Source organism: Pan paniscus, chromosome 11 (assembly GCF_029289425.2).
Source record: "Pan paniscus chromosome 11, NHGRI_mPanPan1-v2.0_pri, whole genome shotgun sequence".
Lineage (NCBI taxonomy): Eukaryota > Metazoa > Chordata > Mammalia > Primates > Hominidae > Pan > Pan paniscus.
The window spans coordinates 72,362,683-72,506,861 of record NC_073260.2 but is presented as its reverse complement, the minus strand read 5'-3'; the positions used below and the strand labels follow the sequence as shown (position 1 = coordinate 72,506,861).

General features: G+C 36.3%; 1 long non-coding RNA gene across 1 annotated transcript; it reads left to right on the top strand.

Moving 5' to 3' along the window:
* The first annotated feature begins 98,949 nt into the window (after window positions 1-98,949).
* On the top strand, window positions 98,950-139,620 carry LOC117981709 (uncharacterized). The gene is made up of 3 exons (XR_004673328.2): window positions 98,950-99,690; window positions 137,140-137,261; window positions 139,295-139,620. It is a non-coding gene; the product is annotated as an uncharacterized LOC117981709 (long non-coding RNA).
* Window positions 139,621-144,179: the final 4,559 nt, after the last annotated feature.

Genomic DNA, 144,179 nt, shown 5'->3' with positions numbered 1-144,179 from the left:
CCGCCACCACGCCCGGCTAATTTTTTTCGTGTTTTAAGTAGAGACGGGGTTTCCCTGTGTTCGCCAGGATGGTCTTTATCTCCTGACCTCGTGAGGCGCCGGCCTCGGCCTTCCAAAGTGCTGGGATTACAGGCATGAGCCACCGAGCCTGGCCCTTTCCCTTTCTTTTTAACAAGACGATCCCACGTTTTCATTTTGCACAGGGCCCCACAAGTTGCAAAGCCAGCCTTGCCAGTACTGATACGGTGCCCCACAGTATCGGGAACCCAACTTTCTTCTATCCTTTTGCTGCATTATCTGTGGCCTTACTGTAATGGTGCAGTATCAACTTCACATGAAACACAATGCCAAAACAGATGAAGGTAAAGAACACACAATGCTTTCTCTTTTGGTGAGTTTAAGATGAATGTGACAAGATTCTTCTGCCTTCTATGGTAAATCAGAATTTAGTCATATAAATACAACCAATGCAAGCGAAGCTGGGATACAACATCTTTAACGACCAGCTAAATTTTATAGGTTCCCTTATCAAAGAAAAAAGTGGATACTGGGACATAACTTGATACATCTACCATGCAAATTAAAAATAAAAGACTGGGAGGAATCAATGAGTGGCAAGGTGGCACAAAACTGGACATACTGGGAAAGATTTCTCCCTGAGGAAAGATGTATATCAAAAAGAGAGAAAGAGAAACAAGTGGAGAGGATATCTGCATTAGTGAGGAGATATGTTAGGTAAAAAATAGAAGAAAAAGTGAGGTCAATTACATGAAGAATATTTTAAAGAATGAGCCTAGGCTGGATTCACAAAGATCAAAAAAGCTGGCTTCTATCACTGGCTATGTGACTTGGGGCAAATTACTTTATTTAAATTATAAATTCCTACTTCACAGCATTTTTTTCAAAGAATTACAAGTAATATATTTAAACTGCCTAACATAGTGTCTGACATATAATAGATACTAGTTCAATCATCATTTTAATTTTCATTTTAAAGATGAAAAACACCATTACTTTTATTAATTCTATTGTGTTTTGTATCTATGGCAGACATTTTATTTCTTCAAGATAGTATTTTAAAGTGAAACAAATATAAACATCAAGGCATCATTATTAGTTATTAATACATTAGTTTTAATAAATATTGTAATATATGAAAACTATATCAATATTCATGTAAAACATGTAAATGTTAAAACAAAGCATTTTATTTTTATTTTAGCTAAACTTAAACTGTATCAAGGAAAAGATAACAATCTTGAAGTTTTTTCATATTTAAATGCTCATATCTAGCAACTTGGAATAATCTATTATGTACTATGTTAAAAAAAAAAACAACCTATAACTCCATTGCTAGCCTGCAGTAGACACCCATCTTAAACTCATTTTATCTTTGTTCTCTGTGTTCAATTTAGTGTCTGTATAATTGGTAGGTCATACTGCACAAAACCATATAAATATATTTAATAATAGACTGAACTTGAAGTACCTTTTATTTAATTAACTTGAATAAAGTGTATCAGCAGTTTGGAGAACTGAATAATTAAATAGGTCTGTATTATTATCCCCATTTTATAGATGGAATCATAGGTACAGAGATATTAAATAATTTGCTGAAGAACATAGATTCAGTCAATAGCAGGGGTAAATTGGAAGTAATACTCAAAATTTGCATTAGGAGAAAAAGTTCAGCAGAAATTTCTGCTACATCTGTACTCTACATAGAACACTAAAGTGAAATTATTGTAGTTCTCATTATTAATATTCATTATCAAAAATATGCTAGGTACTATAATATACACAGAATGAGATAAAATCCCCTAATCCCAGCTCAACTATATATCTAATCCTCCCAACTTATTACTAGTACATCCAAATGGGTGTTTTATCACCTTAATTATTTTCAAAGAATGGTGCCAATAGCAAAGAGTCTTGTGAATCTAATTGCTGAAGATAATACATCTCATGTTCACCCAAGTAATACTAACCTTTTCTATTATAAAACTGAAGGCAGTGTTTGAAAATGCATGCTATGCCTAAAAAAAGAACCAAGGGCACCCTCCATAAATTGGAAAGCCCTATTAGTGAACTTACTAATTTGGGTTTTGTTCATATACCAATAGTAAATTTTAGTCATAATTTTATAGAGATATTCTTATTCTAGTAACATATAAATGAGACACTGTGCTAGCTACATTTCATTCTCTGTAAATAATCATCCCAAATACCTGTGAAGTATATATTATGCCTAGTGTACATGTAGGAAGAGAAGGCTCTAAAAAGTGATGGATTGTGCCTAAGGACACATAGTAAGATGACAAATGTATAGCTGGTCTTTAAGTAACTCTAGTTCTTTCCATTCCAACACAATTACTCTCTATTGTTGTATAACTTTTGGCTAGTCTTAAAACATACCACTAGGTTCAAACCTTAAAACATACCACTAGGTATGTTTTAAGACTAGCCAAAAGTTATACAACAATAGAGAGTAATTGTGTTGGAATGGAAAGAACTAGGAGCAAACTATCGCAAGGACAGAAAAACAAACACCGTATGTTCTCACTCATGGGTGGGAGTTGAACAATGAGAACACGTGGACGCAGGGTGGGGAACATCACACACCAGGGCCTGTCGTGGGGTGGGGGGAGCAGGGAGGGCTAGCACTGGGAGAAATACCTAATGTAAATGACGAGTTAATGGGTGCAGCACACCAACATGGTACATGTATACATATGTAACAAACCTGCACGTTGTGCACATGTACCCTACAACTTAAAGTATAATAATAAAAATAAACAAAACATAAGAGAAATTGTAAAAAAAAAAAACCTAAAATACAAATGTATTTGTACATTGTCCCATTTTTATTTTGATTAATGTTTATTAAAATTACCGATATATTTGAATTTATTTTAACAATATTATTTTGTATTTTTAACTGAAAAACTTCCTCTTTTTCTTGACTCTTGTGGAATGATTTCTTTTCTTCCTTTTTTTTTTGCTACTGATTTGGAAATCTTACATTCTTTTTCTGTTTTTCGTGGTTATCCCTAAAATGTTTAGATACACATATTCGGGTTAAGTTAAAAGCTAATCAATTTATCTTAGTATTCTACTATGTGAACATACCAACGTTTACTTCATAGCCCTCTATTAACTTTAGATTATTTCAGTATTCAGTAAGTTTTCAGTATTAAAAGAATTCTGTAATGAGTATCTCTCTCTCTGAATATTTATCTGCATATTTGCATACCTGTGTGACTATTTCTATAGTACAGACCCTTAACAATGTAATGATTATGTCAGAAGTTATATACATTTAAAATTTTGATAGATACTTTTAAATACTATCCAAAAAAGGTATATACAATTGTACTGACACTATGAGTGTGTGGGCATACCCATTACCCTTTACCATCACCACTTCTTGTCCTCGTGTTTCTCCTTCTCCATTTTTTCTCCTTAATTTTTAATCTAATGGGTAAATAGAAAGTATCTCTTTGTTGGATACCTTGCTTGGAACTTTTTTATTATGGTAAAATATATACAATACTTCTTTTGACCACTCCTAAGTGTGCTTTAACCATTTGTTAGTGGCATTAGATATAGCCACAGTGTTGTGTTACCGTCACTACCATTTGTATCTAAAACTTATCTCCAACAGTAACTCCCTACCCATTAAGCAATAACCTCACTCCTCCCCACTCCCCCTAGTAACTTCTCTTGTACTTTCTGTCTCTATGATTTTACCTAGTCTATGTACCTTATTTGAGTAGAATTATACAATATTTTTCCTTTAGTGTCTGGCTTATTTGCGTAAGCATATGTTTTCTAGGGCCATCCCTCTTACAGTATATTTAAAAATTTCATTCCTTTTTTTAAGGCTCAGTCATATTCTACTTTAGGTATATACCTTTCATCTGTTAATTGATACTTGATTGCTTCCATGTTTTAGCTACTGTAAGACTTCTGTGAGCGTGAATGTAAAAATATCTGTTTGAATCTCTACTTTCATTTTGGGGGGTATATATCCGGATGTATAATTGCTTATCATATGGTAATTCTATTATTATTTTTTTCCAAGAACTGTATTACTGCTTCTGTAGTGGCTGTACCATTTTATGCTCCTACCAGCAAGACACAATTCTAATTTCACCACATCCTCTCAAAAAGTTATTTCCCTTTCGTTTTCTTAATAATAGCTATCTTACTTGATGAAAAAAAGTAAATGTAATTTTCACTTTTCTTTCCTTTTTTTTTTTTATGGAAATGGAGTCTCACTCTGTCGCCTGGGCTGGAGTGCAGCGGTGCAATCTCGGCTCACTGAAACCTCCGCCTCCTGGGTTCAAGAGATTCTCCTGCCTCAGCCTCCCAAGTAGCTAGGATTACAGGCATGTGCCACAAAGTCTGGCTAATTTTTTGTATTTTTAGTAGAGATGGGGTTTCATCATGTTAGCCAGGCTGGTCTTGAACTCCTGACCCCAGGTGATCCACCCGTTTCCACTTTTCTGATGATTAGTGATGTTGAGCATCTTTCCATGTACTTACTAGCCATTTATATATTTTCTTTAGAGAAATGGTGTGAAGTGGTATACACTGTCCATTTTCAGAAGGGGCCTTTCAACTTAAGTCAGTATCTTCATAAAAATACGTTTTGGCTGGGCACAGTGGCTCACGCCTGTAATACCAGCACTTTGGGAGGCCGAGGTGGGCGGATCACGAGGTCAGGAGATCGAGACCATCCTGGCTAACATGGTGAAACCCCGTCTCTACTAAAAATACAAAAAATTAGCCGGGCCTGGTGGCGGGTGCCAGTAGTCCCAGCTACTCGGGAGGCTGAGGCAGGAGAATAGCGTGAACCCGGGAGGCGGCGCTTGCAGTGAGCCGAGATGGCGCCACTGCACTCCAGCCTGGGCGACAGAGCGAGACTCCGTCTCAAGAAAAATTTTTAAAAAACACCTTTTTAAGCAAATATAAAATATTCTTACAATTGAGAAAGTTTTCACAAAGAATAATATTAAATATTATTAAATAGAATAATATTAAATCTGAGATAACAATTACTATTTTTCTTCATCCGATATTTTACCATACTGGATATAAACTTATACACATATACACAGACACAGACACACAGACACACACACACACACACACACATATATGCATTTGTATGTATAACGCTGGGCTCAAAAAACACCCCAAAATATGACATTTTGGCATACCGAACGAAAGAAGCAGCTTCAAGGTCTCCCTCTGACCCTCTCCCACCTCCCTGTTTCTGAGACATTCTTTCTTTCCTGAAGCTCTGGGAGTGACTCTCTCTGAAATTTCCTTATTTGACTAAGACAATCCTTCCTTCCTTCTCTCCCTCCCTCCTTCCTCTTTCCTTCCTTCCTTTCTCTTTCCTTCCTTCCTTCCTTTCTTCCTTCCTTCCTTCCTCTCTTTCTCTTTCTCTCTTTCTTTCTTCCTTTTTCTTTCCTTCTCTCTTTCTTTCTCTTTCTTCTTTCTTTCTTCTTCTTTTTTTTTTTTTTGACAGGCAGGGTCTTGTGCTGTTGCCCAGACTGGAGTGCAGTGTTGTAATCATAGCTCAATGCAGCCCCAAATTCCTGGGTTCAAGCAGTCATATCACCTCAGTCTTCCAAGAAGCTGGGACTACAGGGGCACCCCACTACACCATGATATTTTTTTATCTTTAATTTTTGTAGTGAAGGGGTGTAGCTATGTTACCTAAGCTGGTTTCAAACTCCTGGACTTAAGCAGTCCTGTGGCTTTCCAAACTGCTGGGATTACAGTCATGAGCCACCATGCATGGCAGAAAATTTCTTTTCAGAACGAATGCAAATGTCTTAACCCCTCATCCCTGGAATCTCATCAAATAAACAGGAAAGATTAGCTACTCAAGAAGAGACTGGAGGACTTCACCAAGCCCCAACAAATTTTTATCTATTCTTTTGAGAACAGCTCCAGGAGGTTACCTGGGGCATTTTATCTGTATGATAAAATAATCTTTGTTCACAGTAAACTTCCACCCCTCACCTTACCACCATCTCCCCAGAGCTCAGAGAAACTTCATCCCAGACCATCGTTCCCTGGGATCATCCATTTCCACTAAAAATAATTTACGTCCACATCCCTACTTCCTTCCGCCATTAAGAGGGTTTTTAAACCTCAACCATCTGGTCTTTCTTTGACTATTTGTATTTTTTGAATGGATCCCAGGCTCACGCACATTAATAAATTTGTTGGCTTTTCCCTTGTTAACCTGTCTTCTGTTATAGTAGTATCGCCTGGGACCCTTAAGATGGGGAAGAAAAAAATCACCACCTTTCCACTTCTGCAATATATATAAACCATTAAAACGTTTATTTAAAAGTGATAAAAGATCTGCAGGGCAGGGTGGCTCATGCCTGTAATACCAGCACTTTGGGAGAATGAGGTGGGTGGATTACCTGAGGTCAGAAGTTAGAAACCAGCCTGGCCAACATGGAGAAACCCCATCTCTACTAAAAATACAAAATTAGCCAGGCGTGGTGGTGCTTGCCTGTAATCCCAGCTACTCAGGAAGCTGAGGCAGGAGAATTGCTTGAACCTGGGAGGCAGAGTTTGCAGTGAGCCAAGATCGTGCCATTGAACTCCAGCCTGGGCAACAAGAGCTAAACTCTGTTTCAAAAAAGTATATATATATATATATATAATTTAAAAAATTAAAAATGATAAAACATATTTGTCAAAAGTAAAGTATTTTGCTCTCTGAGAGGCACTGTTAAAGAAACTCAAAATGATACCAATTGGGAGAAAATATTTGTAAAACATATACCTGATAACTTGTATCCAGAATATATAAAAGGTTCCCAGAAATGAATAATTAAAAAGTAATAAACCCAAATATTAACAAATAAGTGAAAGATTGAAACAGACACTTAACTCAAGAAGAGATATTTATGGCAAATAAGAACAAGAAAAGGTGTTCATTATCACTAAACATTAAGGAAATGCAAACTAAAAGCACAGTGGAATTGCACTTTACACCACTGAAATGGCTAAAGTTAAAAAGACAGATAAAATCAAGTATTGATGAGGATGTGGAGCAACTCAAACTCTCATACATTTCAGACAGGAATGCAAAATTGTATATTTATGTTAAAAACTATTCCATTTCCTTATACAGTTAAACATTCAATCAAGTGACCAATAGCTTAGCAATTTCATTCCTAGATATTTACCGAAGAGAAATGAACATATTTCCACAAAAAGACTTATGTGCAGTGTTTTGCAGTTGTTTTATTCTTAATAGCCAAAAACCAGAAACAACCCAAATGCTCATTATCTGATGAATTAATTAACAAATTATCATGTAATCATACAATGGCATATAGTCTTCAATCATACTATTGAAATACAGTATAAACATGGATGATGCTCAAAATAATAATAAGGGAAAGAATGTAGACAGATGAACACATAGTTCATGATTCCATTTATATAATCAAAATAAGGCAAAACAATAGTAACAGAATGCAAATCAGTGATTGTTAGAGTTAGGGGCTGCAAGAGAAGATTAACTGTAAAAGGACAGGAAGGAACTTTCAGGGTGATGGAAATGTTATGCATACTTTTTTGTGACACAAGAATACATATATTTTTTAAAATTTGGAGTATACATTTTAAAAGAGTGAATTTTATTGTTTGCAAACTATATTTCAATACAGCTGATAAAAACAATACCAGTACATCTTTGTATTTTTCTCCTGAAAAGTAACTATATATTGTGTAGACATTGGAATAGTAAGAAATGTAATTACTTTTATTATTTACCAAAATTCTACTCATTCACCATGTCAAATGTTGTAATCTCAAACTTTGCAGAAAATTCTACTAATGGAAGAACAATTCCATTGTACTATTTAATAGTGGTCTCAAGAAAGTAAATCATGAAAAGTAACTGTCATCCTCACAAAGTATGCCATCCCAAACTCTGCAGAGCTTGTTTGGTGCTGCCTAGAAGACATCTTTAGATGTCTGATAAAGGAGCTACTCATTCTTAAATTTTTTCAATCATGCTTACAAAGTCATGGCCCAGAGAGTTGCCTTTTCTTTAATTTTTTTTGGCCAACATTTTTTTTGTAATTTAGTCAATATTTTAAAAACAAGAAGCTTTACACAAAATTTTATCTTTTCTTGAAAGAAACTGGTGGTAAGAATATTTTATTTAAATAATGCCATATGAGACCACACATATTATTGTATGACTTCTTTTACTTTTCTAAATTGATTATTGATATTTTTATTCAATTAAATTTGCTCTTTTCTTATTGATGGCTAAGAGTTCTTATTGTAAGAAATATTAGCCTTCTAGTATTTTGATTCATGAATATTTTTCCAATTTGTTCTTTAAATTTTGTCTTCTTTCATTGTTTAATTAAGGTTTTAATTTATTATATGGTTTGGCTCTGTGTCCCCATACAAATCTTATCTTGTAGCTTCCATAATTCCCAGCTGTTCTGGGAGAGAATTGGTGGGAGATAATTGAATCATGGGAGCAGGTCTTTCCTGTGCTGTTCTTGTGATAGTGAATAAGTCTCAAGAGACCTGGTAATTTTATGAGAAGGAGTTTTCATGCACAAGCTCTCTCTTTGCCTGCCGCCATCCATGTAAGATGTGACTTGCTCCTCCTTGCCTTCTACCAGGATTGTGAAACCTCCCCAGCCACGTGGAACTTTAAGTCCATTAAACTTCTTTTTCTTCCCGGTCTTGGGTATGTCTTTACCAGCAGTGTGAAAACAGACTAATGCAGTAAATTGGTACCAGTAGAGTGGGACACTGCTGAAAAGATACCCAAAAATGTGGAAGCAACTTTGGAATTGGGTAACAGGAAAGGTTGGAATAGTTTGGAGGGCTCAGAAGAAGATAGGAAAATGTGGGAAAGTTTGGAACTTCCTAGAGAATTGTTGAATGGCTTTGCCCAAAATGCTGATAATTATATGGACAGTAAAGTCCAGGCTGAGGTGGTCTCAGATGGAAATGAGGAACTTGTTGGGAACTGGAGCAAAGGTAACTCTTGTTATATTTTAGCAAAGAGACTGATGGCATTTTCCCCCTGCCCTAGAGATTTGTAGAACTTTGAACTTGAGAGAGATGATTTAGTGTATCTGGAAGAAGAAATTTCTAAGTAACAAAGCATTCAAGAGGTGACTTGGGTGTTGTTAAAGGCATTCAGTTTTATAAGGGAAGCAGTGCACAAAAGTTCAGAAAATTTGCAGCCTCACAATGCAATAGAAAAGAAAATCCCATTCTCTGAGGAGAAATTCAAGCTGGCTGCACAAATGTGCAAAGTAACAAGGAGCAGAATGTTAATCCCCAAGACAATGGGGAAAATGTCTCCAGGGCATGTCAGTGGTCTTCTCAGTAGACCCTCCCATCACAGTCCCAAAGGCCTAGGAGAAAAAAAGTGGCTTTGTGGGCCAGGCCCAGGGTCCCCATGCTGTGTGCAGCCTAGGGACTTGATGCCCTGCGTCCCAGCTACTCCAGCCATGCCTGAAAGGGGCCAATGTAGAGCTCAGGCCATGGCTTTAGAGGGTACAAGCACCAAGCCTGGGCAGCTTCCACGTAGTGTTGAGCCTGTGAGTGCACAGAAGTCGAGAACTGGGGGTTGAGAACCTCTGCCTAGATTTCAGAGGATGTATGAAATGCCCGGATGCCCAGGCCGAAGTTTGCTGCAGGGGCAGGGCCCTCATTAAGGACCTCTGCTAGGGCAATGTGGAAGGAAAATGTGGGGTGGAGCCCCCACCCAGAGCCCCTACTGGGACACTGCCTAGTGGGGTTGTGAGAAGAGGGCCACTGTCCTGCAGACCCCAGAATGGTAGATCCACTAACAGCTTACACTGTACACCTGGAAAAGCCACAGACGCTCAATACCAGCTCATGCAGGCAGCTGGGAGGGAGGCTGTACCCTCCAAAGCCATAGGAGCAGAGCTGCCCAAGACCATGGGAACCCACCTCCTGCATCAGCATGACCTGGATGTGAGACATGAAGTCAAAGGAGATCATTTTGGAGCTTTAAAATGTGACTGCCCTGCTGGATATAGGACTTGCATGGGGCCTGGAGTTCCTTTGTTTTGGCCAATGTCTCCCATTTGGAACAGCTGTACTTACCCATTGCCTGTGCCCTCATTGTATCTAGGAAGCAACTAACTTGCTTTTGATTTTACAGGCTCATAGGCAGAAGGGACTTGCCTTGTCTCAGATGAGATGTTGGACTGTGGACTTTTGAGTTAATGTTGAAATTAGTGTTGAGTTAGTGTTGAATGTCACACTTTGGAGGATTATTGGGAAGGCATGATTGGTTTTGAAATGTGAGGACATGAGATTTCGGAGGGGCCTGGGGCAGAATGATATGGTTTGGCTCTGTGTCCCCACCCAAATCTCATCTTGTAGCTCCCATAATTCCACCATGTTGTGGGAGGTACCCAGTGGAAGATAACTGAATCATGGGGGCAGGTCTTTCCTGTGCTGTTCTCATGATAGTGAGTATGTCTCACAAGACCTGATGGTTTATAAGAAGGAGTTTTCCTGCCCAAGCTCTCTCTTTGACTGCTGCCATCCATATAAGACATGACTTGCTCCTCCTTGCCTTCCACCATGAATGTGAGGTCTCCCCAGCCATGTGGAACTGTTAAGTCCATTAAGCCTCTTTTTCCTTCTGGTTTCAGGTATGTCTTTATCAGCAGTGTTAAAACGAACTGATATAATTTATATGTTATCAAATACTTTTAAAGTTTAGACTGTGAATTATATACCATTGTTGTCTCATCCTGGACTCAGGACTAAACACAGCCATTTATGCTCTCTTCTTGTGTTTTTCTGATTTTATTTTTGGAGTTAACCTTCATTTAATATTGAAATTTTGGAGGTAAAGAAGAAGGTAAAGAGCTGAATTTCCCCCAGCCCCCTATTAGTCAGTTTTGTTTTTCTCTTTTCTTTTCCCTCTAGTGGTTATGGGGCCATTTGTCTCAATAATATTTATTGAATAATTCATTTTCCCCTTGATTTGAATTATCACCTCTATTATATAATAAATTCACAAATATGCTTGGTTTTATTTACTCTCTTCTTACTATCATCTACTGACTATATAATAGTACCATATTATTTTAATTCTTATATCTTTAAATTATGTTAAATATCTAGTAGGGGAAATACATGATTCTGTCTCAAGATTTTCCATGTGTTCTTTTACTGTAAATATTGTGTCATTTTTTTCAAGTGTCCCAGTAAAAACAAACAAACAACAATAACAACAGCAATAAAACTAGTTGTGTCTTAATTGGGATCACAGTAAATGCATCAAACAGATTAGGACATGTTAATATATTTAACCTCTGCAATCCTATTGATACTTAAGGCATCTTATTTCCAAGGGAATCTAGTGTTTTGAGAAGACTGCAGCTTAAACCAGGCCTTGTTATTAGAAGACAACTAAGGTCTACCACAAATATAGTTCTAGGTCCTCATTATTATTATTATTATCATTATTATTATTATTATACTTAAAGTTCTGGGATACAGGTGCAGAACGTGCAGGGTTGTTACAAAGGCATACACATGCCATGGTAGTTTGCTGCACCCATCAACTTGTCATCTACATTAGGTATTTCTCCTAATGCTATCCCTCCCCTAGCCCCCTACCTTCCTACAGGCCCCGCTGTGTGACGTTCCCCTCCCTGTGTCCATGTGTTCTAATTGTTCAACTCCCACTTACGAGTGAGAACATGTAGTGTTTGGTTTTCTGTTCCTGTGTTAGTGTGCTGAGAATGATGGTTTCCAGCTTCATCCATGTCCCTAAAAAGGACATGAACTCATCCTTTTTTATGGCTGCATAGTATTCCATGGTGTATATGTGCCACATTTTTTTTATCCAGTCTATCATTGATGGGCATTTGGATTGGTTCCAAGTCTTTGCTATTGTGAATAGTGCTGCAGTAAACATACATGTGAATGTGTCTTTATAGTAGAATGATTCATAATCCTTTGATTTGCATATATTGAACCAGACTTGCATCCCAGGGATGAAGCTGACTTGATTGTGGTGGATGAGCTTTTTGATGTGCTGTTGGATTCAGTTTGCCATTATTTTACTGAGGATTTTCGCATCAATGTTCATCCGGGATATTGGCCTGAAATTTTCTTTTTTTGTTGTTTCTCTGCCAGGTTTTGGTATCAGGAAGATGCTGGCCTCATAAAATGAGTTAGGGAGGATTCCCTCTTTTTCTATTGTTTGGAATAGTTTCAGAAGGAATGGTACCAGCTCCTCTTTGTGCCTCTGGTAGAATTTGGCTATGAATCCATCTTGTCCTGGACTTTTTTTGGTTGGTAGGCTATTGATTACTGACTCAATCTCAGAAGTTGTTATTGGTCTGCTCAGGGATTCAACTTCTTCCTGGTTTAGTCTTGGGAGGGTGTATGTGTCCAGGAATTTATCCATTCCTCCTGAATACAGTACACTGATGGGTGTTGACTCTATCCAATTTACAAGTCTGTGTCTTTTAATTGGGGCATTTAGCCCATTTACATTTAAGGTTAATATTGCTATGTGTGGATTTGATCCTGTCATTACGATACTAGCTGATAATTTTGCTTGTTAGTTGATGCAGTTTCTTCATAGTGTCGATGGTCTTTACAATTTGGTTTGTTTTTGCAGTGGCTGGTACCATTTTTTCCTTTCCATATTTAGTGCTTCCTTCAGGCGCTCTTATAAGTTAGGCCTGGTGGTGACAAAATCTCCCAGCATTTGCTTGTCTGTAAAGGATTTTATTTCCCCTTCGCTTATGAAACTTAGTTTGGCTGGATATGAAATTCTGGGTTGAAAATTCTTTTCTTTAAGAATGTTGAGTATTGGCCCTCATTATCTTCTTGCTTATAGGGTTTCTGCTGAGATATCTGCTGTTAGTCTGATGGGCTTCCCTTTGTGGATAACCTGACCTTTCTCTCTGGCTGCCCTTAACATTTTTTCCTTCATTTCAACATTGATGAATATGATGATTATGTGTCTTGGGGTTGCTCTTCTCGAGAAGTGTCTTTGTGGTGTTCTCTGTATTTCCTGAATTTGAATGTTAGCCTGCCTTGCTAGGTTGGGGAAGTTCTCCTGGATGATATCCTAAAGAGTGTTTTCCAACTTGGTTCCATTCTCCCCATCACTTTCAGGTACAGCAATCAAATGTAGGTTTGGTCTTTGTTAATAGTATGTTTGCTTATAAAATTTATCATTTTTCAATATGAAAGACTTTATCTTTTTTCAATAGGATCAACTGAGTTTATATCTGTGAGTCCAGTAAATTTACCCTAAAGTTGTGGTTCCCTTCAGAGAGTACCTCTGTCTCAGAATTTAGCAAGGGCTGCCTTTTCAGACATCCTATTGCTTGGTTTTCTTTCTCTGTAATCCTCCTACTCTCTTTTGGGATGGACTGTAGATTCTGGTTTGAGTGATGATAGTTTTGACTCCTAGTAGAGGCAGATGAACACTGGAATCACATGTCATTCCAGTGAAAAAGTCATGTAGGAATTATCCGTGTTTTGAATAAATGTCCTATAACTAGACATACATGGTACCTTCTTCTTAAAACAATGCTTTAAAAAAACACCGTAAAGACACTTACAGACATATAACAAATATTAGAAATTTTTATTATGATATACTGTATAAAGTTAGAAAAATAGCAGCTTTTTTGTTATAAAATATAATCTCATTAGCAAAACTATAACTTTATGTTCCATCCTATTTTCAATATAGAGTCAAATATTTCATTGCTACTATGATTATTCATTTTTGCTCAATATCACTCTATGTATTCTAGTCAAATTTCCTGATTTAAAATAATTACTGAAAGAGATCTCCTAAAGAGATGTGTCTCATTGTGAAAAAGTTTGATTCTATTTTTAGCACTTTAAAATATTCAGTTTGACACTGACTCATAGTTTTACTTGACCATGAAATATTTTCATTGCACATTATACTATAAAGAATGTCCCTTTATATCTATCAAGATATGTTCTGTGAAAGAAAATATACATTATATGCCTTAAACACATCACTATAACTTTATAAGATTAAAATGAACATTTGTACATGAAAGTTCACTTCCCAAACCTGGTGACACTGAGGTGGTATTAAAAGCAATCATAAATGCCTGATTTAGAAAGAAAATAAACATTATTTTCTTGAGGAAGTGATGACTCAAGGGACTGATACTCAACTCTAGGTCTCAGGTTGAATCCAATAGAGGTAGAAATTGATTGGAAGTTGCTGTTATTTGACATGTATATAGTGATCTATGTGTATTAAATTGCTGGTTATAATCCTAATAAAGAAGAGTCAACATCCTAAAAGTTGCCACTGCAATAAGAATTAATTGGTACCCTTCTTAGCAGCACTGGCAGCTATTATGCTAAAATGGCAACCTTTCAGTCTCTCAAACTAACTAGTTAGAGAAAAATGGGGAAGGTGGCAAGTACCATTTTCTATTCTTCAAGCAATAGAAAGCCTAAAACTGAAGGAAACCACCTCCATTAATTCATCAAATCTTGGGCCAAATGCCATAGCTATGAGAAAAATAAGTAATAGAAACATGAAGCTCTGTTCATTTTAGAAAAGTTGCAGGCTCCATTTGTTGATGGCTTATATTTTTGTAGGGGAGATAAAACAAGCACACAGACAACTATAGAATAAGGAAGAAAGATATACGTGCCTTCAGAGAGAATAAATAATTTCCTCTTCCCAGCACTCAGAGATGTGACATGGCGGGGATCTGGGTAGATGGAGAAGTAAAGAGGCAACACAAAAATGAACCAAGAAAATCCATTTTTATTCAGTCTTCTACTAAGCCATCAATTTATTCAACTCATTAATCTTATTCTTCGGATTGTTAAATTTGTCATCAAAAATGAATCTGACATACTATTTTGAATGTACACCTCATATTAATTATAGATTTCATAACAATAAAAGTTTAAATATTACTGAGTCACACTTTCATTCTACGTGGCCTTTGAAAACAGAAAGAAACCAGTTAAGATGAAAGCCAGATCCTAGCAAATACAAAATAATAATCTTTTAAGACACTATGCCTAAAACACACGTTCACCAAAATACACACATTCTAAAAAATATAACTAAAAATTATTTTCATTCAGCACCACTTAATTTTATCAATGGAATTTTTATAAATACTAGTGTGTAGTAAAAATATCCAAATGATTGTTCATTTACTTAATGTACTGTTCAAAACATTTTCATTAACTGGGTGACTTTCTTTTGATAAGTAAAACCAATTTTGCACCATAGTGAATCATGAAATATATTTCAGTTTAGAATAAGTACTGAATCTTAGTAATCAAAAGACTATATACTATAAGGTGAATAGTTTTTTATAGTCAAAATGTATAGACATAATACAGTTAATGAAGAATTAATATAAGACCTAAATAGAGCTAGCAACATAGCTTAGAGCAAATCTGAACTTTCTTTATTAGGGAATTAATTTGTCCACTGGATAAGAAAAAGTTGAAATCTACTTCCATTTGTACAACTAAATTAATATGTAACCAGAGTAAGAGAGCTAACTTCTCAGAGACAGGTTGTCAACTATAAAATTGAATGGAAGAGAATTATAACAGAAGAGCAGTTTTCAGAATTTGTTTAAAAAGTAGAACTCACTTTTTCTCACAAAAATTCTTACTTGAATCCCATAAATATAATTCAGATAAACAAGTAGTGTCTGTAGTTTAAAGGAGGAAGAATCCTTGCTGATGCTGTACTAACTAAGGTACACTAGCAGATAAAATCACTACTATTGATGATGCAAAGAAATTTCAAAAAGAAAAAATAGTATTTAGTGAATATTAACAGAGACAGGAATTTTAAGAGAAAATGGATAATTTGTGGCAAGCTGAGCAGAATAGTGTTATTTGCTTTGTAGGATTTTTAGGAGAGTCAATAAAATAATGTATGCAAAACACATGGCATGAAGTTCAGCAAACTTGTGGATGGTGAATAAACAATTGCTCCTTCTCTCCCTTCTTCCACATGTTTAAATTCCATCATTCGTCTGTAGCATTGTAACTTAAGCAAGATTTTCTGCTTGCAAATGCTAACTGCTTTCAGTGAAAAAACTAAACCTTACATTCTCAAAGAAAGCAGTATTGCTTCTAAAAGGTCAAATGTTGGTTATTGATAGATGAAAACAATGCTGCTTTTTATGCCTAAAACACAGGTATACATAAACATAAATACAATATTTGTGTGATATTATTTCATTAATTGACAACTAGGAAAAAAAATCCAAAAAGATTCCTTAGAAAGGTGACCAAGGAGAAAAGGATAAAAGCACTGGATTAAATAAACAATTAAAGTTGCATTCGTAGAAACACAAAACTGATCTTAAATCAGATGAATGTTAATTCATACTTTTAACCTTATCTACTAAATGCATACTATGTTTAGAACAATGTATTAGACATTGTAAGGAATAAAAAGATATGTAGCATAGTCCATGAACTCAAGACACTCAAAATTCATCACTAAATGTTAATAGCATCAAATAGTACAAAGGTTCAGGAGTTCAGAGAAAGAAGTTATTTTCTTGCTAGAGTGATCAGAAAGCTTTCAGAGGAGGTGTTTCATCAGTTGACTTTTGAAAAAGTATACCTTAAATGGTGAGATATAGGGCTGGAACATTTCAGAGCATAGGCCTAAACATGGGAACAATGAGGAAAAATAATAGTGCAAGATTACTGGGAATGATCTAGAATAAGGCCAAATTAGAGAGCTGGGATTTTATATGATAGAGAATGGGAAACCAGGATGAGCTTGAAAAGAACACGCCTGGAGCTGGCAGGCCATTAAGAGGGTACTCCTACCATGACTATGTAAGAATGAAACAAAAACTTGGGCCCAAAGATGATAGCAATGGAAATGCTGAAGATTCCAGAGACCTTAGTATCCTATTAGATGTAGGGATGAGGAGAAGGACAGTGAATGGTAGAAGTGAACAAACCTTAAGGCCTCAACTCTGCATAACTGAGATAATATAAAGGTTGGTGCAAACGTAATTGCAGTTTTCTCAATTAATTGTAAACATTACAATTACGTTTGCACCAACCTATATCATTTCCTTTATGATTCGCCATGGTTTCTCTTTGTATCCTTGTCCCTAACAACCAGCTTCATTTACAAGATGAGAAAAAAGAATCTTTCTTTGCTAGCTCAGGCTGGACAAACTCTACAAATCACACCAGTAGTCATTAACAATGACTATTTTTACATACATGAATCCACGTTTGAGACCTGAAGAAAAATATCAGTATATCCCAAAGGAATATAATATTTTCCTTTTCTATTATTTTTGAATAGGTTGCCATAGAAATTTATCTTGCGGGGATAAACTCCAAAGACAGTGTTCACAGTTTTTTTAAGTCACCTGATGGATTAAAAAAATTTCTAATAATCTAATTTAAATAATTAAATACATGATCAAACTTCATACTATGTACCCATATTATAAATGCCTCCATGTATAATGGGACACATGCAATAATGAATCCCCCTTGGGTGGTATTTAGAAAATGCATACTATATTAGTCTGTTATGCTGCTGATAAAGATAAATCCAAGACTGGGTAATTTATAAAGAAAGAGAGGTTTACTGGACTCAAAGTTCCACGTGGCTGGGGAGGCCTCACAATCATGGCGGAAGGCGAAAGGTACATCTTACATGGCAGCAGGCCAGAGAGAATGAGAGCAAAAGGGGAAGCCCCTTATAAAAACTATCAGATCTCATGACACTTATTCACTACCATGAGAACAGTATGGGGGAACCTCCCCCATGATTCAATTATCTCCACTGGGTCCCTCCAACAACACATGGGAATTATGGGAGTACAATTCAAGATGAGATTTGGGTGGGGACACAGCCAAACCATATCACATACCTTATCTCAAATTACAGTAGCCACTCCTCATCCACAGTTTTTCTTTCTGTAGTTTCAGTTACTTGCGGTAAATAGGTCTGAAAATGCCCGTAGGTCAATACAGTACAAGAAGATATTTTGAAAGAGATTACATTCACATAATTTTTATTACAGTATATTACAACTGTCCTATTTTATTCATTATTATTGTTCATCTTTAACTGTGTCAAATTTCTAAATTAGACCTTAATCATAGGTATGTTTGTATAGGAAAAAGCATAATGTCTGTATGTGTGTGTGTGTGTGCGCATGTATACATGGTTTAGTATTATACATGGTTTCAGGCATCTACTAATGGTCTTGGAACATTTCCCCGCAGATAAGGGGGGAATATAGTATTCAGGTCATTTTAAATTGAAGAACTAGTGAATGATGACAACAATGTAATCTACTAAATTACTTTATGTAGGTCCCTTGAGCTATATGCAATAGTAAAATAGATATCTTACTTGTTTCCAGATACAATAATTAGTTGAAGGAGATAAATGCACTGGACAATAAATATGGACTATAAAATGGAACGCATAAAAAGATAGAAAATATTTTCTGGGCCCCAAATTGCTTGAACCCATCTAAAAGATAACTCTTCTACAGTATAGATAGTGAAATAAGGCTCATAGGAGTAGATGACTGAGTTTATTGCCTCTCAAAATATAAAATGAAGCAGCAACCTGAAATGAAAAAGTGGCAGCAGATGGTTTCAGATACAGAAAAAAAAAAATCTCAAACTACTGGGGCATAAATCTCTTAAAGATGACAAAGAAAAGGACAGGAATAAGTCTCATTTGCTTTTTCATCTCATAATATTATTCTGTTCATTTTCTCTACTAATCTAAAATATGATGATATTTGAATAAAGCAACATACAGTATATTAAATGTATTCTTCCAACATTTTTTTCAATTTGAATTACTGGAAAGGTAGCAAGCATCACTGGAAAAAAACATAGAGAAAAATTACTTCTGTACCAGCTATCACTACCTAATAGTGGATACATCTTCTGTCTAGATATACAATTTATTGGATGTACAGAAAAATGAAATAGGTTTACTCACAGGTGTAATCATGAATATTGACACTGATCTATGGTGTGCACCTGGCACGATTCTCACAGGCTTCTCCTTCTAGAATGACAAATCATAAGCTTGTCCTGTAATTTATAACAGGCCAATTACTTCTAGCCCAACCAGTACCATTAGCTCAGTGTGTGACACACTGCACACATTGTACATTGACAATTGGCTCTAGATGGTCCCCTTCTGAGCACAAGGGGACTGTGAAACATGCCAAGCAAATAAAGTTGATTTGAGACTTTATCAACCTTTAACCCACGGCTTGTACTCAATTCTCAATTCCTTTTTCATTAAATATTTAACTTTTTTACAAGAAATTCCCAGCCTGCATTCTTGGCTAAAGCCAAAGCTATCCTACTCTCATTATTCTGTTCACTGTGATGAACAAAATAGAGACAACCAGTGTGAGTTTATCTCCCTCTCCAACCCTAGTCTTTGCTGGTGGAAGAGTTGCAACTACCTGCTTTACTTGAAAGGAATGAAGGTGTTTTTCCTTCAGGAATTTGCTTCACAACAATTCAACTTCTAATTGCTCTCTCCATGGTTCTCTGACTTTTCCACTTATGTTCAACAAGCGAGTAGCAACTATCTTACGACCTTGTATTTATTTTTTTCTTTTTGCATGGATGTTTGTAAGAAGACACTTAAGGATCATTTAATTTCTGACTCTGTTTGTTAGTACGTCTTAATTTACTTGAAACTACGAGCTTGGAAAAAGTATTCAATCATTCTTAACTCTCAATTTCTTAATCAATGAACTGATAAACTGGAAAGTGATTAAAAAGTTACACAGCTTTAAATGTAGGCATAAATGAGAATTTTAAGAACAATAGAGGGAACATTGGAAAACAGTGGGGAAAAAAAGAATTATTAAGCAAATAAGAATGACACAATTGGCATTTGATAAGAAAAAAATGCCATACAACAGTAATAATTAGGATAATAAAAATCAGGCAGATACTTTTAGAGCTGAATAAGCATTCAATAAACATTTGAAGCTTAGTGTTATGATTTCCACATATATAAAATTAATAGTAACTTGGCATTAACAATTATCCAAGGAATGATTATGAAGGAAAATGAAGACAGCAGAGAGTGGGATAGAATTAAGATTACTTATATTTCTTTATATTTCTTCTTACTAACTTTGGCATAATTAATTTCATTTTCATTGAAGCAAAATAGCATCTGAGCAAAACAAAGTATCTCTCTCTTTTTCTTTCTTTCTTTTTTTGAGATGGTGTTTCGTTCTTGTTGCCCAGGTTGGAGTGCAATTGCACAATCTCAGCTCACCGCAACCTCCACCTCCTGGGTTCAAGCGATTCTCCTGCCTCAGCCTCCCGAGTAGTTGGGATTACAGGCATGCGCCACCATGCCTGGCTAATCTTATATATATTTTTTTTTTTAGTAGAGATGGGGTTTCTCCATGTTGGTCAGGCTGGTCTCAAACTACCAACCTCAGGTGATCCACCTGCCTCGGCCTTCCAAAATGCTGGAATTACAGGTGTGAACCACCATGCCCAGCCAAAACAAAGTATCTTATTATGAAAGATTTGTACTTCTGGAATTTTCATATATATTCTGAATTTATTTGACTACATTTTTTGGAGAGAAGCATCGAGATGTATAGTCCACAAATACCTCAAAAAAGAAAAGAAAAAAAAATTCTCATATTGCAAAAAATATGAAATAGATCAATATACTTAAACATTTTTTAATTTTTCCCACTTTTTGTCAGGAAGATTTCAGCTCAAAAACTGTAAACTTGAACACCTTATTGCAAAAATGAAATATATGTCATATTTTAAAAATCCATGGATCAAAGTGTAGTGCTTTTAAACATAAGATTAAAACCTCAATAAGTGTTCAAATATCTTCCAAGAATAATTTAATAACACAATAACAGCCTGAATTAAATCATATTCTTCCAAGTCTATTTTGAATGAAATATGACCAGGCCTGAAAAGCTGGCAACCCTGAACTATTGATGGGCAATATAACAGACACCTGACATTTCATTTCCACCATGGAGCTAATGACCATCTCCATTCCATATTATATCCATCTTTCATAAGGCCAAAACCAAATCCATTGCTGCAAATTAATGCTGTCATTATGAATTTACATGTCAAGAATTATTCAAGCATGACTTAATCCCAAAGACCATACTAAATTTGTTGAACACTGCTTACCCATTTTAAGTTTGTTCTAAGTCAAGTAACTATTTGCTAGAGAAAAAAAATATACATCAGATTGTAAAATAGTTTCAAGATATAAAGCCTACTGGTACACCTTAAAGATACTGCATATGCATACCATTAGAAAATTTATAGTATATGTGAGCTATTTCTGAAGAATTCCAAACTCTATCTCTAATAACATGTGTTTGACATACAGTATAAGCGTTTTAAGTCAATAGTCTTCCTTACTGATTTTGTTGAAGTTTCAGACAAGCATATTTTATCATGGTTCACAAATTCATAGGAGGGAAAGATGCTCTAGGAATCATCTACATCAATAAGAATAGTGTAGGTAATGCTGTGGCAACAAAGTACAGAAGCACTTCATTGCTTAACACAGTGAAAATTTATCATTCAAGCAAAGTCTAGATGACCCTCCAGGGCAGCTGTCCTCCATGAGATTATTTAGCATTTCAGATGCCTTCAGTTTCATGGCACCTCTACCTCAATATGCGCTTCCACAATCCCTGTGGAGGGGGAAAATACCATGGGCTAAAGCAGCTAATACTGATCACTTCAGCTTTTGTGTCATCACTCAAATAAATCAGTACCACTCCTAACTTAAAGGAGACATCACTGCATTCCAGAATGGGGCAAATGCAGAAACATTCGTAAGAACTAAGAATTTTTACTACATTATCTAATTCAATACTTTCATTTTCTGACTCACCAAAATGAGACTCAGACCAAGGTAATAATATTAACAAATAACAGAGATGAAATCATAACATTGTTCACTAATAGATTATCAAATGAGAGTATCATGAAAATTATTGCTCTTAACCTGGATTGATAATAACTGAGAACATTGTTACACTTTCTTTGACTGAGGTACTAAAGCAGGAATTCAAAGTGAATGTTTCAGAAGTGAGTATCATCCAAGATTATGATATCTTCCAAGTAATCCCAGTAGAGCAACCACAAGCACAGGTAATGGTAATTACACTGGAGTATATTAGTAAATCCCTAACAGGTTATATCAAGACTGTGCTTCTGTTTCTGTTATAAAATAACTTCACTCTATCCTAGGGCCAGACATGGTCCTAAATGATTAATTGAGTTGCTTCCACCAAAACATTCTTAATACTTACTATACAGTCTCTTGAGAATAGTAAATAAAACTACAGTTTACAGGCATAATCCAGGCTTTTAGATGTTTAGAAGATTCTAGACATGTTGTTTAACCTGTAAGCAAAATGCGGTGATTATGATGGTGTTATATTTTCTTTGCATAACCATCACAAAACTAGTTAGACTTAAAATTAACCTGCATAAAATAGGATAACTAACCTAAACTGAAAATATTTGACAGAAAACCGAATATTGTTAATATGGTTTGGCTGCGTCCCCACCCAAATCTCATTAATGAATGCCAATGTGTTATAGGAGGGACCCAGTGGGAGGTAATTGAATCATGAGAGCAGGTCTTTCCCATGCTGTTCTCATGAATACAGTGAAGAAGTCTCATGAGATTTGATGGTTTTATCAAATTGTGTTGCTGCAGGAATGTCCCTGCACAATCTCTCCTTTGGCCTGCTGCCATCCATGTAACATGTGACTTGTTCCTCCTTGCCTTCCACCATGATTGTGAGGTCTCCCTAGCCATGTGGAACTGTAAGTCCATTAAACCTCTTTCTTTTGTAAATTTCCAAGTCTCAGGTATTTCTTTATCAGCAGCATGAAAACAGAATAATACAGTAAATTGGTACCAGTAGAGTGGGGTGCTGCTGAAAAGAGACCCAAAAATGTGGAAGTGACTTTGGAACTGGGTAACAGGCAGAAGTTGGAACAGATTGGAGAGCTCAGAAGACAGAAAAATGTGGGAAAGTTTGGAACTCCCTAGAGACTTGCTGAATGGCTTTGCCCAAAATGCTGATAATGATATGGGCAATGAAATCCAGGCTGAGGTGGTCTCAAATGGAAATAAGGAACTTGTTGGGAACTGGAGCAAAGGTGACTCCTGTTACGTTTAATCAAAGAGACTGGTGGCATTTTGCTTTGCCCTAGAGATTTGTGGAACTTTGAACTTGAGAGACATGATTTAGGGTATCTTATGGAAGAAATTTCTAAGCAGCAAAGTATTCAAGAGGTGACTTGGATGCTGTTAAATGCATTCAGTTTTAGAAGGGAAACAGTGCATAAATGTTTGAAAATTTTGCAGCCTGTCAATGCGATAGAAAATAAAATCCCATTATCTGAGGAGAAATTCAAACCAGCTGCATAAATTTGCATAAGTAAAAAGGAGCCAAATGTTAATCTCCAAGACAATGGGGAAAATGTCTCCAAGGCATGTCAGAGAACTTTGTGGCAGCCCCTCCCATCACAGGCCTGGAGGTTTAGGAGAAAAAACTGGTTTTGTGAGCTGGGTCCAGTGTCTCTCTGCTGTGTGCAGTCTAGGGACTTGGTGCCCTGCATCCCCGCCACTCCAGCCATGACTAAAAGGGGCAAAGGTACAGCTCAGGTTGTTGTTTCAGAGGGTGAGGGCCCCAAGTCTTGGCAGCTTCCACATGGTGTTAAGCCTGCAGGTGCACAGAAGTAAAAAACTGAGGTTTGGGAACCTCTGCCCAGATTCCAGAGGATGTATGGAAATAACATAGAGCTTAGGACCTGGCTTCAGAGGGTACAGCACCAAGCCTTGGCAGCTTCCATGTGGTGTTGAGCCTGTGAGTGCACAGAAGTCAAGAACTGGGGTTTGGGAACTTCTGCCTAGATTTCAGAGGATGTAAGGAAATGCCTGGATGCCCAGGCAGAAGTTTGCTGCAGGGGTACAGTCCTCATGGAGAATTTCTGCTAGGGCAGTGTTAGGCCTCTGAGCCCAAGCCTGCACATATACATCCAGATGGCCTGAAGTAACTGAAGAATCACAAAAGAAGTGAAAATGGCTGGTTCCTGCCTTAACTGATGACATTACCTTGTGAAATTCCTTCTCCTGGCTCAGAAGCTCTCCCACTGAGCACCTTGTGACCGCTGCCCCTGCCCACCAGAGACCATCCCCCTTTGACTGGAATTTTCCTTTACCTACCCAAATCCTATAAAATGGCCCCACCCCATCTCCCTTCACTGACTCTCTTTTTGGACTCAGCCCACCTGCACCCAGGTGATTAGAAAGCTTAATTGCTCACACAAAGCCTGTTTGGTGGTCTCTTCATATGGACGCACGTAACAGGCAGTGCAGAAGGGAAATGTGGGGTTGGAGCCTCGATTCAGAGTCCCTACTGGAGCACTGCCTAGTGGAGCTGTGAGAAGAGAACCACTGTCCTCCAGAACCCAGAATGGTAGATCCACCAACAGTCTGCACCATGAGCCTGGAAAAGCTCTGGACACTCAACACTAGTCCATGAAAGCAGCCAGGAGGGGGGCTATACCCAGCAAAGTTACAGGGGTAGAGCTGCCCAAGGCCATGGGAGCCCACCTCTTGCATCAGCATTACCTGGATATGAGACATGGAGTCAAATGAGATCATTTTGGAGCTTTAAGATTTGCCTGCTCTGCTGGATTTCAGACTTGCATGAGTCCTGGAGTTCCTTTGTTTTGGCCAATGTCTCCCACTTGGAATGGCTGCATTTACCTAATGCCTGTATCTCCATTGTATCTAGGAAGTAACTAACTTGCTTTTGATTTTACAGGCTTATAGGTGGAAGGGACTTGCCCTGTCTCAGATGAGATGTTGGACTGTGGGCTTTTGATTTAATGCTGAAATGAGTTAAGACTTTGGGGGACTGTTGGGAAGGTGTGATTGGTTTTGAAATGTGAGCACATGAGATTTGAAAGGGGCTGGGGTGGAATAATGTGGTTTGGCTGTGTCCCCACCCGAATCTCATCCTGAATTCCCACATGTTGTGACAGTGACCTGGTGGGAGGTAATTGAATCATGGGAGCAGGTCTTTCCCATGCTGTTCTTATGATAGTGAAAAAGTCTCACAAGATCTGATGGTTTTCAAAAGAGGAGTTTCCCTGCACAAGCTCTCTTCTCTTGTCTGCCACCATATGAGATGTGCCTTTCACCTTCTGCCATGATTGTGAGGCCTCCCCAGCCATGTAGAACTGTAAGTCTATTAAACCTCTTGTAAATTGCTCAGTCTTGGGTATGTCTTCATCAGCAGCATGAAAATGAATTAATACACATAACTAAACCTAAACTGAATATATTTCACAGAAAACCAAATATTGTCATCTGTGGTCAGAACTAAAATTTGCCACTTGAATTCTACTCTCTTGAAACATGCACAATTAGATAAAGAGCTGAGGTCCCATTTAAAAAATTAACTGCATTATTTGGATAAATCTGCTATCACAATTATCTCAAGCTGTAGAAACAAATGGAGGCATGCCAATGTTACTCATCCACTTACTTGTTTCATCAATTTTACCAATGTCCATTAATGTTTACTCTGAAAGTCCAAAGGTATCAAAAAAATTACAGAGTAAATTCTAGAAAGACATATATTTCTTGGGAATAAGGTCTCTCATTCTCCAAAGTCAGTTTTGAAATCCCAAATTCCTTATAGTATAGTAATAACAGCAAGTCTATAATGATGCGAAAATTCACTGAGACTTTTGGAAAACTGGTGTGTTCAACAGATATGCTTATAACGTTGTTGTCAGTGAAATACCATTCTCCTATTACATTCCCTGGCCCTGATATTTCATATGAGTCTGAAAGATCTAAGGTCATGTACTAGACATTATGGAAGATGTAAAACTAAATAAGCTATAACATCAAACCTTAATTCAAATCTAGAGATTTTATAACTCATCAATAAAATAAGAAAAAAGCTAAGTGTCTGCTTAATTCTTACCCTATTATTTACTGTTTATTGTTTTATTTTAACTAGAATCACTTTTGTCCACTTCTCACTCCTCAAAAGATGTTGAGGATGGTCATTACCAAAAGTTCACAAATATTATGCCAAAACGGCATAGAGGTCTTTGTGTAGCAAAAGTTGCAATTCTACTGAAGAATATTCCCTTTTCTTATTCTTGGGCAATCAAAAGGGCACAACGTAGCAGAGACAGAAAAAAAAAATGAATGCTAATGCCAAGATCTGACTTCGTGGTGAAAGAGATAGCCACGTAAATTACGAATGCAATTTGGAAAATATTCCTCTTCCTCCTGGTGGGTTTAGAATGTTTCTGAGAATTACTATTTGTTGTTGGGACATGTCTTTGTGTGTAGGATCCAGCAGTTACCTTGTACATATGTGATAATTAGACAAACATGTTTACAACTCATGCTGTGGTGAAAACTCTAAGTGGACTTGTGTTGGAATGCTCACTTCTACCCTGGGCTATTTAATCAAATGTGCTTCTCTCCCCAGGCTGTCCCTAGAATGTCAAAGGGCTATTGACTGAATACTCTAACTTGGAGAAACCTACAATGTACTGACAGTGGGTGTGGGAAAAGGGAAGGGTTGCTTACTAAAGGCACAACAATCTTTGAGGACAAAGGGTGAGGTCTCCCATAAAAAAGAAAATAACAACAGTAAAGCTCAGGGAAGGCATAAAGAAAGGAAAGTGTTTCATTGTTCTTGCTGCCCTTGTTTCTATTGTCTTTGTTTTTTGTGAAATGCATACCTGAAAGCATTAAGGTTATGAAGTGAGGTATACCTGTGAGTGGACACTTCTATGGGGTTATGAAGGTGCCTTTTCTGTAGGTTGTTGAGAAAGTCCTATTTAGGATCTACTTTGCAGTTTCCTTCCCATATTTGTTGGCTTTATTTATACTCAATGCTCTTCAGTTGTATTTTTATACAGAGAAAAATCAATACATAAGTGTAAAAGAAAAATTGCACTGGACCAGTTAAACAGGCAAGGAAGACTTCAATCAAGACTATTGTAAGAAGAAAGAGGTTGAACTCAACTCCGTTGAAATAAAAGGCAGAAGAGTTTTTCAGCTAAGGTGAGCTAGTGGAAAAGTACTGGAGAATCTTAGGATGAGGTTGGTTAATGTGATAAGGCCATCATCAGCACTTACCAAAGAAAGTAGTCTCCTACCTTCCCACTGAAATGGGATGTGATCTTTTAGATCTTTTCTTATTATTACATTTCAAAGAGACGGCTCTCATGTCCTTGAGAAGTTCTGGGTTGTAGAAGACTTACATCTCAAAGGGTCAGAGAAATAATTTATAACTGCAAGTTTTCTAAAGTAAATGCTCCAAGAAAAGGGAATTCAGAAGACAATAGAGTCAGGAATAAAGCTTTTTAAAGTTTAGTCAAGATGAGGGAAATCTTAAGGCCATCTTGATCAGAAGTTCAGGGAGAGGAGGTGTGGCCCATCTTCATATACCTCTCCGTTGTCAAAGGTGATTGAATGCAGGTTCCAGGCAGTAACTGGCAGCAAAGTGAGCTTGTCACAGTAAGACCAGGGGCAGTGAAAAGGCACCAGGAGATTATGGAGAAGCCTTAATATCTTACCCTAGAAGAAGTACAAATAAATTCTCTCCTTTCCAAATATTTTCTAGAAGGAAACTAGCTCTTGGGAAGGGTTTGAATGACAGCTGTAAAACTTTCTTCATATACACACCATAACTTGTGATTTTTTGCTTTTATTTGCTTGTTAATCTCTCATAAGCCTATCAACGTCATAAAGTAATAAGAAACCAATAATTTTTATTTAAAATCATATAATCAACACCGAAAACAGGGTCTGCATTAAAACAAGAAGTGGGTGAGAGGCAGGGAGGAAGTCAGGACTCACCATCCAAATTTTCAGCTCTTTCTACCATCTTGAATTTAGAAACTATAAATAAATCACAAGACATCTCCACTTGATTATTTTTGTTTAAGCTGTCACTTGCTGAACTAATTCTTTTCCATTTTCCCTCTTTTTAGTTAACTACAGAAAGACTGTGGAGAAAGAATAGAGGAATCAGCTTTATATGTGAAACATTAGTGGTGTGCTAGGGCCCTGTCCTGCCAGCCTGCAAGAAGGGATTGTGTGCATCTCTTCCCAACTCTTCCCTCATGACATCATATTGACAGCTTCTAGTTGGTCATGTTGGTCCCTCCCACCCCCAAAGAAACTAATAAGCACTATAAATCAGGATTTTGTTTCTCTGAAGAAATAGTTGTTAAACATTTACCAGAATACCTCTGTAACCCCTGGCCTACAGCTAAGATATTAAATGGACAATTATTACATAAAACAGATCTGAAACAGGAGGAATAGAGTGAGGGAAAAACTAACAATTACTGAGAACTTATATATTTTCTAATTTAAACCTCTAATAACCCAGAGAAATATGTGTGATTATCACTATATCTCAACCAGGACTGGGAAACTGGGAGACTCAAAAGAGATAATGTTTTCAGACTATAAAATAATACATTATGGAATTAAGATTTAAAACCAAGTCTTTCTCTCCCCATGTCTTTGTTCTTTCCATGTATTACATTTCCAAAAGCCGAATTCTTTAGTACTTGAAACTACTTAAGGAAAACTACTTAAGGGATACAAGTCTCTAAATTTACTTTGGAAAAATATCAGATTCAGAAATGTTTAAAATGTTTTTAATATTCATTAATAAAGTGATCATTTACAGATGCCAAATGCATGCTTTCTTTGTTATTCATATTATAATTTAAAAGAAAAAAAAGAAAGCTCTGAATATAATATTCAATTGTAGGTTCCCTATATCTGCTTTCCTTTTCTTTTTTTAAATTCATATTAGCACCACGAACATCCAGAAAATGAACTGATTTGAGATTCTGACATATATAAGTGATGTTGAAACATGGCTCAAAAATTTCACAATTCAGAGAAATGTAGCCCTTGGCAGAAATAAATATTTAAGAAAGAATACAGAAGTTAGAAGAATACAGTCAAACCACAGAATCTTAATACAATAACAAAAACTAAAGAGAGACCAAAATGAAGCCATTGGTTACGGCAATGTAACTTTCATATCTCTACCTTAAATCAATCATAAAATACCTGTTGAAAACTAAGATAGGGTCAGAAAGAAATACTTCCTTTCTTTTAAAGTGTAAAATATTAATAACTTGGCAGCTACATATGAAGGAAGATGTCCACACAGTGTTTACCATATTTCATGGAGTTCACTTGACCCACCAAGTTGGAACTTCAGAGTGTTATTAGCAGAATAACAACAACAACAAAATTCAATATTTTCAAACACTGTGATGGGTTCCAGTAGAGAGTAGAAATAGGAAACTATTATTTAAAATCTTTTATTTTCTTCAAAATGTAACAGTATTAGATGGAATGGGAAAAAAAGTCCTAAGTTATAAAATTCTTTTATAAAAGAACAATTCTAACTTTCCCTATCTGCCGGTGAAATGATCTCAAAGAAGACTGACCTATCACATAAATGAATGGAGTTACTAAAATGATATTGAAAAAGTATAGTCCTCAGTGATAGGAAAGTATAGTCTATCATTCATAAGCTGAAAGAATAATACCCTTAGCAACGTCAGAGCAAGCCAGGCAACAGGTAAAGGTCTGTTTAATGGGCAATCCCAACTGTGTAATATAAACTATTGGTCAGATGGCAAACTGATCTGGAAAAAAGTTATTTTCATGCTACTCTTCAGATTAATTAAATGCTGAAGAATATTAAAGCAGATAAGCTTGCTGGCATCTGTAAGTGGCAAAAGAATAAAAATCCTGGGCCGATATCCCAGTTTTAGGCATTGCTGCACTTAACATCCATTCTTCAACTCCTCAATAGCTTTGCTGTACAAAAGGGTGTAATAATTCTGCGTTGTCAAAGAATGATTCTTATCATCTGAACAAATTTGCTGATATCTCAGAGTACATTTGTAAATATCTTATTCTTTCTGATTCTTAAAACATTTAATATTCAAACAAGCTCAATTTAGCCAGGAAAAACTTGTACAGGCCAAATATTTTTTTAAAACCACTTAGCATATGGAAAATGAATTTGAGAGAGAAGGTGACAGTTGCTGTGTTTGTAAATTTATCAGCAGCATACAACACAATAAACTATCTAAACCTATGTGCCAAGTTCTCTGATGTGATAAATGACAATCATTTAGTAGAGTCCACCTGAAGATTTTTTTTAAACCAAGAATAAGGCAATAACTTGTATCATCAGTGAAGAAAAAAATGTATGGCAATGTACAGTCTTTCTTTTCTCATTTTTCTTTCATTTATGTATTTATTCATTTATTCCTTTTTTTGTTTTATCTCTCCTTTCATCTCTTATTTTTCTTTATACTTTAAGTCTGAAATAATAGCACATTAAAAGCAGAATGTAGAGGCTTATTTACATAGATCTGCATTTTGGGGAAAAGTTTTGCTACAAAATCAACAAATCATGCAAATCATACATACATATTTTCCCTATATTATTTGCTAGAATCAGGATATAGGTTATAATTAAAGAAAAAAAAAAGGGGGGGGCCAGGCAGGAGGCTCACGCCTGTAATCCCAGCACTTTGGGAGGTCAAGGCGGGCGAATAACGAGGTCAGGAGATCGAGACCATCCTGGCTAACACAGTGAAACCCCGTCTCTACTAAAAATACAAATAATTAGCCAGGCGTGGTGGTGGGCGCCTGTAGTCTCAGCTACTCGGGAGGCTGAGGCAGGAGAATGGCCTGAACCCAGGAGGCAGAGCTTGCAGTGAGCCGAGATCGCACCACTGCACTCCAGCCTGGGTGACAGAGCAAGACTCCATCTCAAAAAAAAAAAAAGACCTCAGTAGAGATCATTGAATTGAGTCACTGACAAATCAGCTGGAAACTTAACCTCTCTTAGGACCAAATGTTAATCCTATAATGCCCTCTTGCCTCTGGTTATAACACACTGTTTGGTGAGTTGTTTTAATCCAATGTCAAATCAGTTTAATAAGATGGAATTCTCAAGACAGAGATAATCTAGCATTTACAGGGACCCATGACATTTTTGTTTTTTGCACATGTCCATGGTTGTAGAGGATGGCTTGCAGTGTGTGAGCATAAATTGCAGACACCAAGAGAATATCCTATGTTTTAAAGTGTCTGAAATGGTCTGTTCTTTCTTTACTCCTCAGGGGACAATCTTAAATGCCACCCTTATGCCATATTAGTACAATCACTGCAAAGACTTTTTTTTAGTAGAAGAAATTTACAGACATCAAACTGATAAAGATTTGCTGCAATTCAATTCTTGATCCAAAAAATAGTCTTAAAACAGTATGCCATTGAATTATTAGAGCAATAATTAAATAACCCCAGATTTTCAATTTTAACACAAATTTTGAAATGCAATTGATGAATTTTTCTTTATGTCACACAATTAACTGTTTCATTAGTTTTGTAACTTTTATGGGGGAGAAAGGCAGAAAATGAGGGGGAAGGAGAATTAAAGCATCATTTGAACATACAAATGGACTTCATGGAACATTCTGAGAGTCCAGAAAGCAAGAACCATGGATTCAAAAAGCCCTCTGCCACAGGAAGGAAAATAGCACTTATCTCGAAGAAGTGAAGTATTTGCAATGCAGAAGCTGAAACAAGATTTCTCCTTTGTCCAACTGCTGGGGTCTCTGGGTCACAGATGGTTGGTGCCAACCAAATATCTATGCGCTATTCTGTATTTCTCACTGCCCCTTCCCCTCTACTATTTAATTTAAAACTATCTAACTACTGCAAGACAACAATGTGTTTTCCAGGCTGGAGCAATTAGAAACTAGTGTGCTTTGTCTACCTACTTCTTTCCTCTCAATAGTAACCTTAGAGTGTTTCATTTTTCCACAAGATAAAGAAGGGCTGCTGAACCATATCAGACTCTAAGCAGGCAGAAAGATACATGTGTATTGGGTTAAGGCACTGAGATTTGTTTTTTGTTTTTTGTTTTTTCTTGCCCCATCTTAGGCTAGCCTAGCCTGATAAATACAGCCTGAATAGTTTGAAACAGCTGACACTAATCAGCCAACAAATTTTGATATTTAAAAACTATGGCTTTATTTTCTATAACTTGATTTTTAATAGATTAATGTTATGTTCAAGTTTCTTCCCATCATACTAGACATGTGAGAAACTTTGTCTTTCTTGACTTTGATTACCACTCCATCTACTAGTATTAGGTTGGCGCAAAAGTAATCGCGGTTTTTGCCATTGCTTTTAATTACTTCTACGTTACTTTTAATGGCAAAAACTGCAATTGCTTTTGCACCAGCCTAATACTTCTGTCTACCCCTATTCAAGGTCTCTATCAAAGTTACTTGGGGTTATAGAGGGTAAAGGACACTTAGGCTTCGAGTCTTTTATCACCCTATCACAATATCCAACCTCAAAGCCATCATATTCTTTTAGGTCCAGATATCCCATCACTGTTAATTTATTTGTTTGGCCACATTTGGCTCTTCCTCACAGGTAGCTTCTGGACCTCCTGCCACAGCTGTCAGTCATTTGCGCACGCCTCTTCTCCCTGCCTCTCCTCCCTCTATTTCTGACTAGGAAAAATCCTTGTCCTTTTATGACTTTGATGGAATCACATTGTCTATTTCCCAAATCCTCTCCTTATTCCACATAAGACTTAAGATTTTGTAAACAAAGATCAAGCCACCTGCTTGAATTTGGGGAATGGCAAAAGGTAGAAATAGCAGCTATGGTCGGCGGAGAGAGGAAGGTGACATGGATTAGGATTTCTGAAAATGTTCTATTGCTGCACAATTTATGATTTCCTTCTTTTTCCTTGTTTTTTAGCAGATATTTATATGTTCAATGCATATATGACATGGCTTCAGGCATGACATGTATTTTGAGTATTATTTCTCACCCATGCCTTTCACCAGCTTATAATCTAGCCAAAATAATTATCTCATTGTTTCATAGAAATGCCTTCCAAAAATCACCTCCACATTGACTCGTGTTTCCCCACTTACATCTTGAATGTAGCTATATTCTAAGGCCCAACTAAAGGCCGTTATCTCCTAAAGACTTTTCTGTTGGTAAAAGCAACCCATTTTTGAACAGAGCACTTTGTGTTTTAAGTGTGTGCCAAGTGAGTGACCCCAAGCACTTACTAATCAACCAGTCAGTCCCAAAAGGTGGGTAATGAATATCTGCCCCCATGGCACTCAATAAACAGGGCTTTAGTGTTTGGACAGTTCCTACACTATATGAGCATTCAGTAAATAGCAGTCATTAATATGATGATGTTAATAATACCAACTAATATGCTTTATGGTATTTATCTCTCAAATTTTCTTGTAGTTAGATTTCATCTTCTGAGCTTCCTCTTGTAGAATTTATACTGTTTTGTTTTGTTTCGTTTTGTTTTTTTGAGATGGAGTTTTGCTCTTATTGCCCAGGCTGGAGTACGGTGGTGCAGTCTCGGTTCACTGCAACCTCCACCTCCCAAGTGCAAGTGATTCTCCTGCCTCAGCCTCCCAAGTAGCTGGGACTACAGGTGCCTGCCACCACGCCTGGCTAATTTTTGTAGTTTTAGTAGAGATGGGGTTTCACCATGTTGGCCAGGCTGGTCTCGAACTCCTGACCTCAGGGATCCACCCACCTCAGCCTCCCAAAGTGCTGGGATTACAGGTGTGAGCCATCACACCCAGCCAGAATTTATACTCCTTAGGTTTAGATAGACAGATTCTGCCATGACTGTTAACATAGCAATCCATAAATGATGTTTTATTGAATAAATGAATCAATGAGTGAATGAATCAAGAGGATAATTCAATGATGGGGTTAAGCTATGTACTACATTGTGATTTGAAGTAATAGAAATTAGGTCTCTGTCCAGTCCATTGCTCCCGTGAGGTAGCCCCTTCTTTAAAGCATGACTGGCCACCAAAATATTGCATCTTCAATCACTGCATAATTTCATTTGCAACAGAATCTACATTTTTTTTTGTGAGACCGCCCATCTGACCCTGAGGTATTCAATCTCCATATGCTCTGTGGTATAGGACTGGTCACTGTGAAAGATCTAAGGCTCACAGATGCCCTTCACCTCATTCTGTGAATCCCCTAATATGACCCCAGCAGCCATTTTCTCTTACTCCCAAGAACCTTGGCTCTCTTTAAAGCTCTCAAACTAGCCCCCTACAAGTACGCATATATTTGCAAACTGTCTTCTAAATAGTTTCCTCCTCTTCTGGTTCTATTAGAAACATGACCGTCCACTGAGAAAAATAGCTTTAAAAACTCTTTCAGAGTATTAATTTTTCCTTACTTATACCCCATATAAAACAGGGAGATAATAGAAATATCATTTTATTGCAGTGACCATTTAACACTGGGATGCTTAAAATAAAAGGGGGTACTAAGTATTGTACCAGGCAGAAGGCATTAAACTGACTTTCTCTAGGCATTCATCCACCATTGCAACTTCTAAACTATTTCTCTCCTTCAGCCTTCAACGATTTCAGTTTCTTTGGTGTATGCATCATATTTATGTGTATGTGTGGGCGTATTTATATGTATATCATATTTTTACCATCCTTTACCTCTCCTATTTTTTCCTCCTTGAAACTCCCAGTCATTCCCCCACAACGTAATTCATCAAATATTCCATTACTCCTGTCATAATTGCCACACCCTGAATTTCAAGTTATTTGATATTCTTATCTCTATTGATCCTTTTCCTCCATTCCACCTTAACTATCCACTCACATGATCAAAAATTAGACCTAGAATTCATCAATACCACACATTAGCTATAAACATGGACTTTAAACAACCTATTACTTTTTATTCTTTCAGATCACTTACTCTAATATTGCTACTTTAAAAACTATCTTTGTGAGAATTAAAATCCACTGATCACTTATTCAATATCCATTACCCTGTTCATGTTTGTACTTCCCTTCTTATCTGCACCAGCTCCATGGTTTAGCATTAAATCCATTTCCTTGCAAACACACACAACCTCCTTGCCTTTCTTTTTCTTACTGTACATATTTGAAAAATTCCCAACTCAAATTAAATTATGTAAATCTTACTCTGCATCTGTACTCAAGATACTAAATATAACCCTAGAAAACTGAACAATTCTGCTGACTGGTCACCTTAAAATTTATAGCTGAAAATCTCAAATGGACAACCCAATATTTTACAGTCCTACAATAAATCTTTGGTAATTCACACTCTTTATTATGATTATTTCATACTCTCTCCTCTCCTCAAATCTCTCATAATTCTATAAATGACCTTCAGGCAATAACTAAATCTCGTCAGGCAAATCTACCCAATATCTCCTTTTTTTCTTTACCAATTACCCTAACCTACCTAACCACATATTTTTCCTTAAGTTAAAATGGAAAAATCCTGCTGACATCTTTAATGCACTATTTTTATTGTTATACTTTCTTTTTCTAAATATTGTTAGGTTTTTACCTTATATTCCTAGACACCTCCCAATTTCAGTTGCTAGATTCTTGACTTTTGCACCAGGTATTTATTTGTTTGTTTATTTGTTTGCTTATTTTATTTGTTTATAGACAGGGTCTCATTCTGTCACCCAGGCTGGAGTGCAGTGGCATCCTTATGACTCATTGTAGCCTCAACCTCCTGGGCTCAAGTGATCCTCCCACATCAGCCTCACTAGTAGCTGAGACTACAGGTGCACACCACCACACCTGGCTGTGCACCAGATTTTAAAATATTGAAACACCCATGAGATCTCTTTTTCTGCCTTCTTCTCCACCTACAACTTTCTCCTAAGTTGTCTAATTCAGTCTCATGGTTTCAAATACTACACTTTGAGGACTTTGAAAATTTTATCTCTAATATCTCTCTTTGCTCCAGATTCATACCCATCTCCATATATCACCATATTCATTTTGCATTAATATCATTGAAAACAAACTAAGCCAAACAGTATTTACTCTTCTCACCCACCTTGGGTACATTTATATACCACTGCTCTCAAGTCTTCTTCACTGCCATTGAATCACCTCCCAACCAGTTACTCAACCAGTTATTCAAACTTAGAATCATCCTTGATTATTTTCTTCACACTCTACTTTTATCCCACCCACCAATAATTCTGTCTCTTTTGTCTTTAAAACATAACCCTTCTCTGACTATATCTCATTATTTCAACCATAAACTCTTGCCCAAAATATAAAAACAAGTTTTCACCTGGTCATTCTCATTATGTTCAACACTCTCTGTCCATTCCAATGACATCCAGAGTTATTTTTCCCAAGTGCAATTTGGATCTTTTCATTCACCAGGACAAAGACAAGTCTATCCTTCCCATTGCAATTAAATTAAAATTCAAACTCCTCTCACACCTACCTTGCTTACTCTATTTCCCTACACATACTATTTGAGTTACCATGTCCTATCCAAAATGGCAATATTTCTTTCAACTTAGAAGCCAAACTCTTTCCCATATGTCATTATTTTCTCTTCATGTACAATTCTCTATAATTTCCTTTCATAGCTACATATTTTTCATCATTCAGGTCTCAATTCAAATGTTACCACTTAGAGAGAGAGGCCCTCCCTGACCATCAACTTCTCCCTGTTCACTATCATATTTTCATATTTTGTTTTCTTCATTTAACTTATTAATGTGTCGCTTATCACATGCTTATTTGTTTACCTGTTTTTTGCCTTGTTTTTTGTTGTTGTTGTTTTTGTTTTTCGAGACAGAGTCTTGCTCTGTCGCCCAGGCTGGAGTGGAGTGGTATGATCTCAGCTCACTGCAACCTCTGCCTCCTGGGTTCAAGCGATTCTCCTGCCTCAATTTCCCCAGTAGCTGGGACTACAGGCGTTCGCCACCATGCACAGCTAATTTTTGTATTTTTAGTAGAGACGGGGTTTCACCATATTGGCCAGGATGGTCTTGAACTCCTGACCTCAGGTGATACACCCATCTCAGCCTTGCGAAGTGCTGGGATTACAGGCATGAGCCACCGCACCCAGCCCATTTTTGTATCTTCTATACCTAAAAGAATGTGTGTGATATAGGCAGTACTTTAGAAACTGTTTTTGATATTAACATTTTGTTAACTTTCTGTGAATAATGGTTTCAATTGAAATGTAAGAAAGCTATACTCAAAATAACAACTCTAACAAGAGTGACAACAACAACAACAAAATCCCCTCAATATTCAGACAAGAGAACATGTGGGGAAAGGTTTGAGCTTTTAAGTTAGAATTTTCCTCATTTGAAAACAAATGTAAAAGTAGAAAATGAAAAAACAAATAATATCTAGAAGGCTTGTGTATTTTATAGGCATAGGGTTCCATGGACAAAGAATTCAGTGTCTCTAATCTTCATCTCTTACCTTCCAGGCATTTAACAAACAGTGTTGTTGTATATATTTTTTGTCAGGTACTGTTCTAGTTGATGAAGTTAAACCGTAGATATAACAGACACAAACCCCTGTCTTTGTGGAACTTCCACTCTTCTTTTTTATTTTTATTTATTTATTTTTTTCGAGATGGGGAGTTTCACTCTGTTGCCCAGGCAGGTTGAAGTGCAGTGTCGCGGTCTCGGCTCACAGCAACCTCCGTCTCCCAGGATCAAGCAATTCTCCTACCTCAACCTCCTGAGTATTTGGGACTGCAGGCACACACCCCCAGGCCCAGCTAATTTTTTTGTATTTTTTTGTTTGTTTGTTTTTGAGATGGAGTCTCGTTCTGTCACCCAGGCTGGAGTGCAATGGCGTGATCTTGGCTCACTGCAACCTTCACCTCTCGGGTTCAAGTGATGCTCCTGCCTCAGCCTCCTGAGTAGCTGGGACTATATGCGCTCACTACCAGGCCCAGCTAATTTTTGTATTTTTAGTACAGATGGGATTTCACCATGTTGGCCAGGATGGTCTCAATCCCCTGACCTCGTGATCCACCCGCCTAGGCCTCCCGAAGTTCACACTACTTTTGAATATTGTCTCTGGCTGACCAGAATTTAACTTCCTTGACATGAGAAACCTCATCTATTGTGTACACAGCTACATCTCCAGCAACTGGCACAAAATAAGTGCTCAATAAAATTTACTAAAGGTTAAATACACGTTGTTCCAACATGACAATAAAAGAAAGCATATAGACTGCCTAACACAGGGCCTGGCATATATTGTAAATTGACTACACATTGTGATGAAGCTGAATAATAGTGAAACACTCTGTACCGTGTCTTACCTCCTCATCAACTGAATGCAAAATACAACTGAATTTTTTGAGATACGCTATTTCTTTTGCCCTAAAATTATGTCAGTGTCATTAAAATACATTTCTACATCATAAATATGTGAAAATGCTGTTAAAAGATTTTCACAGCTTGCTCTCTAGCAGTATTACTACTGCCTACTTCTACCCACACCTGCCCAAATATCACAGCAGGCCACTTTTAATTAATGCCCAGGGTTAAATGTCAGGTGCAACATCTCACTAATCTGTTATTTAGAGCAGTTGAGACCATGGAACAAATGAACCTCTGCCTTTAGCAGCTCATAAGAAATGCATCCTATACCTCCCCAGAATGGGATGGCTTGGTTCTTTGCCCCCATAAACTGAACCTACTGAGTGACAAATCGGAACTGATGACTTCAAAGTTGGCTAAGTCACTGGCTTTATAGCAGCAAGCACCACAGTGCACATAAAAGAAAGAACTTTTCCCAGACATTACCTACAGTAAAATCCTCTCTGAGTTCTTTTCCGGAAAGAAAGAAAGAAGCAACAAAAAGGATTAACCTAGTTGCATAAAGAGCAGTAAAGGACTCTGGCAATGCAGTTCGCGCTCGTAGGTTCGCATCACCAGTGAACAGAAGGCTTGCTTTACCGCTCCCTCAGGAGCACGTCTCTCATTGAGTCCACATGCTGTGAGTCCAAGGCACTGTTTCTCTCGCTATATTTGGCTGACTGGTTATTTTACTTTCTTTTTGCTCTACTCATCTTATTCTGTATCCCCCTGTGAGGTGAAAACAATCCAGATAGAACTAGACTGTCATACAGGACTCGTTATTTAATTTTCTGTTTCTGAATAATTCATAAAGAAAATCTTATCAACTTGCCTTTCCTGTGAGGTTGCCACACATCCAGTTTCCCTCCACACAGTGTCTTCCTTCTAAAAACAAGATAGCTCTGGGTTCTGATACTCCTCTTGAGGGAGGGATGAATGCCAGGCTTGAGGGCTTATTAACAGAAGACTCTACTTTATCCAGGCTGTTCTGCTCAGAGGCTTGCAAACATCCCACACTTACTTCTCCCTCTACTCTACTGCATACCATAACCGGGCTACCCTCCCCTGTCCCATCTGTCAAGTCCTACCAACTCCTTGAGCCTGCCTAGGCACTGTGGCCCACCAGATGCTCTCATTCTTATAGCTCTTACTGTGATTTGTCTAGCTCACTTATTTGTCTTGGTTTCATATTACCACACTGTATTTCTTACCTGCTTATTAGTTTTAAACTCTGCCTTAAGTATCCAAATAGGTATGTCCTCCATCATTATAATGACCTAGTGTATTAGTTAGGGTTCTCTAGAGAAATAGAACCAATGGGATCGATCTATCTCTCTATCATTTCTCTCTCTATCTCTTCCTATCTATCTATCTATCTATCTATCTATCTATCTATCTATCTATCTATCTACCTATCTAGAGGAACAGAGAGAAACACTGAGAGAAAGAGTAACTTTTAAAAATTGGCTCACATGACTTTGAAGACTTGGTAAATTCAAAACTTACAAAGTAGACTGGCAGGCTACAGACCAAGAGAAACTCACTGTTTGAGTTCAGAGGCAGTCTCCTGGCATAAGTCTTTCTTGATGAGTGGAGGATGGCCTTTGTTCTATTAAGTCCTTCACCTGATGGAAGGAGGCACAGCCACATTATGGAAGGTAATCTGCTTTACTCAAAGCCCATCAACTTAAATGTTAATCCCATCCGAGAAAACACCTTCATAGAAACATCTACAAGCATGTTTGACCAAACATCTGGGCACCATGCAAAGCCAACTGGACCCATTAAATTAACCATCATTCATAGCAAATCAATTGTGTATAATAAGTTCTCAATGTATTGAACGTATATATATATGAAGAAATGACCATTTGGGATTAACAAGCCAAATTCCTACAGGGTTGGTTACCAACCCATTTTTCTAGTCTCATAATCCACCATACTCTTCTTCACTTTCTCCTCCCCAATCACTGTGTATGCCTTGCTTCTTCCTGTGATGAGACTTTTGCATGGACTGTACCCATTGTACAGCTGCTCTTTCCTTCACTTTTTACCTAACTTATATTCACTTTTCATTTATTCGTTGATTTTGCAAGGAAACATTACCAGACTCTCCGGACGAATTTAGTTTCCTGGATCATATGTTCTCATAGTTACAGACTACAATATACCTCTCTTTCATGACTTTTAAGAAAGTAGTTTCATATTATTTGTTACACATTACTTGATTAATATCTGTCTTTTACACTTGACATTAAATTTTATGAAAACAGAGAGTATGTCCATTTTTGCTCACGTTTTGTCCAGATTCTAACAGTTTCTGGTGCATAGGAAGTAATCAATACATTTTTGTTAACTTCTGGCTAAATGAATTATTAGCCAGTGAGATTAATTTTGCTTCTCTTATAGAATGCTTCTAAAAAGGCAATTAGAAGCTACACAGTGTTAAAACAACCAGAACAAAACATGAGCAAAGTCAAGCTATAATTAATTCTCTATGCAAAAGGTTAAATAATCAGTATGTTATCTGCCTGAACTGCCTGGCTACATTGTTACAAGTACAGTTTCAGAATCCAAACACCTTCCAATATCAGATATAGACAACGCTTCAGTATCACCTTCCATTAATTAACAAACATGGAGATTATGCTATTTTGAGAGAGAGGGAGATTTCTCAAATTCAATGTTATTGACCACAAACCTAGAGTCTTCCAGAGATCTGTTGCTCACTGATATATAACTGATTAGTAATGTATGAGTAAATATTTTAGACTGAAAATAAGTATCTCTTTTAAGGTTAGAAAATCTGATTATAATCCTACTCAATTTTAAAATTCTCTTTGAGTACTTGAAATTGTAGAAATTAGCCCTAGAAACGTTTGAGTTACATAAAAATTTTACATCAGTTTCAACCTGTATCTTTTTTTAATTTTTTTTTTTTTGCCCCTTATCAGGATTGTTGACTTTCTCTAAATTTTGCCTCCTTAAGAGTTGAGAATGCTTAGATTTGCCCACTCCAAACCTACTAGTTGTTATAATTTCACATAAAAGGTAAAGTAGAATAATTAAAATATTTCAGTGTTTCACTCTAATATTTGTATAATCCCTCCTGTCTCAATGTTTTGTTCTTTTACCCAGGTTTTACTTCAGGTATCTGTTTTACTGCTATAGTTAATCTGATCACTTTTTTTTGTATGTCTTTATTTCTTCATTTGTAAAGTGAAAATAATAAAAATGTCATAACCCACAAGACTATTTTGAAAATCAAGTAAAACACTGTACCTATACATCTCTTAACTGAAAAATACATTGTAAATCACAGTGTGATTATTATATATTAAAATATTTAAATGATCCATTTGATATATGATTGTCCAACCTAATAACTATCAATAAGCCTAAATATAAACAAAATTTAAAATTGTTATGCCTAAAGTATCAGGCTAATTATCATCACATAACCCTTCTCCTTTAAATTATTCTTCATCTTAAATATGGACTGTTTTACCTCAATGAATATTTCTTAAAAACAAATTAATGTATAGCTGATCAATAATAGAAAATTAAGTCAGAATAACAACAGGTTGACCTAATCCATATGCAACATTCCCAAGCATGTTAATATTTTGCCCCAATTAATAACTTGAGCTGAAAACAAACTATACTAACACACCAAAAAATAGGGAGCCAGGCTGAAGGAACACAGTACAAAGTAGACACCCTGCCATCAGTCAGTTTAGCCAAATAAACAGACAGTGAAGACTTTAAGTGGGTTTTCACCATTGCATAGATATTGCTAAGTAGAAAATTTCTTCATGCACTTCTGAAATCTAATGCCCTTGTGTCTCATCTAAGAGTTAGTCAATTTTTTAACTTCTATTTTATTCTATTTAAACAACCCATTCGACAAACCCTACTAGTCATTCTGCAAACTTAGTGCTAATAGCCATGCAGTTGAGTACCAAAAGCCTAGTCTTTAGAAGTAGGTAGACTTGAGTGCAAACTTTGGTTCCACCCACTCACCAGCTGACCAATCTTGGGTGAATCTCTAACTTTTAAATGCCGCCGCCCTTTGTTCACCTATGAAATTGAGTTAATAACATTATCTTCCCTTTGTTCACTGTGAGAATTAAATGACATGAGTTTTGTAAAACACGATGGAACCTAAGTACTGCAGTTTAAATTATTGTTGAGACAGAGTCAATATTAACAGCGTGTGTAGTTACTTTGCTGTTAGTAAGTTGATACCCAGTTTCTAGTCTTTGACTTTTTCTATGTAACATAAAGTATTGGTACATTTTAGATGATGAAAATAAATGTCCCACCTCTGTGTGAACAAAATTCAATGGATTGATTTTCATTCTATTTTGCCCGGTGTTAAATAAAATTTTGACCTCAATTATTTGCATATCATCTGCATATTCCAAACGAAAGTATTGCATGATCTGGATTGCCATCCTAGATAATTATCTCAGCTCTTTGCTTCACATTTGTGTTTAGCCTTAACATCTCAACCTTCCTTGCCACATTTATGTCGTTAATTGTGATTATGTTCAACTATTTATTACTGATATTAAAAGCACCAAACAGCAGATATCATTATCTTCAAGGAGATCCCAAAGCTTCTCCCAACCTGATGCTTAAATCTAAACCACTCAGCATGTTTGGCAAAATACTCACAACACAGCTATCTGTTTTTGGAATAAGTGCCCCTCTCCATTCTACTTAATTGAAAACAACTCTAAATTGCCCTCCTGAGCATAAAGAACCAGGGATTAAGACATAGTAGCGGAAAAGTATCAGGGTTTTAAAGACTTATATAAACAACACAGTTGTTTGAGCGGGTGACAAATAAATTCAAGCTCCCCAGGACACACTTGTTTAGGATTTTCCCAATTAGGCATTTTATTTGATCTTCGGGTCTGGGTGAGCCACAATTCTCTAGAATTGAAAAGGAGATTAATGGACCAGAGGCAATGGCTAATTCATCTCCAGGGCTTTGTTCATTGCTTGTCTTTGCTAATTTAATACTGTTATTTCCAAACTTAAATAAATCAAAATGAGAATTGGGCTAGGGCAGTGCATCTCAACAAGCTATGCAATCACAGGGTTATCCTCCAACACCCTTACTTTTACACTAGGTGTCTTGATTTGAAAATAATGCTCCCCTTTTGGAGGTGTAAACAGTGGAGAAATAACATTTTGCATATTATCTCGATTAAGTCTGCTCATTGGTGGCGGGGAGTGTGGAGAATAACTTAGCATATTTACAAAGAGACTGAAGACAGAAATTTTAAAAGGATTTCAGTTTAGTGACCTGAGTGCTCATAATAGCTTAGAGGAGAATGAATTCAATATGTGGCACAGATAAAAGAAAAAGCAGGTTTTTCTTAATCATAGCTCTACAATCTAAAATGAAGCACAGCAGGCTGGGAAATCCTACAGAGGTGGGCTTTTTTGTTTGTTTATTTTGTTTTATAAGATATGTCATATCTATGGACTGACAAACATTGTTTTCTATCCTTTCATGCCCTCATATTTAAATTTGAGAAATTCACTTTATAAAGTGCATTTTTAGTAAAAGTGAAATGATGCTTTTTCTATCTTATTAAAAAAGAAATGAAAATAACGTCTTTAACCCAACCCAGATAGAAAGACTTAGCTCATTCTTTGAGCATCAACAAAATTCAGCAATACAAAGAAAATACATGCTTAAAGGGGAACAAAAAGGGCCCATATAAAAGCTTAAACTCCTAGTCCTTCACCTTTTTCAACTAGTGGTTAAATAATTCTGGGCTAAGATCTTGCAAGCTGAACAGCTAAACTCAGGATATCACAGTTTTAGATCCATTTGCATTAGTATATATACATATATACACACACGTGTATACACACACACACACACACACACACACATATATACACATATATTTCAAGCTCACAAACTCCTTAAAAATAGTTTATCTCTAAAGCATCCTCTTCAGGACAATATGGAAATATATATATATGGTGACGTCCTTTAATTCTAGCTCATAAACACTGTTTCTTGTCATGCACAAATAAAGAATCGAACCTAAGTTGTTATTTTTTTTAACATCTAGCAAATGCCTCTATTTTTTTGTTCACAGAGTCTAACGGTTATGCAATAACTGAAAATAATTTAAAAGCAGTCTATCTCTGATGAAAAAAAGCATAATGGTAATAATTAATGTTTATTCTCTGTAAAAGATCTAACAGATTATCTCGTCTGGTGGCACTTTAAAAAAGTTTTCGTTTTTCCCAACGTATAGAGAAGGGAGAAACAATCCCCCACAGCCACACAGCGAGTCTATAGCAAGTCCAGTTTTCTTTTTATCTTTTTATTACTTTGTGCAAAGATTCTCATATAATCTCAGTTGTATAACTTGTATCCTTCTTTTCCTTTTTCTTTTTCTTTTATCTAACCACAGGGAGAGCAGCCTGGGAATTGAATCTTCCTTTGCCATGCTCCACCTGGAGTGCTAAGTCTATACGAAGTAGGTAACATCTTGAAGACACTTAATGAACTGTGGTTTGATGATTCCTCTTTCATTCTTGTTTCCCTTTTATAATCTTAACTTTCAGTTAAGTTCCTGTTCTTAAAATTTCCATTCTCAGAGAACATTCACACTTCATGAAAATAGCCATGCTTTCTAAGGGCTAATTGAAGCTCTACAGCTTGTATTACATCTTTTTAGCAAAATGATAAAATTATTTTATTTTAGAAAGAAGCAATGGAGAATTTCAGATAGTGATTTTCCTGTAAAAAAATAAAATACATATACTCATTAGAAATACATTCCTTCGTATGTGTGCAAATATTTATTATACACCTGATAAAGTAAGAATTGTTGTTGTGGTAGATAAAACACTGCCAAAGATATGGATGCACACCTACAGTCCTAGTTAGGCAGGAGGCTAAGCCTGGAAGACTGATTGAACTCAGAAGGTGGAGGCTGCAGTGTGCTATAATCACACCTGTGAATAGCCACTGCATTCCAGCCTGAGCAACGTAGTGAGATTCCATCTCTATTAAAAAAAATTTTTAAAAACGAAAAAAAAAGCCTGTAGGAATTTACAAAAATAACGAACCAATGATATAGTTTTTACAAAACTAAGTAAAATAGAGAGCAGAAATACCCATGCATTTTGAAAGGTACAGAAAAATACTATGAGATTTCAGAATAAAAACCTCTAACATATTTGCAGCACAAAATGTAAGACAATATTCTTAAACACTTTACTAGCAATAATTCCTTGAATTCTCATAACTACCATATTAGTAAGTATGATTTTTATCCACTTTTTAGTGATGAGGAAACTGAGACTCAGAAATAAGTGGTGGATCATGGATTTTAACTGAGGCATAGCAAAACTATTTAAGGAATGGACACGATATATTGTCTTCCTTACAATAATGAAATATAATACCTGTGCAAGTTATAAATAAAACCAAAAAAAAGCTGTGAGTACTCAATGAACAATTTTGTACACATTATATGTTCAGATAAACTATAAAATCACACCAAAAAATCTCATTTTTCATGTTGGAGTACTTGAGAAAGAAAACACAATTGCTATCATTATCATGTATTCATTAACAATTCTTTTCTAATCTAATGAATGCTATACCACATTTCAATACACATGAAACACTAAAAATTTCCAAAATTAGCAGGGAAATTGAAAGGGAAAAAAAATCTGTTAGCAATTTGTAGGAAATTTTTAAAATGCCAAGTACCTAATGGGCTGCAGCACCAAAAGTTGTGCATATCTGGAGAAAAATTAGTGTCCAAATGATTTTTGTAAATAAATAAACAGAAAAGGTTAAAAATTGCATTCAAAGTAGAAGCATCTGAAGAACATAAAACTACTAAGATATTTCAAACCCTTTCTGCCACATGCTTTCTGTAGAAAAGAAATCATTCTTTAGCAACTAAACATGGCTCACAGATGAAAAGAGTTGAAAAGGACATTTATTATGATTAAACCTAATAGTATACATAAGTTCCACAAACAAAAGTACTAGTCCTCACATTTGTCCATTTGCGTCTTCTTTGTTTATTTGAATATCCTTTCCAAGATATCTCAATAAAATTCAAAATGAAAATGTTGACTATTAATTATATTACCAGCAGTACATTAAACCATTTAGTAAGTTACACCTTTTAAAGTACAAGTAAAGAAATCTTGGCTCAGAAAAGTTGTGTCTTTTCTTTCTAAGACCATGGTTAAGAAATGGTCTAGGAACTGACTAATATTTATATAAATTTAAAAACCAGTTGCCTAGAGTAAGGACTCCAATATTATGTCATTCTTCATAGAATCAGTAGGAACTATTGCTCTAACTTCCGATTTTGGATCTCTGATGTTTTTGAAACTTAAATAGTCAAGAGAAATTATAATTTGTAAAATAGAATTTTGGATAAAATGCATTTTTCATTCAACAAAAATGTAGAATTTGTACTAGGCACTGAGAAAAATATGAATTCAGGAAACAGCATATTCAAAGTGGGCAAATTAGAAGAAATTGGCTAAAGAACAAAGGATGATGTAGTGCCCCGTGCCTAGTAACTACGGGGGGCTTCACTTCACCCTAGGACTAAGTAACAAGAAGAAGGAGCAGTTACTGGAGCCCAGAGAGCACTGAATGGAACGGGCTATCGCTCAGGAGCCAGGGAATCAATTCCATCTTAACTCTATCCCCACCTATGATCCCCTGCTGGTACCTTTCATCAGTTTAACCCAAGCAGGCACCCCTGGGAATACACAACAGAAAAAAGTAGAGATTGGGCTTGGATGACATAGAGACAAATATCCAACACAAACATACTACAGCAATTTTCTTCAAATAGCTTAATGAATAATAACAAGACAGACATATGAACCAATTAGGATAGCAAAGTGTTATTGGTTCTATAATAATATTGAACAAAATACTTAAGGCTTTATGAAGCCCTCAGTCTTCACATTGCTGTCTTTCTATCAACCAATGCAACAGATACCCACAAACTAAAGATAATGAAATTACAGGAAGGACCCAATAAAGAGGAAGGAAGGAAAAGCAATAGAAGAAAAGAAGGCTAAGAACACAGGAAAATACAATGTAAAAAAGGGGTAATAAAAACAAGGTAATAAAGGCCTTCTTTCCTCCCAAAATTCAGAACAAATTATATTCTGTTTTTGTCACCTTGGCCTGGGGCTGAATATCCATACTTACTCTCAAAGAAATTATCATTGTATGGAGAATAGGGAATCCTTGCACACTATAAGTAGAAATGTAAATTAATTATGATAAATATGTGGGAAGCTTCCTCAAAAAATTAAAAATAAAACTACCATTTCATCTTATAATCCCAGTACCAGGTGTACATCCAAAAGAAATGAAATCAGTATGTTGAAGAGAAATCTGCACTCTCACGTTCGTAACAGCACAATTCACAATAGCCAAGATTTGGAACCAAACTAAGTGTTCATCAATGGATGAATGGATAAAGAAAATACGGTGTATATACACAATAGATTACTATTTGGCCATAAAAAAAATGAAGGAAATCCTGTCATTTGCAACAGAATGAACCTTGAGGGCCTTATGTTAAAGAAAATAAGCCAGGTACAGAAAGACAAATACCACATGATCTCACTCATATGTGGAATCTAAAAAAGTTGACCTTGTAGAAGTAGAGTTGAATGGTGGCTACCAGGAGCTGGGATGATTTCGGTGGGTGGGGGGCCTGGGGAGATGTTGATCAAAGGATATACTTCAGATATGCAAGAGGAATAAGTTCAAGAGTTCTACCATACAACATGATAATTACAGTTAATCATATATTGTACTCTTGAAAAATGCTAAGAGAGTGGATGTAGTGTTTTCACCACAAAATGATAACTATGTGAACTAATGCATAGGTTTAGTCATTCCACAATGTATAAAATATACTCCAAACATCATATTGTACACAGTAAATACATAAATTTCATATGTCAATGTAAAACAAATTATATATATGTGTGTGTATGTGTGTATATACATATATATATACATACATAAAATCATCATTTATTGACAGATTCATTAACATTCGAAATGTTGGAAAGGACCTCAAGGAAAAAGCTGTGGCTCAACCCACTGGGCTCAAGCATTCCCCTTGCCTCTGCCTCCCATGCAGAGCTGGGACCACAGATGCATACCACCAAACCCAGCTATTTTCTTTATTTTTGTAGAGATGGGTTCTCATTTTGTTGCCCAGACTGGTCTCACACTCCTGGGTTCAAGCAAACCTCCTGCTACGATCTCCCAAACTGCTGGGTTTAGGCATGAGCCACTGTGACTGGCCCGTTCTCCCTCTCCTTTCTTCTTTCCTTTCATCCCTCTTTTCTTCTCATGTAGATTTTGAATATGTGTGTTCTTTATAAGTCAATGGGAAAAAATAGCAAGCAAAGTAGACATGCTCCTTGACATCATAAAATTATATTCTACTGGGCAGAACTGAAACAAGTAAACATAAATATAAAACACAATGTGGAAAATTCTATAGTGAAAAAGTAGACAGCAACTTGAAAGAGTGTAACAGGGAATAACCAACATAGTCAAGATGTAAGGTGATGGGCATGAATCTGGAAAAGCTTCCTTAAGACAGCCATGTTTGAGCAGAGAAGTGAAGCAATGAGGAAGAAGAAATGCAACTCGAATCTGCACTGTATCCTAAAGAATTTTAAAATCTGAATATTTATGTTGAAAATAATTGGAGATTATTGATATCAGAAAGACATTTGATATAACTATATATAAATAAATAGTGATCTGTAAAAGTAGGAATGTATTTACCTCTACAAATAACTTTTATATGGGAAAAAAGAAAAGAGTTATCAGCTTTTAGGAATAAAGAGGCCAGAATAAAAGGGTAAGATGCACAGTGAGACAAACTTTGAGGATATTTGTAATATATTCTAGAGATCTCTATCCCACCATACTAAAGCAAGTGGAAGATTTTTATTTCAGTCAAAAATTGAAGCAATTAGTAAAAGTGTGAAATCCATAATCATTTGTTGAGCTGCTTTTAAAAGTGTTTATCATCACATTTAGTAAATTTCACTATCGTAATTGACCATATTCTTCTCTCACACATGGCAGGAAGAAGCACACATGCTCCTTATTGATGCCACTAGAAGGCACATGCACTAAACCCCAGGAGCAAAATTTAACTTTAATGCATATATAGGAAAATCACTTTACTCATAACTATGCACAAGTATAATTACTGAACAAGGATGAAATGGCATGCAATTAAGTGGAATACCCAGGGATCACACAGGGCATAGTTACAGAATAGAAGAGACCGAAGGATACAGAGACATCTACTGTTTAGGGGATCTCAAAATCATCCAAGGACAGTGTTCTTTCCCCATCTCTGTAGACTTCTCAGAGGAGTCAAGAAAGGTGTCCTCATGGATTTAAATGAAGAACTACCCCCTTTCCACACAATCCTCTATCCTATCTATGCTGGTTACATCCAAATTTCCTCTAGTAGTATAAGCTACTTAATCTATTCCTTAATATACTACATTTATCCTTGCAAGAATAAGAAAAAAAATCACCGTAACAAAAATATGTGCTGCATTTGTTATGGGATTTCCAGCTTCTGATGTCTGTGTCTTAGCCACCACAGTAACGGGAGGCGGGGTCTCAAGTCACCAAGACCTTAGAAATTGACACACTTACTTTATGTGTCACTTTACATAGTGTATTATAAGAGTAGTAATCATATGCCCCAGTTTTCCCAGAACAGTCTCAATTTGTGCCTATTGTCTCCATGAAATTATTAATGGTATCCAATTTTATTTTGAAAGGTGTACTGATTTAGATGATAAGTTGAATGGTCACTCTATCAAAAATGATGGTGTAAGGACAGCATGCTAGGAGAGTTTGCCCTTAGAGGAAATCAGTGTTTTCAAGGGAATAACATTAATTTCTAATCAATGTGTGTATAGTTTCTCTGAAACTGCTTTTCAACAACTATGAATTTTACAATGGAAAGACATTGAATTAAAATGAGATGATCTCATAAATAATATATAATAAACAAAATTCCACACTTACTTTGGGAAAGTATATTGGTTCATTTTCACACTGCTGTAAAGAAATAGATGAGACTAGGTAATTTATAAAGAAAACAGGTTTAATTGACTCACAGTTCCACATGGCTGGGGAAGCCTCAGGAAACTTACAATCATGGCAGAAGGCAAAGGAGAAGCAAGCATCTTCTTCACAAGGCAGCAGGAGAGAGAACAGAGTGTAAAGAAGGAACTGTCAAACATTTATAAAACCATCAGATCTCATGGGAACTCACTCACTATAATGAGAACAGCATGGGGAAACCATCCCCATGATACAATCAACCTCCCATACGGTCCCTCCCTCAACACGTGGGGATTATGGGGATGACAATTCAAGCTGAGATTCTGGTGGGGACACAGAGCAAAACCATATCAGACAGTAGTAAAGTGTTCCCTAGCCACTAGAGAGACGGTGCCATTCTTACTCTTGCAATTTCTTCGTCAAGATTTTAACCTGTATCAGGTCAATCTGGATCATTGTGCAAGTACATTATTACACTGACTTTTCTATGCATTGGCTTATTTTCTCTCCAGGGTCAAAGACACTCTGATAGTATGCTAATACATGAGAAGGAAGGTGAATGACCTCCTTATCTTAGGGCAGGTTGTTAGTAAACCATGCTCTTGTTTTCTTCAAAAAAGTGACACCTGAATGGACTTGCTGGAACACCTGGGTATGTGAAGCAAATAAACATAGAAGAGAAAAATATTATAGCCCACCTCACTAACTGCCTTTTTTATACAGATTGCACTTAATTTTTGTCTCAGTACCCTTTAAAATGTTTTAAATTCTGCATTAAAGTATATATGAAGATATTCTGTTACTCACATAATATTTCCCTTGACAAGGAAGACCATACTAGTGTAATTCTTTGCATAAAATAGAAATGAAGCACAAGCTAGACAAAAAATTACTAAATATACTTTCGAACCCATTCATTCTCTGTTGTGAAACCATATCTGCTATCCTCTACTAAAAACTGGTAAGGAGGTTTGAGAGAGCTAAAATCTTATAATAAAAAGATATCTTTGAAATGCTTTTTACCTACAGCTTGAGAAATAGTAGTTGAGTCCAATACTGTATTACATCAATTCAAAATGGAGATATGAGAGAAAAAAAAAAGAACATGTGATTTATTTAAGTAATATAGTATTAAAACCTAAGTTTGAGTTCCCCCAGAGGAATCAACAGATCAAATGGAAATGGAAAGAGTGAACTAAGGTTCTGCTAAAACATAATCCAAGAAAAGAATAAGACAAAAGCATAGCTAAAAACTCTCCTCAAGGGGGGGTAACATTTATTTCTAAATACGCCATGCTCTTTGGATTTGGTTCCAATACCTATTTATGTAGATAGAAAAAGAGAACCAACCAAATGTCCCCCTTCGCTACTTCAAGGAATAACTGCTGGGAAGAAGCAATTACAGTCAAATTGCTTACACCTTAAACCCCAGGTGCTCTAGATGGATGGACAGTCCCCTACAGTGTGAAGCTGTAGCTCAGAGACTCAGGGGAGTGGCAAAAGGCAAAGCCTTGTGAGTCGTGTTTTGTAGTAGAGAAAGCAGAAAGATCTTCAAAGTTAGAAGACAAAATGCCTAGGGGAATGGATAAGAGCCTTGTTTCAACAACAAAAGCATACTTTTTAAAAAAACAACATGCATTTGTCAGGGTAAAATGAAAATACATAAGAAAGAAAAGATATGGGAGGGGAGGGATATTATATAAATGAACAGGGTGACTCATTACATGTACAGGTTTCCCAGTTGGACTGAGGGTTACATATTCAGGAAATGTTTCTTGCGTAACTGGAATGCACAAGGTTCTATGAGGAGCCAGTGATGACTCATATATAGAAGGAGAGATGGTGTCTTCTCCAGTAAGTTTTTAGAAGAGAAAGGGCTAGCTAGCCTGTTAATAAACAACATGGGAACATATATACATTGGTTGAATGACTAGTTTAAGAAGAGAAATTGTCTTCAGCAGATATGCAGTGGTTTGAGAACTCTGTCATCACACTTCCTGAGTTTGGGTTCCTGGTTCTACCACTTAGTAGTTGTATGATCATAGGCAGGTGTTTAAAACCATGAAATGAAAATTATAATGGTATGTATGATCTTCACATGATTATGGTGAGGATGAAATTAGAGAGTGCATATAAAGTATCTAGTAACATGCTTAGCACAAATATTCAAATAGAAGTAGTTGTATTACTTGTCCTGACTCTATTCTTTTGTCCTGGCTTTGCTCTGCATCCCCTCAACAGTGCTGATTTTATCATCCGGAGATGTGAAGCTAATAATAGCAAGCCATCTTATAGCACTCTGGTAATAACACCTTTCCGTGTTTGTAAAAGTGTGTTGAGTGTCTAGGAAGGTAATAAGGGATGTACTACAAATTCTCTTTATGTTGCACATGTTCTGATAAATTATGTTATCAGTAAGTGAGACATAGATTTGCACATTAGATAAATTTTGGGGTAACAAATATGCCCCAATATTAGTTCTTATTAGATAGACGTTTTTCTCCACCAAGATCAACCCCATCCTTGGATTTTACAATAGGTTTTAGTTGTTTGAAAGGTTTATATGCAAATTTCTACTAAGGAAATCCCAAACCAGCTATGAGCTGGTATACCTTGCCCTTTAATTGATTTCCAGATAGACAGCACTGCCCAGGAAGTCATGCAACACACACTTCTGTTGAGCCATTCTCCTTTATCTCGATTACCCTTGATGTGTTATCAGGAAACCCGTAGTGCTCTCACTCTTCAGGGAATCATTTTTTCCTTTGGGTGGAGATACTAGGGTTTTACAGATAACTCAGTTGGGGGTTTTCATGGCCATACCTCTTACAATTACAAACTGAGAAGCAAAACCTCTCTTGCAGCTAATATAATTCAGCATCATAAATTTTAGCAGGCTCCTATTTAACATGAGTATATGCAACAATATAGTGTTTTAAATAAAGCACTATATTTTTTCGTTTTGTTTGTCAACACTCTGTTTGATGCTCTGAATGATTTACTCAAGAACAAATACTATCAGATACCTGAGGTTTCTCTGTACTACCTCAGGGGGGCTTCAAACCCTGCCACCTCAGATCTCAGGACTTCAAAGAGTTTCCCCGGAAGCTGTGTTTACAGCATAAGCTAAAAAACAAGGTCCTGCTTGCTTTCACACACCTTTTCGCCACGTTAAAAATCCTAGCTGCACCAATATAACAACTCTTTCTACATCAGTTGGTGGTGGGTTTGGGATTTGCTGCCATGCATTTTAACTTTTTAAAATCACAAACTACAAGAAGCCAAGTGAAAAATAATCTAAGTGGACTTTTGCCAGAACTTATATCCAATACTTTTCTCTTGATAGGATATAGCTCCACCTTATGGCAGGAAGTTATTTAAAGTGGAGACTAGGATATGTAAGGCATAATGGTGGCATGCACTTTTTTTCCTCTAGAATCATGCTTTTCCTTTCACTTCAATTGCAACTGCAGTTCTATGTGCCAAAGAGGCAGGAAGTCAGTTCTTCCATTTTTCTTCCTTATGAGTCTGTAAAAGTCTTGCATTAAACCTAGTTAATGACTGCTTGGAGCACAAGGCTTGTTAAGGAGACAAACGAAAGATAGGTTTATAAAGCTTTCAAAAGGAAAACGCAGTTATGTTCTTTGATATTCTGATTAATAGCAATGTATTAAGTTTGTCTGTGATACTTTATTACCTAGTCTCTCTGTTCATCTATTTTCTGTGTTTTAACCATCCTTCCTCTTTGTTCGGTGACAGTTTTTACATGCTAGCTCCTGGAAACTAAGATTTACCTACTGCTGGCCTAAACAATGAGTCAACTTTTCTTTTAGACTCTTGAAAATTCTACCATAAATATTTGCTCTTCTCATATTCAATCGCTTTACAGCTGTATCCTAGAGAAGGTGACAGTTGGCGAATATTGTTTTTCTTCAAGCTTTGTTATTGAATATACTGAATATATTAGAAGCGTGTTTAACTCTCATAGGGAACTTCTGAAATTTCTTCACAGTGCTTTATATATAAAATGTAGGAAAAAAGAAAGGAATTAACTTTTGTTGTCATCCTTTCCATGTGCCAGTAACTCTGCTAGGCAATGGAACATATTTTATCAGACTTGAACACATAGCTATCTTCTAAAATATTCACATTTCCAATTTACCAATAACATGCATGTGGTTTTCCCAAAGTCAGGCAGCTGATAAACATTTCATCTTGCTACAACACTGCACAATGTTTTTTTGGTTTTGTTTTTAAATCACACCAATTGGCTGAGCGTTTGAGAAATTAGTTGTGTGGTAGGTAAACACTTAGCGTCTTTCAAATCCCACTCTCAACAGATACTTACTTTATTTGCATGTTTTCTCAGAACAGTAAGAAATTAAAAGGAACCTTATCAGAACTGAATATATCTTACTCTGGCCAAATAGTAAAGGTTTACAGAGCATCTTCTGTATGGTAGATACTATGTTATATGTTTGGGGAATATAAAGAGAAAAAAGATATCACTCCTCTCCTTGGTGATACCAAAGAAATAATTCATTCAACAAACACTGTGAAACAACTTTCATGTGTCTCGCAATGGAGAAAAGGCAAGGCTACATCTGCAGAGGAAGGAAGATTTGTAAACAACTTCTAGTAAAATCACCAATAATTAGCACAACCACAAGACAAAGGATTCAATACTTTGTAACCAAGAGGAAGGGAAATAGGAGCTTTGGAAATGGTTCATTGGGAAAGTTTCACTGGATCTAGATCTTTAAGGTGAATCTCTCAGATAATTTATTTCAAATTATCTAGTATGAAGTAAGGCAGCTTTATTTCAAAGATAAATTTAAATTGAATTATATATATGGAATTTTGTTATTTTCTGTGGTCACTATGCCAAAATATCTAGATTAGAATAGCACACATTTTTGTCTTATAAATTGTAAAAGGTCCAATAGCTTCTCTACACTTTCTGCAAAGCCCCCGAGTGCTTACTAACATCTTCTGGTCAGGTTTGAATATAAGCTCCTTCCTCTGCTTATGTAGATCATTTGGGACTCTTTCTATCCTTTGCTTGCAGCTCCTTCAAGATATGGAATTCAGTCTTTTTCTTTATTTCTATTGTATAAATTACTTCCATGAGGAATTTGTGAGGATATCATGCACTTTGGGGGCGGAAGATAGGTTTGGGAAAATTAGAATTAGATATTAAGATAATGATGATGATGGTGATAAATAGATGAAGATGATGATAGAAGTGCCTTAGCCTGTTTTATGTTACGATAACATAATACTGAAACTGGGTAATTTATAAAGAAAATAATTTTATTTGGCTAATGATGCTGTCCAAGATCAGGCAGCCCATCTGGTGAGGGTCATGTGTTGCTTCAACTGATTGCTCAGAGTGGAAGGACAAATGGGCACCTGCAAAGAGACATACAAGAGAGGCTGGGCTCACTTTATAACAACCTGCTGTCACACGAACTATTCCATTCCTGCAAGAGTGAAAACTCATTCCCGTAAAGGGCACTAATCTCTTCATGAGGGATTCACCATATTACCCAAATGCCTCCCATTAGGCCTCACTACCCAACACTGCCATATTGGGTGTATTAGTCCATTTCCATACTGCTATAAAGAACTGCCCAAGACTGGGTAATTTGTAAAGAAAAGAGATGTAATTGACTCACAGTTCTACATGGCTCAGGAGGCCTCAGGAAACTTAAAATCACGGCAGAAGTCGAAGTGGAAGCAAGACACCTTCTTCACAAGGTGGCAGGAAGGGGAAATGCCCAGGAAAGGGGAGAAGAGCCCCTTATAAAACCATCAGACCTCGTGAGAACTCACTCACTATCATGAGAACAGCATGGGGAAACTGCTCCCATGGTTCAATTCCCTCCACCTGGTTTCTCCCTTAACATGTGGGGATTATGGGGATTACAATTCAAAATGATATTTTAGGCCAGGCACGGCAATCCCAGCACTTTGGGAGGCCAAGGCAGGTGGATCGCTTGAAGTTAGGAGGTCTAGACCAGCCTGGCCAACATGGTAAAACCTTGTGTCTACTAAAAATACAAAAATTAAGTACAAAAATTAGCCAGGCATAATGGCGGGCACCTGTTGTCCCAGCTACTCGGAATGCCAAGGCAGGAGAATCTCTTGAACCTGAGACCGAGATTTTGGGTGGCAACACAGCCAAACCATGTCTTTGGGAATCAAATTTCAATATGAGTTTTGGAAGAAACACATTCAAACCATAGCATTCTGCCTCTGGCCCCCTGAAATCCATGCTGTTCTCACATAAAAAATACAATTATCCAATCTCAATTGTCCCAAAAGTCCTAACTTTCTCTACCACCAACTTAAAAGTCAAAAGTCTCATTTGAGACTTAAGGTAAGTTCCTTCAAGCTGTAAGAATGCAAAACCAGAAATCAAGTTATCTACTTCCAAGTTACAATGGATAGACATTGGGCAAACATTCCCATTCCAAAAGGGAAAATGGGCCAAAAAAAAAAAAAAAGGAGTGCCCAGCACAAAGCAAGTTCAGAACCCAGCAGGTCAGACATTAAATCTTAAAGCTCCAAAATGTTCCATATGCCACCTCCTGGATACACTGGGTTGGAAGCTGGCCCACCAAGGCCTCAGGTAGCTTCACCTCTATGGCTTTGCTGAGTGCAGCTCACGTGGCTGTTCGCTGGTTAGAGTCCAGTGCCTGTAGCTTTCTCAGGTAGGCATTGCATGCTGCTCGTGCTGTAACCATTCTGGGGTCCAGAGGGTGGGAACCCCACTCCCACAGCTCCATTAGGCACTCCAGTGACTATTCTCTGTGGCATTATATAGGCCTGATGAATCAGCACCATGTGGATGTGGACACTCCACAGGCCTACCGCCTGCATCCTCTGAAGGAAAAACTCAAGCCACACCTGCGGCTCCTTGAGCTATGGCTGAAGTGATCAGAGTACCAAAATGCAGGAGTCACGTTCCCAAGGCAACTCTAAACAGTGAGCTGGTGGAGATTACCGCAAGCCTGTCTCTGGAAACCATTCTACCCTCTGAGGCCTGTGGGCCTTTTTCACTACGTCCTGATGCACACAGCACTGACTCTCTTTTGTTCATGCTCTCTTTTGTTCTCTTTATCAAGGGGTACTTGGGCAGCGACACCCTTAGCACTCTCTCCCAAATACAGCTTTTTGCTGTTTACGTAGTCAGGCTGCAATTTTTCCAAAATTTTCCACTCTGCTTCCCTTTTAATTATAAATTCTGTCTTTAAATTATTCTTTTGCTCTCAAATCTCAGCACAAGTGGCCAAAAGTAACTATGCAACTCCTTCTATATTTTGCTGAGAAATTTATTCTGCCAAAAATCCTAGTTCATCACTCTTAAGTCCTGCCTTCCATAAAGCCCTAGAGCACGGACACAATGCAACCAAGTTTTTTGTACATGTATAACAAGTGTACTTTTGCACAACAACTTCCCAATAAGCTACTCCTCATTTTTATCTGAGTCCTCATCAGCATGGCCTTTAGTCACCAAATTTCTATGTGCATTTGGTCATGACTATTTAATCAATCTCTAAAAAGTTCCAAAGTTTCCCTAGTCTTCTCATCTCCTGCACCCTCACCATAATGCTCTTCACAAGGTGGCAGGAAGGGGGAATGCCCAGGAAAGGGGGGAAGAGCCCCTTATAAAACCTTTGATGCTCTGTGCACAGCAGTACAGGCCTTTTCTGACCTGTTCCTCCAAGTTCTTCAAGCCACTACCCATTACCCAGTTCCAAAGCCACTTTCACATTTCCAGCTATCTGTACAGCAACACCTCATACCTCAGTACCAGTTTTCCATCTTAGTTTGCTTAGTGTTGTGATAACAGAACACCTAAGTCTGAGTAATTTATTTTTTAAAAAAATGTATTCGATTTCTGATTCTGGAAGCTGGAAAGCCAAAGATCGGGCAGCCCATCTGGTGAGGGTCTTGTCCTTCAATTCATGATGGAAAGCAGAAGGGCAAGTGGGCACATGCAAAGAGACACATACAAGAGGTTGGACTTGCTTATAACAACCCACTCTACTGGAAACCAATCCATTACTGCATGAGTGAGAGCTTACTCACTCCCACGAAAGAGCATTAATTAATTCATGAGGGATTTTCCCCCATGACCCAAACACCTCCCACTAGGTTCTATCTCCCAACACTGCCATACTGGGATTCAAATTTCAACCTGAATTTCAGAGGAGACACACTCAAACCACAGCAGATGATAGATAGATAGATAGATAGATAGATAGATAGATAGATAGATAGATAGGATGGATAGATAGATAGACAGACAGACAGACAGACAGACAGACAGACAGACAGATAGATAGACAAAAATGCAAAAATTATTTAAAGTGAATAGTAGGTATTTTGTAATCAAAACTTTTCTGGGCCATTTTCAAAACACATCCTCTTGCTTCCTGCCAAATCACTCAGAGCTTCTTCCCACTACTTTCCTCATCACCCACAGGAACTCCAAATTCTTCTTTGTCTTTTTGCAGAAAAAATATGGCAATTACTCCAAACTCAGCAGAGTCTATCTTTACAAATTCTTCCTTATCATAGATTCTCAAAAGAATAAAAGAGCCTTTATTTTACAATGAACCACTAGCTTTATAAGGCAGCCATGGTTTTAGATAGCAATATTTATTTTTGTCAATTATATATAAAGTGTTCACCACAGTGTGTAACATTCACTAATTTCTTAGTAAGTGGTAGACATAAATTGATAATAATTTATCAAGATAATCAAATTATGTAAGAATTATTATGATGATAATTGTAACATATACCTAATCAAACGGACATAAAATTTATATTGTACATTATGTCATAGGCTTATTATTTTAATTTTATTCACCACACAACTGATTTATTTAGCTTAAATAGTGTTTTTAATGACTTAGGATATTAATATAGCACTTTAGTTATGCAGTTAAACATCTTCATTCCAAAAGTGATACATAAACTGAGAGTGATTACTTGCTAGACACAGTACAATAATAGCCCTTCAAAATTATCGACAGGATAAACATTTTCATGTTGATAAATAAATGCAATTACTGAAATAATTATCTACCTATCTACTAACTATCCATCTATATAATGTAGAGGAGAACTAAAAAGGTATATAAAGTTTATCTTTTACTTAAAAAACAAAGTAAACATTAGGAAGACACATTGTTTCTCATCTCTACTGTTTTTTATTTAAACCCTTGTTAACATCTTTATTTTCTTCCTGTCTTATCTTTTAACATTTATATTGTACAAACTTAATTCATGGTTTGGCATCCAAGTTCAAGGTCAGGTCTACTTTTGATGTATTATTTATCATTCCACATATGTTGTTTATTCCATTTTCTTAACGACTATAACCCTAATTTATGATGAAATTTGGTACTCAATCAAAAAAATTGTTCTATATACTTTAATTGTTTTGTTATAACTAGTAAGTAAACTCTGAGTATTTTACTTTTTTGGTGTCTACCTCTACAGTACATGTGTTGTTTAGCCTTGTGACTGATAGCTAAACAGTACTAAATGCATAATTGTGTATGTATTTTATATACAAAATTAAAAAAAAATAACAGCTTTTAAAAATATCAATTTAGAGAACAGAAGAGAGCTTTTTTTCCCAATATATCCCACAATATTTGGAGAAGGCATCTGCTAAAGCACAGGATTGGCCTGCAATAAATTCTTAATGCCTGTTTATTGATTTTGATTGATATTTAGAGTCTGTCACAGCAGCCAGACATCTCCATGATGTTCTGCCTATATAACCTCAGAGGGTCACTTTGCTGAATGCCTGAAGAAGTTATTCCCAGGACACAGCACTCCAGATAAAATCTTTAGTATGTTAGCATCACTTTTAAAATTTCAAATCATGAAAGTAAAATAAGTTTTAAAAAAACATAAACAAATAAGCTTAATAATTCACCTCCACAACACGCTACTTTTTAATTTGGGAAAACATTTATTTTGCACAGTGTTTCAGTTAAATGAGTGGATGAGAGAGATAAAAATTGGATGCATTTTAGCTTTAGCTTACATTTAAGAAAATCCTTAGACAATAATCTATTTAGGTAATAGATTAGTCAATAATCTAGTAGGTATTGCATACTATATGTAATGTGGTAAATACTTGACTATTCACATTAATGGAAATGATTAAAGGCAGACCATTAGAATCAGTTTACTTTGGTTTGGAGTATATGTTGATTCATGCGTTCAAGTTTCTCAACCTCAGCACTATTGACATTTGGACTAGATATTCTTCCTTCTGGGAGGCTGTCTGTTACATGGTAGGATGTTTGGCAGCATCCCTGGTGTCTACCCACTAAATGCCAGTAGCATATACCTTAGATGTGACAACGAAAAAGGCTTCCAGATGTTGCCCAGTATTTCCTAGAAGGGATTTGGGGAACAGATCACCTCTGGCTGAGAACCACTGATATATATGAATATAAGTTTGTTTTGTTTTATAATTTAAATATTTACATTTCCCTTCAAAGGATAAAGTCATTCTGAAGACGTGACTGACACAAGTTGACTATTTTTCATACCTTACTAATGTAACCCAAATAAAACTGGACTGTTTAGATGGTTACAAATTAAACAAACAAATTCCATTTCCCACAAACCTTGTAGAGAATCGTAAACATTTACTGAAGGTGTTTAAAGGACACTAATTAAAGTTTCCTGAAAGGCTTTTAGGATGAATAATGATGTTAATAAGGTAGATTTTGAGATATTCGTCTCTTGATTGGCTGAGTTCTATTTAGAAATTTTGAAGAACCATGTTGTTCTCTCTACATACTGAAAGTTAGCCTCTCCCGGCTTCAAGATCCTAACACAGTTGCATAATGCGAGTATAACTCCAAAATGGTTATAGGTTCTAGCTATGGGGAAGACTAAAATTATTAGCCATTGCAAGCTTAATAAAGTAAATGTACTTGAAATTTGTTCTTACGAGAAGACACCGTTCTGCATCAAGTCATTTACTCTACATATCTCCCAGTTACAATTCCATCTAAATGCATTCAACATGCTGTTTTCTACAACTTAAAAATGGTAACCCACCAATATTTTAAAAATAAAGGCCCAATTATTAATTTAATATGCCTTCTGAGCTTTAATATCTTTCTAATTGAACAATTGAAGGTTTGGGCTCTCATTGTAATTCTTTATATGAAGTGCAAGGAGATTTTAGACCTCACTCTTGAAGTATTGATTATTATTGAACTCTTTTTAATCTCATTGAAAAAACTGCTCTTTTCAGGACTCTTCAGAGCTTTGATTAACTTTACATCTGCCTTTGATTCTATGGATATGTTTTTTAAGCTCTGTGAGTTTAAGATAAGTCTCCAATTATTAATATGCTTGCAAAATCTACATCCATGGTATCATTGCCAGAATCAAGCAAGACAGCAATTTAAATGTATAAGAATAAAATGAGTTTTGGACCTTCTTTTTAATCTAGATATTTTTATATTCTTTTTAAAGAAATTGGATCCTTGCCTACTTGCAACAGTAAAGAGGAAAATAATTACCCTTCTCTACAAGGGTCACCTGGATCAAGATAGACCTTAGAAGAATTATAAAGTCAATAGTTCCTATGAAGAAGAGGCCATTAACATTAATTGTGATGGCATAGGTACCTCTTATTTTAGTAGGGCTAAATAATTCTCTAATATATAAGTGGCTAATATTAACTAATTCCATGCATCAGGGCACTTTGTTCTGTTTTTGTCAATAATATTTTGAATTTTGTCAATAACATAAACATATCAAGAGGTCACTGTCTTTTAAATAACACAACCTATAAGACTATTATACAGTTTTTATTAATGATTCTGGTGGAAAACTGGCATCATTTGTTCTGATATTTCTTTATAATATAATAAGTCATGCCATTTGCTTATTTTGTTTCCAAAACAGTAGTATTAATTTTAATCAATAGTATTGAATATTATTAGTATTAGCAATTATAGCAATTAGTATTTACTGAGCCATTGCTATCTGCCAGACACATTTCTGTGTTCAGCTTGTTTAGATTCAAAGCAATCTTTTCAGATGAGTATTATCTGGGGATTATCAACCCCAGAGATGGACAAACAAAGACAACAGAAGGTTTAAGTACAAAACTGCCCAAGATCATACATACAGCTGATAAGTGGCAGAACTATGATTGCAAACTCAGACAGCTGACTACCAAATCACTGCACTTACTCATCACCACATTATGCTGTCTGAGCTTGAGGCTCTCACCAAAAAATATAAAATTCAATCATATAATAGCTAATATTTATAAAAAACTGAGTTTAGGGAAGTAAATGTAAATGCTACCTATCCACTCTCTTCTGCCTAAACTAAGTTGTTTCTTTGAGTCAAATCAGAACAGCAAAAGGCCTCATTTTATTGGTTGGTTGGTTTGTTTGTTTTTTGAGACAGTGTCTCACTCTGTTGCCCAGGCTAGAGTGCAGTGGCTCTATTTCAGCTCACTGCAACCTCCGCCTCCTGGGTTCAAGCAATTCTCCTACCTCAGTCTCCCATGTAGCTGGGATTATAGGTGTGTGCCACCACGCTCAGCTAGTTTTTGTGTTTTTAGTAGAGACGGGGTTTCTTCATGTTGGCCAGGCTGATCTTGAACTCCTGATCTCCGGTGATCTGCCCGCCTTGGCCTCCGAAAGTGCTGAGATTACAGGCGTGAGCCACCACATCCAGCCCGTTTTATTATATTTTTAAGAGAGACTATCTCAAGAACATAAGATTTGATTCATCATAATTCTTGTTCATCACCGACTATCATCATTAGGCATGGCTCATTTATTCTGAGTTACTAAGTCGATTACTGTTTATAATGTGGTGAGGACCCAAAAATCAACTACTCACTAGGCCCTTGATAAAAACACATATGTAATTTTTAAAAGCTAAAATGTAATAAGACCTAACTTTTATTAATGTTTTTTCCACTTTCATTGTTAAAGATTTTTTAAAATTCAGGTATACATTATTTACAGTAAAATGCATAACTTGAGTTTAATAAGTTTGGAAATATGCACATAGCTGTGAAATCCATGTGATCAAAGCACAGGGTATTTGAACAAGTCTCTCTGTCTCTTACCCAGTCAATTCTATTCTCCACCACAGAAACTACTTACATGATTTCTATCACAATTGCTTAACTTTGATTATATCTAAAACTTCACAAACACCTACTCTTTATATATAGCTTATACATATAAATATTACATGTATAATGCTAAATATATGTAGCAATAAATATTATTGTATGAGGTTTTTGTGGACAAAATCTTTATTTATTATGAATAGTTAACTACCTACGTAATTGTTCATGGTTAACCCGTTATGAAAGAGCCACAGGTTTGGTTACACCACATACTCCACAATGTTTCTGTATTAGTCCATTTTCACACTGCTATAAAGAGCTACCTGAAACTGGATAATTTATGAAGAAAATAAGTTTAATTGGCTTACAGTTCTGCAGGCTTAACAGGAAGCATGACTGGGACGCCTCAGGAAACTTACAATCACGTAGAAGGTGAGGAGAAGCAAGCAGGTCTCACCGTGGCGGAGCAGGAGAGAGAGAGAGAGAGAAGCGGGAAGTGCCACACCTTTAACCTTTAACCTTTAAACCATCAGATCTCGTGAGAACTTACTCACTATCACGAGAATACCAGGGGGGAATCCTCCCCCATGATTCAATCACCTCCCACTAAGCCCCTCCTCCAATTCAACACGAGATTTGGGCAAGGACACAAATCCAAACCGTATCAGTTTGGTATTGCCAATCTTTTAAATTGTAACCAGCCTGTTAGATGTAGAGTGGTATCTAACTGTGGTTTAAATTTGCATTTCTCTGATCATTAATAATGTCAACCATTTTTATGAGCTTACTGACCATATGTACCTCTATTTTCTGAAGTATGGATTCAAGTATTTTCCATTCTTTTAATTAAATTTTTGTCTGAGATAATTGTAGATATAATTGGAAGAAAGAATACAGAAATCCGGCCGGGTGCAGTGGCTCACGCCTGTAATCCCAGCACTTTCGGAGGCCGAGGCGGGCGTATCATGAGGTCAGGAGATCCAGACCATCCTAGCTAACACGGTGAAACCCCGTCTCTACTAAAAAATACAAAAAAAAAATAGCCGGGTGTGGCGGCGGGGCGCCTGTAGTCCCAGCTACTCGGAAGACTGAGGCAGGAGAATGGCGTGAACCTGGCAGGCGGAGCTTGCAGTGAGCAGAGTTTGCGCCACTGCACTCCAGCTTGGGTGACACAGCGAGACTCCGTCTCAAAAAAAAAAAAAAAAGAATACAGAAATCCCATGTATCCGCTACCCAGTTTCCCCCAATGGAAAACTATGGCACATCTTGCAAAACTGTGGCACAATATCACAATCAAGATATTGATGTGGATACAGTCAAGATACCGAGAATTTCCATCACTACAAAGGTTTGTGACATTTCCCATTATGGCCACATCCACTTCTTTTTCTCCCCAACGTCCTCCTTAAACCCTGTAGGCCACTAATCGCCTCTTCATTACTGTACTTCTGTTATTTCAAGAATATTGTACAAATAGGATCACACAACATGCAACCTTTTGTTTTTGACTTCTTCAATTAGCATAATTTTCTGGAGATTCGTCCATATGGTTGTATGGACGGAATGTATCAATAGTACATACCTTTATATTGCTGAGTAGTATTTCATGGTATGAAGGCACTATAGTTAATTTAATCATTCATCTATTATGGACATTTGAGTTGTTCCTACTATATGAGCTACTACAAATAACGCTGTTATAAATACTCACACAAAGTTTTTGGTGTGAGTATGTGTTCATTTTTCTGGGACAAATGCCCAGGAGTGGTATTGCTGGGTTACATGGTACTTTCATGTTTAGATTTTTTTTTAAAACTGCCAAACAGTTTTTTTGAGTGAGAATACCATTTACATTTCTACCACCAATATAGAAGTGATCCAGTTCCTTTGCCTTCTCTCCAGCATTTGTTGTCACTGTTCATAATTTTAGCCATGTTGATAGGTATTTAGTGATATCTCATTATGGTTTTAATTGACATTTCCTTAATAACTAGTGATGTTGACCATCTTTTCACATATTTGTTTGCCATCTGTATGCACTCCTATTTGAAATGTCCCTTTATATCTGTTACCCACATTCTAATTGGATTCTTTGCTTTTTAATTGTGAGTTTTGAGTGTTCTTTGTGTATTCTAGACACTAGTGCTTTGCAAATATTTTCTCCCATTCTATAGCTTGTCTTTTTATTATATTAACTGGGTCTTTTACAGATCAAAATCATTCAAATTTGATATAGTTAAACTTAGCAAGTTTTTAAGTGAATCCTGCTTTTAGTGTCAAATCTATAAATTATTTGGCCCCAAATTGTAAAAATTTTCCTCTGTTGTTTTTTCTCCTTAAGAGTTCTATGGTTTAAATTTTACATTTTAGTAGTGGCCTATTTAGCTAATTTTTGCATAAGATATAATAGTTAGGTCCAGGTTTATAATTTTATTTTTGCCTGTAGATATTCAATTGCTCCAGTACTAGCTGTTGAAAAGGCTACATTTCCTGTACTGAACTGCTTTTGCAACTTAGTCAAAAATCATACAGATGTTGTATATATATATGTGTGTGGGTCTATTTTGGATTCTTTACTGTGTTCTATTGAACTATGTGTGTATCCCTCCAGCAATACCACAAAATTTTGATTACTGTAGATACATAATTTTGATATATTTTTTCAATTTATTCTTCTTTTTCAAAATTGTTTTTAGCTATTCTAGTTTCATATAAATTTTAATAGTTCTGTCTATATTTACAAAATTATCTCCCTGAAATTTTGATAAGTATTTCAAACCTGTACATCAAATTAGGAAATATTGACATCTTTACTACATTAAGTCTTCCGATCCGTGAACATGATTTATCTATTCATTTTCTTATCTCTTTGATTTCTTCCATCATCATTGTGTTATTTTCAGCAGACTAGCACTATAGAGGTTTGGTTAGATTTACTCCTAATTATTTTCTTCAGTAATTATAAATGGAATTGTAGTATTAATGTTGGTGCCTATGTGGTTATGGCCAGTATATATACATATAATTGATTAATGTATGTTTATCTCATGTCCTGCAAACTCGATGAATTCATGTATTAGATCTGAAAGATCTTTTATAGACTTCCTTGGAATTTTCTATGTAGACAAATATGTCATCTGCAAATAGAGACAGTTGTACTTACTTCTTTTCTGTATTTACTTCTCTTGCCTGTTTAAAACTTTCACCTTGATGTTAAATAAGAGTGGTGAGAGCAGACATGCTTGTCTTGCTCTGGTCATAGGAGAAATGCATTTGATTTTTCACTATTAAGTATAATATTAGCTGTGGGTTTTCTGTATATGTTCTTTATCAAGTTGAGGAATTTTAACTCTATTCCAATTTTTCTGTGCATTTTTATAACATATGGGTATTGAATTTTGTCAAGTGCTATTAGTACATTGATTGATGTGATAATAAGATTGTTCTTGAGCCTCTTATTGAATCAGCTTTATATCCCTTTAACAACCCCACTTGGTCATATTATATAATCTTTTTATATGTTGCTGAAATCTATTTACTAATATTTTGTTAGGAATTTTATGTTTATATTCAGGAAGGATATCTGCCTGTAATTTTATTTCATACTGTATTTGCTTGGTTTTAGAATCAGACTAATAATGGCTGTATTAGTCCATTCTCATGCTACTAACAAAGACATACCCGAGATTGGATAATTTATAAAGGAAAGAGGTTTAATGAACTAGCAGTTCCATGTGGCTGGGGAGGCCTCACAATCATGGCAGAAAATGAAGGAAGAGTAAAGAGCTTTGTCTTATATGGTGGGAGGCAAGAGACATTTGCAGGGATACTCCCCTTTATAAAACCATCAGATCTTGTGAGACTTTTTCACTATCACAAGAACAGGAAAACCTGCCCCCACAATTCAATTACCTCCCTCCAGGTCCCTCCCATGACACATGAGGATTATTACAATTCAAGGTGAGATTTGGGTGTGGACACAGAGGCAAACCATATCATTCTGCTCCCAGCCCCTCCCAAATCTCATGTCCTCACATTTCAAAACCAATCATGCCTTCCAACAGTCCCCCAAAGTCTCAACTCGTTCCAGCATTAACCCAAAAGTCCAAGTCCAAGTCTCATCTGAGACAAGGCAAGTCCCTTCCACCTATGAGCCTGTAAAATCAAAAGCAAGTTAATTACTTCCTGGATAGAATGGAGGTAAAGGCATTGGGTAAATACACCCATTCCAAATGGGAGAAATTGGCCAAAACAAAGGGGCTACAGGCCCCGTGCAAGTCCATAATCCAGGAGGGCAGTCAAACCTTAAAGCTCCAAAATGATCTTCTTTGACTCCATGTCTCACATCCAGGTCACACTGATGCAAGAGGTGGGTTCCCATGGTCTTGGGCAGCTATGCCTCTGTGGCTTTGCAGGGTGCAGCCCCCTTCCTGAATGCTTTCACAGGCTGGCATTGAGTGTCTGTGGCTTTTCTAGGCACACAGTGCAAGCTGTCTGTGGCTTTACCATTCTGGGATCTGGAGGATGGTGGTCCTCTTCTCACAGCTCCACTAGGTAGTGCCCCAGTGGGGACTCTGTGTAGAGGCTGGCACCCAACAGTTCCCTTCTGTACTTCCCAAACAGAGGTTCTCCATGAGGGCTCTGCCCTTGCAGCACACCTCTGCCTGGACATGCAGGCATTTCCATACATCCTTTGAAATCTAGGCAGAGGTTCCCAAACTTCAATTGTTGACTTCTCTGCTTTGCAGGCCCAACACCATGTGTAAGTCGCCAAAGCATGGAGCTTGCAACTTCTGAAGCAATGGCCTGAGCTCTATGTTGGCCCCTTTTAGCCACAGATGGGGTGCAGGTCAACAAGTCTCAAGACTGCACAAAGCAGCAAGGCTCTGTGCCCAACCCAAAAAACCATTGTTTCCTCCTAGGCTTCCAGACCTGTGATAGGAGGGGCTGCCATGAACACCTCTGATATGCCCTGGAGACATTTTCCCCACTGTCTTGGCAATTGGCATTTAGCTCCTCAATACTTATGCAAATTTCTGCAGCTGGCTTGAATTTCTCCTCAGAAAATGGGGTTTTCCTTTCTATCTCGTCATCAGCCTGCAAATTTTCTGAATGTTTATGCTCTGCTTTCCTTTTAAACATAAGTTCCAATTCCAAACCATATCTTTGGGAATACATAAAACTGAATGCTTTTAACAGTACACAAGTCACATCTTGAGTGTTTCATTGCTTAGAAATTTCTTCCACCAGATGCTCTAAATTATCTCTCTCAAGTTCAAAGTTCCACAAATCTCTAGGGCAGGGGCAAAGTGATACCAGTCTCTTTGCTAAAGCATAACAAGAGTTACCTTTGCTCCAGTTCTCAACAAGTTCCTCATCTCCATCTGAGACCACCTCAGCCTGGAATTTACTGTTCACATCACTCAACATTTTGGTCAAAGACATTCAACAAGTCTCCAGAAAGTTCCAAACTTTCCCTCATCTTCCTGTCTTCTGAGCCCTCCACGTCTCTAGGAAGTTCCAAATCTACCCACAGTTTTCTATCTTCTTCTGAGCCCTCTAAACTGTTCCAACTTCTGGCTGTTACCCAGTTCCACATTTTCAGGTATCTTTATAGCAACTCCCCACTACCGAGTACCAATTTACTGTATTAGTCCATCCTCATGCTATTAATAAAGGCATACCTGAGACTGGGTGCTTTGTAAAGGAAAGAGGTATAATAAACTCACAATTCCACATGGCTCAGGAGGCCTCACAATCATGGCAAAAGATGAAGGAAGAGCAAAGAGATGTCTTACATGGCGGCTGACCTGAGACATGTGCAGGGGGATTCCCCTTTATAAAACCGTCAGATTTCATGAAACTTATACTGTATCACAAGAACAGCATGGGAAAAACCCACATCCATAATTTAATTACCTCCCACTGGGTCAACACCATGACACATGGGCATTATTGCAATACAAAGTGAGATTTGGGGCCAGGCGTGGTGGCTCATGCCTGTTGTCCCAGCACTTTGGGAGGCCAGGGTGGGCCGATCACGAGGTCAAGAAATCGAGACCATCCTGGCCCACATGGTGAAACCTCATCTTTACTAAAAATACAAAAATTAGCCAGTCATGGTGGTGGGCACCTGTAGTCCCAGCTACTTGGGAGGTTGAGGCAGGAGAATCACTTGAACTGGGGAGGCAGAGGTTGCAGTGGGACGAGATTGCACCACTGCACACCAGCCTGGCGACATTGTGAGACTCCAGCTCAAAAAAAAAAAAAAGTGAGATTTGTGTGTGAACACAGAGCCAAACCACATCAATAGCCTCATAAAATAGATAGGTAAGTGTTCACTCTTCTTTTTTTCTGAAAGATATTGTGTATGATTGATGTTGTTTTAAAAAATTTTGACAGAATTCTCCAATGTAACCCTGTGGGTTTGGAGGTTTCTTTTTGAAAATTATTAATGACAAATTTTGACAATTTTACTGATCTTTTCAAAGAACCAATTCTGTGTTTCATTGATTTTTTCTATTCTGTTTTCCGTTTTATTGATTTCTGTTCTTTATTGTTGTCTTCATTCTGCTTACTTTGGGATAATTTTTTTTCCCTTCCAGGTTCTTGAGGTAGGAGCTTAGGTTATTGGTTTCAAACTTTTCCTCTTTTCCCATGTATGCATTTAGGGCTATAATTTCGCCTTTTAGCACAATTTTAGCTGTGTCTCACAAATTTTGTTATATTGTATTTTCATTTTCATTCAATTCAATGAATTTTTAAAATTCTCTTGACTTTTGTTTGACCCCATGCATTATTTATAAATGTGTTCCCAAGTGTTTGGAAACTTTTCTGTAATCTTTCTGTTTTTGATTTGTATTTTAATTCCATTGTATCAGAGAATATATTCTGTATAAATTCAGTTGTTCTAAAGTTGTTGAGTTTGGTTTTATGACCCAGAGTATGGTTTATGTTGGTATAGGTATGATTTGAAAATAATGTGTAGTTGGCTGGGTGCGGTGGCTCATGCTTGTAATCCCAGCACTTCGGGAGGCCAAGGCGGGTGGATCACCTGAAGTCAGGAGTTCAAGACCAGCCTGGCCAAAATGGTGAAACCTTGTCTCTACTAAAAATACAAAAATTAGCCAGGGGTGGTGGCAGGTGCCTGTAATCCCAGCTACTCGGGAGACTAAGGTAGGAGAATCGCTTGAACCTGGGAAGTGGAGGTTGCGATGAGCCGAGATCATGCCACTGCACTCTAGTCAGGGCAACAGAGTGACAGTCCATCTCAAAAAAAAAAAAAAAAAGATAAGAAAAGAAAATACAGTGTTCCATAAATGTCAATTAGATTTTATTGGTGGAGCCCTTCTATATCTTTGTTGAAATTCTCTTTACTTATTCCATGAATTGCTGAGAGAGTAGTGTTCATGTCTCTGACTATAACTATGTATGTGTCTATTTCTCCTTTCAGTTTGATCAATTTTTGCTTCACCTATTTTGCTGATCTGTCTTTTGGTGTACATACATTTAGAATTTCTGTCTTTTTGATGGATTTAAACTTTTCTTGTTATTAATCTCCTTCTCTATCTTTAATAATTTTATTTTCTCCGAAGTCTACTTCATATAATATCAATATAGTCCCTCTCTCTTTCCTTTTATTAAAATTTTTGTAAGATATATTTTCAATCCTTTTACTTTCAACAGCTTATATTGTTGTATTTGAAGTTAATTTCTTATAGGCAACATTTAGTTAGGTTGTATTTGTAAATACCCTCTGTTAATCTCTGTCTTTTGATTGCTATGTTTATACCATTTAAATTTAATATAATTACTGATACCTTAGAGTTAAATCAGCTATTTTATTTTTGTTTTCTGTTTGTTCTCTCTGCTTTTCATTTATGTCTTCTTTTTCCTCCCTTTCTGTGGAAACCCACAACACATATAAAACATATAAATCATCATATAAAACATTTTTTTACAATTTCCCTTTTCTTTATCTATAGTGTTTTGACTGTGTCTCTTTGTATAGCTGTCTTAGTGGTTGCACTAGTTATTATGTTGTTACATATCTGTAACTTACCACAGTCTACTCATGTTTTCATTTTACCAGTCCTAGTGAAGTATAGAAAGATTACTTCCCTTTACATCTCTTTATTCTCCGCCATTTATAATTGTCTTAGATATTTCTTCTACAAATATTTAGAACAACATTGGTGTTTTAATTTTTGCTTCAACCATCAAGCATAATTTAGAACACTCAAGAGAAGAGCCTATTGTATTTACCCATATTTTTGTTTACTGTATTGGTCTTTCTTCCTGATATCACAAGCTTTATTCTTTTGTTATTTCCTATACTTTTAGAAATTTTATTTAGCCATTCCTGTGGGATAAATCTCCTGGTAACATATTTTCTTATGTTTCCTTCATCTAGGAATGTGTTGATTTCTCCTTCATTTCTGAAGGGTATTTTCTCTAGATATAGAATCTCAATTTTTATTTTTTATGTAGGGATGCCTGTGTTTATATTATTGAGTTTTAAGAGTTCTTTTTATATGCTGGTTACACATCCTCTGTCAGGTATAAGTATATCAAATATTTTCTCATAATCTATGACTTGCTTTTTAAAACAATCTTACTGGTGATTTTTTGAAGAACAAAGTATTTTGCTTTTGATAAAGTGCTTTTTTTTATTATTTGGGCTTTCTGTTCAAGTCTAATATATTATTACCACTCTAAGCCCATGAAGATTTTTTTCTCGAATATTTTAAACTTTCCTTTAGGTTTAGATATCATATACCTCATGTATGTGAGATGATTTTTTTTAGTGTATGAGTGAAATTGAGGTTGAGGTTCTATATTTTCTTTATTCCTATCTACTTGATTCATCACCATTTGCTAAAGTTGTTTTCCTTTTTCTGTTGAATTGTTTTAGAGCCCATGCCAAAAAATAATTTGACTTTGTATGTGTGAGTCTATATCAGGATCCACAATTGTTTTCAATTGATCTATTCATCTATCATATTGCTAGTGTCATACTCTTGATTTCCATAGCTGTATAGTATGTATGGCAGTCAGGTAGGGTAAGTCCTCCAACTGTTCTAAGACATTTTCATTTTGATATATATTTGAACACAGCAAATTGCCTTTTTTTAAAGCCAAATATAATTTTGGTTAGGATTGTGTTGAATATAAAGATAGATTTGTGGGGAATTTACATTTTAATAACTTTAACAATACTGAGCCTTATAATCCATAAATATAGCATCTCTTTTATTTTCTTTCCAATTGCTTATTGTTGTTGGTTAGAAATACAATTGATCTTTGTATATTTTCTTTGCATCCTGTGACATTGCAAAGTTCACGTTTTTATTCTTTATGACTTTTTTTTACAAAAAACAATAGAAAACAATTTTAATTATGCACATATACATGGAGTCCCACAAAGACATGAGCTCCCTCCTTATAACTTTCTAGGCATATGTTATATTATCTTCAAATAGAGATTTTATTATTTATTCTTTTCTAAAATGTATGCTTTTTTTTTTTACTTACTACATTAAGAGCTCCAGTACAATGTTGACTAGAAGTGGTAGAAATGCACATCTTTATCTTTTCCTTATTTTGGGATATAATGCTCATTCCTTCTTCATAAGTAAAATATTTAATGTTGATTTCTCGCAGACTTTATTTGCCTAGAAGAAAAAAGTTATCTTTTGTCCCTAGTTTGTGGAGCGTTTTTATTATGAACAGGTGCTGGATTTTTAAGTGCTTTTCCAGAATCTACTTAATTAAATATAATTTTTCTTCTTTAATGTGTTAATGTGTGAGTTCCACTGTGATTTCCATATAATAAACCAACTTGCCATTCCTGGGATTGCCACTGCCACATGGTCAGGATTATTTAACATCTCTAGATATTGCCAAATCCAATTTGACAGTGTTTGGTTATGGACTTTTGTGTCTATGCTCACAATGAATATTAGTCTTTAATTTTCTTTGTATATAATATCCTTTCCTAGATTTGGTGTCAGAGTTATATTGGCCTCATGAAATGACTTGGAAAGTATCTTCATTCCACTATTCTATGAAAGAGTTTGTGTGATATTGGCAATTTTAGTTTATTAAATGTTTGATAAAATTTCTGATGAGCTACTTTGGATATGAAGATTTTTATGGGAATTTATTTAATTACAAATTCTATTTAATCAATAGATGTAAGGCTACTTAAAATTTCTATGTTTGTGGTGAAAGAACATACTGTTTATGATGGTACCCCATTTATTTCATTAAAAGGTAATTTACGTTCCTTGACATTTACAATTTTAAGTGTAAAATTTTGGAATTTGACAAACTTCCATAGTCATATAAACACCATCAAAATCAAGATACAGAGCAAGGGTCATCAAACTATGACCGTGGGCCAAATATTGTCTAAGGGCTGTTTTTGTATGGTCACTCAGCTAAGAATTTTTTTATTTTAATAAAGGGTTGTGAAATAAAAACAAATAAACAAAAGCAAGCAAGAGTAAGTAATACAAACTTATATGGCCCTAAAAATATTTATTATCATGTCCGTTACAAGGAAATGTCAGCTGCCACTATAAATTTTTAGCCTTGAGATTGCTTTGATGCTCAAAAAATGAATTTTTAAATGCTACATATATACTATAGTTTAGGAGTCAAAATTCATTTGTTCTACATCGTTCTTGTGAGGAGTAAAAAGAATAACTGCCTCCTGGGCTTATAAAGTGTTTCCCAGGAAAGCAGGAAGTTAGGATGGAGAGTTTTTGGTTTTTTAGTCCACTAAGATGGGATTAAATCATTCACTGAGTATGTTTCTTTAGACAAATTGTTTTACCTCTCTGTGCCTTATCTTCTTTGTCAGCATAATAGAAACAAAAATTCCAAACTAAATAGGTTGTTTTGAGATTTAGATGAGATAATATATACAAAGACTTTACCTCAATGAAACCTATTTGTCAGATGTTTGCAATTCCCTCTCTACTTCATCATAACTACTAAACAAGGAGTTTACACACACACAGACACACACACACACACACACACACATCGTTTTGTAAAAAGGGAGCTGGTGGTTTGAGTTTTTTGTTAGTTTGCTTGTTGAGATGTTTGTTTGCTTTGTTGCCCAGGCTTAAGTGCAGTGGTGTCATCTCATTGCAACCTCCTCCTCCTGGGCTCGAGTAATCCTCCCACCTCAGCCTCTAGAGTAGCTGGATCTACAGGTACATGCCACCACACCCGGCTAATTTTCTGTGTCTTCTCTAGAGATGGGGTTTCACCATGTTGCCCAGGCTGGTCTCAAACTCCTGGGCTCAAGGGATCTGCCCACCTCGGCCTCCCAAAGTGCTGGGATTACAGGTGTGAGCCACCACACCGAGCCTGCTGGTTTTAATGCACAGCTTTACCCTGTGAAACTGGAAATGTATCGGCTTTGTGCCAAATTTTCTAATTTGCACAAAAAATATATGTTTAGCTTTTCAGAAACTCTGTCAGGATTCATTAGCTTTCTGCAGAAAAATAGACCTTTGGAGACTAAAAGAAAAGAAAAATAAAGTTTTATGAGACAATCTATCAGTCAAGGTATTGGAGAAAACAGAGAAGATTTTGGAATTATCTTTAGCTGTCATTTACATTTTCCTGAGCCTTAAATCTGAGTTTCTCTAATAATCATAAGCCCGATATATTTTGTTTTAAAAATAAAACAAGAAAAAACTCAAATTATACCAAATCTGTGCTCACAGCCAGGATATATCCTTTTGGACTACAGTCTGTTTTGACTCACTGATGCAGAATGTTTTGGCACAGGAAATATTTAATCTAAAAAGTAGGGCCTTTCACAAGAATGCCTCTTGTAAACAGGGAGTCCAACTGGGCATTAATGTGAATATTGTTGTTGGCAAGATCTTTTGACCTGATGGATAGAGGTGACATATACATTTTGTGTCTTTCAGCAGGAACACCCCTTGGAGCAATAACACCCAAATACCTGAAATGTGAAGATGACAAGCATGAGTATCCTCTCCTTTTGTGCCTGAATTTCCTGCTTTAATCAGAAAAAAATACTTTTAAATAAGTGCAGGCAATGGTGAGGTTAATTTCTTGTTTAAAATATTTTAATTATCACACTGCAATGATGGAAATAAATCTGTTCACTCTAGCAAGTATATAACATTATCACAAAAAGCCAAAGGAAAAGGAAATGCGTAAGAGAGAGAAAGGGGGCGAGAGAGAAGCAGGACACAAAAATTACAGTGCAGGGAACAAGAGCAAAACGAAAAAATACCACACTAGCAGTTAAACTGACCCCAGAGGTAGATATTCACATTCACTCTGAGTTAACTGTTTTCTGTCTTCAGAGTTCGCAGTGCAAGATCGTGCTAAAAGACTAACCAAGAAGGAGTGGAGGGAAGATTTGAAGTCCAGGTGACTTGAGACCAAGTTCTGATTGGAGAACTTAGGTGTCCCTAGCCAAGTTACTTAAACTTTTCTGCTCCTCAGTTCCAACTTTCTCAAAATGAGTAGATAACGATTACTGTATCTCACCTGAATATTATGAAAAGTCTGTACGATAAAATATGATGATGGTTATACAATGATAATGTAAACTTCTTAATAATACAAATGTTAGTAACTGTTATTTACATGTATTCAATATTCAGCTTCGGAGTAATCACCCTATTGATTCAGCACACACTGAATTCCACAACAAAGCAAATTATTTACACTCTGCATGCCCTAATTTTTAAATAAAATATTGTGGGTTTTCGTATTATTACAACTTTTCACAATAAAATTTCTGCTTCACATAATTTATTGATCAAAGTTCTAACTCACCTGCAATTCAGCATATTCTTCTATCCCTTGCTAACTCCTAGAGTTTGACATATTTTACAGGATTAATACTTCTCATAGGAATACTACAAAAGAGCTACCTAATAAGATGTTTTAAAAATTCTAATTTGAAGCTAAATAGATAAAGTTTTAAGAATATCAGCTTTGTGAATTTTCTTATGGGTTTAAAAGTATAATTTCATGCCAAAGTTTGGTCAATGGAACAATTTTTCTTTCTCTCACACAATTTTTCCTCCTCTCCCCCAATCCACCAAAGACCTGAATTTCAAGTATTTTTTTCCTATTGACTTGCTGGCAGAAATGAACACAGAAACCAGTAAATTATTAAGTGAAGTTGCAGAAAACATCTTGCTCTTTTGGTATAGCATATCAAAGAAAAAAATCTGGGATCCTGAAATTCATGCAGCAGAAGGCAAAGTTGTCTTTGTAAACTATAGTTGTGTGTAGGTGTATTTGATAGAGTTGTTTGTTTATAATTTCATAAAATAGAGAACAGCACTTGGACTATACCTCTAAGGTTAATCTCAAAACCTCACCAGTTCTTTCAGGGTTCTCAAGCAAGAAAAAAATCCCTTTGCCCATGTTGCTTCCACACCATGCAGCTGATCTTTGATGACACAGAGTAACATTTTACCAATCTCAATAACACCTGGTAAGTGACTCCTGTTGATAGTAACACTGTGTTTTAATGAACAAATAAATGCATATCTACCCTTCTTGGCAAGAATCTCCAGCTATTGAGGCAAAGCACCAGCTCTCCCTATGTTACTTGGGCTAATTGACTCTTTGGATGAAGTTAAATCACACTTATCCCCAGTGGGATGTATGTTTGCCAGTAATCAATAGCTCAACAAGATCCACAAGGCAGGTAATTAAGTGGAAAGTAATTAATACCCATCAAAGGTTTTATTAACTGTTTGCCATTCCTTCACTCAAAAGTCCTACTGTACTGTAAATAAGGAAGAAAGAGCCAAAAGGAGAAGGCATGTGGGAGCTAGCTTTGTTTTGTAGGAAGCCGAATAATTACAACTCTTTTTCCCTTGGGTTAATCCCATTTTGAGGATTTGAACTACTCTTCAAGTTATCATTTTATTGGTTCATTATCTTTATTCCATTTTTGCAAGCACTCAAGTAAAAACAGAATATCAAATAAGTGCACTATTATAGAAAAACTGTTTTATTCTGATATTATGAGAAATGAGGACAAAATAAGATGCCGCAAGTATTAAGGACTTGTGTGTTGAAGAAATGAAGGTTAAGATTTGGAAAAAGGAATTCCACTTAAAAGAAAAGAGAAAGTGATTGTCTTGGTGAATGGAATGCTCTAGATGTCTTTATTTTTTGTGTGACTATCTTAGATTCTTCAGTGCATATTCATTATTAGAAAATACTTTATTTTAATTTTTATTGAAAATTAATTTTGCTTAGAAATCTCAATTATGTCAAGAAGGATTTCACATTGTAAGCTATCCTCTTTTTACATCTGCCTCTTGTGCCAACATCATTTGGAGTACACATTCAGAGGACAAGAGCCTTGTTCTAGTGCTTTTTCTTCTCGTTCATCTTTTTATCTGGGAAATGAATAGAGTCTGTTCCCAAAGCTGCCCTAACTATAGGTAGAGCTCTTGAATAAGGTGGGAAAATGTCATCAGAAGGACAATAAGAGGACACAAAACACAATTAAACCACAGGGGAGGCAGTACTTCATTTACTTGGAAATTGCTCACTTATTGTTCTAGTAAGATTTGTAATCTTAAGGCATGGATTATTATATTTTTAAGCTCATTCAGTTTTAGTTTAAAAAATGCAGTGGTATATGTTAATGATAGGGATGTGGAGAAGTGATTGTTCCTAATTAGATCTTTGTTACCAAACCTCTCTAATATCACAGGAGCATTCCTTTCTTGAACTTATTGAGCCCCCAGACAATTTTTCTTGGAAGTAATAAAGTCACGTGTTAAGGATTACAAAGGCTACTGAACATGTAAATACTTGGCGAAGTATTACCCATGTATTTTACTCAATTAAAGCAATTCTGTGCTTATAGAATTTTTGTAATATCAAACTAAAAATTATTTTAAATATGACACTGTTCTAATTGTGAATCTGAGAACACAATGGAAATGGACACAATTTTTCTTGACGGAAAAATAAGAATGTCTGTCTGTGTAAAGTTGCCGTAGAAAGACAGCTAAACCTGCAGATGCTTTGAATACTCTCTAGTTGTTCTATGCGTTCATTTTATGCTCAGAAAAATATATGCTATTAAACTTAATGTTATTTCTATTACTATTATCCAAATGTTCTTATATACATGAATAAATTGATTGATCTATGTCTAAATTATATGTAAATGAGTAATATGATCATGTTACTTGTTGTTTTATAAGGCAGAGTTTTTTCCTTTTTTGCTTGATTTCTGCTCTTGAACCCCCATAGTACTCACCTATTATCTTAGTGTATATACACGTATATATACAATTACACATTAATACACGTTATACATACAAATTCATAGAGACATATGTACAATGTGGAACTCAGAGTTCTGTGATCTCACAAAGCAATGGTGTGTGAAACACCCCAGAACCCTTCTGTAACCTCAAAGAGCCATCTTACCTGCCCCCTCCCATATTATGAAAAAGACCCACTTTTTTTTCTGAGTCCTTTTTTTCTAAGACCCACTTTTTTTTTTCTAAGACCTACATTTTTTTTCTAAGTCCTTCCTCAGGACTTAGAAATCTGTCTTTCACCTTTTATGACTTTATTGTTTTTCTTTTTATAAAACTAGGACTCCCTTTTTTTCTGTTCTTTTTTTGTTATTTTTTCAAGATGTCCTTCGTTAATGAACATTCTCCCTATTGCAATAGCCTGAATAATAAAATCAAAATTGTGCAATGCATTTTGCTGTTCACAATATACATTCCACACATACACATACATCCACACACATAGAAACACATTTTTTATTTTATAAAAAATGAAGCCATATTACACATCTCTATCGCAGCAGTACTTCATGCAAATTCTCTCAATAAAGCTTATTTGTAATAGCTGTAAAATTCTATGGTTTGAGTATACCATAATGTATCTTCCTATTGATGGGCACTCATTTTGCTTTCAAGTTTTGCTACCATAAACAATGTATAAATATATAATCTTTTATGTCTAAAAGAGGATATTAGATTACTTAAAAACTGAAACACTTCACATTTCCAATATTTAACAGGACCGCTTTTTTATCATCCCCCCAAAAAAGGTGTTAATTTTACCAGTCTGATGAGTATCTACATTAACATTTACTATTCCACTGTCTTTTTAAAGAGAACGTGATTATTTCAAGGGACTCTTGCTCAGGAAGATAAAAGCTACAAATGACTTTACTTTTTATTCTGAGAACTTTCTAATTCATCAGCTTTTCAGTAGAAATCATCACATGCCAGTTTACACCCCAAGGCTCTTTGAAGATTTTGCCTCAAAACACCTTGCTTTAGCCAATACTCCAAAACCTTTATTTCATTATTTTTCTCCAGCCCTAATGAAGTCCCTGCATTGACAGACCTGTCTGAAGCCAGACTTCAAAACCTCAGCAATATCCTGACTGAGGTCTCCTCTCTCTGAGACATTAGTAGGCTCTGTGAAGCGAGTGCTGCCCTCTTACCGCATGGCTCTGTCCTGTTTACTGGTTGTGCAGGTATAATTTGGGAAGCCAGAATTCACAGGAGAAACTTCAAACCTTCTACCTATGGGAAATTAAGATAAACTATTTTGCAGATGAAGGGACAGATGAATTCTGTCTAAAGGACAAAATTTAAATGACTTTGCCCTACATCAGTTAAATAATGCATGGTATAAGTGTGTAAAGGAAAACGTTTTAAAATTTCAGCTTTTGTCACTAATATGTTTCAATCCTTCGATATACAGAGATAAGCATTGTATTAGAGTAGAGTATATGGTCCATTCTCTAGCTATAATTTTATTAACTCTGATATTGTAAGCAAAAGAGCTGAAATGTTTTTAATTGGACACACATCTTATAGCTTCCCAGGTGCCATCTGTACTCTACAGCAGGGGAAAATAAGTTTAGGGGATTTCCTTATCATTGGAATACAAAAAGAAATATCACAGGAAAAATGGAAGAGATTCTACAGGTTTCTTTTTATGTATTTTCTCTTTTACTTTTCACCCAAAACACCCAAGAAGGAGCTGTGATTACAATCATTGCACGAATGGAAAAAACTGAAGCTCTGGGAATCTAAGTAACTGGCTGCCGCTCCCACAGCGAAGGAGTGACAAAACTAGAATTAGGAGCTAGACCTAACTGCTTCTCTAGAGTTTGTCATTGTCCACTAAACTCTGTGTACTCCAGCAGAGAAATCTGATACCTTTGTTAGGACCATAAAACTCTGTCAAACAGAAACTTTAAGGGAGAAAATATTAGTGTTATTGATGGTTAAAAAGCCTCTGCTTTAATTCCAGAACCAGAATTTCTGTAAGAAGTCGGAGATAAAATACAGGCATATGAGGCCTGGAGCATTTCACTCAGAGGAAAATTGCTCCCTCTTTTACCTTCTGCATTTCCATAGAGGAAGGCTGTGAACGGGTCAGTTGTTGACTGGCCAAGAACCTCAAGTTGTGCTGGATCTGCATGTAAATTTGCTTTTAGCAGCATGAAACTCAAGCAATTTGACAAATGAATAGGAAACCCAACCACAGGGAAAAGGAAGTTCAGCCGAACGGTTGAAAGAACCGTTCTTAAAGGCTTCAAGAAACTTTAAGAGTGTGAGCCCGGACTATGGAATTTTTAAACATCTTTAAGACAATTAGATACTAACTGAACGTGCCAATTTCTGTTAATATTACAGGAAACATATTGGTAGGATGCTAGGCCACTACTGAAAAGGTAACGTTATCCTAAAAATAATTTAGATTCTGGATCAACTGATTCATGTGCCATAACCATGACAACATTGTTCCAGCTGCTATTTTTTCGCACGCATAGTACTCTGCCTCCATAATTTATTCTTTTCATAAATCTTCCAGGGGTGGCATTATTAACCCCACATTTCACATAAGAAAACCGAGGGTTAGAAAGATGAAGAAATTTCCCCAAGCTCACAGAGCTGGTAAGTGACAGAACCTAGATTGAAATTGAGGCCTCTAACCATTAAGCTAAAGTCTAAAAAGAAGTAAATTTTACTGTATGAATTTCGACAGTTTTAAGTATTGCAAGTAAATCCGATGACCAATATCCCAACATCAGAATTCTGATAGGTAGGAGATAAAAAGATACCTACTACCCTGGACTAATTGCAAGCAATTATAAGTACAAAGGGCATATTCCACTAAGCTACCGGTGTTACACTCTACATGGTGTTAAAACAGGAACATGATTCCTAACACACCCCAGCATGGGTGCCACTCTATAATTACACTGTTAGCAGCTCTGTAATGAGTACTTTCTTTTTACTCCTCCAATCAATACAAATGCCTATCAACGTAAAATAGCCACGCAGCTTTCTACAGTCTAAAGAGTAAAAAGCAATCCAGGATGACAGAGTATCTATAATATATTTAAGCATATTGCTTCTTTTTAAAAATGCATTACTGGTATTATTTCGCATGTATTGAGGATGGTAAGCATGCGGGAATAATTAGAACAATGGACACCTCAGATGGAAAACATAGATGGCTGGCTGTACTGATAATAAAAGGTGCTGTCGGAGGCAAATCACACCCAATTACGACACAAATAGGAAACATTATTAATGCTTAATTCTGACTGTGTCAAGAATCACTCTGCTTTCGTTCATTGCTGATAACATCATTGCCTTGACCTTATTGCAAAATTAATGGTAGGCATTATATTATGTTATATTCATCATAGCATATTGAAAATTTGTGTGTGTGTATTTGTAGCCTTTGTAATTTTTCTCTTTGTACTAACATATCGCTTAGTTGTAACTTTGTTCAATGCTCTTTTAAAAATGCAAAGCCTCAGAGAAAAACCAGAGAAAAACTCTTTTCGCAACATTCAAAACTATTTAAGACCAGCTTAATTTAAATTGCCATGACCTGTAATGACTCTTGTGAGCTGGGTCCTCGTTTGGTTTCTTGTTTTTTAACTGTATATACTTTGTGATACATAGCTAAAGACAATACTATAGGAAGTAAGGATTTTTTGTAACTCATTTAACCTCTTTTTACTAAAAATCGATGGTAATTTTTAAGTAGTGTAACTAGAAACCTTTATCTGAATCTTCCCTGGCAACTGTTTTGGGTCCTTCTCTTCTGGCCTTACACCATCTCTCTATGCCTGGATATATGGCTCCTGCTGCAAGACCCTTATTCAGTCTTAGTTCATGCTTGACAAGTTCCTGGAAGGACAGTCTTTTGATGTTGAGTCTTCTTTTGTTAATGTTAGGAATGCCTATGTAATGATGACCTGTATTCATTGTAGTGACTTGTGGTTTTTGGTTTTTTTTTTTGGTTGGTTGGTTGGTTTCTCCTTTGGCATATGAAAGGGGTCATATTATCTTTGGATGCAACAAAACTCTTCCTGTTTGAACAAAACAAAATAAAAATTGATCTTCTATTATAGCTGTGCCTTCTGGGTTACACCATGAATGTTCTTCATGCAATAGACACTTGGTGTATTGCTTAATGTGTTATAGGTAATTATGTGTGAACATGTAAATGATACATTTAATTCAGTTCAGCAAATAAACATTGAGTATTTAGTACAAGCCATGCCTATGTAAACTGCCAATAATCCACAACATCAACACAACCCATAAACGGATCCACCAAGGACTCATATCCATGATGACTCATACTATAGAAGAATCCTGGAAAAGGTAATGATGCAATGTAAGAGTGCACAAGGATCCTCCCACCCATCTTCTGAGAGAAGAGAGATCGGCACTTTGCTCTTCTGACAATAATTTTACCTCTCCAAGCATTACACTTTTCACAGTCAGGATAGAGAATAAACAAAATCTAATCAACCTTCTTATCTCTACTGAGCTATCTTCCCTATTGAGTAACATGATACTTCATGGCTCTCTACCAAAAGGTACTATATAAATATTGTCAGCTAATGCTAAAAAGAAGAGAGTTATGAGTGGCTGGTAAAGAGCCTCAGGGCTGAGCCTTCTCTGAGGACAGAGTGAAGTGAAGAAACAGTGCCTTCCATTTTGCCTCAGTATTTGTTCAACTGCCTAAACTCTCAGCAATGATAGAATAAAAAATATATGAGTATAGATGGGAAGGAAAAAAGACTATATCAAGGACTACCTACATCTTTTAGGCCAGTGACATACACTATAAGCTATAATCTTGCCAGTTCCTTCTTTCCGTCATCAACTCACCAAAATTTAGTATCCACTCCAAAAACTCATGAAAATAATAGGAATTCATTATGATTTTCCATCTCAATGACAGATCAATTCCTAAATTCATAGAGACAATAAAATTGTTACACTTTACTATAACTTGCATTTTGCAACTTGACTATAGTTTTCTTTTCTGGCCCTATAGTATACATTGTTTCTTCAAAATTGGTCAAATTTTTTATGTGCAGGATTATGCACATGTAGGCTAACTTGCTACTTTTTTAAAAAGTTTTGCTTTGAACCTGAAATGCCTTCCTCCACATCTCTCCAAATCAAGAATGACAGATACTTGATATATATGCTGATTATCTGCCTTCCCCAACTATGTTAGACATTACTAATTAATTATTGCATGCATTTTTATTGAGTCTCAGAATTCTCAACACAGCTCCACTCCAGCACCACAATCAATCAGCGTTGGCCTAGGAAATTAAAGCATCTTTGCTATCCCTGACCTAGATCATCACAGAAAGTATATTTTGAGGTTCATTCATTACATTCTTGTCAGAGTTATGTATCCATTTGCTTGTTACGTCTGTGTGAAATAGTGCTTTTCTGACTTTGGTTTGACATTTTGGTGTGTTACTTTTAAATATTTTATTCAGTCTTGAACCAAATTATTAATCAAATGTATCTCAGTATTAATAACTGTCCATTGATTTGTCCTCACTGATTTCAGAATATGTCTAATATTCCTCTGCCATTGGGATATGAAGAATTAGTCATTTCCACTTTCATTGTGAAAAAGGGTATGGGCCCTGAAGTCAGGCAGCCTGTATTATCCAGCCTTGCTTTAGTTTCCTTATCTGAAAATGTGGATAACTTGAGCATCAATCTCTTACAGCTGCTGTAAGGATCCAATGAGTTAATGCATTCCAACCACTTAGAACAGTGCCTACCACATTGTATGTGTCCAATATATGCTAGCAACTAGTCGTACTTGTAATACTGGTCGTTATTGTTGACTGAGGCTGGGTAGGTTGACTCTATTTTATCTGCACATTCTCAGTGTGTAAGATATGGTCTCTTATATAATTAACTTTACACTTGTTACTCAAGCTTCACAATTATATAAGTGGGGACACATTAACAACAATGGCATAAATTATACTGGCTCTTTTGCTCATTAGCTTCCTGAGGGCCATATCTCTCTGATAGTGCTCTCAAGTGGTCCAAAGTGTCTTCAAGGAGTGTCTTTCCAGACTTCCTTGTTGTGCTGTCATGTCCACCTCTTTTTCTGTCTCCCATCAAGTATCACAGTCTTGGTCTTTGCTCTGCTCAGTCCTGTGGTCAAGTTCTATCCCTATCCAACAGAACTTTCTGTATTTATGAAAATTCTTTATATCTATACTGTCCAGTATGGTAACCATTAGCTCCAAGGACTTGTTGAGCACACATATGCCTAGTGTGAATAAGGGGCCGAGTTTTAAATTTTATTTGAATTATTTTAAATTTAAATAGCCAAAAGTTGCTAAGGGTCACTTAATTGGACAGGAATAGAACTTTCAAGCATCAGTTATGCCATGCTCTGCATGGATAAGAAGAAGACATCCATCTTCCTATTTTGTGATCACATAGTCCTTTGGATCCTTATACAGTCCTTTGTTCACCTTGTGCCTCACGATGGGCTCTTTGAGAAGATCTCCTTCAGTTTCTGCTTGTAGCTTCTTCTTCTCTAGGTCACAGATATGACCACATTGGAAGACACAGAGAACACACTTTAATTATGTTTCTGGGTGCATCCCTCTATCTCCCCCACTCCAACCTGGTGTTCTCTTACTATTTTCTTCTTTTCCACATCCAGTCTAACAAAAGAGTCTCCTTCAAATTAGTTCAAGCACACTGACTCCTCCAGGAGCACATAACAATTTGATAGCTATTACATACATAAAATAACCCATATATCTCACATATGACATAAAAACATTCATATTTACTGTGGTTAAATCTATTAGCATCAAGGAGTAGGCTAACAGAAATTTTCCTGTTTCTTCTCCCCTCTTGGTTAACCTCACCTCCTTGTCTACCAACACCCAGGACATTGTTCTAACATGAAAGGACTCAGTCCATAAGGCACATCTTTGTCTTTGCACTTCTAATTATACCCAGTGTCTGAAATACTTGAAAATGCACATTTATAACCCTGTGATAACTTAACTACATACTTCCTCAAACTTCATTGCCTTTACACATCTGGGTGTGGACATAATCTGCCTCCTATTTCACAAACGGCTTTTTCAAAAGTTTCAAAAGTTTACACTAACTTATACTCACACCAGCATTTATAAGCCTGTGCTTGTTTTCTTATAGTCTCACAAAAAGTCCACATTTATAAAATAATTTTTCTCTTTCCCAATATGCTAGGAGAAAAGTAATCTCTCATATATTAAACGGCATCTGATCCACCTTCAAGATTTTAATTTCAGAAACCCTCTTTCCTGAGAAACTGTTATATTTCTGCTTTCCTCACTTTATTTTATGACATGCTATTTTGGATTATAATTACTTATATATATTACTTACCTTCTTTAACATATTGTAAGCATCTTGAGAAGAAAAATGTGTCATTTATTTTCTGTTCACCTACATGCCTTATGCATAGAAAGTGGTATTTTGACATATCTGAAATAAATCACCATGTTGGATAATTATATAAACATATAGCTTTCTGTATTCTTTGAATGCCATTCTGGGACTGATTTATTTGCATGATCGGTCCCTAACAAAACATCTTGCTCCTAGTTATTGTAAAATAAAGCTATGTTATTTGATCACACACCTGAGCTTTACCAGTGGTGATATTTGTGAAAAAGTTTATTCTCTCAGAGCTTCATTTCATATTTTTATGAGGAGAGAATCTTTCCAGCCTTGTTGTAAAGTGATAATAATGAAAAGCATCTAGTAAAGAGATACAACTACTATTCTATTTATTCGTCTCTGGTATATAATGTCCCTTTTCTGAAAGCATTTGAGTAATTAAATACATTTAATGTAAGAGAGATTACTTTTCTCCTAGCATAATGGGAAAAAGTAAAAATTATTTTATAAATGTGTACTTTTTGTGAGACTATAAGAAAACAGGCACAGGCTTATAAGTGCTGGTGTGAGTATAAGTTAGTGTAAACTTTTGAACCTTTTGAAAAAGCCATTTGGCAATGAGAGAAAGGAAAAGAAAAACGAAAAAGAAGAAAGAAGGGAGAAGGTGGAAAAGGGAAATCAGAGAAAAGAAGAAAGAAAGAGAGGGCAAAAAAAGATTGGGAGAATAGAGGAAAATGGAAAAGAAAAGAAAAAGTGTTGGACTTAGTAAAGAAAATAGAAAGAGAAAAAAAGAGAAAAGTGCAAAACAGACTCAATGCCTTAGACAGGCATGATGCCTGTGGATGGAGAAATGAGTGAGACCTGAGATCCTGAGCACCACACCTGGACTCAGCAGTTTCCTCCCCATCCCCCAGGCCCCCATGTGCTTCTGGTCCATTCTTTCCCCCAGTCAATCTCTAGCCCTGATCCCCAGGAGAGGAGAATGTGCAGCTGCTCTTCAACAGAGCCTCTGTTCTGGGTTTTGTTTTCCCTGACCAAATTTCATAGTTTTTATATTCTTTTGATGGTTATTTGTGAAATGTAGGATCAATAGAAATTTGAGAGCCAACTTAATGAACACCAGAAAACAAAACAGAAATAATGTCTACTATTTTCTCATTTGAAGCTGCCAAAACATTGAAAAATGGCATATATCAAACACATGGCAGTGCAGGGGAGAAGCAATAGTATGGGAGCTTTGAAGCCTATATCTCCATATAATATGGGAATACAGTCATCCTCAGTATCAATGGGGGGTTGATTTCAGGACCCTTGAAGATACCAAAATCCATGGATGCTCAAGTCCCTGATAGAAAATGGTGTAGTACTTGCATATAACCTATTAACATCCTCCCAAACACTGCAAATTGTCTCTAGATTACCTATAATACCTAACTCAATTTAAATTATATGTATGGAAACAGTTGCTGTAGTGTGTTGTTTAGAGAATAATGACAAGAAAAATAATCTGTACATGTTCAGTACAGAAGTAACCATCTTCTTTTTTTCTAAATATTTTCTTTTTTTTTTTCCTTTGGAGACGGAGTCTCACTCTGTCACCCAGGCTGGAGTGTAGTGGCGCGGTCTCGGCTCACTGCAACCTCGGCCTCCTGAGTTCAAGCAATTCTCCTGCCTCAGCCTCCCAAGCTCCCAAGTAGCTGGAACTACAGGCACATGTCACCACACCCTGCTAATTTCCTGTATTTGTAGTAGAGATGGAATTTCAGCATGTTGGCCAGGCTGGTCTCAAACTCCTGACCTCAGGTGATCCGCCCACCTTGACCTCCCAAAGTGCTGGGATTACGGGCGTGAGCCACCGCACCCTGCATTTTCTAAATATTTTCTAACCATAGTTGGTTGAGTACACCAATGTGGAACCCACAGATATGGAGGGCTGATTATAAATGCTTTTAAAAAATGAATTAATTATTTTGTTAAATTGTTAAATTTTACTGTACTACATTAAAGCAAACAGATATAAATGAATTTATATATGTACACATATATACAATGTATGTGTCTATATTTATGCAGTGATCAAAAATTTAAAATATAATTTAGAAACATTTGGTAAATAAATAATGTTAATTAAGCAGTGGAATGTATATCAAAAATAATGTAACTTTTTATTAATTGTTTAGCATTATTATCAAAATTTCTAAGTTCTTAGCATTGTGCTATGCAAAACAACTAAGATGATTGCACATCATCTGAAATTCAAAAGTATGTTTTAAAAAATTAAGTGCATATGAGAAGACATGGGAATAAAGAAATGAAAAATGAAAGAAATAGGGCAAAATTCTGGGAACAATGCTTACAAAATCCACAAGTTAAGTTTATTTTAATATTTTTAAGCATGCAAATACAAGGAGAACTCATAGAACTCCCCCTCCAGTCTAAGTAATATTGGTCAAAAACGCTAACTTTTTGAAGCATTCTAGAGGCAGTCAAGTAAGCATGCTTATATCAATGCTTTAGAAAATATGAGCTAAGACCCTTATTGAGTCAAATCAATTTAATATATTGAGGCATTTTTAATAGAATGAAGGAGACGATAACAAAAAAATAGAAAAAAATATAAAATCGGAAAGTAAAGATAACGTCAGTGTATTATTCAAGGCAGGGTACTATTTCAAGACTGTCTCTGAAATATACATGTAGGGAGACAGATACAATATGTATTTTTATTGTGATTAGCTGCCAAATGTTTTGATAGCCTCTGTCTTTTACAATATGAGTGAAAAACAACTTGCATAACACCAAAAAGGGGATGTTCTGCTGTGAAAGTGTTGCAAATGGTGACCTTTCTGCTAGTACAAATGACAAAGCACTTCACAAATAATACCCTACACTCAGAATAATCAATATGAAGTGATGATGTAGGGGGAAAAGGAGGACAGGCAAGAGCAGTGAGGAGTGGTTGGCAGTGATAAAGAGCCACTTCAATCTAACAAAGAAAAAAATTCGGCTATTAGATTAGCTGCTGTCCACAACTAGTGGTTTCTTCTCCACTTCCACATCCCATAAACTCGTTTTTCAAATGTGTGAGTTCTTGGACAATACTGATTTTGACATTTCCCATAATATAGAATGGCTCAAAAATCATTACAATCAACAATCATTACAATCAACTGTGTGAAATGGCTGGAAGATGCTTAAATGCCTTTAGTGCCAGCTTCTCACTCACTGAAGCAGACCTCAGACCATCTCTAGCTGCTGATTAAGCCATTACTTGATGCATTGTAGCTGGGACTCTGATTTACTAGGAAAAGGAGTAAAACGAAAAAAGGTAAAAGTTGTACGTTTTAATATGAACTAAATGTTTCCCTCCATTTTTCTATATTCTGTAACTCTACACCAACAATATTTTGCTTCTGATTATGCTGACAGGGTATTTTATGAATTAAACATTCAGGTACATTTTTGTATGCATTGTGATTGGCTTCTCAATCTTAAGGGATAACTAGATCTGAGAAAATTTCTCACACATGTGTATGACTTACACATTTATTATGGAAATAAGTTATATGTTAATTTGAAAGGAGGTCCAGAGAGTCTGCGCCATTTAATGGAAGTAGACCTAAGATGTGACTCAGTAGTATCTGGGATTCTCAGCCAGCCACTAAATATCTGTGTAAAATGAACACATTCCTTCACCCCTCTGGGTTTAGTTTTCTCATCTGTAAAGTGACTAAATGTTAATGAGGTGAATATATCAGAGATGGCTTTGATTCTAAAACTTCTATTTCTAAAACTGTACAATAAATATAAAAATGCTTACCAAATAATCTATGTGTTTCTCTAAATTTCCTGGCCTCCTTCAGATTCAGGTTAAGACTACCTGACCAGTTCTTTCCAAAGGGCTGTGAGCAGTAAAGAGGTATGTCATCTTTAGGCTGAGATACCCCAAATCAGGTTTGATTTAGGATTGCCAGATTTAGCAAATAAAAATACTAGACAACAGCTATATTTGAATTTTAGATAAACAACAAATATTCTTAGTATAAGCAAGCATGTGCCATGCAATATTTGGGACATAATTATAGTAAAAATTATTCCTGGTTAATCTGAAATTCAAATTTGACTGGGCCTCCTGTTTTTTCTGGTAATCTTACTTTGAATTTTCTAAATTTCTCATCCCTTGCTGCAACTACTCTAGAAGATACTTGTTGAGCTGAAAGCATCACTACTTGTAAGATGATGGGATTCCTTGAAAAGCTAGGAAGAAGATAACAGCCTTGGAGAATCCCCCCAACCATCATGAGAATTTTCGAGGGGGAAAAAAAAGACTTTGTTGGGTTAAGCACTTGCAATTATAAGGTGTATGTGTTGCTGCAATATAGCCTGACATTACCCTGACCAATAGCCTGCCAATGTTTTATAGTATGTTGGTGAAATGCCATTTGACATAATAAATAGAAATTGTATGAGTTCAAAGACATTTTTAATGATCTATCTAAATAATAGTATTCATATTCCTCATCGGGCATAAACTTGTCTGATGAGAACATGAAATCAGACAGACTAAGAATACTTTGAGAAATTTCTTTTTTTATATTCCTCAAATTGAACGAATTGGTGTTAGTGAGATAAGGAGCAGTACACCAGATCCAAAGTAGCCTGATGCCAACACTAAAGGAGGTTGTTTTCCCCCCAGATAATTTCTGCTCCAACAAAGGGACCTGCCACTCAAAATAATTCAAGCTGTCCCTCTACATTTCCCTGGGAGTGGGACAGCCATGGAATGTACCAGTTTATTAAGTGAGAGATTCATATTTTAACCTACCTTTCAGAGATTCATATTTTAATCTACCCTGTTCATCTAGAACAGAGTTGGAAAACTTAAATACCTTCAAGAGAGAATAGAGGTAATATAAATGAGTAAAACATTTCAGGAGTTTGAGACAGCAGGAAAAGTGAGAGGGGTATTCTCAGAACAAAAAGCAGCCATGTGATATAATTCCAACCAACTGACCAGTGGGAATGTAAGCCCAGTGTTGCCAGAGAGTCCCATTATTCAACGGAAGCCAGAAATCCAAAGGTCATGTATGAAATCAGCTAACTTCATATGTTGAGTATCACTTGCTTCTTTGTTTTAGCACTAGCCACAATTCTACCAACTGGAAAAAATATGCCAGTAGGCTGCCAGTTAGTTGCAATTTCTTATTAGTTTTTAGCTGTTAAAAACTAGAATAATTCCGGGAAAACCATGATTCAAGAGAGAAAGCAAATAAAAATCAAATGTTTTCAAGACACTAATAGGGAAGAGAATCTCTAAAGAAATACCTTTAAGGAAAATTCATAGTAGTAGAAAACTATATTACATTTCTTCCATAACTGAAGATACTCAATATATTATTTGAGCAGAGTCTACTTACAGAATTCTACTTGAAGAATGACTGAGGACATTCATGAGAAAAAAAAACTGATCTTAATGGAAGAAAAAAATCAATCAAGCCTGACCCATAACAGCTCTATATAAAACCAACCAGAATCTGCCATCTTTACCTCCAGTTTCTCTTTGACTCCACTCCAGCCACAATGACCTACTTGCTGTTTCTTAAACATAGGAAGCCTACTTCCTTTCTATTTGTCATTGCCTCTGTTGGGATTGCCTTCCCCAGGTATCACAGGTGTGAGCCTCTTCACTTCACTTCATGCCTTTATCCAAAAGCCACCTTGTCAGTAGGACCAGCTGTGGCTACAGTATCTAAACTTTCAACTGGACCCTCTCCCTTCACAGACCCCAATCCTATTACCTGATCCTTTAGCACTCAATTTTAGAGTCGTGTAACATTCTTTTTAGAGTCATAATGATAAAATTTTCTTATCTTTTCTCTCTTATATCTTCTCTTTTTTCCCTATTAACAAGGGATACTATTTTCTGGCTGATATCTCCAACTTATTTTCCAGCCTTGCTATGGATTTCTTTTTATTTTTTTTAAAGTTCCAACTGCATATTTATTGATTCTAAATGTTCCTTCTCTAAAAATAGCATTCTATGTTATTTCAAGAATACACTATCTTATTCTCTGAGAATATTAATTGTAATGTTTTTAATGTTTCAATATTTTATTTTCTTGCTTGCATTTGTGTTTTTTCTGGAAATTCATTTTATCTGCTTGCTTGTTTGACTGTCTGTTTGGTCTCAGTCTTTTATGTTAGAGGTCTCCTACAAATACCTGCCTATACTTAACTGCCTGCTGATGTATAAACTTGAGGCTCTGGAAAGCATAATTAAATTCTCTGTTTTCTCAGACTTGATTTGTCACCTTGTGAACTTCATTGCATGGGATCTGACTGAGCAATTTCATTCTAAGCACCCATTTGGTGGGATGGTCAGCTTCCTGCAGAGGAATCTTCCAATTTTCTGTGTGGGAGGTACAAGCTTAGCTGCAAGGTCCTGAGTCAAGCATAGGAGGCAGGTGGCAAGGATCTTGACATAGTGTAGGTGGTTTCTTCCTTATCGTGGCTTCCTTTCCACTTGTTCAGGCTTCTGCTATTGTTGGCATCAGATGGAAGGCAAGGCAATTGCCCAACTGCAGAAAAAGTGGGCAAAGAGATGTGGTCTACTTGCTTCTGACTCAGACTGTTATCTGATCATTGCATTGTACAAAAGGACTCAAAAAGATTATGGAAAATCGGATTTAAAGATAAAAATAAAAATAGATACTTTACATCTGAACATAAGCTCTATCAAACTCAAGACACTTTTGTTAAGTAATGATACCAGCCATTTAGTTCGTCTCTAAAGAACTGAATGTCCTGGGAATTTAATTATGTCAACACAGTCTTTTTTTACATTATTTACTGCAGAAAAATGGGCACATTTTTAAGACTTTTTAGGATTAAAAAAAACAAAAAGAAGTCAGAAGGAGCTATGTCAGGATTGTAAGGTGGATGGCTAATGATTTCCCTTCAAAACGCTCACAAAATTTCCTTCATTTGATGAAAAGAATGAGCTGGAGCATTGCTGTAGTGGAGAAGAACTCTGTGGTTAAGGTTTCTCGGGCATTTTTCTGCTAAAGTTTTGGCTAACCTTTCCAAAACACTCTCATAACAAGCAGATGTTACCATTCTTTGGCCCTTCAGAAAGTCAAAAGGCAAAATGCCTTGAACATCCCAAAAAACTGTTGCCATGACCTTTGCTCTTGACAGGTCTGCTTTTGCTTTGACTAGGCCACTTCCACCTCTTGGTAGCTATTGCTTTGGCTGTGCCTTGTCTTCAGGATTATACTGGTTAAGCCATGTTTCATCTCCTGTTATGTTTCTTCAAAGAAATACTTCAGGATCTTTATTTTACTTGTTTAAAATATCCATTGAAAGCTTTGCTTTTGTCTGTAGCTGATGTGGGCACAACAGTTTTGGCACCCATTGAGGAGAAAGTTTGCTCAACTTTAATTAATTTTTTAGTCAGAATTGTGTAAGCTGAACCGTTTAAGATGTATATGGTATTGGCTATTGTTTCTGCTGTTATTCACCGGTCCTCTTCAATTAGGGCATCGAAAAAGATGAATTTTTTCCTCACAAATTAATGTAGATGGTCTGCTGCTGCAGGCTTCATCTTCAACACTGTCTCAGCCCATCTTAAAGTGAGTTCTCCATTTGTAAACTGCCCATTTATTTGGGACGTTGTCCTCATAAACTTTTCATAAAGCATTAATGAAGTCACCATTCTTCCACACAACCTTCACCATAAATTTCATGTTTGTTCTTGCTTCAGTATTAGCAGAATTCATGTTGTTCTGATAGCAGCCTTTTTCAAATTGATGCCTTATAGTGCTTAGTGCCTCAAACTAGATTATGTTCGGACATGGTATAACAGCATGAGCTTAGTTTGGTGCAAAAAATTTTTGAAACTCATGCATAGTTTTTTTCATAATACACATTTTCCATGGACTTTTGAAGACCACTTGGGGACACAACCAAACCATATAAGCTTGTTTCATCAGGTTTGTTGAAAATCAAACAGTTGTAGGTGTGCAGAATTATTTCTGGGTTTCCTATTGTATTCTATTGTCTGGGTGTCTGTTTTTGTATCAGTAGCATGCTGTTTTTGTTACTGTAACCACATAGTGGTTTGAAGTCAGGTAGCACAATGCCTCCAGCTTTGTTCTTTTTGCTTAGGTTTTCCTTGGCTGTTTGGGCTCTTTTTTGGTACCACATGAATATTAAAATAGTTTTTCCAGTTCTTTAAAGAATTGCAATGGTAGTTTAATAGGAATAGCACTGAATCTTGTATTAGTCCATCTTTACAGTGCTGATAAAGACATACCCAAGACTGGGTAATTTGTAAAGAAAAAGAGGTTTAACGGACTTACAGTTCCATGTGGCTGGAAGGCCTCACAATCATGGTGGAAGATGAAAGGCGCTTCTTACATGGCGGTGGCAAGAGAGAATGAGAACCAAGCAAAAGGAGTTTCCCCTTATAAAACCATCATATCTCCTGAAACTTATTAACTACCATGAGAACAGTATGGGGGAAACTTCCCCCATGATTCAATTATCTCCCACTGCATCCCTCCCACAACATGTAGGAATTATGGGAGCTACAATTCAAGGTGAGATTTGGGTGGGGCCGCAACCAAACCCTATCAAATCTATAAATTGCTTTTGGCTGTGTAGCCATTTTAATAATATTGAATTTTCCTATCCATGAGCATGGAATATTTTTCCATTTATTTGTGTTATCTCTGATTTCTTTGAGAAGTGTTTCATAGTTCTGCTTTCAGAGATCTTTTACTTCACTGGTAGCTGTGTGCATAGGTGTTTTATTTTATTAGTGGCAATTGTGAAAGGGATTGCATTTCTGATTTGATTCTTGTCTCGACTGTTGGTGGCGTATAGGAATATTAGTGATTTTTACACATGGACTTTGCTGAAGTTATCAGTTTAAGGAGCTTTGGGGCAGAGACTATGGGGATTTCTAGATATAGAATCATGTTGTCTGCAAACAGGAATAATCTGACTTCCTCTCTTCCTAGTTAGATGCTGTTTATTTCTTTCTCTTGCCTGATTGAGCTGGCCAGGACTTTCAATCCTATGTTGAATAGGAGTGGTAAGAGAAGGCATTCTTGTCTTGTGCCACTTTTCAAGAGGAGTGCTTCCAGTTTTTACCCATTCAGTGTGATGTTGCCTGTGGGTTTGTCATAGATGACTGTTATTATTTTGAGGTATTGTTCCTTCAACACCTAGTTTATTGAGAGTTTTTAACTTGAAGGGGCGTTTAATTTTATCAAAGCTTTTTCTGCATCTATTAAGGTAATCATGGTTTTTGTCTTTAGTTCTGCTTATGTGATTTATCACATTTATTGATTTGTGTATGTTGAACCAATCTTGCATTCCAGGAATAAAGCCTACTCGATTGTGGCAGATACACTTTTTGATGTGCTGCTGGATTTGGTTTGCCAGTATTTTGTTGAAGATTTTTGTATTGATGTTTATCAAGGATATTGGCCTGAAGTTTTCTCTTTTTGTTGGGTCTCTGCCAGGTTTTGGTGTTAGGATGATGCTGGCCTCATAGAATGAGTTAGGGAGGAGTCTCTCCTCCTCAATTTTTTCGAATAGTTTCAGCAAGACTGGTACGAGCTCTTCTTTGTATATCTGGTAGAATTCAGCTGTGAATCTGTCTGGTCTTGGATTTTTTTTGTTGGTAGGCTATTTATTATTGATTCAAATTTCAGAACTCATTATTGATCTGTTTAGAGATTCAATTTCTTCCTAATTCAGTCTTGGGAAGGTGTGTGTGTCCAGTAATTTATCCATTTCTTCTATGTTTTTTAGTTAATGTGATAGAAGTGATCATAATATTCTCGATGGTTGTTTGTATTTCTGTAGGGTAGGTGTTAATATCCCACTTGTCATTTCTGATTGTTTATTTGAATCCTCTCTCTTTTCTCCTTTATTAATCTAGCTAGAAGTCTATCTATTTTATTAATTTTTTCAAAAAAAACCCAAAAGCTCCTGGATTAGTTGAGCTTTTGAATGGTTTTTTTGTGTCTCAATCTCCTTCAGTTCAACTCTGATTTTAGTTATTTCTTGTCTTCTGCTAGCTTTGGGATTGGTTTGTTCTTGGTTCTCTAGTTCTTTCATTTGTGATGTTAGGGGTTTTTTTTATTATTTATTTATTTATTTATTTATTTTGAGATGGAGTCTCGCTCTGTCACCCAGGCTGGAGTGCAGTGGCTCGATCTCCACTCACTGCAAGCTCCGCCTCCTGGGTTCACGCCATTCTCCTGCCTCAGCCTCCTGAGTAGCTGGGACTACAGGTGCCCGCCACCATGCCTGGCTAATTTTTTGTATTTTTAGTAGAGACGAGGTTTCACCATGTTAGCCAGGATGGTCTTTATCTCCTGATCTTGTGATCCACCCGCCTTGGCCTCCCAAAGTGCTGGGATTACAGGCGTCAGCCACCGCACCCGGCTGATGTTAGGTTTTTAAATTAAGATCTTTCTAACTTTTTGATGTGGGCATTTAGTGCTATAAATTTCCCTCCTAACACTGCCTTAGCTGTGTCTCAGAGATTCTAGTGTGTTGTATCTTTGTTCTCATTAGTTTGATTTCTGCCTTAATTTCATTATTTACCCAAAAATCATTAAGGAATAGGTTATTCAATTTCTATATAATTGTATGGTTTTAAGTGTATTTCTTGGTCTTGATTTCTTTTCTTTTTTTTTTTTTTTTTTTTTGAGACAGAGTCTTCTTGCTCTCTTGCCCAGGCTGGAGGGCAGTGGCATGATCTCGGCTCACTGCAAGCTCCGCCTCCCAGGTTCACGCCATTCTCCTGCCTCAGCTTCCCAAGTAGCTGGGACTACAGGCGCCCGCCACCACGCCTGGCTAATTTTTTGTATTTTTAGTAGAGATAGGGTTTCACCATGTTAAGCAGGATGGTCTCAATCTCCTGACCTCATGACCCACCCACCTCAGCCTCCCAAAGTGCTTGGATTACAGGTGTGAGCCACCGCGCCCATCATCTTGATTTCTAATTTGTTTGCACTGTGGTCTAAGAGACTGTTTTTTTATTATTGTAGTTCTATTTTATTTGCTGAAAAGTGTTTACTTTTGGTTATGTGATTGATTTCAGAGTATATGCCATGTGGCAATGAGAATTTATATTCTGTTCTCTTTGAGTGGAGAGTTCTCTAGATGTCTGTCAAGTCCATTTGACCCTGTGTTGAGTTTAGGTCCTGAATATCTTTGTTAAGTTTCTGACTTGATTATCAGTCTAATATTGTCAGTGAGGTGATAAAGTCTCCCACTATTATTGTGTAGGAGTCTAAATCTCTTTGAAGGTCTCTAAGAACTTTCCTTATGAAACTGGGTGCTCCTGTATTGGGTGCATGTATGTTTAGGATAGTTAGATCTTCTTGTGGAATTAAACCCTTTTCAATTACGTAATGTCCATTCTTTGTCTTTTTTTATCTTTGTTTATTTAAAGTGTGTTTTGTCTGAAACTAGGATTGCAATCCCTCTTTTTTCTGTTTTCAATTTGCTTGGTAGATTTTTCCCCATTCCTTTATTTTAAGCCAATATGTGCCATTGCATTTGAGATGGGTCTCTGGAATACAGCCTTTCAATAGATCTTGGTTCTTTATGCGGCTTGCCACTCTCTGCTTTTCAATTGGGACATTGAGCCCATTTACATTCAAGGTTAGTATTGAGATGTGTGGATTTGATCTTATCAGCATGATGTTAGCTGGCTCTTTTTCAGACTTATTTATGTGTTTGCTTTATAGTGTCACTGGTCTGTGTACTTCAGTGTGTTTTTGTACTGGTTGTTAATAGTCTTTCTGTTCCATATTTAGTGTTTCCTTCAGGAGCTCTTGTAAGGCGAGTCAGGTAGTCATAAATTCCTTTAGCATTTGCTTCTCTGAAAAAGATCTTATTTCTCCTTTGCTTATGAAGCTTAGTTTGGCCGGATATGAAATTATTGGTTGGAATTTCTTTTCTTTAGGAATGTTGAATATTGGCCTCCAATTTCTTCTGGCTTGTAGGGTTTCTGCTAAGAGGTCTGCTATTAGTCTGATGGGCTTCCCTTTGTAGGTGACCTGACCTTTCTCTCTAGCTGCATTTAACATTTTTTATTTCATTTCAACATTGGAGAATCTGATAATTATGTGTCTTGAGGATGATCTTCTTTTGCAGTATTATACTGGGGTTTTCCGCCTTTCCTGAATTTGAATGTTGGCCTGTCTTGCTAGGTTGTGAAAGTTCTCATGGACAATATCTTGAAGTGCATTTTCCAAGTTGGTTCCATTCTCCCCATCTCTTTCAGGGACACCAGTGAGTCATAGATTTGGTCTCTTTACATAATTCCATATTTCTTGAAGTTTTTGTTCATTCCTTTTTCATTCTGTTTTTCTGTATTCTTGTCTGCCTGTCTTATTTCAGAAAGCCAGTCTTCAAGCTCTGAGAGTCTATTCTTCACTTGGTATATTTTTCTTTTAATTTGCAATTTGCATTGTAAAATTCTTATAGTGTGTTTTTCAGCTCTATCAGGTTGGTTTATGGTATTTTTTCTATGCTGAGTATTTTTTTCTGTCAGCTCCTGCATTGTTTTATCATGATTTGTAGCTTCCTCGTATAGGGTTTTAATGTTCTCCTATAGCTCAAGGATCTTTGTTACTATCCATATTCTGAATTCTATTTCTGTAGTTTCAGCCATCTCAACCCAGTCAGAACCCTTGCTATAGAGGTGATGCAGTCATTTGGAAGAAAGAAGGCACTCTGGCTTTTTAAGTTCTCAGGGTTCTTGCACTGATTCTTTCTCATTGTTTTGGGCTTATCTTCCTTCAATTTTTTAGGTTGCTGGCGTTTGGATTTTTTTTTCTCTTATCCTATTTGATAACCTTGAGTGTTTGATTCTGGTATAAGGTGGATTCAGCTGACTGGCTTCATTTCTAGAAGATTTTAGGGAGCCAACACTCAGCTCCTAACTCCTGGACTGTGTGCTTTAAATCTGGGAGACTTGTACTGGGCTGTAACTTTGTTCTCTGTCTCCTGGAGGTCAGGAATCTACTGCACTGGGGATGCTGAGGTTCTCACAGACTGCTTCTCATCACACTCCCATGGGTGGTGTCAGCCAAAAGGTTTTGTGATGTGGTAAGTGGGATCCGTCCTCATTTGTGCATGCCAGCAGCAGTGATAGAGGCAGCTGCAGTAGACTGCTAGCAGGTGCTGGAGTACCTACCTTCCTGCAGGTGTTCACCACAGTAATAGAGTCAATGCAGCTGAAAGGGAGTGGGGTTGGGGGCTGATGGTGACTGTGTGGGTGGTCAGGCTGGAGGTGGTGTTGGCTTAGGGCAAGAAACTGGGAAGTGCAGGTGTGGGTGCCTTCTCTGTGCCCCGCAAGCAGGAGTGATCCAGGGTGTGGTTTCAACCAAGCAAAAATATTTCCATATTTCAGCTGCAGAGCCAGCATCAATATGGGACAGTGTTAGCCATTTGGGAGAAGTTGGTTTTGGTGAGTAAAGACAGAATTTGTCCTTTTTTGATTTTTCCTGCAGGACTCACCCGCCAGAAGGGACTCTTAGAGAGAAAGTAGGAATGGGGGTGATAGGATATTCAGATAAGCAAAGGGAGAATCCAGGGATAAGCCTCCTTGGGAGGTTAAAAAAAACTTCAGACACTGCATGAGATTCACTGTGATTAGAAACATTATTAACTGAACAGGTATTTGAAAGATCTGCATTCCGGAACAGATTTTATTTTAACTTATTTTTCAGCTGAGGTTGTAGTTTAGAGTGGGGAACTTGGTGGGATGAAGAGGCTAGCTATCATCTTGTTGGCAGCTTTAAGCCCACACATTTCTCACATAGTGAGTATGTTGAGACTGTGAAGCAGATCACATTAAGTTGCCCAGAGTTGAATGCTGTTTTATTTTAATAGCAATATATTTCATTTCATGTCTGTAACTTGTATATAAAAATTTGTGAATTTCAAAGATAGTATTTCTTAAAATGTTTAAGAAAAAAGTAATTAATCTAAAGAAAATACACTGTAACCAATAGTATTTGTAGTATACAATTATAGTAAAAAATAAAAATTTTTTTTGAGACAAAGTCTTGCTGTGTCACCCAGGCTGGAGTGCAGTGGCACAATCTAGGCTCACTGCAACCTCTGTCTGCTGGGTTCAAGGGATTCTCTTGCCTCAGCCTCCTGAGTAGCCTGGATTACAGGTGTGCACCACCACACCTGGCTTTTTTTTTTTTTTTTTTTGTATTCTTAGTAGAGATGGGGTTTTACCATGTTGGTCAGGCTGGTCTCAAACTCCTGACCTTATTTATGATCTGCCTGCCTTGGCCTCCCAAAGTGCTGGGATTACAGGCATGAGCCACCGCGCCTGGCCAAACATCTTAAAAATAATTCATAAATGGGCAAAGTATGGAAAACATTTGACTTTTTAATTAACTTGCTAATGGTCTCCATGCATATGTTTGGATTTCACACATGCTTTAATTTCTACTTGTTTTTGAGAGCATTTTGAGAGGACACAATTTTTGAAGTCAAAGAATCCATTCAAAATGCCAACATCAGCTTCTCTTTTGTTTTAAGGGGATATTATTTTTTTCCCTTCTTAGAATAAGCGATGCTCTGTACAGTCCATTAGGAGGAGGGATCTTAGCAAAAATGGTTTGCTCTATGCATTGTTGAAACAGATTGGTTATAACACCCATGTCTAATAATACCAAGGAAAACAAAACAAAAAAAATGACAAGTATTTAACTTGGCAGTACTTCCCCCAGGGAGACCACTTAATTTTTGGCAACCAAAAAATAAAACTTCATCAGATGTACATATAATTGAATGCCAAATTGTGGCATTCGATTTCCAGACATTATTTTCCTTCCTTCCAAGGAGGCATGCAAGCCAAAGCTCTTACCTGTAGATACAGCATCACAGAAGATACTTTTAAAAACACTCTTCCTTATCAATAATGCCTATGGATTGAAGAAATTCTTGATTCTTAAACAGTAATGGATAATAATGTTAAGACAGATGTTCTCCAAACTGTGTCAAGTAGAGATTAAGTCTTTGAGGTGATTTTAGGTAAAACAATGTAAATTTGTAGGAACACAAATCTTATACTAATTAATTGGTTGGGCTAAGGAAATTATTACCAACACTAAATATGTTCCTTATTGTTGTTGTTACATTGAAAATGTCTAACTTTGAAAATGAACATTCTGTAAACACAGCTATAGTACAGATCGTTGGTTTTGGAGTCATGCTTTGGATCAACTCTAGCCTCCAGCCAGTTAGCTGTTTCATCCTAAAAATAATACTTCTTTAAGCTTCAGGTTACTTATCTGTAAAATGAAATAATAAGATAACCCAACTAAAAAGGTGTATGTAAATATTATATAATATATAATATATTATATATGATTATATATAATATAATATATTATGTGCTTAGAAAAGCAACTGGCACATTTAAGATTGAAGGCATTATTATTGCATTGATCTTATGCATACATGTTTCAAGGTCAATTTGGTCCTGTAGTTAAAATCTAGAAATGTCAGATTTCCCCACATAACAATGTTTTTTAATGTTGTTCATTAAATTTCTACATTTTCCTCTACTTTGCTCTATTTCATTTCCTATTATCTTCTCTTAAGACCCTGTAGTTGCTTGCATTGTTACCTTGCATAATGGAGGATGTTGGTGGCCTAGGTTTTTGCTGTATTTCATTTTCAAAGATGTGTTCTCAGACCCTTAGATGTTGAATTGCATCTCTTTTTTTGTATTGTCAACTTTTTAAAAAGCTTGATTCATTTAGATGTACACGGGTATGTTGTCAGAATGAAGCTCTCACAATCCACTTGGGAGAAGAAATAAAATCTTCTAGCCTCTGCTGATACATAATCAATAGGGATCTGGCTGCTTGAGATTTAACTTACCTTATAGCTACCTCTGCAGCATAAATGGAGATTAGAACCTTCAGGAATTCTGGAAGTATTTATAAACTTTGATGGGGGATTTTGCTTTCAAAATTAATGGACCAACCTTGAATGCTTTTATCATTTTGCTTCTGCTGAAGATAAATTATCAATCTAAATCCCCTCAAGGCATTCAGTGTTATCACCTTGATTTATTCTTAAGTTTGTAGGTTCAAATTCTTATCTCATCTCTGTTTCTCAGCTGTATTTCAGAGAGGATACACAAGTATGGAAAAGGAACTTTCCTAATTTGTAGTTATTATTGCAAACTTCTCACTATGTTATTTTGACTTTTTAATATAACAAAAGAAGTAATTCAAAGAACAATACTGTATTAGTGTCCTAGGGCTGACATAATGAAGTACCACAAACTGACTGGCTTAAGCAACAGCAATGTATTGTTTTGCAGTGCTAGAGGCAAATGTCTGAGTAATGTGTTCAAAAGGCCATGCTCTCTTTAAGGTGCTAGGGAAGTTCCAGTAGTCTTCTAACTTCTGCAAGTTTCTTGGCTTGTGGCAGTATGACTAATCCCCACTGGGCTTTCTCCCTATCTGAGTGTCTCTCTTTGTGTACAAATTCTCTCTTTCGCAAGGACACCAGTCATATTGGATTAGAGGCCCACCCTAATCTACTGTGATTTTGTATTAGTCTGTTTTCATGCTACTGAAAAAGACATAACGAAGACTGAGCCATTTACAAAAGAAAGAGGCTTATTGGACTTACAGTTCCTCATGGGTTGGGAGGCCCCACCATCCTGGCAGAAGGTGAAAGGAACATTTCACATAGTGGCAGACAAGGGAAGAGAGCTTGTGCAGGGAAACTCCCCTTTTTAAAATCATCAGATCTTGTGAGACTTATTAACCATCACAAGAACAGCATGAGAATGACTCGCCCCCATGATTCAATCACCTCCCACCAGGTCCCTCCTGCAACACATGGGCATTCAAGATGAGATTTGGGTGGGACATACCCAATCCACATCATTCTGCCTCTGGCCCCTCCCTAATCTCATGTCCTCACATTTCAAAATGAATCATGCCTTCCCAACAGTACCCCAAAATTTTAACCCATTTCAGCATTAACTCAAAAGTCCACAGTCCAACATTTCATCTGAGACAAGTCCCTTCTGCCTTTGAGCCTGTAACATAAAAAGCAAGTTAGTTACTTTCTAGATACAATGGGGGTACAGGCATTGGGTAAATACAGACATTCCAATGGGAGAAATTGGCCAAAACAAAGGGGCTACAAGCCCCATGCAAGTCCGAAATCCAGCAGAGTAGTCAAATCTTAAAGATCTAAAATGATTTTCTTTGACTCCATGTATCGAACTCGTGTCATGCTGATGCAAGAGGTAGGTTCCCATGGTCTTCAGCAGCTCCACCCCTGTGGCATTGCAGGATACAGCCTTCTTCCTGACTGCTTTCACTGGCTGGTGTTGAGTGTCTGCAGCTTTTCCAGTAACATGGTGCAAGCCGTTGGTGGATCTACCATTCTGGGGTCTGGAGGATTGTGGCTGTCTACTCTCAGCTCCACTAAGCAGTGTCCCAGTAAGGACTCTGTGGGGGCTCCAACCCCACATGTCCCTTCCACACTGCCCAAGAAGAGATTCTCCATGAGAGCCCTGCCCCTGCAACAAACTTCTGCCTGAACATCCAGGCGTTTCCATACATCCTCTGAAATCTTTGCAGAGGCTCCCAAACCTCAATTCTTGACTTCTGTGCACCTGCAGGCTCCACACCATGTGGCAGCTGCCAAGGCTTGGGGCTTCTACCCTCTGAAGCAACAGCCCAAGCTGTCCCTTGGCCTCTTCTAGTCATGGCTGGAGAGGCTGGGAGGCAGGGCACCAAGTCCCTAGACTGCACACAGCAGAGGGACCCTGGGCCTGGCCCATGAAACCATTTTCTCATCCTAAACCTCCAGGCCTCTGATGAAAGGGACTGCTGCAAAGGTCTCTGATATCCCCTGGAGACATTTCCCCCATTTTCCTGGGAATTAACATTCAGCCCCTTGTTACTTACACAAATTTCTGCAGCTAGCTTGAATTTCTCCTCAGAAAATGGGTTTTTTTTCCCTATGGCATTGTCATGCTGCAAATTTTCCAAACCTTTATGCTCTATTTCCCTTAAACTGAATGCCTTTAACAGCCCCCAATTCACCTCTTGAATGCTTTGCTGCTTAGAAATTTCTTCTGCCAGATATTGTAAATAATCTCTCTCAAGTTCAGAGTTTCACAAATCTCTAAGGCAGGGGCAAAATGCTGCTAGTGTCTTTGCTAAAACATAACAGGAGTCAACTTTGCACAAGTTCCCAACAAGTTTTTCATCTCCATCTGAGACCACCCCAGCCTGGATTTCATTGTCCATATCATTATCAGCATTTTTGTCTAAGCCATTCAACGAGTCTCTAGGGAGTTCCAAAATTTCTCACATTTTCCTGTCTTCTTCTGAGCCCTCCAAACTGTTCCAGCCTCTGCTTCTTACCCAGTTCTAAAGTCACTTCCACATTTGCAGGTATCTTTTCAGCAGTGTCCCACTCTAGTGGTACCAGTTTACTCTATTAGTCTGTTTTCACACTGCTGATAAACACGTACCTGAGACTGGGCCATTTACAAAAGAAAGAGGTTTATTGGACTTACAATTCCATGTGGCCGGGGAGGCCTCACAATCATGGTGGAAGGTGAATGGCATGTTTCACATGGCAGCAGACAAGAGAAGAGAGCTTGTGCAGGGAAACTCCCCTTTTTAAAACCATCAGATCGGCCAAGCATTGTGGCTCATGCCTGTAATCCCAGCACTTTGGAGGCTGAAGCAGGCAGATCACGAGGTCAGGACATCGAGACCATCCTGGCTAACACAGCAAAACCCTGTCTCTACTAAAGATACAAAAAATTAGCTGGGCATGGTGGTGGGCACCTGTAGTACCAGCTTCTCAGGAGGCTGAGGCAGGAAAATGGTGTGAACCCAGGAGACGGAGCTTGCAGTGAGCCAAGATCACTCCACTGCACTCCAGCCTGGGTGACAGAGCGAGACTCCGTCAAAAAAAAAAAAAAAAAATCAGATCTCGTGAAACTTTTTAACCATCACAAGAACAGCACAGGAAAGTCCTGCCCCCATGATTCAATCACCTCCCACCGTATCCCTCCCACAACACATGGAAATTCAAGATGAGATTTGGGCAGCGACACAGCCACACCACATCAGACTTCATCTTAATTTAACTAATTATATCTACAATGGGACTTTTTCCAAATAAGGTCACATTCTGAGGTACTGGGGATTAGGGTTTCAACATAGAAATTCTGAGGGAGACACAGTGAAGGAATAAAACATTTGGACATATAATTTTTTTTTATGAATCATTTACTTTATTCTAAGACCTAGTCTCTGAAAAGAAATCCTATTTTTCAGATTCATCCCTGGTAGATGAAATTGTAAGGTAGGACTCCCAAGGTTTTCAAAGGGTGCACTAGAAACACTGAGAGGAACACAGAAACTGTTATGTTAACTACGATTTGACTGTACACGTAGAAATAACATATTTTCCGTAATGTAGCTGAGGTTTACAGTGATGTATAAGCAATTCCTAAACACACACCAGCAAAGCATTCAGGTTCTTACATACAACACTGGTTCATTAAAAAGTAACACAGCTGAGTCCATATACGAAGCCTAGACAGACCTTATTATGAAAACCTAAATTGTAGTATAAAACTGTAAATATGTTAAAACCAATTTAGATAAATTAATTGTCAATTGTTCAATCCTCCAATCCACATTTCATAAAAGATGGAGCTTGATATAGATTTTCATCCCTTCATCCAGTCACTCTAAATTATTTCAGCTTTAAAGAGGCGAGTCCTTGCCTTTCACATTGGGATATAGAATTTGGTGAAGTGCAGCCTGGGCAACGTGGTGAAATTCTGTCTCTGCAAAAAGTACAAAAATTAACTGGGCGTGATGATGCACACCTCTAGTTCCAGCTACACAGGAGGCTGAGGTGCGAGGATCGATTTAACCTGAGAATTTAAGGCTGCAGTGAACCATGATTGTGCCACTGCATTCAGCCTGGGTGACAGGGTAAGACCCTGTCTCAGAAAAAAAGAAAAAAAAAAATTGGTGAAGCACATTAGTTGTGGACTTTGGGTATGCATTTTACCAACAAAGCTCTATTTGGGAAAGAGTTCGTTAAATAAACGTAGTTTACTGAGCCACATTTTGATATGGACTGTGGCTTGCTGAAAATCACATTTATGCCTAATAGAGTGCTTAGCACATAGTGGCTCCTCCAAGAAAGAGTTCATTGAGTGAATAGCAACAATTTACCAAGAAATCAACACTTTTTTTCCATTTGCCTATATTCACTAGGAACAAAATTTGAGCTGGAGACTAAAAAAGAGAGAATAGGGGTAAGAGCGAAAAGGCTGAAGACAGAAGGATGGAAAGAAATGACCAAAAAAGGAGGGAAGAAAAGAGAGGAGGACATTAGAATTGATTAAGAAGGGACTGCAATTCCTCCATTCTCTTCATTACACTATGCAGCTCCTTGAGAGGTCATTCTTAAAGTACACTTAGACCCTCAAACAGAACTTAGAATTTAAAATGGCTTGCAAAACTTCAACATATTCATTTCATGTGAAATAAATGATTTGTTAAAAGGTGGGAAATTCCAAGAGGTTGAGTCATGACAAGAAGTTTTAAATCTTATTGGTTTATTTTGATTGCATTTGCAAGTATCTGATGAAAATGTGCAAATCAGCTCATCTCTGTGTTTCAGGCTTCCTGTTGATTGTGTGACAGAGTTGCCAGGCACATAACACATTTGTTTTACAGCACTGCCTGATGAACTCACAGTGTTTTACCTCCAGGACTGAAAGTCCTTAATTTGTTCTTTGAGGAACAGTCTGTTTTCATCAAGAGACATGCTTTCGTTGATCAAGCAATTCTACAGAGAGTGACATTAAAGAAAAAGAATCTGGGGATAAGGGTTAGCAGGGAAGTATCTGCCCAGTACCCATGAAAACATAGCAGTTCTCATTTTCCAATTAAACACATTTATTAATTTTTAAATGAAGTTTTCAGAATATGCCTACATCCAGCACAATAGCAATCTCTAGGGCAAGGAAAAAAAATGAAACAAAAGCGATGAAAAAAAAAAATGATGTGAATTTGTAGCAAGTGCTGTGTTTAGGGGAAGTAATTTAAGTGTCAAGGAATATATAACACATTTAAAATATGCTTTTGGTAAAATATTACTGTCTGTTTAGGAATTATCTATTATAATTTTTCTGAATCCAATTTAAATATATAATGGGGTGAAATATACGTACAATATACTTCTAATTGCTTTTCTAATTAGTATGAGAATCCCTCTTAGGAAATACTTTTATGTACCATTCAATACATATTTATTCTTTATCCACTACATGTCAGCCACTACTTTCAGACACCGGAGACACAGGGCTAAAATGATCAATCCTCTTTCCCCACGTGGAGCCTGCATTCTAGTCTGAGCTCATCTTGACAAACCACCTGAAGTGAAAGTGAGGTTCTGAAGGTTTAGGTGAGGAAATAACAAAAGAGATTCATGACAAGCTTAGCATAAGAAAGGGACAGGAATTTAGAGCAGGGATGAGCATAAAAACAAATAGAAGTTAAGAGTTTCAGAGGAAAGAGAAGACCAAGTAATAAGGTGAAAAGTTTAAGCCTGGGATAGAGAAAATGACTTAAAAAAAAAAAAAAAAACCCTGAAAAGCTAGATCTTCTAATACCCAATTTCAAAATATCTGTTGAGCAGCAATATGTGTAAAGACCTTCACCATTACATGAGAATAACCACAACAATCTACTGTATGACAGGAGCAATCACCAGACATAGATTGGAGAACTGACATTCTACAGAAGCTGGAAACTAGAGCAGAGATATCTAGGTAAACATTTAGCCACAGGAAAACTCAGAAACTCCGATACAGAATTTGAAATGAAAATCTGTGCTGATTTTAACAGGCACAATGGAGATCTGTGCCAAGACACATTATAGACTCTGTCTCTCTTTTTCTCTCTCTCTCTCTCTCTTCTCTGCCTTTCCTCTCTCTCCTCTCTCTTTTTTCCTGTATGTCCATACACATGTGTATTTTTATACAAAATAATTAAATTGAAATGAGCATTTAAATTTGAATTCCAAATTCAGAAGCCAAGCATTTCTATTCAGTTTTTTAAGTTGTAAAATTGGTTATGCCTGGCTCTACCTGATCTTGCAGAACTTCAGTGTTCCCATCTTGTGCAATAGGGAGTTTCTCTTTCTACTCTAGAGTGCAGCTCTAAAAACCAAATTAAACAATACATATTAAAGCAATTTGTAGATTACCACCTGCTACACAAGTAATGATGGCAATAACTTTGTTTTTGTACAGCTATGAACTCTTTATAAAGCTCTTTCTCATATATCATCTTCTTTTCTGTTCAAAACCACTCTGCCAGTTAGACCTTATTGATCCCATTGAAAGAAAGGCAATAAAACAAAGCTCTGAGAGGCTGAGTATCCCAAAGTCACACAACAAGTAAATGGCCCAGAGACCACTTCCTGCTTTAAGAGCATCACTTTTCCATAATACACATTTTCTTTTGGCCTTTTAACCAGAATTCAGATAATCTTCAGTAGCCTCTTCCCGGAACCCATCTTTCCTTCTGGTCAGAGTGTGTGAGCTCTATGAAATGACACAGTGTCGGAGATCTTGAACTATGCAATATTTCTATTTAGTGAAAAACAAATATCCAGGGGTATGGAGAAGGTACACTAAAAAGAGGAAGGAAACGAGAAAATGTTGAAGTTCAAAACAGAGCTCCTACCATGCTGGGTAATTGCTTTGCATAGTTTTTTTAGGCAGAAATTATAGATCCATAATATGCTAATGAACATTCACACTCACAGTGTGCACTGTAATGACTCCAGTGGAAAAGCTCATAGCTTCCATTCAGTCCTGAATAGGCTGCCAAATGTGATCATACCTAGTTTCATGCAATCATAGATTAAACAATACTTTATTGTCATTAGCATACTTTAACACACACACACCACTATCATAAAATAATATTTTAAATTGTAATAAATAAAAATATAATCAAAAAGGAAAAAGGAATATTTAGAGCAAATTGTGAAATTGACCAAAAATAATTATTAAAGTTTAACAAATTAAAATGTTAGGAATCTGATGGAAACCTCATTCTCATCCAAGTTCACTGTCAATCACAATTCTTAGAAATGCCAGTGCCTGAGAGATATAACATCAATTTAAAAAATTTTAGTGATATTAAGGAAAATACAGTCCTCTTAACACTTTCCCTGGACCACTACAGCTTATCTGCTTCACAAAATGGATGGGTTTGAGTGTGAGTGTCTTTGTCTTTTACGTAAGTGTTACTAAACTACCCAGTCTGGCCCCTGCCACGGACTTCCCCACAGAATATGGCTGCCAACGTTTCAGATTTCACTCAGCACATCAGACTTAATTTACTAATTGTCTTCCCACATCATTTTGCCAACTGATAGAAAACCCAGAGTCAGTAAGTAGCCAATCATTTCCACCAGTCATCTCTCTCTCTCTGCAAGTGTAATATAGCATAGCCATGCCTTTGTGCAATGTGATCACCATTTCATTTAACTACTTTACTTAGAAATGAAATGGTTTTGGCTAATTGTCATAACTTGAACCTGTACTGTTAGTACCTTTTCTTAATGTGATATCCATTTTACTCCCTTATCTTTCCTCTGAGCAACTCCCATTACGCAAGTCTGAGTCAATACATCCTCAGTCCCAGAAACACACTTACTTATTTCTCCAAGTCCAGGTAGTTTCATCTTTATGCGTACATGGAGGAACAAATGAATTTTCAGATGTGTCTTAGTTTGGGTTCCTCCAGAAGACAACTCTAAGATAAGAATTTGAGTACAAATAGTTTTTTTAGGATGTTATCCCAGGAAACATGGGTGAAGGGGGATAAGTAAAAGTTGTGTTAATTCTCCTGTACTTCTAGACTGCTGTGCAAGGGGCACACCTGTCTCCAGCTGTCAGAAAAGCCATTGGGCAAAGAGGTGCAGAGTCTGGCAGTGAGAAATCAGAACTCCATGTGTGACATGGTAAAGCCCTAGGGAATGTGGTAGGGAACCAGCAGGTTCTGCTACAGGATGAATGTGATCCACACGGAAAAATAATAGTACCTGCATCACCAGAGTGCTGTTAGGATAAAGTGGATACACGCGTATAAGCCACATTTGCTCTGTATGTAATATCTTTTATTGTGTTTGCCTGTAAGTATTATGATTATGACATATATTTTGTTAGCTTGTTATATATTCATTTTTTGGCTTAGTAATCATTCATCTCTGTGCATTTTAATGTATTCTTTACCTATTCCACAAGTTGTTTTTGTTGTTGTTGTTTTGTTTTGTTTTTTTGAGATGGATGGAGTCTCGCTCTGTTGCCCAGGCTAGAGCACGGTGGCATGATCTCGGCTCATTGCAACCTCTGTCTCCAGGGTTCAAGCGATTCTGTGTCTCAGCCTCCCAAGGAGCTGGGATTACAGGCACCCGCCACCACAACTGGCTAATTTTTGCATTTTTAATAGAGATAGGGTTTTGCCATGTTGGCCAGGCTTGTCTCAAACTCCTGACCTCAGGTGATCTGCCCTGCTTGGCCTCCCAAAGTGCTGGAATTACAGATGTGGAGCTACCGTGCCTGGCCCAAAGTTTTTTAAATGACTTACAATAACACATAAAGTGTATAAAATTTGAAATGTGGCAAATAAAGCCAGACACAACTCAATCATAGATCAAAGTAATGAATGAGACTAAAAACAAGCCGGGTGCGGTGGCTCACGCCTGGAATCCCAGCACTTTGGGAGGCCAAGGTGGGTGGATCATGAGGTCAGGAGTTTGAGACCAGCCTGGCCAACACGGTGAAACTCCGTCTCTACTAAAAATACAAAAACTAGCTGGGCATGGTAGTGCATGCCTGTAATCCCAGCTACTCAGGAGACTGAGGCAGGAGAATCACTTGAACCCAGGAGGCGTAGATTGCAGTGAGCCGAGATCATGCCATTGCACTCCAGCCTGGGTGACAGAGCAAGACTCTGTCTCAAAAACAACAACAACAACAACAACAACAACAACACATATCACAATGACCTACACATTTGTCATTGCTGGCTAGATAGTTGTCTATAAGCTATTTAATAGACAATGTACAAACAGCAAGGTTTTTAACCCAGTGCTAGTTTCTTGTTCAATATGAGCAAAGATACCAAGGAAAGAATTGGAAACCTCTTCTAAAATCAAGGGGCCAAAGAGAATATGAGGATAATTTTGGTCACATTTTTCATAAAAATTATATTCTGTTACCAGAAATATAAAGCACATCAACATATGATATGTATTCATCATATACAGAAATTCAGGGTGTGCATAGTCATGTGAGATTTCTCCTGCTTCTGAAATTCAAATAACTTTAATCTGCAGAAGGAAAGTCTGCTCTTATAGACTTATGCAATGCATAGACATTACTCATGGAGAAGGTGCTCTACAAGGACAAACACACATAAAAAAGAGGCATATGGATTAGATTAGAACTTTTTAGTTCATAGCACACTTAATGTTTAATAATATTTCTATGATACCTAGACCAAATTAATAGCTTACAGTTTCATTTATTAAGTGGTTAAATGAAACACTGAAAAAGTATTTATTTTCTAACAATTGAGTAACTGTTTAAAAATATAATAGTACACACAAATATGAATAAAATATATTTTCTTTCTTTCACATGATGTCCTTTCCGTGGGAGATTGTAAGTCAATCTTACTTCCAGCTTCCATACTGGCATTCCTTTTAGAACTATCTTTGGCTTCAAGGGCCCGTGTTTCTCACCTGCAAGCGGGTGAGAAATGCCAGGGAATTCACATCCCCCGGGAGTACTTCCAATTAATAAGAGTTATGTACACCATGGCCAGAATGTTGTGTTCCCCTAGAAATCATATGTTGAAATCCTAACCCCCAAGGTGATAATATCAGGAGGAGGGGCCTTTGGGAAGTGACTACCTAATGAGGACTTTGTCATTATGGAAATTAATGGGATTAATGCCATATTAAAAAAAAATCCCAAGATTTTTTTAACCTTGCCCCTTCTGCCATGTTATGTTACAGTGAAAAGAGGTCCGTCGATGAACCAGAAAGGAGACCTTCACCTACTCACCAAATATACTGGCACCTTGATCTTGGACTTTTCAGCCTCCAAAACTATGAGAAATAATTTTCTGTGGTTGATAGGCCACTCACTTCATGGCATTTTCTTATAGCAGCTTGAACAGACTAAAACAATATATTAGGTTGGTGCAAAGGTTATTGCAGCTTTGAACTGTGAATTTTAAATTATTATAACTAGGCTCAAACACATCTTTATTAATCATATAGGAACCATTACAATCAACACATTTTTGCCAAGGAGAAATAAGTTTGTTTATTCCTGTAGTGTAAAAATCCGTGCTTCAGGATTTGATGAGCTCTGGAAAGCATTTTCTGCATCCTGCTGGTTGTGGAAGTATTTTCCCTGCAAAAAGATGTTGAGATGCTTAAAGAAGTGGTAGTCGGTTGGCAAGAGGTCAGGTCAATATGGCAGATAAGGCAAAACTTGATAGCCCAATTCGTTCTACTTTTGAAGTGTTGGTTGTGCGATGTGTGGCCTGGTGTTGTCATGGAGAAGAATTGGGCCCTTTCTGTTGACCAACGCCGGCTGCAGGCATTGCAGGTTTTGTGCAGCTCATCGATTTGCTGAGCATACTTCTCAGATTTAATGGTTTTGCCAGGATTCAGAAAGTTGTAGTGGATCAGACTAGCAGCAGACCACCAAACAATGACCATGACCTTTTTTTGTTTGTTTGTTTATTGGTGCAAGTTTGGCTGTGGGAAGTGTTTTGGAGCTTCTTCTCAGTCCAGCCACTGAGCAGGTTGTTGCTAATTGTCACATACAATCCACTTTTCCTTGCATGTGGCAATTTGATCTAGAAATGGTTCATTGTTGTGTAGAACAAAAGAAGACGACACTTCAAAATGATTTTTTTTAATCTTCGCTCAGCTTATGAGGCACCCACTTATTGAGGTTTTTCACCTTTCTAATTTGCATCAAATGCCAAATGACCAATGTTGAGTTCTTCAGCAACTTCTCATGTAGTTGTAAGGGGATCAGCTTCAATGATTGCTCTCAATTGATCATTATCAACTTCCAATGGTGGCCACTACGCTCCTCTGCAAGGTTCTCCTGTCCTCTGTACGTATGTTTGTTAGCAGTTCCTGGGCCAAACGCACTGTTGATGTTGACTGTTTCCGCTGCTTTATGCCCCATTTTGAACTTAAATAAGAAAATCGCTTGAATTTGCTTTTTGTCTAACATTATTTCCATAGTCTAAAATAAATATAAAGTAAACAGCAAGTAATAAGTCATTAGCAAGATAACATAAAGCGAGAAATGTGCATTAAAATGATATATAACAGAAGCACATTTATTTAAGAATGTATTCCTCTATCAAACAGCAATTCCAACAATGCAAATACTCCATCTCCCTTGCCTATGTGGGGACATAACTCTGAGGTGTTTGTTCTAGTTTGTCTTCCAGAGGTCTCCATTGGGATTAATCTCCAGTTACCTACAGTGAACGCTTGCTTGAGAGTGTACCATTTTATTGACTGTGTTGCCTTTTCTGTATAACTTTCCTCCTTCCCTTGTAGTGTTTCTGGGCATCACCTCCTAATCAATACATGAATGTACTTGAACCCCTGTTTCAGGGTTTTCACCTGGAAGAAATCAAACTAAGACAAATGAATTAATGATTCATCAACCATACACCATGTTCTAGCAATATTTTCTTTTTCACTTTTTTCCCTTGCTTTTTATCCTTGATGCTAATCACAGTGCCGTTTATATGATAGGCATATAAATGGCACTGTGTTCTTTTAGTGCCCAATCACACTACAATTCATTCAGGTGACATGCACCAAGCCCCCATGTTGTATATACTGAGTTTGGTGCTGAGCCCACAGTATATATACTGTGTTTGGTGCTGAGCTCAGTTTCGTGCTGAGCCCAAAATATACTGTGTTTGGAGCTGAGAATCCCAATATAAATAAATATAAAGAAGGTATACAATCCCTGTTTTTAAAAACTCGTAGTCTCCAGAAGAGAAAGACTTATGAACTGGTGACTGATGATATACAGTAAATGCTTAAAAACTGTCAATAAGTAGTTTCTGATTACTCAAATAAATTAGCAACCTCCCTGTCCCCATAACCATTTTCACTTTTTTCCTATGCCCTTCTCTCTCTTTATACAGCATTGTTAGAATACCGCATGAGCAGTGTGTATGGGTCAGAAGTTATATGTTAGGGCAGTTCTCCCTTGTCATCTTTGCAGTGAGAGTAGGGGCTATTTGGTCCATTTGTTTAGCATAATGTATTTGAGACCAAGATTAAAAGTCTCACTTTGGGAAGACACATGGAAAAGGCAACATGAAAGAATTAGCTCAAATCCATCATCACTGCTAAGAAAACAGCTTAAAATTGGTGTTCCACCTGTGGTGGGATGATAGCATCAAACTTATTAGTAAGGGAGATTGATTTATGAAAGAAATGACATGAAAATCTTCCCCTTTTTTCTAACTCATCTTCACTCATTAATAATAAAGGTGTCTAGGGAAAGTCCTCTTCAGCAATCAGGAATCAGTAAAGTGCTATCTATGTCCATATGTATTAAAGTGAGTCGCTTGCCAGATTAGCCCTGGTTCTTCATATGTGATTCAGTTAAATAACTAGACAGATAGACACCACAGATGTGGAGATATATATAGAAGGATATAATGAACTCATAACTATTTGCCTACCGTCAACAACAAAAATAAAATAAGAATTACTTTAAAACAACTAGGAATTATTTCCAATTTAGCTATATTTTACCAAAGGTCTATGGTAGGTCTTGTGAAGGGAACAGAGGGAAAATAATTATACTGTTGCACATAGTGTCGTAAGACCATTAATAATGTGGCCATGATTACAGCTAATGATTATAATTTAAAGACATCTCATGCTAGGAACCAGGTAGAAGGGGGCAAAGTGGCTGCCACTGTTAGCTTGAAAGAAATGTCATATTTTCCCTGAACAGCTTAATATTCTGTTGGTCAGATATAAACCACAATTTGTGCCCTGGGGAGTAAGAGCTGGAGGAGAGAAAATTTAAAACTCTACTAGGAGTTTCTTGAATGGATAAGGACATATTGTGCTTATATGGTTATGGTTACCACGTTGCCACAGAAGCCCTCTCTAAATAAGTGACATGGACAACAAGAAAATCATCATTGTTCCCCCATTTTATTCAACTTCAGACAGCAAGAAAAATAAGTTATCTACACCTGTGCACATATTTACTCACACACAAATATACATACACACATACACACACAGACATAAGCAAGAAGATTTTAAACTCCTGTACAAAGCCATATGTGGTGCCTACGTCCCTGACAGTTTTCAAAGCCAGCCACTGATAAAAGACAGGGAATTTATGAATGAAGTAGAATTACAATATATTCTACTTCTACGCATCATTGCCAAAGACAAAAGGATGAGAATCAATTCAGAAAATAATGTTTTAATTTTTTCTTTCATTATTTGTAACAACCTTTTAAAAAGCAGCAATAAAATAACCTTCCCATTCACCCATTTGTTAGGCTCAATATACCAAACTCACAAACACTACACATTTTCCATGTTGTAGTATCTTCTGGCAGTATCTTTAAAAGGAAAGACTCTTAGAGTTTTATGTGCTTGTATAATTTTGGGGATTTCAATTCTGTTGAGGCAGGGGAAAATAAGTAAGAGCTTTAGCAAATTCCCCTATTTTGAACTAAAAGGGAAGTAGTCTAAATTAATATGTTGAAGTCAAAGCTATCTTTTTCTCTCTTTAGTATGTTCAGTACCTCACACTAGGCTAATAAAATGTTGCTAGAAGCAGTCATTAGAGAAACTACTTTACTAAATAAGAATGTAAATAAGAATGAGTCACAATTTGTAGTGTATCGATTGTTTTAAGGGAATATTTCAAAGTACAATTTACATAAACCAATTGAAGACAATCCCAACAAACTTGTTTACATGGTAAAATCCAGCCATAGGCTTCTGTAACTAGAGAGCTAAGAGTCTAAAAGTTTATAGACACTTACATAGCAAACCTAATACAAATGTTTCATTGCAATAAACATTACACATTCAATTCTGATAATATTTCTATTTTACCTGTATTAACCAGATAAAAGAAGCATTGGTAATTTTCTACACACAGATACTACTACCCTTTGTTAATATTTAGCACAGAAGAAATAAATACCTCTTGTGTAATTTTATTCCTGCTATCTAGGCCTATAAGAATATCATAAAGAGTGAAAAGTAGAACTTCCTCTGAAAAAAAAAGATCAACATGGTGATCACAGATAAATGGTCCTTCTGGAAGTAAAACAAAACAAAATAACAACTAAAATCATCTCTTTGCCTTCTAAGGAATAAATCTAAATATATTTTTGTTTTTAAGATATAAAAATCATGACCTCAGAGACAACAACAACAACAAAATCTGTTGCAGTTGTAGTTATGATCAAGTGTCTATGAATCGATTCATGGTAGGATAGAGATGCGAGGGAGTTAAGACAGCACCTCTCATAACACGATTCTACTAATCAAACTAAGAGACCAGACGGCCGGCAAATGCCAAGAATAAGGGCCTGATGTCTGCCCTTTCTAGGGCATTTGTGTTAAAAAGCAAGATAATTTTTAAAATTTAGAACACAACAGTGCCAAGTCAAAGAAAGCAGAGCATTTAAGGTGTGCAATGAAAAATTTCCCTTGACAGGCATGGATAGTAAATACTGATACCAGACTGATTCAGGATAACTTACAACTAATTCTACAAAAGTAATTTTCAAACTCATACAAAAAAATGTGAAGTATTTTTGTTATATATTTTTAAAAACACAAATTCCCTCTACTTTGGTGTCTCTTTCATTTTAGTTTGAATTTCAGAGGATGTTACACAGCATCCAGGCCAACACCAAAGAAACAAGAGGTGAAATGATTTGCTTAGTCTTACGAATATTTGGGAGCCAAACTTCAACTGGAATGGGCTATCCTGATTTCATCTCTAAAATAACTTAGTCTAGTGACTTTTTGTTTTTGTTTTTGTTTGGTGCAGAGATAGAACAATAGCTAACAGACAAATAGCTCACATTTCCATTTTTTTTCTCATCAGTGTCACAGAATCATCAACAATTAAATGTCCTAGTATAAATCATATTAAAATAAACAGCAAGCCAACAAAATAGGTCTTTTACTAAATTGCAGAGAGTCTGAAGAGTGTATTTTGAGCATTTAAGTGTAGTCATTGGCATTCTGTACTAGAATGGGAAAGGAGAGTCAGGCTACATAAATGTCAACTCTGGTAAAATTGCCAGTGACATGGGCACTTCAGTTGTTGAGAAATGTACTGAGTCTAGCAGTTCTTTTTAAACCAATATTTAACAAAGCTTTCTGAAAATATTACATATGGCATGTATCAGCCTATGACATGTGGCCAATAACAACAGATATAAATTTAACTTGGGAAATTAGGTATGAAGGGCGTACTACCCATTAATAATTTGTATTATTCAACTCTAGCAACAATACATAAGTAATTAGGCATGACATAGTCAGTAGACAGTTTTGACCACCACTGCTGTCATAGTCAGTGGTGCAATGCAAGAATTTACAGGGAGGAAGGTGAAAGTGTACCTTTTGAGATGTTGTTGAAGTGCTGGACAGAGATCTTCCAAGGGCCTTGATATTGAATGGAAGCTCTTGTGCATACAGGTCGTTACATAGGAATGAAGATGGTGGTAGCAAGGAAGATATAGAACTGTATTATTGCTGAGAGAGATATTTTCATTAGAGAAAAAGGTCAACAGTGGTTGGGTAACATTACTGAGGAAGTATAATGTTGTCATCTACTAGAACTGGTTATTATCAGTGGACAACAGCCCAGCAGTTGATAATATTGAGGGAGTGCATAGAAGTAATGATGATAGTCCTCTCATCAAGAAACTTACGTTCAACATGAAACATCCACAAGCAAGAGTCAATAATAAATACTAGTATACATGGATATAGTTACAAAAATTGTGCTGAAGATAATTATCATTCTTGTTTAGAAAAGAAGTTTAACATTAATAAGAGAATAATTAGAATAAGAGTTGGCCAAATAGATTTCAAAATGATATTCAAACAAGAGAAGTATATCTAAATTGTTAGGTACAAGTATGTATAGGCAGGAATGATCACAGTTCACAGTCTTTTAGAGGGATTTTGAATAGATTGGCCTAAGCATTACATTCTAGACTGTGAACTTCTTGATTGCCATGTTGAAATTGACGTTATTCTCTGGCACGTTATGCTGCCCAATAGAACTTTCTGTGATACGGAAAAGGCTTTATATCTGAACTGTTCAACATTGTAGACACACACAGCTATGGAACGCTTGAATGAGTAGTACAAGTGAGAAAGTGAATTTTAATTTCATTTAATTTTAATTAATTAAAATTTAAATTTAAGTAGCCACGTGACGCTAGTAGTATCAGTATTAAATAGCAGAGCTCTAGAGACTAGGAAGTCACTATAGGTTTTCAGCAGACAATAAGAAGAGAAAGACAGTATTTTAGGCAGATTAATTTGGCAGATGTGTTTAGGCAAGTCTGGGGGATGAGGGAATGAGAAGCACTCCTGAGATTGTATTGAATTTATGAATGATCTGAAAGAATTGACATTTTTAAAATAAGTCTTTCAGTGATGAACATGATGTATTGCTCCATTTACTGAAGTTTTAAAATATCTCTCAGCAAGGTTTTATAAACTTGTAGCAACATAGTTCATAATAATAAAAATACAAAAGCAACCTACATGTTTATCAGAAATATAATGTGTATAAAAATTATATTTTAGAAAAGGTGAAAGAACCATAGCTGTATGCAACATGATTAATCATATTGGATAAATGAAGTAAGACACAAAATGATACATATAGTATTACTCCATTCAAAAAAGATACAATAACAGGTGAAACAAAAATGTATTGCTTATATACATAGTAAAACCATACAGAAAAACAAAGAATGGCTTACTATAAAAGTCAAGATGATAGATTCCTTTGCATGGAAGGGATGGGGTTATAACAGGATTATTATTAACCTGATTACTTCTTCATCTGGGTGGTGTTACTGCAGGCATTCACTTTATAACTATGAATTAATCTGTAAATATATGTTATGTACTTCCTAGTTATGTGTGTCACAGTGACCCAAAAAAAAGAAGTTGAAATAAATGTAAGAAAAAAGTAAAACAAAATTAAAATAATAATAAGGCAGAGAAGATAGGTTGCAATCCCTTGTAGCTCTTCCCATTCAAGAGGAAGAATACTCTATTACCCTACCCATTGATTCCAGGCTGGTTTTGTGATTTACTTTGGCCAATGGGACATTAGCAAATGTGACATAAGCAAAGACTTGAAAAAGGTTTTCACATTGGGGTTTGCCTTTTCTTGTTGATTTGAAACCCAGCTGCCACTTGACAAGGCTTGTCTACTAGGTGTTTGTAGACACATGGCTTGATATTTCTTATCATCTCAGCCAACCATTAGACATGTGAGTGAAGCCATCTGGGACCACAGCCCCAATTGTCCTACTAGCTGATTGCAGCTGCATGAGGGAATCAAGGTCAGACAAGGGGAGGAACTGCTGACTGAATATTGCCAAATTTCCAAACCACAGAATTGTGAACTAAAAATGAACCTTTTAAGCCACTAAGTTTTGGGTGGCATGCTTTCTGTTATGAATGCAGCAGAATATTTAGATATTCCCAGGTATCAAAAAGAGCACAGTAGTTCAATTGGTCAGTGATTCTGAATCTAAGCATTTTCACAGTAAAGGGGAAAGAGAAAACACACTAAAATGCATAGTTTTCATTTTCTGATCAACATACACCAACAAAAGGCAAGGTACATTTTTTAGGCTGTACAAAGTTATCAGTTTTCTTTAATATTATGTACAATGATGTCAAAGGCTATAGATATCTTGCTTATATATTAAAATCACGGGGTTATGAAAATTTGCTACACGTTGGTTATAATTTGTGCTTCTTGACAATCTTTCATTATCCTATTTCACACATGCATAATTTCATATGGATGATGAGTCTGCTTTTATTGGTTGGTATCAAAATTTCCAGTATTGAGAAGATTCTGAAAGTAGATGAGCTTGCTAAAGCAAAAGTAATAATAGTTGCAGAACATCTGACTCTGATTAGTAAAGGAAATCTCCCACCTCTCCCCAAAATACCCCACAAAAAATAATAAGACTCAAAATAGATACATGTATTAAAAACAAAAGGAGTGCTAACTTGAGTCAGAGTTCAAAGTTCCAGGTATTTTATCAATTTCCAAAGAATATCGTCCCATGTGAAATTAACATTGGCATACACAACTTGATGTCTTAGGAAATAGTATAGCAATTAAAAGAAAGATTAAGATTTTTCAGGGTTATAGACTTTGAATACAAGAAACTCTAGGGGCAGATAGAGGATTTAGAAGAGAAATCTTGCCTGCACGTTCTGTAGCTTTCCTATATTTGCTATTTATTAACTTCCTGAATCCTTTTAAGTGCTTTTCAGTGAAAGACTCAAAAAAGATTGTTCTATAGGATTGTTTTGGGGGTATCCAGAATGAGGGGATAGGAAAACTGCAGCATCTTGGGAGAGAAAAAGATAGGATCCTGAGGAAATGGGGAGAGTGTGATCTGTGGCAACTGTGGAAAGAAAATAGAAACATTCTGAATATGAGAGGCCTGGGCAAAGGTAACCTTGGGGAGCTTTTCTAGACCTGAAAAGGGAATGTAGGGCTGAGAAGTTGTGTGCAACTCCCTGACATGTTAGAAAACTTCAATGAGAGCCCATAAAATAATTAACCATAAATGCTGAGAAATATGTACACCAGAGTACCTGTATCTTTGCTTTATTCTAGATTCTGAATCAGTCCATAGTCAACAAAAATATCTTTCTCTTTAGTTAGCAAAACTGAGCACACACCCCAGATATTTAGCTACCTTCTGTTTATTTACCTATGAATATGTCACAGGCATCTTTGCATAGTTAAAAAAATCTTACCCTTACCTATTTAAATAATATTTTTACAAGAATCCATATTGTCCCCGATTAATTTCTCTATCACCATTAATAAATTAAAATTATATTTATAAAGACTCTGTGGCGTAAAACTTAGGTACCAGAGAATGGTGTAGGTAGGCCTTCTTTGAAATCTCTTTTTTTCCCCTGCCCCCACTAATGGATTTAAGATGATTAAATTGCAAAAGTCATGACAGAAAGGTGATGTTTTGACAAAATGAGCTGGGTTGTTTGGAAGCAGCCCTGAAGCAGTAGCTTGGAATTGGGGGCCTTATGGATTTCTCCATAATGCAGATAGAACTTCATGATATATTTAAATCCTTTTCCGCAAACATTTCCCTGATTTGTTGCCAAGCCGTCACTGAATTTAGTAATCCAGACAGATTACCATAGGGGTCCTATTTTTAGGGTCCTTCTGTTGCTGTGGCAGTTGCAGCTGATCGGATTATGGTTCTATCCTAGCCATGTGAAATGCTTTGATGCTTTGAGAGAAACCTGCACTCAACTCCCGTAATTACAATGTCAGACTCATAGCTGGAAATTTCACTCTGAATTTATTTTGTAGCTCCATTGTGGCCAATCCATTATTAACTCATGAGATGGCGTGTTGTCTTAGTTTTGCTCTGTGTCTTTCAAACTAGCTCACTATTATGTGTATGTGTGTGTTGGAAGGGAGGGTGGGTGATAGTAAATGCACGCAGTGGGTCACAGAGGACATATATAATCTCTGATTCTGAGTGCAAAAAAAAAAAAAAAAAAACGCAACCCAGACATTACTCTCTCCTATAAATGGCAATATCTCCATCTAGTGGTGAAAATTACCTTAATTGTCTTTACTGTCAGTTGAGAAAAAGCCACAAATTTGTCTCAGAACGTAATTTGTATTTTACCTTCACAATATAAATGTTTTCCCAAGAAGAATAGATGTTCGTCATATCAAATTGGACCCATCCCATGGCCTTTGCAAGGGAAAAAGTAATTCTGTTTACCTCAAAAGAAGTTTGTCTTCCACTGTCACCTGATACCTGGGTACACAGAATTTGTCCATAATTTTTTTCATGGTTTTTTCTTTTACAAGGTATTGGGAGGGAAGTAGTGACAAAGTGTAATGAAATAACAAGCTGAATGAATTTTATATGGACTTATATTCGATCTAAGAAGTAAATTACTCAGCCAATTTCTCATCTCTCATAAAACTATTTTTTCATCAATGGTATAGCAATTACGCCACAGTAAACTAGTACACATTTTTCACGTATATACAAAGAAATAATATTTTTCTTTGAAAAAATAAAGGCTAAAGCAGAATGTTAAGGTTTTCCCTATTTTATAACTTATTGCAACCTCAATCATAAAAAGCTCTTGCAACATGAAACCAGTTATTTAAGGCTGTCTTTTACGAATGCTCTTGATTGCATTTTCGTTATTGTTAATGCAAGTGGGAAATTGTTTTAACTAATATTCCTACTCATCTCCAATTATACAGCTTGTACTCACACATTTATTTAGGTAAATATAAATATGGAGTCACAAGGTAGAAAACCAGGAGAGTGAAGGCGGCCTCTGGGCACACAGCAGAGCCCGTTAGATGGCAGCACGCGCACGGTCTCAGCTTGTTTCAAATCCTGCTGCTTGTACTCGGAGCCCCTGAACCCCAGGTTGGTTTGTGTGCCATGGCAGTTTGGTATCTCCAGAGGGACTGAGTCCAGTAACTCGATGCAACAGAGTCCGATCTTTCAATCCAGAATGCCAACTGATTAATGTAAAATTGAACGTATTTTTTTTCTGATATGTTAATATTGGAATGTGTTACCCAAAGAATCTGATGTCAGGGCATCTAAGAATTTGAACGAGTTTGTGGCCTGGACAAGTGTTTTATCCAGCTTATGTCAAAATCCGGTGACTTTTTTCTGTTCAATACTTTCTTCCCTCCCTCTTTCCCCATCTCCTTCCTTCCCTTCCTCCTCCTCTTTCCTCTTTCCTTTTTCCTTCCATTTTTCTTTTTTCCTGCCTTTTTCTTTTCCTTCTTTCTTTCCTTCCTTTCTTTTTTTTCCTTCTTTCTTTCTATACTCCTTCTTTCCTTTATTCTTTCCATCCTCCCTCTCAGTGCCCTTCCCTGGCTTCTTTCTCTTAATAATAACACTAATAAGATTAATAGCAACAAATAAAAGGGAAAAATATGTTTGCATGTGCCAGTCTCTGTTGTAAGAACTTTACTGAGATTATCTAATTTAATCCTTCTAACCTTAACTATTCTAACCTATGCATACAGTAGGAGTAAACTGAGGGATACTTTCATTAAGTAAATTGTTCAATTTATTAATTCAGAATATATTTTTTGGACACTATGTAATCAGGATGCAACAGTGATCAAATCAGATAGATGTTCTCAAAGAGTCTGCATTCTGGACAGAAAATGAACAGTTTAACAAAAAATATTATGGCTTGTGATAAGTGCCATGAAGCAAATGAAAGGAGTGCCATGATGAGACAAAGATTAGAGCTCTCTTTTTTATAAGGTAGTATATATGAATTGTACATTTCATATACATATGTACAAATCTAGGTTATAAAGTAACTGTATTCTCAAGATCTGGAGTCTTGCTTATGTGGACAGGTTTTGAGCCTGGCATTTTTAGACTTTTTGGACATTATACTTTTTCTTACACATTGTAGCCTTTATGTTTACATTTTCCTCATCTTTCTTTACTTTATGAAAAGATTAGGCTGCAGTTACCTTAAATAAAATATGGCAATCATACTTTCTTGAACTACACCCCTATTGAACAATATGGTTCTTCAGTGACATATTCACGGATGATATCTCACTCACTTGTATAGATGACTAATCTCATCCATTATGTATTAATTTGTACCTTAATTTTAAGTTATGAGGACTTTCCTATATTTCTCCATACCTGACATTTATGTGTCTATGCACACACATTATATTTTAAGAAGAAAAAATTGAGCTTATAAAATGGATTTATAGCTACCTGAGAAAATATACAATGTCAAATATAACCATTTTGCTAATTTTATGTAGTTTAAAATATTTGTTATATTATTTCATTTCAAAAAATTAACGCTTTGGTGCCCCAAATTCACTATCCTCAATTGACATGATACAGAAGAAATAAGCAGTAAGCATTATAATTGTGAGGGTATTGAAAATAGTGATGAAAGAAGGAAAGTGTAGAATCCAGGTTGAAAATAGCAATATTTAAACTGCATGAAAGAATATCATTTTTTATTGAAGCATGGTTAAAACTTTAAAGATATTCTTCAAAAGAGATTCACAGTTTTAAAATAGTCAATGCTTTCATTTATTTTCTGCACCACTAAAGCTTAAGAATGCCTGTCATATTAAAATTTCTTGGTATAGGGACCACACACAGTGGCTCATACCTGTAATTTCAGCACTTTGAGAGGCTGAGGTAGGCAGATCACTTGAGCCCAGGAGTTTGAGACCAGCCTTGGTAGCAGCAAAATCTTGTCTCTACAAGAAAATCTAAAGATTAGCTGAGCATGGTGGCTCATGTCTGAAGTCCCAGCTACTTAGGAGGCTGAAGTGGGAGGATCACTTGACCTGGAAGTTCAAGGCTGCAGTAAGCCAGGATTGCACCAGTGCACTCCAGCCTGGGTGACAGAGCAAGACCCTGCCAAAAAAAAAACAGAAGAAGAAGAAGAAAAAGAGAGAAAGAAAGAGAGAAAGGAAAGGAAAGGAAAAGAAAGGAAAGGAAAAAAATTTCTTAATAAATAAAAAATAATATTTCACATATCCTCACACCATTAAAGGATTATTAGGGACAGTCAAATTACATAAAATAGAGTGCTTGATGTGTATTACAGAGAAACCATAAGGTAGCATTATCTAAAGAATCAATGGATTTTCTGACCCCACAGTGTCTAGTGAGTAATAGCTATTAAATAAATATTTCTTGAATGTGCTTAATAAATACATGGAAATTTAAATTTCTCATGTAGACACAGTTATAATAGTCTCAGAAAAAGAAATATTCATATCCAGTGTATTCATTCAGCAATATTTATAAATACAGGTATAAATTATATAGATAATAAATATGTAATATTAAAAGCATAATAAATGTGAATATAAAAATAAACAAAATATACAAAATATATGTGTGTATAAATATATATTAAATATACATATATGTATATTGTATACATTGAATACACAATATATAAACAGCTGTGTATATATACACATCTATACATATATTCTATATATATACATATATTAAATATATGTATATTCAACATATATATTATACATATATATGTACTGCTCTTTCTAACTTCTAGGAGCTACATAGAATCTCAAGTTTTAGTTTTAAGAAATAGGGCTTTCATTTTAATGGAGAAGACATATTAATAACTTATTACAAATTAAACAGTTTAATTTTAATTATCATAAGCTCCAAGAAGAATTTCAAGAAACTAGAAGAATATAGTAACAAGGGTGATTCACTGTTGGGAATCATTGGTCTAAAGTAATAAAAAGCTAATGAGTTATCAAAGACATAAAATGTTTTTAACAGCCTCCAAGAATCAATTTAAGCCCTAGCCCTAGCTCTAGAGGCTCAGATTTTCAGGACATGTTTACTCCTGTTTTATATTCATATAAAAGCAAAAAGTAAAGTTCAAATTGATAAAATAATCTAATAATGCTATGGCAATCAAAAAGACTGTACTCTCTCCTCTTGTCTGAATAGTATTAGAATTAAATATTTTAGATTCTACTTTAAAGTAGGCAAGCAAATTAGATAGCAGTATTGGGTCAGTGTAAATTTCCTGATTTTGATAATTTTACTATGATTTTGTAAGAAAACATGGTGTTTTCAGAAAACACACGTTTAAGTATTCAGTGGCAGAGAGATATCATGCCTTAAAGTTACTTTTCAATAGGTCAAAAATGTGTGTGTGTGTGTATGTTGTGTGTGTGTGTGTGTGTGTGTGTGTGTGTGTGTGTGGAAAAAGGACAGAAAAGGAGTAAAATATTAAAATTTGAAGATCTGTGTAAAAAGTATATCAGAATTATTTTTTCTATTTTTACAACATTTCTGTAAGTCTGAAATTCTTCAAAATAAAAAGAAAATACAAACAGTGTTTGAAAAAATCATACTGAGCATGGTTCCTGGCACATAAATTCTTCATGAGTGTCAAGCTTAGATTCATAGTTTTTACTGAAATTATGAATTCACCACTTATGTTTTAGTTCTTACATTGCTATAAAGAAATACCTGCAACTAGGTAATTTTTAAAGAAAAGAGGTTTAATTGGCTTACGCAGTTCCACAGGCTGTACAAGAAGCATGGCACTGGCATCTGCTTAGTGTTTGGAGAGGATTTGGGAAACTTACAATGATGGCAGAAGGCGAAGGAGAAGCAGGCACGTCTTACATGGCAGGAGCAAGAGGGAGTGAAGGAGGAGGTGACACACACTTCTAAATGACCAGATCTCACGAGAACTCACACACTGTCATGAGGATGGTACCAACAGGATGGTGCTAAACCATTCATGAGAAATCATCCCCATGATCCAATCACCTCCCACCAGGCCCTGCCTCCAACACTGGGGATTACAATTTGACAAGTGATTTGGTGGGGATACAGATCCAAACCATATCAACTTGATATGACAAAACAAAGTAAATAAATCTCTGCCATTCAACTTTTAATTCACAAGGTAAATTTTTAATTCACAAAGTAAAAAGAAAAATATCTGTGTGTTATATTTAGGTTAGAAAAGACACTTCACAATGATGCTTATAAACTTTTCGTTTTTTAGTTTTTTAAAAAACTGACCTGAATGCAGAGTTTTCCTTCCCTTCTTCTTACACACCCAAGAAGAATAAATTATTCACAATGATAAAGGCAAGAAAATGTACCATCAACCAGCCACTTAAATGTTGAATTTCTGTAATATGGAAAGCTGATAAGGTCCTACTGATGGACAAATTAGAATTTAGAAAACAACACGAAACATGTGATTGAGAAGGCAGAAAAAAAAGATGAGAGCAGGGGTTACTGTCAGAGTAATAAGTAAAAGGCTGAACAGAGAATGCATTAGCTTCCATGTTTGCAGCTGGCTGAGATATATACACCCAAATAATGGGATGGAAGGAGAAGGTAGACTTATAAATGTCTATTCAGCCATAGAAGGGAAGGCTAAGAGATTGCAAAGTTGCTGTCCAGGGGCGTTGATGTAATTAAGCCTATTGGTCAACCCTACAACCATGCACTTCTAGATCTCTTGCTATGAATGGCAAATAAATTCTTACCTACATAAGCCATAATGATAATCAAGTTTTCTTTTATCTGGAACCAAAAATATTCCAGAACTGACCCAACATTTAGATGTGTAAATGCAATTATCAGAAAAACTCAAAATAACTATGTAATTAACAAGTAGTAGTAGGAGTAAGTAGGGCCAGAAAGATTGAGTAGGAAAGATACTATGTTCACCTTTTGCAATAGGGCTGTTAATATATATTTTTAAAAGTTAATGAATTAAGAAAGAAATTTACATGTTTGTAGTAAGAATTACTGAATTGAGCTACCTATAAGAGTAAAAATACGGATTTTTCAAATGGATTTACCTGGGACCATGGTACTTTCTCAGGTAATGGAAAAATGAATTAGAAAAAAATGACATGCATTTCAAATAAAATAATACAAATGATATATGTTGAGACTATGAGATGAGGGAAGATATCATAGAATATGGTATCTGATATCATTTTCTTAATTTAGTAACATGTTTATATTTATTTGTACATATATTTCCTTATGGCATTTATTAAGAAATACATAAAATTATTGAAAATATTTTCTAGTATGTGTTTTGGAATTTTTTCTCAAGAATAGACAAAAGAAAATCAAAAAGTTTTTTTCTTCACACAGCTGACAAAGAATAAAATGTTCACAATGGAAAGAAAATACATGGTCTTCGGGAGCAGATTTTTTAAATCCCTGGAAAGAAGTAACTAAATAATTGTCTGATTTTGTATGCTATTAATAGGTGATTTTCCCATCTGCCTTACATTTCCATTTGCAGTTATCTGTTTTCATGTCTTCTCACGGTGTCAGGTTCACACCCTCAATTTGATGTTAGTGATTTGAAACAATTGAAAATCACTCTTGAGGGTGTGACCTGGCTTTGGACAATCTGCAATAAATCCAAGAGTCACAGTACCAGGAGACAAGCAATGAAGAGTATTGTATTTAAAAGCAAGAATCATTAATCCAGGGACTGCGACTTGCCAGACTTTTCTCTTAAAATTACTGAGTTCTAAATGAAGTTATTCGTTCTTATTGATAGTTTCTATAGTTAAAAGCCAGCAAAATGATCCTGCCAGTAAACATCACTGTTTTCTTTTGTTTGTTTCCATCCCCAGTGATCAGCACTGGCAGCAATCAGTGCCCTCACTACATTTTCATTTATTACCAGTGCAGATGATGATTCTGTTAAGAGGTTGTCATGCTTTGTCCATTTCTCATAGGCACATTCACTTTTCCAAAAGGCACAAAATTCACTTTGGGATAGAAAGGGAGGCAGGATGAGCTTTAGTTCCCCAGGGACAAGCAAGGGTTCAACAGGTCACTAGATGTGCAGGGCTAGGCATCTGAGAAGCCAGTGCTCACACATTTGATTTGAAGGACATAAATGCAAATGAAAGATTAAAATATACATGTGGATGATATCATGTGACCATTAGTAAGGCAAATAGACCACCCTATACAGTATCAATAACAATAAGACAGTAATCAAAGGAAGCAGAACACATGAACCCATGTAATAGGAGTAATGACCAGAGAACCACAAGAGAATCAGAGGATGGAAGTCACTGAAGGAAGAGAAGACATAAGAGACCCTGTCAAATATAGTTAAAAAAAATTAAAAAATGATTATTTTATTAATTGATAAGGTCATTGATGATTGGCCAATATTATTTCAGCAGAGTAATGAGGAGTAAACAGGAGTGAAGTGGAAATGGTCACTGAGATGTACTCTTTTAGGAAGTATGAAAGAGAAGAGTAATATCATTTGGCTCTCTGTCCCCACCCAAATCTCACGTAAAATTGTAATCCACAATGTTAGGGGAGGGAACTGGTTGGAGGTGATTGGATCATGGGAGCGGGTTTCTCCTCACTGTTCTCATGATAGTGAGTGAGTTCTAATGAGATCTAGTTGTTTAAAAGTGTGTAGCACTTCCCCTTTGCTTTCTTTCTTTCCAGCTCTGCCATGTGAACAAGGTACTTGCTTCCTCTTTCCCCTTCTGCCATGATTGTAAGTTTCCTGGGGCCTCCCCAACCATGCTTCCTGTGCAGCCTGCAGAACCGTGAATCAATTAAACCTCTTTTCTTAATAAATTACCTAGTCTCAGGTAGTTCTTTGTAGGAGTGTGAGAATGAACTAATATAAAGACACAAGAATTACTTGTGTGATTTTTAAAATTCTATGCTCTATTAATATTTTAATTGATGTATAATAATATACATATTTATGGGGTATCTGTAATATTTTGATACTATAGACAATGTGTAATAGCAAATAAGGCATTTAGGATATGCATCACCTCAAATATTTATCAGTGTGTGTGTGTGTGTGTGTGTGTGTGTGTGTGTGTGTTGGGAACATTTCAAATATTCTAGCTATTTTGAAATGTACAGTACATTGTTGTTAACTATAGTCACTCTACTTATGCTATCAAACACTAGAACTTATTTCTTCTAGCTAACTGTATGTTCATACCAATTTAACCAACTTCCTTTCATCCCGCCCACCCTTCCCAGATTCTGATAACTATTATTCTACTCTCTATCCAAGTGAGATCCACTATTTAGCTCCCACATATGAGTGAGAACATGTGGTATTTATTTGTCCTTCTGTGGCTGGCTTATTTTACTTAACATGATGACCTCCAGTTCTATCCACGTTGCTGCAAATAAGAAGATTTTATCTTCTATTAGGAATAGTATTCAATTATGTTTTTATCTATTTATCTATTGATCACATTTTTATCCATCATGCATTAATGAACACTTAGATTGATTTCATGTCTTGGCTATTATGAATAAACTGCAATAAACACAGGAGCGTAGGTAATTCTTTGATTTACTAGTTTCCTTTCCTTTGGAATAAATACCCTGTAGTAAGATTGCTGGATCATATGATAATTTTACTTTCAGTTTTTTGGGAAATCTCCATACTGTTTTTCATAATGGCTATACTAATTTACATTCTCACCAACAGTGTAAACGTGTTTCCTTTTCTTTGGATCATCTCTAGAATTTGTTAATTTTTTGTCTTTTTGATAATAGCCATTTTAACTGGAGTGAGAAGATATCTCATTGTGGTTTTGATGTGCATTTCTCTGATGATTGGTGATGTTGAACATTTTTTTCAAATATCTGTTGATCATTTCTATGTCTTCTTTTGAAAATTGCCTATTAAAATTCTTTTCCCAATTATTAAAAAATTATTTGGTTTTTTATTTGCTGTTGAGTTGTTTTAGTTCCTTTTATATTCTGGATAATATTTCCTTGTGAAATAAATAGTTTGGAAATACTTTGTCCTATTCTACAGCTTCTCTCTTCACTCTGTCAATTGCTTCCTTTGCTATGCAGAAGCTTCTTGGTTTAATGTAGTCTATTTATCTATTTTTGTTTTTGTTTCCTGTGCTTGTGAAATTTTAGCCATAAAAACTTTGACTTGAACAATTTCCTAAGCATTTCCCCTATGCTCTCTTATAGTAGTTTTATAGTTTTAGACCTTATGCTTAAACTTTGTTTCATTTTGAGTTGATTTTTATATAAGGTGAGAGATAAGAGTCTAGTTTTATCCCTTTGCAGATAGAAATCCAGTTTTTCCAACTTGAAGAACTGAAGAAAGTATCTTTTCCCCAGTATATGTTCTTGGCACCTTTGTAAAGAATGAGTTTGCTGTAAATACATGAATTTATTTATGGGTTCTCTATTCTGTTTATTGTTCTATGTGTGTGATTTTAGACCAATGTCATGCTGTTTTTGCTACTATAGCTTTGTAATATATTTAGAAGTCAGGTAGTGTGATGCCTCCAGCTTTGTTATTTTTGCTCAGGATTGCTGGGTCTATTCAGGGTATTTTGTAATTCTATACAAATTGTAGGAATTTTTTTCATTTCTGTGAAGAATGACATTGGCATTATGGTAGGAATTGCATTGAATCTATAGATTGCTTTATATAATATGGCTATTTTAACAATATTAGTTCTACTGATCTATAAGTGTGGCATGTTTTTCCATTTATTTGTGTCCTCTTCAATTTCTTTCATTAAATAATTGAATGGAAATTTTACAGTTTTTCTTTTAGAAATCTTTCATCTTATTGTTTAAATTTATTCCTAGGTATTTTTGGTAGCCATTGTAAAAGGCATTGCTTTATTGATTTCTTTTTCAGCTAGTTTGTGATTAGTGTGTAGAAAAACTACTGATTTTTGTATTTTGATTTTGTATCTTGCAGCTTTACTTATTTATCAGTTCTAAGGGTTTCCTGGTGGAGTCTTTAGTTTTTTCTATATATAAGATAATCCTTCCTGCAGAGAGGGAAAATTTGACTTCCTCTTTTCCAGTTTGGATGTCTTTTATTTATTTTTCTTGCCTAATTGCTCTCACTAGGACTTTCATGTTGTGTTTAGTAGAGTGGTGAGAGTGGCATCCTTATCTTGTTCCAGTTGTCAGAGGTAAGGTTTTCAGCTTTTCTCCATTCAGCATGATGTTAGCTATGGGTTTGCTATATATAGCCTTTATTATGTTGAGGTATATTCCTACTATGCCTAACTTGCTGATAGTTTTTATCATAAATGAATGCTAAATTTTATCAAATGCTTTTTCTGCATCTATCTAGATAATCATATGGTTTTCAGGCTTCATTCTGTTAATGCAATGTGTCGCATTTATTGATTTGCATGTGTTGAACCATCCTTGCATCCCTGGGTTAACTCCCACTTGATTATGATGTACTGTCTTTTAGATGTGCTATTTAATTCAGTTGGCTAATATTTTGTTGAGAATTTATGCATCCATGTTCATCAGGGATATTGTCATGTAGTTCTCTTTTTTTGTTGTTGTATTCTTGTCTGGTTTCGGCATCAGGTAATGCTGATCTGGTAGAATGCATTAGAAAAAATTTCCACCTCTTCAATTTTTTGAAATAGTTTAAAAAGAATTGGTCTTAGCTCTTCTTTATAATTTGGTGGAATTTAACAGTAAAGTCATTTAATCCTAGGCTTTTCTTTTTAGGAAGACTGTTTATTGCTGATTCAGTCTCATCACATGTCACTTATTTGTGCTGGTTTTCTGTGTCTTCCTGGTTCAGGCTTCATAGATTGGATCCAGGAATTTATCCATTTTCTCTACATTTTCCAACTTGTTATCATATAGTGGTTCGTAACAGTCTCTAATGATCCTTTGTATTTCTGTGGTATCAGTTGTAACGCCTCCTTATTTGTTTCTAATTGTATTTGTTTGGGTCTTCTTTCTCTTCTTTCCTTTTGGTCAGTATAGCTAGTGGTTTATCAAATTTGTTTATCTCTTCATAAAACCAATTTTGGGGGTTTTTTATTTTTCTATTGTTTGTTTCCATTTTGCTCAGTTCTGCTCTGATCTTTATTATTTCTTTCCTAATTTTGGGTTGTTCCTGCTTTTCTAGTTATTTGAGAACCTTCATTAGGTTATTTGAAATCTTTCTACTTTTTGATGTAGGCTTTTATGGTGATAAACTTCTCTTAGCACTGTTTTTGCTATATTCCATAGGTTTTGATATATTGTGTGCCAATTTTTATTTGTTTCAAGAATGTTTGAAGTTTTTTTCTTAACTTCTTTATTGATCAAATGGTTGTTCAGGGGTCTGTTGTTTAATTTCCATGTATTTGCACAGCTTCCAAAGTTCTCGGGTTATTGATTTCTAGCTTTATTTTATTGAGATCTGAAAAAGTACTTGATACAATTTTGATTTTTAAAATTTGCTGAGACTTGTTTCATGTTCTAACATATAGTTTGTCCTGGAGAATGTTTTATGTGCTGATGAGAAGAATATATATTCTGCAGTTGTGTGATGAAATATTCTGTAAATGTCTGTTAGGTCCATTTAGTCTATCGTACATTCCAAGTACCATGTTTATTGATAAATATTTGTCTAGATGATGTGTCCCATGCTGAAAGTGGGGTGTTGAAGTTCTCAGCTATTATTGTATTTAAGTGCCTTTCTCTTTAATTCTCATAATACTTGCTTTACATATTTAAGAGCTCCAGTGTTGGGTGCAGATATATTTACAATTGTTATATCTTCTTGCTGAATTATCTTTATATAATAATCTTCTTTGTCTATTTTTATGTTTGACTAAAAGACTATTTTTTCTGAGAAGAGTGTAGTTACTTCTGCATATTTTTGGTTTTAATTTGTGTGGAATATTTTTTCCATCCCTTTTCTTTCAGTCTATGTATGTCTTTACAGGTTTAAATGAATTTTTTGTAGATGGCATATAGATGTGTCTTGGTTTTTTGTGTGTTTTATTTATTTATGTTTTTATCCATTCAGCAAGTCCATATCTTTTAATTGAGGAATTTAAAACATGTGCATTTAAGGTTGTTATTGATAGGTGAGGACTTGTTCCTATCACTTTGTTCATTGCTTTCTGATCGTTTTGTATATTCTGTTTCCTTTTGTCTCTTCCATTGTTTACCCTATGATTTGTTGGGCTTTTTTTGTGATAACATTTGACTCCTTCCTTCTTCTCATTTGTGTATCAGCTCTACAAATTAGTTATATACTTTCTTTGTTATGTTGATGATGAATATTATCCTTTCATTTTCAAATGTAGAACTCATTTAGGCATTTCTTGTAGGGTCAGTCTAGTGGTGATGAATTCCCTCAGGGTTTGCTTGTCTGGAAAAGATTTTATTTGTCTTTCATTTTTGAAGGACAGCTTTTTTGGGTGTAGTATTCTTGGTCATTGGGGTTTGGGGTTTTTAATACTTTGAATATATCATCCCATTCTCTTCTGGCCTGTAAGATTTATGCAAGAAGTTCGCTGTTAATCTGATGAGAATTCCCTTACATGTAACTTGATATTTTTTCTGTTTTTAGAATCTATTTCTGTCTTCTTTTGAGAGTTTGACAATAATATGCCTAGGAGAATATCTTTTTGAGTTGAATCTATTTGGTTATCTTTGAATATCCTGTACCTGAATATCTATATATTCTGTAAGACTTGGAAAGTTTTCATCTATTTTTTGCTAAATAGTTTTTAAATGTCCTTGGCTATCTCTTCTTCTAGAAATTCCAAAATTCAAATATCTGATTACTTTATGGTGTCCCATATGTGACATAGGCTTTCATTCTTTTTATTATTTATTTATGAGTTTTACTGGGTTATTTCAAATGGCCTGTCTTCACGTTCAGAAATTCTTCCTTCTGCTTGATCTAGTCTATTGTTGTGGCTCTTGATTGTATTTCTTATTTCTTAGCTTGGACTCTTCAGTTCCAGGATTTCTATTTATTTCTCTTTAATATCTATCTTTTTGTTGAATTTCTCATTCAGAATATATATATTTTTTTCTGATCACTCTGTATTGTTTATCTGTATTCTCTTCTATCTCTTTGAGTTTTTGAGTTTCTTTAATATCATTATTTTGAATTCTTTCTCAGGTATTTTATGTGTGTGTGTGTGTGTGTGTGTGTGTGTGTGTATAAATTGTTGGTATCTGTTACTAGAGAATTATTGTATTCCTATTGGGGTGTAATGTTTCCTTGCTTTATCATGCTTCTTTGTGTCATTGATATCTGTGTATCTGATCTAACTGTCACATCTTCCAATTTTATTGATTGGCTTTTATTTTTTTTAAATAGAAGTATCTATAGTGTTGGTTGAGTAAGGTGTTTTGGCTCTGATTCTGGTGAATGCAGTAGTGTAGTCTCTGATTTCTTTGGCTATAATCAGTGTTAGTGGTGTCTGTGCGTTTCTCAGTGACTTAGGCTACAGCTGCAAGTGGATGCTTTGGTGAGCCTTTACTGGGGATGGAGACACCAGGTGAGGCAGTCCTCAGGCACCAGTGGTGGCAACAGCTGGCTAGGCGGGCTGGTTCTTGGGACCTCAGGCAGTATACATGGGTGTTGGTGGTAGTGGGTCCAGGAAGGCCAGTCCTCAGGCTTCCAGGCAGTTTTCTTAGTAATGGCGGTGGGTTGGGCAGGTGGGTAGGTTCCTGGGTCCTCAGGTAGTGTGTGTGGGGTTGGCAGTGGGCAGAAAGGGCCTTTCCTCAGGATCCTTAAGGTGTACATGGGTGCTGGCAATGGCAGTGTATTAGTCTGTTCTCATGCTGCTAATAAAGACATACCCAAGACTGGGTAATTAATAAAGCAAAGAGGCTTAATTGACTCACAATTCCACGTGGCTGGAGAGGTCTCACAATCATGGTGGAAGGTGAAGGAGGAGCAAAGTCACGTCTTACATGGCGGCAGGCAGAAAGAGCATGTGTAGGGGAACTTCCCTTTATAAAACCATCAGATCTTGTGAGACGTACTCACTATCATGAGAACAGCATGGGAAAGACTCTTCCCCATGACTCAATTACCTCCCACCTGGATCCCTCCCATGCCACATGGGAATTATGGGAGCTACAATTCAAGATGAGATTTGGGTGAGGACACAGCCAAACCATATCAAGTGGGCAGGTTGATCTGTCCCCAGGCCCCAGAATGATGTGTGTTGGCACTGGTGGTGGTGGTGATGGTGGCAGTGGGCATAATGTGTCTTTCCTCAGGCCCCAGAACCAGTCTTTAGGTCCTCTGAAGGCATATGCAGTTGCAAAGTATTCTTGCCACTGAAGGGGATAGTTGCTGTCAATGGCAGTGGCAGCCATCTCTCAGGCTCTGAGGAGTGCACACTTCTGATCTCTTTTGTCCTGGGGCAGCCTCCCTAGTGTGCCTCACCACACATTCCTTGGGGTGTAGGACACTGTGTTGGCTAAAATGCTGGAAACCCTGTCTCACTGCCTGGTCTAACCAGCATTGTGCTGCTGCAGCCCTCTAGGTGAATGCGGAGGGATGTCAATGGTTCCCCAGGGATGTGGGAATGTATGGGACTGTTGGGCCTGAGGGAAGAAATGCAGTCTAGTGGGATCTGAGTTCTCAAACTGATGCCATGGTGCCAACTTCTTGGGTCTCAGTGGGTGAGTGTGACTCAGCATTAATTCCCTCTTTGGAGTAATGCCATTGTGTGGACTCCAGATGAATTCCAGTGTTCTCTTTTAGATGTTCTATTCGATGGATGTGCAGTTATGTACTGCATTGGTTGTTCTTTGTGGAGGAGACGAGTGCCAGGCACCTTTATTCAGCCATATTGAAGCCCCTCCCATCCATTAATACTATGCAAGGTAAATCCAAATTATCTTTCTGATGCTTTATTTCAAATAAATATTATAAATATATTATATAAAATCATTCTATATTTCCACAGTGTATATGTGGTGTGTGTGTGTATATACTATATATATACACATATATATAATATATACTTCTTACCCATTGTTGACAATTTTAGTTATTTTATATTCTTTAAATTTTTTTCCCAATATTTTTCATGCCTAGGGCTTATGGGTCCTAGGTTAGATTTCAGACCTTGTGAAGCAACGGAACATGCTTTTACATTTTACTTTTACATTTTGTAATACAGTACTTTTTCATTTTTTAATTATTTGTATACACTTAGAAGGAAGTTTTAAAACATTACCACTAGATGGCAGAAAAGATCAAAAGTTGAATGAAACCAGAGGCAAACATTTTCATGAGTGATCATCTAAAATAAATATTCATTTTTATCTTTTATTATAAATTGACAATTTATGATTATATAAATTTATGGAGTACAAAGCGATGTTATAGTTTATGAATACAATGTGGTATAGTTAAATTAAGCTAATTTATATATCCATTACCTCAAACAGTATTTTTTTGTGGTGAGAACATTTGCAATTTAAATTTTAAAATGTACAATTCTGTATTATTAACTATATTTCTCATTCTATGTCATAAAACTCAAAAGAATTTTTTCTCTTTTCTGAGATGTTGTACCATCTGACCATCATCTTCCCATTCCTCCCACTCCCTGGTCTCTGTAACCACCATTCTGCTCTCTGCTTCTATGAGTTAAATTGTTTTGGACTCCACATGTAAGTTAGAACATGTGGTATTTGTCTTTGTTTCTGGCTTATTTCACTTAGCATAGTGTTCTCCAATTTCATCTATGTTGCCACACATGAGAAAATATCCTTCTTTTTTAAGGTTGAATATGCACTTGATTGTGCATATGTACCACATTTTCTTTATCCACCCACCTGTGCCTGGTCACTGAGGTTGATTAAAAAACTTGGCTATTGTGAACAGTGCTGCAATGAACATAGGAGTGTAGACATCTCTTTAACAAACTGACTTCAATTTTTGGGGGTGCATACCCAAAAGTGAAATTTTAGGATGATATGGTAATTCTTGTTTTTGAGGAACCTCCACCAGTTTTTTACAATATCTTTATTAATTTAAATTTCCATTAACAGTGTACAAGAGTTGAAATTGTACATTTAAAATCATTATAAATTATATTGCCAAATACTATAGCTAATGCATATCAAAAAATATGCTGACATACTTGGGAAATCTATGGAAATACTGAAGCCAACAGATTAAAAATTTCAGCCTAGTAACGCTATGCCTGTTTGTATCACAGTTGTGTCTTTTACAGCTCCCTAGAGAAAAACTTACAAGCTTTCTACAGGATATGAGAATCATGTTGAAAATATTATAGTTCATTTCTGTTCTTTCTGTCAGAAAATATGTTCTCCAAAAAGTGCAATAGATAAATTTCTTTATTTAGTATTCTAGCATTCTTTATTCCAACTTTCCTCATTTTTCTAGAATAATTGGCTAATATCAAACATTATTAAGACAGTACATCATCATTCTATAGTAAATATATTTACTAGCCGAGTTTTTCTATTTAAAATAATTTCATGGTTCTTAATTTTTATGCCACCATTTTATTGGAGAAAGGTTATACTGTTCTTCACTGTCAAATATGAGTAGTTATGATAGGATATTTTAGTTATTAAGGCTTTGCACTCTGAACAACACCATTTAGGCCCTTTAATCAAAACTCAAAGGACACTTTTAAGGCCCACATAGACATACTCACCTCCTACCACAGAAGTAGGATAGTTTGGTGAAGAACCCAGTGAATCAGAAATTCCTCCTCTCAGCTCTGTTTTGATGTTATTTTTCACTAAACAGCCCTCATGATGATTTACCCATTATTTCACTGAAGAGGGTAATGCTGTCCTTAGCTTACGGTGGCAGCAGAAGCCATGGACATATATTAGATCAGATGCTATTTATTTTTGTTTTTATTTTTTTGCAGATGGAAAATTCTTAAATGTTTTAAATGAAGGCTGAAGAGAACCAGTAAAGGAAGATTTAAAGTATGAAGGAGCAATAATATGCCCCCACCAATGTCTTTTCCTACTAAACTCATCAAAACAAGTCACAGAGAAACAATGGGCAAAATGTATTCACTTTTTAAAAATCTTCACTTAATACATGGTTTTGTTGCAGTGTTCTTTTATATAGGAAGTCAAATTTGTAACTTTTAAAGATAAATGAGATTTTTGTTTATTTGTTGTCTCGAAAACATTTACAAAACTCACTGAAAGCATAAACAAAGTTTTTTTTGTACATTTAAAATAATTTTAGAAAAACTATCACATATGACTAGGACATACATTTACTATGAATCACAGCTTATATGTACAGCAAATGTACAATCCTTTTAATTTGTCTTTAGTTAATCTGACCTTTCTAATCTCCCTAGTTTTCATATACTAGAAATAAAAATAACTGTGTCTTACCTTATTTAAGATCTGATGATGACTGTCCTTCTTGGAATAATAGCAGTCTCTCACATCCCAGTTAACCAGCTACAGACTTTGGCCTCCGATATCAAGGATCACCCAAGTGGAGAAGAGATGTTAACAAGCAAACAGTGGAGTCAGAAGACACTGGGCCAGAGATGTCAACCCTTAAACTCTACAGTGATATCCATCCCCCTGTACACACTTCCCAGCCAGGGAAGGAAGAGGTGGAAGAGAAATTGAAAACTAAGCTTTATTTTTCTAAACAGATGAAATTGAAAACTAAGCTTTGTTTTACTAAACAAATTGAGAAATAATAAAAGGTAAATTAACAGAGCTGATATGGTGGCGCATACCTGTAACTCCAGCTATTCAGGAGCCTGAGATGGGAAGATCACTTGGACCCAGGAGTTTGAGACCAGCCTGGACAACATAGTGAGTCCCCATCTCTACCAAAAAAATTAAAAATTAGCTGGGCATAGTGGTGCATGCCTGTAGTTCCAAATACTCAGGAGGTTAAGGTGGAAGGATTTCTTGAGCCCAGGAGTTTGAGGCTGCAGCGAGTTATGATTGTGCCACTGCCGTCCAGCCTGGGTGACAGAGCAAGACCCAATCTTAAATATGTAAATAAATAAGTAGTACATTATCAGATCAGACTAAGAGTCATACCAGATGGCAATAAAAGTTAATGTCTCCCCTCCTTGAGTGTAAGTATTCATTAAGGAGAATAGATTATTTTTAAGCAAAAAAAGAAACTATATTCAAGGCCATCTTCATGGATGTACAATCTGCACACGCTCACAGGGTCCTATGCTTAGAACAGCCCCATATTTGATTTAATAATATACTCTCATCTTCTTGAAATTAGTAATTTTTTGATAGGGGCCCCCTTATTTTTATTTTGCATTGTCCCCACAAGTTATGTAGCCATGCTTGACTATATTTTCTTGTTTATTGTTCTTGCTTTTTTCAAATTATGATGTGAGTTCAACTTGTTATCCCACTAAACACAAGCCAAAACCTTGTATTATTTCTCCCTCCCTTTCTTCTTTCTTTTTCTCTTGAGAATTAACATACAATTTAGTTTTCTCTATGTAGACAGATTTTGTGTGTGCTTCTTTGGCACTTTTCTTCTATAGTAATACATTTAGAAAGACTAATCTAAATGAAAGATACATAGATGATAGATAAAACAGGATAAAGATAGTTAAAGTATAAAGTTGAGGCATTTGAAATCAACAGCTGGTTTGCATTCTGCCAACATGGAGTTTCCAACAGTCACAATCTCCATGAAAATGGAATGACAATAATCATTTCCAGTTAGACCCCAGAGACTAAAAGTGTATTTCCATTAGTCTAGCCAAAACCAGTCTGCTCTCCAGATGGGCTGTTCGGTTGATGACTCAGCTTGGGGATAAACCTGAGTTTTTTATAGACTCCATAGCTGGGTCCTAAAAAAAAAAGTAAAATTATTAATATGCAGATATATGAATGACATTTTCATTTCCTTTCTTTTCTCTCATATCAATTTTTTGCATTCTTCTCTGCTCTTTTTCACAGACACATTCTTTACTCCCACATTGGAGTCATTTGTAGTTCCGTTATGCAGAAAAGAACAGCCTATAAATAAACTTTCTACTACTTAAAAGATTAACTTTTTTTATTATACTTTAAGTTCTAGGGTACATGTGCACAACGTGCAGGTTTGTTACATATGTAAACTTTAATCTGCAGTGAGACAAGAATATAATGAATATAACCCATAACTTAGTTTACTACATGTGAAAAATCTCATTACATTTTTCTTTGCAATAGCTGGAAATGATCTAATGTTTCAAATAATATAGGATATTTCATAATGCATTATCTTGTTAAAGGAAAGTTTCTGGTTGGAAATGCATTATAAGCTTCTTACAGTAGCAGCAGCTACTGTGTATTAATATTTACAAAGTGCTTTCTGTGTGCTAGATGTGGACTATCTAATTTAGTTTTGATCATGACCATCAATATCCTGATTTTATGTATGAGCAACCTGAGTTACATAACTTGGCCAAGCTCCACAGCCAGTGAGGAGTCGGGCTGGGATTTGAATCACATAGCCTAATTCTGAGTTAGGGTTGTGAGGACACTGAACTCCTCTGAGTCAGTCTTCAGGGTCAAAAAAGTAAGCAATGATAATAATTGTAAGAAGGCATGTTGTTTACACATCAAAGTCAAAGGATTTAGCAGGTGGGTCACTTGACTATTGAGTCAACCTCCCACATTTTACCATTGAAGTTAAGAAAAAAGGATCATTTCCACATGACTGCATTTTGGGTTTCCAGTTACTAAAAGCCCTTTCTCTTCCTGTATTTCTGGTACAGCCTGTAGCTGGTACACAAACTCCAGTCCAAAAATTCCTTCTCAGATCATTCTGTCTTCTGTACAGCAGTTGGTAGCAGTAGTAGTAGTATTTCACTGATAAGAAACTATCACTTAAAAGAGGCAATTACTATCTTTGAGGTCACTTAATCAATAAGTGGTGGAGGCTTGATTCAAACTCAGATTTCTCTGGCTCCCAAGTCACTATCCACTCTGCTCCCACACTATAATGAATCCTTAGCAAATACATACAAATGTTTTTTCCTTCTTATTGGCTAGCAATGTTTCATGGCTTTTGCAAAAGAAAATAATCATGATTAATCTCAATCTTCATTTACTGAGTATAATCTTCAGCACAATGTAGCTAATACATTGAACATGGCTTGTCAACATCCCCCAAAAAGTATTGCCCAAGGCAGTTATTTCTTGTATTAAAATAATAAGAATGTGAGAGCCATGGCTTTCTTTTTTAAAGTAACAATGATCTACGAATTTTCATAGCCACTCTATGGAAGATATTGCAAATGAAGTACAAGGAATGTGATTAAATATATTATTGTCCTTTATACAGGGATAATAGTGTTTCCTCTAAATGGTTCCAACGATCTCTCTGTTCTTCTCCAAATCATCTAGGACCTCATTACTCACCCTTTGAAAGGTAGAGTCTAATTACTGTTGCTTTGAAACTGAGCCTGTAACTTGCTTGTAACCAAAAGAATGTGACACAAATCATTTGTGATTTGTGAGACTAGGTGGCAGAAGATGGTGTAGCATCTGCCTTGGTAGCTGGAACACTTGTATTGAAGCCCTGGGCTGCTGCCTCAGTGGGCTTACTTCCCTGAGACTGTCATGCAGGGAGGACGCTGAATCTAGTCTCCTTGGACAAGCCCTGAGATTATTATATAAAGAAAGAGCTGCCTGGCCAGCCCTCAGCTTCTCCATCCTCCATTTTCAGCTTCAGCCACCATTTGACTGCAATTGCAAGTGATTCCTGTAGCCAGAACCACCTGTCAGGAAGAGATAGATTTGGATATATTTCCCTGCAGAGGTCTTGGTGACAGCAGAGTGGTGGTCTCCTGATTAGGATGTGTGAGCAATGAGAAAGTGGCTGTACGTTTGTTTCCCTCTGCTTCTTGTACTTCGTAACTCCTAAATTTCTTGCCTAGTTCTCAACCTGGGCATCCAATCCTCCGCCCACTCTGAGTCCTTTACTCCCACACTCTTATATGCTTCTATAAGTTCCTCTTTCATAAGTCCGCTCATCAGTTTCTCTTGCTTGCAACCAAGGACTCAACTGCTATTCCTCACATTTAAGCTTTTAGAGGCCTATTGATTCGTATCAGCATACTCACATAATCACCTAGTTCTGTTTCTGAGTAAAAGGATTAGTTTAAGGTGCCACTTAGTCATCACTTTTAGAAGTGTATAAAATTTTTGGCTAAGTACCTAAATTATTTTCTCAAATTATCAGATGTCCTATAAGAAAGCATTTTGAATGTTTTCATAAAAGTATTCATGTTTCTATAAATTAAAAGACAATACAGGTTGCAATTAGGTGTCACTAGATTAAAAAAACAAAAGACAAATTTCATTCAACAAATAGAGGGTGAAACACCTTTGCTTAGTTAACATTCATTCCCAGAGCTCTTTGTGTGTCACAATGAATACATAAATAACAATACAACTTTCAATTTACAGAAAGTCAAGAAAGCCTAATCTTTGGTTTGTGAATGTGGAAGAATGAAGGAACGTAGACCAAACAGCAGATATAGGTAACACATACATTATTGAAGGAGTTTTAGAAATAGTAGTGTTAGATTAGTGATTCTTTAAACCCAGTGTTCAAGTGAATGTAAAAGGGACATTCCAGGGGACCAGAAGAAAGCTGTGTCCATGATGCTCCCATGGTGCTTTCCTGATCTTTCAGGTCCTATTTTGCTCTCAATCTGTCTCACATCAGTCTGGATCTTGTCTATGCTCAGACCTTCAATAGAGTTTAGCAATTATGTTCATTCAGCTCATCTTATGATTAGC